Source organism: Platichthys flesus, chromosome 10 (genome assembly GCF_949316205.1).
Source record: "Platichthys flesus chromosome 10, fPlaFle2.1, whole genome shotgun sequence".
In the NCBI taxonomy this organism is placed as follows: Eukaryota; Metazoa; Chordata; class Actinopteri; order Pleuronectiformes; family Pleuronectidae; genus Platichthys; species Platichthys flesus.
In genome coordinates, this window is record NC_084954.1 from 7809335 (window position 1) to 7953127 (window position 143793).

General features: G+C 42.8%; 8 protein-coding genes across 13 annotated transcripts in view; 3 read left to right on the top strand and 5 right to left on the bottom strand.

Annotated features, from left to right (window-relative positions):
* Nucleotides 1–10163: 10163 nt before the first annotated feature.
* Nucleotides 10164–16085, bottom strand: otomp (otolith matrix protein). The gene is made up of 9 exons (XM_062397836.1): nt 15986–16085; nt 15691–15827; nt 15185–15287; nt 14817–15002; nt 13681–13855; nt 12970–13037; nt 11430–11614; nt 10904–11075; nt 10164–10714 (listed from the first exon to the last, which is right to left on the bottom strand). The coding sequence occupies exons 1-9, from the start codon at nt 16074–16076 to the stop codon at nt 10704–10706; spliced, it is 1128 nt and encodes a 375-aa protein (XP_062253820.1). The 5' UTR covers nt 16077–16085; the 3' UTR covers nt 10164–10703.
* A 1973-nt stretch (nt 16086–18058) lies between these two features.
* Nucleotides 18059–26543, top strand: acvr1l (activin A receptor, type 1 like). Of its 3 annotated transcripts, none has more exons than XM_062397081.1 (10): nt 18059–18202; nt 19380–19463; nt 20151–20405; nt 20886–21103; nt 21601–21700; nt 22565–22711; nt 23111–23386; nt 23758–23955; nt 24048–24178; nt 25180–26543. In XM_062397081.1, exons 2-10 carry the CDS (start codon nt 19391–19393, stop codon nt 25309–25311), a joined length of 1530 nt encoding a protein of 509 aa, XP_062253065.1. In that variant the 5' UTR covers nt 18059–18202; nt 19380–19390; the 3' UTR covers nt 25312–26543. The 3 variants fall into 3 exon arrangements, with proteins under 3 accessions (XP_062253065.1, XP_062253063.1, XP_062253066.1); XM_062397079.1 differs by having other exon boundaries at nt 18062–18446; XM_062397082.1 differs by having other exon boundaries at nt 18062–18446; nt 20889–21103.
* A 263-nt stretch (nt 26544–26806) lies between these two features.
* Nucleotides 26807–31303, bottom strand: d2hgdh (D-2-hydroxyglutarate dehydrogenase). 2 transcript variants are annotated; one of them, XM_062397077.1, is made up of 10 exons: nt 31155–31303; nt 29712–30065; nt 29564–29621; nt 29343–29482; nt 28677–28870; nt 28387–28555; nt 28111–28254; nt 27736–27878; nt 27404–27569; nt 26807–27316 (listed from the first exon to the last, which is right to left on the bottom strand). In XM_062397077.1, the coding sequence occupies exons 2-10, from the start codon at nt 30052–30054 to the stop codon at nt 27024–27026; spliced, it is 1650 nt and encodes a 549-aa protein (XP_062253061.1). In that variant the 5' UTR covers nt 30055–30065; nt 31155–31303; the 3' UTR covers nt 26807–27023. The 2 variants fall into 2 exon arrangements, with proteins under 2 accessions (XP_062253061.1, XP_062253062.1); XM_062397078.1 differs by having other exon boundaries at nt 29712–30098.
* A 466-nt stretch (nt 31304–31769) lies between these two features.
* Nucleotides 31770–40203, bottom strand: LOC133962333 (RNA polymerase II elongation factor ELL-like). The gene is made up of 11 exons (XM_062397886.1): nt 39913–40203; nt 38105–38149; nt 37638–37759; nt 36758–36918; nt 35580–35881; nt 35154–35278; nt 34197–34792; nt 34053–34119; nt 33290–33461; nt 32978–33022; nt 31770–32863 (listed from the first exon to the last, which is right to left on the bottom strand). Exons 1-11 carry the CDS (start codon nt 40045–40047, stop codon nt 32735–32737), a joined length of 1899 nt encoding a protein of 632 aa, XP_062253870.1. The 5' UTR covers nt 40048–40203; the 3' UTR covers nt 31770–32734.
* Nucleotides 40204–42234: 2031 nt separating this feature from the next.
* Nucleotides 42235–46096, top strand: LOC133962036 (ankyrin repeat domain-containing protein 34B). Its single transcript, XM_062397472.1, has 4 exons — nt 42235–42678; nt 43221–43403; nt 43902–44109; nt 45169–46096. Exons 1-4 carry the CDS (start codon nt 42466–42468, stop codon nt 46041–46043), a joined length of 1479 nt encoding a protein of 492 aa, XP_062253456.1. The 5' UTR covers nt 42235–42465; the 3' UTR covers nt 46044–46096.
* A 764-nt stretch (nt 46097–46860) lies between these two features.
* Nucleotides 46861–84873, bottom strand: zgc:110158 (uncharacterized protein LOC553590 homolog). Of its 2 annotated transcripts, XM_062397757.1 has the most exons (18): nt 84582–84873; nt 76932–77004; nt 75269–75330; nt 69600–69684; nt 58948–59037; nt 55693–55776; nt 54462–54521; nt 54280–54346; nt 53657–53721; nt 53172–53233; nt 53010–53055; nt 52697–52732; nt 52532–52586; nt 52291–52361; nt 51994–52072; nt 51879–51907; nt 51662–51763; nt 46861–50007 (listed from the first exon to the last, which is right to left on the bottom strand). In XM_062397757.1, exons 1-18 carry the CDS (start codon nt 84635–84637, stop codon nt 49978–49980), a joined length of 1152 nt encoding a protein of 383 aa, XP_062253741.1. In that variant the 5' UTR covers nt 84638–84873; the 3' UTR covers nt 46861–49977. The 2 variants fall into 2 exon arrangements, with proteins under 2 accessions (XP_062253741.1, XP_062253742.1); XM_062397758.1 differs by lacking the exon at nt 55693–55776.
* A 23759-nt stretch (nt 84874–108632) lies between these two features.
* Nucleotides 108633–124440, bottom strand: keap1a (kelch-like ECH-associated protein 1a). The gene is made up of 12 exons (XM_062397423.1): nt 124294–124440; nt 118229–119007; nt 116936–117135; nt 116557–116713; nt 116114–116206; nt 115712–115858; nt 114957–115063; nt 114292–114421; nt 113295–113491; nt 111375–111580; nt 110537–110713; nt 108633–109347 (listed from the first exon to the last, which is right to left on the bottom strand). Exons 2-12 carry the CDS (start codon nt 118439–118441, stop codon nt 109169–109171), a joined length of 1806 nt encoding a protein of 601 aa, XP_062253407.1. The 5' UTR covers nt 118442–119007; nt 124294–124440; the 3' UTR covers nt 108633–109168.
* Nucleotides 124441–134321: 9881 nt separating this feature from the next.
* crlf1a (cytokine receptor-like factor 1a) overlaps nt 134322–143793 on the top strand; it is an 18854-nt gene continuing 9382 nt past the window's right edge. Inside the window, exons 1-4 of one of the 2 annotated variants that reach the window (XM_062396499.1) lie at nt 134322–134708; nt 138825–139103; nt 140485–140614; nt 143237–143406. In XM_062396499.1, coding sequence (XP_062252483.1) covers nt 134633–134708; nt 138825–139103; nt 140485–140614; nt 143237–143406 — 655 coding nt within the window. In that variant the 5' untranslated portion in view covers nt 134322–134632. The remainder of the gene's footprint in view (nt 134709–138824; nt 139104–140484; nt 140615–143236; nt 143407–143793) is intronic. The other variant, XM_062396498.1, reaches the window with a different exon arrangement.

The following is a 143793-nucleotide window of genomic DNA, read 5'->3' on the forward strand; positions in this document are numbered from 1 at the left end:
CCCTGACACTGGCTTCACTTTTGGGATGAAGTTATGCCATTCAAAATTCTAAATGATTGGATTTATATTCTTTTTTGTTGTGCTGATGTGTTTATGGGTGGATACTAGCTGGAGAGACAGAAGATTGGCTTTAAAACTTGTTCTTCTTTACTTTCTTGTTGTTTTCGTGATGTCTCCTGAGAAAAAGGAGATAGACCAAAGTAAATCATCAGAGACACATTGCACAAAGTGCCGCCATTACTTAGTTTCAGCTGAGGAGACAAAACAGCTTCATGTTTTTGTAATTCAATCAAAGCATGAAGGACCTTTTTTGCTGTAATTTACCTCATCTGATTCTCATCTCAATGAAGAACCCGTGAATAAATGGTTGATTATACACGAGAGTGTCCTTGTTATACTCGACCTTCCAAGCACGAGTAGTTGCTGACTCTCAGGTGTGCAGATGGGTAAGAAATAAAAGGGAAAAACTTGAATAATGAGCACAGGAACATGAACACTAGTGCATCCACACAGACCAGGAGGAGTCAGTGAATGGTTTGTTGAACACATGCACTGGGTTTTCACTATGGATCGCTTTGGACTCAGCAAGGACAGGAAGACATAAACTACCTGACTACAAGAGTGGCACATGAGGTCCTGCCAAAAATAAAAACTCTGTGGTGTAGGTATAACATTTAGCCGAGTTTCCAAAGTCACAGTAAAACTCATACCCAGTGGCTCCATGAGTCTACCTCGTGATTTTAGTGAGGAAAATAAGAGGGAAAAGGAAAAAGACTTAAAGGAAATAAAGCAAACAGTTTTTTTCTGAGTCCAGAGACCTGTCTCAGCTGTCGAATCACTCTTTCAGAATTGTATAAATAACTTGAGACAAAACTTAGTGTTTCTTTCTTGAACCCATAGGACCTTGTGGTGATGTGTCTCACCCAAAACAACCTGCACCTTGTTCTTCTCCTGGTCAAGAACCAGCACCTGCACTTTCTGGCGTCTCGTCATATTTGCTTTTTGTTTTGATTTCCAGCTTCATTATTATCACCTCCTTCAATTTGTATTAATGCAGCGAAACAGTCCAGAAAATGAATTCCCAACTGCTTTGCTAAGGCAGCTTTAATTGCTTTTGTCACCATCTTCCTTTCAAGCCTCTTCCTCTTCCTTCCCTTTGTCACTCCCTCTTCCTCTACCTCTTCCTCCTTCCCTCTGTAACTAATGGTCCTTAAACGCAGCACCAGCTGTCGTGGTGCTGGGACCGAATCACAAAAATCCTGACTTATTGTCGGCGGCGTGCTGACTGACTGTGCTAATGTCCGCGCTGATCGCATTAATGCCAGGCCTGATTAGAACACATCCATCACAATATTCACGGCAATGAAGAGGTACTAACCAGCATTATCCTGATAATGAAAAATACTGTTGGGCTGAAGATTAAAACTAAACACTGATAACAAGGGACTTCATATTAGGGAATTATTGAGAGCAGATGGAGAAATTTGAGCTCCCCCCCCCCCTTCTTCTCTCCCCACTGTTGTCTATGTCCGATGATGTCCTTGTCTCCTCTCCTTTACCTCCCGGTTCATCCCATTTGCTAATCGCCAACTAATTACCTACTTTTGCCTCCTATATATCTTTTCTTTGTCTTCTTCTGTAAACTCATTACCCTTTTATTCACCGTCGTGTCTGCCTCCTCCGCTTTTCATCTTCTCCTGCTGTCTCGTCTCTCTTTCCTCTTCTGTACTTTCCCATTACTGGGCACCCTGGCCTCCCTCTGCTCCCTGATTTTGTCCTTGTTCTCTTTTTTTTTCGTTTCTAATTCCTCGTCTCCATTCCTGCTATTTCCGTTCCCTTTCTTATTAAACATCCAACTGTTTATCCTCCCTTTTTCATGACTGTTCGTCCTTTCTCCTGTGCTGCTCATGCTTCATGCTATTTGTAGAAATCCTCCCAACTCCTTCCTCCTTTTCGTCTGCTTATTCTTTGACAATCCACCTGTTTCTTTTTTTATTTTGCTCGTCTTCTCTTGTTTGACAGCCCCCCTGCTTTACCTCCTTATCCTCCCGGGCTGCTTGTGTGTCTGTGTGTGTTTTCTTTTCTTTGTTTCCCCCGCTCAATCTATATCCCCACCCAAGTAGACGTGAGGAGTCTGGTCCATTTATGAGAAAGAGTGAGCTAGGGAGGGAGAGAGAGGGAGACATGTGGGAGGGAGTTTGAAGGGTTTTAATGAGCCAATGCTCACACTTGTGACAGGACGGGCAAGTGATGGAAAATTAATCTGTTTGAGAGAAAGTGGAGAAGCGTGTGTGTGTGTGTGTGTGTGTGTGTGTGTGTGTGTGTGTGTGTGTATGTGGGTGTGGGTGTGTGTGCATATGGGAGTTTTGGGGTAATTTGTGTATGTTTGTGCATTGTTATCCTATGAGAATTCACCAGCTCAAGTAGAGACATTTTTAACTTGTGCAATCAATATGAGTGGATACATGTATATATACTGTGTGTGTCTGTTTGTGTGGTTGTGTGTGTGAGTGTTTGTGTGTGTGTTATACTGATGAATGGCCTAGCTCTTAATGTTCTCAAACACTCTGTGGACTAACTAGACTATTTAATCACCCTCTCTCATCCTCCTCCTCCTCACCTCCTCTCTGTTTCTGCCAAAGCTGAGTGTACTGCTGAGGTTAGACAACACTTATTGTGCAATGCATTACCACTGCGTGTTTGTGTGTGTGTGTGTGTGTGTGTGTGTGTGTGTGTGTAATCCAGGTATTGCTGCTTTTGTGAGGACCTAGATCTGTTTTCAGGGGTTATGGGGACTTCAATATCAGGACAAAGAGCAAATCCCTATATAACATGATTGATTATATTTAAATGTGAAGATGTTTAAGGTTGGGCATCAGTTATATAAGGGTGAGTTAAAGCCTAGCATTAAGCAATTAGTAGTTAGGGTTATAATTAGCTTTAGGTTTAGGTATGTTGAGGTTGGGTTGAGGCTCAGGTTGATGGTTTATAGTAAAGTTAGGTTAAAAACCTGTAAAACTAAAGAACTAGTAATAAATGAATTAATATATGCATGAGATCATTGAAATTTTGTAAATATTATTTTTTAAACATCATATTACCCAGTTATGCATTATATCTCATATATTCATTAGATACTATTTTAAATTCCTCTTGTCAGACATGATTTGATGCAGGAGGAGCACAGGTGAACAACTGTCAGGTGTGAATCGGTTGTGAAGTGCAGCGTCCTTTGGCTTCCTCCTCCACTTCAGTCCCAGACGCTGTTTCTTCTTCTTTTTGGCGTCTCCTCAGACTCCTCAGTCTCCACAGGTTCTGAAGATGGAAGAACATCAAGGGGGGGGAACTCCTGCTGGTTGTTTAATACAGTTTTATCTGCAGGTTTGTCCACAGGCTTCTTCTCCTCCTGCCTCTCATCCTCCTCCTCCTGCTTCTCCTACTGGTCCTCCCCCTCTTTCTCCACCTCCTTTTCCTCCTGCCCCTCCTGACGCTTGACATCCTCTCTCTCCCTCTTCACTGAGAGCTGAAAATTGAGTTGAGTCAGCTCCTCCACTTCTCAGTGAGACTTGACTTCTTTCTCAAGTTCCGCCTTCAGGTGGGTGGCCTGCTGCCTGGATCTGAGGTTGTCAGCTTCATACCTTTTACTAATCTCATTGTATGAAGCTCTTAGTTTCTCCAGTTCCTCTTGGAGAGGCTCATTTGTGCTCCTCTCAGCCTGCAGCTCCAAAGCAAACCTCTGCTGCTTGATTAAATGAGCCTCCTGCAGCTCTTTGTAATATCTGTGGAGGTATTCCTCCTGGTTCTGCCCGGTGGTCTCAGTGGGGATCTCTGTGGCGCTGAGGGTTTCGATTTCCTCGACCCAATCCTCAGGCTACCATGTTCCTTCATCCCCGTCGATGCTTTCTTCTGGGGGTTGCAGTTGGCCCTCATCCAGCACTTGGCAAAACTGGAGTTTCCACTCTCGTTGCTGGTGACGGTGGGCCCTCTCCTTGCCCAACAGATGTTCAAGAAATTTGGCATATTGTGGAAATGCCAGGCAAATCCCTGGAGTTGTCCTGAGCGTTGACCTGTGTCATGGTTCGTCTGATGTAGGCGATGGTGATCAGTTTGAATCAGGAATCTTATTGTTCAGCTGTTTGTTGTCTGTTCCTCCCCACAGTGGTAAGCCACAAGGTTATCAGTAAGAAAAGTTTTGAGTAAGAAGCTGCAGTCTTACATGTGTTGGAGATCATGTGATTCATAGCATTACTGATAAAAGACATGAAATACTGGCTACTGTACAGTATATTTAGAAGGTTTCAGATTTGTTTGTGTGTTTGATGTGTGTGTTTGATGTGTGTGTTTGTGTGTGTGTGTGTCAAGGTATAGATGATGTAGTTGAGACCTAAATCTGTCTTCTTTAAGGTTAAGTCAAGGTTATGATAAGATTTAGGGTTTAGTTTTAGGTTAATCGTCAGTTTAAGTTTTGGCTAGGTTGAGGTTAGGGCTAGAGTAAGTCTCCAGGATATCAATGTAAGTCAATGTAACGTCCTTCGAAGTCATGGAGACATAACATGTGCGTGTGTGTGCGTGTATGTGTGTGCGAGTATGTATGTGTGTGTATGTGTGTACGTGTGTGTGTGTGTGTGTGCCTGAGCATTAGCACTGCATCAGTCAGTGTCCAGCCTGCTGGCTCCTACACCTGTCGGCTCGTTAAGGAGCACAGGAACAGATCGTGGTGGCACACAGCATATAAATCTAACACACACGCTGCACACAGACAGACCCACACACATCCTGGTTATAGGTGTTTTGACTTACAATCACTCTCTTACTTCCTGTTACTTACCCTGTCAGCGCTAATTGCCCGACTGCAGCCATTACCTTTACTTTCACATTTAACTGTGACACTCAAAACAACCCTCCTCCTAATGCGTTTCAGAAGGGGCTGCTCACAAATTAAGCTTTTACCAAGACGTTATAAGATAGTGGACCTACTGTAGAGAGCTCACACACACATAGACACACACATATAAACACACACACACAGAAACACAGACACACCCACACAGTGAGAACGGGCAATCTACCCATACCTGCAGGTGGGTATCAGCCTACAGGCCAATTTCTGCGGTTGTATTGATCTTGGGTTTTTGTAAGAATAGGTGTAAGTATGTGCATGTGTGTGTCTGTGTGTGTCTGCATGTGAGCCTACAGCCGTAATGAGCACTGGGCCATGGGATGCCCAAAGGCAAGGTTCCCTAACAGGGTCAGACTCAAGGACGACTGGCATGGATCCACGCGCCCACCTCCAGTGCACACACACATACACACACACATACACACACACATTTTATAGTGGTCAAGGAGAATGCAAGCTGATCCACCACCACTAAACAATGTGATAAAACAACATGATATTTGTACATTGCACCCACCCATTGTTTTTTGTCTCATTCTGTCTGTCTTCTCTCTCTTTGGTGCACACTCCCACACACACACACGTCTACACACACATACACACATACACACACACACACACACACACACACACAGTGAAACACCCTCTATTCGTCCCATTCACGCTCCACTAGCAGAGACTCAGAGTTTAGGTTATTAATGAGAGCATGTCCTAGCAGCATTGCATAGCTACTGCCCCACAGACGAGAGGACATATAAGGAGAGGGACGTAAATTGGGGAAGGAGAAGAAGAGATTAAAGGAGAGAACAGAGAAAATGAGAGGGAGAAAAAGCAAGTGGAGATAGTTGAAGCAAGGAGAGGTGCAAGATGGGAGAAACCAGAAGATTGGGGAGGTAAAGGAAAGGAGAAAGAGAAAGGAGGTAAAGAGGAGGAACTGTATAGGGAATAGGAAAGGATGAGAGAAAAGAAGAGACTAGTAGGAAAGTAGAGGAGAGGGGGAGGAGAGGATGCCGAAACAGAATTGTGCTGAGAAGAGTCTCAGTGAAGAGCTGTTCGGATCCCCTGAGGCGTCATAATGGTCACATTGAAAAAAAAAAAGATGATCGATGCGCTGCGCATTGCTGAGGAGACAGCGCCATCTAGTGTTTGTTGTCGCAAACCCGTCCATGCAGTGACGATTCACACGAAGTCACACTCACGCTCACCTACACACACATCACACACAAGCCTGTCAAACACAAACGGCTGCGTCACACTTACACAATCTGCTGCTTGCAGACATTTTTCATCCCAGCTCGTGCGTAAATACTCACGCAACATGCGCTGTCACACAAGCTCAGCGCAAAAACATATTTTGGAACTGATAGCCAGTCCCGTGGAACCCTGCGTGTGCGTGCGTGTGTGTGTGTGTGTGTGTGTGTGTGTGTGTGTGTGTGTGTGTGTGTGTGTGTGAGAGAGGCTGCTCGGCTTTTATTGTGCAAGTGATCTGTGGAGCGTTATGGGAGCAGAGCGATAAGCCTGGTGTCACTGGCGTCTAATCATACTCCATGTACCTTATCTGCTCTGGGCCCAGGGGACTGAGTGAACTGAGAAGAGGAAGAGGAGGAGGAGGAGGGAGAGTCGAGGGGAAGTAAAAGGGTTAGAAAGAGAGAGAGAGAGAGAGAGAGAGAGAGAGAGAGAGAGAGATATGAAGGGTAGAAAAAGTGCAGGGTGGGAGAGGTAAGGGGGGGTAGAGGACACAGGAGAGGAGGGAGTGGAGATTTAAAGGTCTGCTGCACTAAAAGCATATAAGGAACCGGTGCCAGGCCCCGTGTCCCGACTCAGCTCGCCACCCGCACTGCACAAACCCACCTTGTCTAAGAGGATCCGTGACTTCAGTCCAACTTCCCACTTTGCGTGTGTGTATGTGTGTGTGTGTGTGTGTGTAGGGGTGAGGCCGGCAGTGCTAAGGATGGGTGGTAATTGAATAATGACAGTAACGCCTCTGATGGATTACCTGTCACTCCTCCCTCTCCTCTTCCTCCATCACTGTCATCCCCTCACTTCTCCGCCGCTCTCGCCTCGCAACCCGCGGTCAAATTGTCTCCAGTCCGCGCCGCCACCCGTGCCAGCGGAGATAAAGACACCCAGTAAAAAATGACGCGCCAGCACGGATTCACTCCCCTAACCCGAGTCCTCGCACACTTTTAAAGGAATCCTGGCGCCTGAAAGAGGGAAGGAAGCAGTATTCACATCCTTTGCTTCAGTTAAAAGTGTAAACAGCACCAGGCACAGACGTGCTCTGTGTACAAACAGGTTTCATCTTGTTGGCTTTCAAACTGAATTATCTGACTTTTACTGATGCGTTATGTAGTCACAACAGTTGAATAATTCATTGCAAGAATATTGTATAAATATCCACCATATTCATTGAAAGTATCAAAAGTATTTATTATGTATTAGCCTGTACCCTTTCATTTATAGAGTATAGCATTTAAATTCATCATAAGATTTTCAAATTGTACATTGATAAACCTCTTTTCTTACGAATGTTGTGTATTTTTGTGTGTTTTGAAAGTTGATAGAAGCCTAACCAGTCTATAACGATGCATCACACTTCACTAGCTGATATGTGATGTTTGTGTGGCCTTATAAGGTTTGAGATAATAACAATAATGTCTCGTGTAGACGTGTAAAGTTGAATATAAATACCCAGAATAACCAAGTAAACCTGAGGTTTCATTTTATTCAACTTTACACCTCCACTGCTCTATATTTCAGAGGTAAATCCAGTAAAACACCCTCTACTCCTGTATATCAACGTTATGGTTGCATGTTATTTTTGCAAATAAAGATTTTACACACAAAACACTTAACACATAAGAATGATGCGTTAGTATGAATACAACTACTACCCAGCAGTATATGAAGCAGGTAAATGAGCCCCACCTCAGCCTGTTGCAGCAATAAAGACCTGTTAACACATTGATGTATTAGCAGCATTTATACTTTTGAGTATTTCTGTACAACTTTTTTACAAATTTATACTTTAAAAGACCCTAATTCTTCTTTATTTTATTAATTTACGCTTTTGAATGCATGTCCTTAACTTGTAAGTTATTTTTTTTATTCCCATTTAACATATATGAATACTTTAATTTCAATTTAATTTAACATTTTTTGTACTTAATTCTTTTATCATTATATTGGGGGAAAGTATGGTTTCTCCATCTTTCCTTGCTCACATGTTGTGTTTATGCTGCTTGTTTTATTAAGAGCACAGGAGAAATAACTTTCCTCTGCTGGTATTGACACACTCTTCCTCTGTATCACACCCACACCTCGGGGTCGAGAGGATTGTGCTGGAACCAAATTAATTGTTTTTATTTGTGCAGTGCAGCAGAAATGGGCAGCGAGCGAGCCGAGGATGGAGAGCGATTGCAGCGCTCTGCTGCAATGCAGTTCAATCCACGGTATCTGCTCCCTGCTAAATGGAGCCTCTCCATCACCAGCGCAGACTCCCGGTGAAGGATTGATGTTGTGAATCAGGTGAAGCGTTGCCAGCAGGAGCATTTGGTCCATGCTGAGGAGAGGTCCATCTCCACCTGATGACCCCCGATGATAACAGCGTGACCCTGATTCACCACCGGGGAGGAGGCTTTCCTCCACCTTTGTGAGCGCCTGAGTCTCTGCATGTGGGTTTTTGTGTCTGGGAAACCTCCTTTCTTCTCTTCTCTTCTTCCTAATTCCCTCTCTTGTTCCTTCCTTCCGCTTGTGAGCCAGAGAAAGAGACTTAACAGCCTCTATTTCACTGTGAGAGGGAGGGAGGCGAGTGTGGAGAGGTGATATCAAGCTCAATTCATTTCCACACATATATCACATAGCTGTTCGAGGATAACTAGAAGCCAACTAAAGTAAGAGAGGATTCTTTTTCTTCATCATTCGTTTAATTGGTTGGAAAGAAGAGGGACTGCAGCTCTACACGTTTCAGGCAGCGAGGAGTATTTACATCAAGACAGATGTGGAAACAAACAGCACCAATGGTAGAAACCAGAGGGGAAGTAGTACATTACCCTTCACTGATATAGCTTCTGTCATGAAGAGGGACTGAGAGGTAACAGGTGTGGTCGGGAGATTAAATGTGACAACATTTTAATGATAGAAAAAAGAAGTCAGATTTAGTTAAATAAAATACTGCTTTTGAAATCAATTCTGTTGACTTACTGGTTTGATGTTTTCCAATGGGATTAAGCCAAAGCCACAGTTTAACACTTTAAAACCGACCAACTGGTTTGTTTTCTTCATGGTACAGAATGTGAAGTATAGTTATGCAGTTTCACAGTACAGGATTCTTCAAGTACAACTATTTAAACGGGTTGGTGATGCTTTAATGACGATGGCAACCGGAAGATACATGATTTTGTACAATTTCTTGTCAATCAGCATTCCTCCATCACACATGATCTCAGTGATACTCTTCTTCATGACAACTATTTGATAAGACGCACAGCTCAGACCGCAAACTTCCTCTTGTTAGTAACTATCACCACCTATCACATCAGCATCTTGAAGAGTACAAACCACATAGGGTATATGACGTATATTCCTGTATGTGTTGCTATGTAGATAAGAAACAGAGGCAGGAGAGTCTTGGGACTTTGAATATTGTCAAAGGTGAGAAAATGATTAAGGCTTCTCTTTTTTTAAGATAGTCTCACTCCGGGGTCACTGGGGGCAACCTGAGCTCTAATCCCCCTCTCTCCTCTCCTCGCTGTATAGTGTAACAGTACACTGTGAGCTGGCACGGCATGGCACAGCACGGCCCGGTCCACCCTACCAGACCGGTGAGAAAGCAGTGATCCAAAGTCGAAAGTTATACAAGCCCATGAGAAGGCAGCAATCGTATCAACACACACACACACTCACATAAACACACATGTACACACACTTTCTCTCAAAAACAAACAGTATAAAATGATAGCGGTTTTGGGACAGCAAATATTCTCTCTCTCTCTCCCTCTCTCTCGCTCTCTCTGTCTCTCTCTCTCTCTCTCTCTCTCTCTCTCTCTCTCACACACACACACACACACACACACATACACATACAGTTACTGAGTCTTCTACGCTCGTAGTTAATAGCACCCTGTTGTTCAGTGTCAGAGATGGACCCTGTGGGAGGAGGGTGGAGGCGGGGGGGGGTGCTACCAATGCATCAAGCTGAGAAGAACACAATCTCCCAACAAACGTTTGGGGTAGGAACTATTAACTTGATGTGTGTGTGCGTGTTTGTGTGTGTGTGTGTGTTTGTCTGTCTGTGTGTGTGTGATTGTGTAAATACAAGACACTTTTTGGAGGGGCATTTTTGTTCCTCTTAGTTTAATCCCACAAGAAACATTATCAAAATCCTCTTGTTCAAAACGTCCTACACAAAGACACAGCCTATTACAACTACAACAACTAATTAACCTGTTATTTTCTTTTCTATTGTTTTCTAACTTTATCCTATTCTTTTCTTTCTTCTTTTGTTTCTTCCCAGTGTCCTTTTAATCATGCTCAGTGGAAGTTTGCATCTTAGCCGATTAGCCCCTCTGAGCCATGTCCTACCCTGCCGGCCTTCACATAAGAAGCTGCTGCAGGTCGAAGGAGAACAAGGATGTACAAGTGGAGAACGGGTGGTAGAACGCAGGGAGAAAACAGAACAGGATAAAGCCGAGAAAAGAGGAGGAGAGATGGCGAGACGGAGAGACGCAGATGGCAGGGAGGGAAGGCAGAACGGAGGATGGAGACGGAGGGATGAGGCACTGGATGTCTTCCTCCTGTTCCATCAGCAGAAGCCTGTTGGAGGCAAGGTACAATAATGAGAACAGCTGCAGTGGACACACACACATGCACACACACTCACACCCACACACACACACACACAAGGAGAAATCCTCCAGCCACTTAGCTACCGTCTGTCTACCACCAGATCCACATAAAAACACATAACCACACTTTTACACCACACAGGCAAACAGCTCTTACCCTCACACTCGAAGGCTTTCAGCATGGTGCTGTAAGTGGGGCCCAGCCAGGAGGTGTAGCTACCCAGAACCCTCTGCAGGTGGTGGGTGGCATCACTGAAGAGCAGATCAGATTCGCCATAGCCCGCTGAGCTGAACAGGCGGAAGCCCTCCTTGGCGTTGCCAAACGCGTTCTGCAGGCGAGAGAAAGTGTGTGACAGCACTTAATGCACGAGGGCACACAGTGATGTGCGTTGGCGTGCAGTGTGTACACGTGTGTGGGTTTCTTTGGAAATGTGAGGATGTCTGTGTGTGCGTAGTTAGGGGATCAGCTCAGGACGTATCAGTCATCCTGGCGTCTCCCACACACTCAGTAAGAAAGAGGGATGACAGTTTAGCAGATACCTGCGTTCTGAGACGTGCCGATCAATACCACAGACTCCACAGAGATACAGGAAAAGATAGACATGAACACACATAACTGGGGATGATATCACACACACAGTCACACACACAGAAACACACTTGCAATTTCTACGCACACACACCTGTAGGCGTTCCAGGAACTTCCAGACACGGCACTTGTCCTCCACACGCACCACCACAGCGTTGGTGGGGACGGCTGCCAGGTGGCAGTGTTCATGCTCCTCCAGGCCGGCCTCGGTCCCATCTGGGCACAGCAGCTTCAGGTCCTCCAGCTCCAGGTCCAGTGCCCAGGACTCCTGGTTCTTACCTGGGCAGCAGAGGAGGGGAAGTCTGTCAGATTTTAATTTAATTAAAGGTGTCGAACATTATGGGAAATAACTGCCAAGTGTTAACAGCTAGTCTGGCTCCATCCAAAGGTAACAAAATCCATCTAGCAGCGGCTTTAAAGCACTACATCTTGTTTAATTTTAACTGCCCAAGAAATGAAGTGTAAAAAGGACAACTTGTGCTTTTTATGGGGATTTATCAGCAGCACCAGCCGCAGAGAAATCCTACAATATTTGCCGCAGGCTCCAGAAAGTCACTGCACCAAATCAAGAACTGGTTACTGTCACGAGAGGGGTATCAGTTTTCATGTGTCGTCATTTGAGCCAAACCTCCGAGTCAAGGACGTTGCATTTGCAGGAGGTTTTTGAATTTGAATCCAACTAAATACATGTAAACGTCCATGTATTTAGTACATTCCCTTTATTTACTCTTTACTATTATGTTGTTTCCATTTTTGCACAGAAGTGAAGCAGATTATTATCTAACTGCTTTGGGTTTCCTCTTTGCTTTTGATGACAAATTAATACATTTGTTTGGTTTTATACAACAAATTTCCCATTTTGAATTATGGAGATTTCGTTTACCACCTTCAACTTAAAGGGGGATTCTGGTATCATTCAACCTGAAGACTTCTAATTGAGCGAGACGTGTTATGTTGCCAGACTCTTAGCAAAGATCCACAATAACAAATGCAGCTTTTTATTTTAGTGGACATTTTGTGGACTGTCGCAGTTGCCCAATAAGATTTAAATTGGATCAACTGGATGGATTCCAAAGAGTTCTGTAAGTACCATTCATCTGCGCAGCCACATTTATAAACATAGGCCCCAGGTTGAAACACCAGAATCCCCCTTGAAAGTAGCAAAGAAACCCCTAAATACAAACCACCTCGAGGCTACTTCCTCCCCCTCAGACACCAGCATAGACCGTCTGTGTTTTCTTGACCTCTGAGCTGAGCCGGCGTCAAACAGCTCCTTCTCGGCTGCAGCAGCGGAGTCTGTGCAGCGTGACCGTGATAATGATCACCATTCATTTTGGATGTTGCCCAAATCGGAGGAGCAGATGCAGCCAAACAGGGAATTAGGGCTTTTCATGTCTGGACGAAAATGTCAGTCGGTCTGTCCCTTCCTGTCCCTGCCTGCCTTTCTTTATTGGCTGCTGTGAGACTCATATGAGAAATATTGTGGAACACTGACATCCTGTGTCCTGTCAGGGACTAGCACGCTGCTGGCCTTAAGTAACCCTCATCATAAATAATTAAATTTTAAAATGATATCCTTGTACTGTGTAATTACTGGTGTAGTCTCTGAAATGCATCATAATTCAAACACCGACCATCCAAATTGTCAAAGACTGTTGTGTGTTTGACAAAGGCCACATCCCCCAGATTTTCAGCCACGCATCTGAAATAAAAACACACAAATCATCAGACACTGTTAATCTTTAAATGGATCAAAACATGACTTAAAGGGGGAACTGCGCTCGGGAATGACTTATTTAAACAGCACGACTCTGTTTACACAAGTCAATTCTCTGCTGACTATTGAGGCACTTTAGGAAATTGTTAAATCGGCTCCAGTGGCCATTTTATTCCCATCGCAGACACACTCACTGATTTTTTAAAGGCCATTTTACTGACAACTACTGCACAGTAAAATATAAGTGAACCAATTCATACAATTGTCTTTAATTAAAACATAAAGGCAATTATTGAAATGGACATTAATGTAGACACAGCACATATGGTGACTAGTCCAGTTGTTTTTGTCTTCTTATGATGATCGTCTTTAATGAATGAAGTCTATTTCCACCATGTAATGTTATATACCTTCTACAGACGCCATGGGGCACGCCAGACTTATTGATCACCATCATCAGTTAGTTTATTTCAGACAGCTCTAATTACTCATTATGTTTCTTTCATGGAGACAGAACAGGCTGAAGAGAATAAAGTGGAGCAGACACTCAGGCAGAGGTCGCAGCAGCTACACCTCCTCTGGGTGCCATTAGTGTATCATTTCCAGGTTATTAGTGTCAGTGTTGTACCTCAATGCCCCCGACTCTCCGTAGTGTCTCTCTCGGTGGCTGCTGGCGCAGATGTGTCTGTCGTACTCGTCTCCTATGCAGGCCTCGCACAGGTTCCTCGGGTTGTTGCCTCTGGGGTCATGATGGGGGTCTTTGGCACCCGGCACGCAGCTGTAACCAAAGAAGTTTCCGACCGCTGGTGAAAAACAAGGAGATTGAGTGAGAGGACGAGTGGAGGGGAGTTAAAGGACTTAAGAGAGCATGTCATCCAGTGGCTCAGTCGACCAACTTCTCTTGCACTTCCTTAAATTACTCCAACCCATTAAATGGACACCCACATTTTGTGCATAAGCTGGAAAAGAATATACCATAATACTGTGAATCAGATGCAGTGTTATACCGATTCAAAAATGTGAGCTTTCAAGCAATCTGTAATTAATCCAAGTTGTGATAAGACTGAGGCAGATACAAACAAAATCAGACCTAATGTTTTCTGAGGTCAAAGCTTCTCATGGGAGACGTTTGCGTTAGTAGGAAGATTCTTTTAGCAAATCATAATGTACTTTAAAAACTTTTTCTAAAGGTTATCCAACAAATAATCAATATTGAACAAAAAGGAAGATAATCCTCTGTTGCAGCCATAATAATATTTATAATAATGTAATCACCCAAGGAAACCATACAATGCATCATGTGTAAACACAAGAATAATTATAGATAAAACCAAAGGTTAACGTCAAAATCTAAATCAATAAATGTCTTAAAGTAATCAAAGTTCACATGGTTTTCTCAGATATATCATTTTGTTCCATTTGTACTGTTTAGTATTTACATGGATACAAAGGCAATACTTGTCCATTTTAATTATTACACACACACACACACACACACACACACACACACACAAAGAGAGAGAAGGATGCTCTGTTCTGAAACTGACTCTTCTCCTCTTACCTTTACTCTCCTCCATCACTTCACCTCTTTATTCCAGATCACTGCTTCTCCCCCTCCTCCATCTGAACCTCTCATATACCACCCAAAAGCTTACACACACACACACACACACACACACACACACACACACACACACACACACACACACACTCACACAACATTTTCACCAAAACTCTCTTCCCCTGTGTCTAGCTCTGTCTCACCTTTGGGGAAGTTGCACTGCTCCCCTACGCTGATCTGGGATGTGTTGACCAGGTAGCCAATAGGGACGGTCCATCCCACTGTGGTTCTCATGCCGGGGTGACAGGAGCTGCGTTCGTGCATCTCCAGCAGGGACAGGTCTGATGAGGAGCGACGAGCCATCGCCACCACGTAGTAACTGATACCGTCTGGAGGGGCAAAAAACAGATGAGGAGAGAACCATTGGGAGTCATTTCTCATATCAGGAGTAAGACTTAACATAAAATACAATGCACACAGTAGATGTACACATGGGATCCGCATGATCATTTTGACATGTTTGGACATCACCTAAGTTAGTCCTTATTTGGATTGATCCCTGTTTACTTACCAACTCCGTTGTGGGATTCTCCAGCAGCCACATCCAGTCCGTGACAGAGGCCAGCAGCATAAATGTCATCTGCAAACATGGAGGCCGCGTCCACTGTCCCATTCTGAGGAAAACACATTCATCATGTCGGTGTCAAATGGAATATCGGATGCTTGGTTGTTCCAAACTGTGACGTGAGATATAAAGTAAAGACTCATGGTTCTTTGGGACCTCTTCCACAGAGCTGAATGCATTTCAAATGACATGTATCTAACAGGATCTGTTATAAGAATAAACCACAGATAATTAGGGTTAGGGGTTCGGGGGTTAGAACAAACATGCCACCAGCTAATGAAGATGTGGCAACAAGGAAAGGGTCAAAAGCAAAATAATCTTTGAGATGTGTGAATGATGACCTTATACCCCCGCAATAAAATGTCATATTCTTTGGAACTGATAAGCATGATGATCACTTTTCGAAAAGCAGACTGGACAATCCCCTTTCCCATCACTGGCTCTTTAGGTACCTTGATTCTGTCGATACAGTCTCTGGTGTTCAGGCCACGGACGCATTGCAACGTTCCTCTAATATTCCGAGCCGTGGCGTTCCCGGCCAGATCCAGACACTTCCTCTCCTCAGCATTAGACAATACACACCAGGAAACTGGAGAAAACAATAGAGAAGCGTTGCAAATGAAGTGAAAAAGTAAAAGCAAGAGCACATACCTGCACACTTTGAATAGTGGCCCCTCGACTCCTGCCTTTTGAAACATTTAAAACATTTCTTTTGAGCATGCATAGGTCCTCACAGACATAATCTACCTGTAGTTTTTGGATTGGAGACAGCGCTGACACACAGTAGAGGCAGAATGAGGAGGAAAGCTACAGGCAGACGTCTCTGTAGACCCTCCATATTGGCTCTGGTAGGAAATCTGCTTCGGACGAACTCTCTAACACAACACAGATGAAGAGCCGGCGAATTTCATTGAAAAAAGTCCCACACCTGCCCACTTCCTGTCTTATAACCTGGTCCTGAGACAGAGAGGGACAGGAAGAGGGCGTGATGGGGGGAATGGGGGGGATGGAGAAAGAAGAAAACATCACATTATTCCTCCGTCTCCACCTCTCAAGTCAAAGCCCCCAGTAGATAATCCTGCTTCCATCTCATGATAGCAGTATAGTGTTTCCCCTCTCCAATTATCGGTGAGACTTATCCCCATGTGAGACGACGGCGGTGGGCACATGTAGGCTCAGGGCAGTTCAGGTCACCTGGCACTGAGTGTCAACCGGGGCTCTTTAATTAAAAAGGCTGTGGACAATGTGTCTCTGTGCTGGAGCTGTGTTGGTGCAGAACAGATCCTGGCGGGGGCTCGCTCCGACTCACTGGAGACCGATGCCCCAGGTAGGCAAGAACAAACAGCGCCGGTTATGGTTCAAGGCCACAGGACCCAGTGGAGGGAAAACATTTCGGCTACTTGATACAATTCTCAATTTTCTCTCTCGAAGGCACACACACACACGAAAGAACATATACTCTCTCTCACACACACACACACTCACATACACTCTCTCACACACACACACACACTCAGTAGTATTTATCTGAAGTAAGGAGGAAATAAATCGCAACAGGTGAGAGGTGAAATGGATTAATCTTCTTATCCATCTTTTAGTTGCAGTGTTATATGCAATTTCAGATCTGCATGGTTGCTCCGGGTCATTGCTTATTGGTTGTAGGGTTGAAAGGAGATGGAAGCACTGAGGGATTTTTTTTAAATAAAGCACTCAAAATACATACTCTCCCAAGAGTAATGGTGAGTGCATATAAGGTTTTCTCCTGGGAAACTGCAGGCAGGGAGCCTCCCACAGCTCGATGCAGCTTGTGTTGCACTCTGTCGAAATGATGAAGCTTTATCCAGAATTAGCACTTGGTCGGGTTAGGGTTATTGGAACAACTGATCCAATATTCAATAATAGATCTAGAAAATATCCAATATTTTATTTCATTTAATTTATATTATGCAATTTGTCTTTTCTTTTTTCTATTTATATATGTTTTTTTTTTATTTTGCCTTATGCGCAGAAGCGGCCTGCGCATTTCCTTGGCAGATGTGGACTGTGCAGGAGTAATTTTTTTTTAATTTTATCAATTTCATTAGTTGTTGTTGTTGTTGTGGTAGTAATACTATAAATATTAGTATTGATATTTATATTAGTAGTAATGGTCGTGGTATAAGTAGTATCAATATTATTGTTGTTATTGTTGTTATTACTATTATTATTACTATTATTATTAGTCGTAGTAGTAGTAGTGGTAGTGGTAGTAGTAGTATCAATAGTATTGTTTTACAAATCTACTTCTTTATCATTGTTGTTATGTTATTATTACTATTAGTAGTATCAATATTATGATTGTTATTTTTATTATTAGTATTAGTAGTGGTGGTAGTAGTATCAATACAAGATACATTTATTTGTCCCACACATATTGTTGTACAAATCTGGTCTTGTTTTATTTAATCTTTATTTAATCAGGCAGTTTCATTGAGAACAAGACACTTTCAAAACCAGCCACAAACCATTAAAGATCCAGTGTGTAGGTGAGGGGTATTCAGCTGCAACATGAAACTTCACCACTAGATGTCCCTGAATTCTACACACTGAACCTTGAAACACGAGCCACAACAAAACAACACAGTTAAAATAAATGATTAAAAACAGTCACAGGATTCAAAATTAAAAAAAACCCACGCAGTGAAGATTGTGTGCAGCAATTGAGGACAAATCCAGATCATGAGCATTACTACACCGGTGTTGTGGTAATTGTTGTGACAGCCCGCTGGATGGCTGCTCCGCCCCACAATGCAGCTCGGCGGTAGTGTTGTGGTGACGTCTCGGGTGGCTGTGGGTGGGCAGGGCACTGGTCCCGCTGTCGGCTCCTGTGACGCCGCTAATCAAGCTAACACCTCCATTCACACGCTGCCCACGGACACACACACTCCGCGGGATGAGTTAGAAGCGGCTCCCCGGGTGCGACAGGTACGTGGCTCTTGTTTCTATCGCTGACTTCTGTGCCCGGAAGTCGCCAAGACTGCCGGGCTGCGCTTTGTTGATGCACAGCTAGCTTAGCTTAGCTTGCAGGTCTAACGGGCGGCGGTCTGTCTGCCTGGCGCCGCCGAGGCGCCGGTGGCCGGTCAATAAAAGCGCCTGTTGGTGGACTGTTAGCAGCCGACACAACGACCTGCGGTGCGGCAGGTTCACTGAGGAGGAGCCGCCGATTGAGGTTTGTTTTAGTAGAGTTCAGGTCAAAAACCAGAGGCTCACACACTGTGGTTTATGGTGTTATCTTGCTAACGGAATTTGTGTTGTTGTTCAGCAGTGCTACATACACTGTTAGCCTCGCTGAAGTAAATTATACCTTTAAAAGCTACAGCTAGTGATTAGCTTGTTTTTATGAAACTAGCAGCTCAAATATGTTATCGTCATTTGATTTTATATCTCTAGTCTTTAAGTTTGACTCTTGCACAGTTTTTTTTACTTTGTTTTTAATAAAGTGACATCTGCTGCACCATCATTTTACAGACTATGTTAGTCTAATGCACATCTTTGTATCACCTATTTATCTTGAAATCAGTATATACATTTTGCTTCAATACTCTCCCTCTGTTAATTGTGTCCCTCATCACCTTATACTTCAAGTATTATATTGTCAATATCTCCATTAGCACAGACTTCCTGTACAGTGACAGCTTTGTAGTAGATCTGCTGACTCCAGGTTCATCTCACTGCACTGAACTTATTCTAGACTAATTTTGACATTTTATTATTCTTATACTCTTGTGTTTGACTCTCTTGTGAGATGCCTACTTGTCCCTTGGGGTCAATAAAGCATCCATCTCATCTCTCCAACTATCTATTTATATTATGTTAAAGTGTGGACCCAACTTGTTAAACCCGGCACTGTATCTTTCCTAATTGTCTTTTGCTAAATCTTCTATACTAAACCATTGACACAGGCAATCAAAGCACTATATTTGGCTTCATTGGACTCAACCATTAGTAGTTGCAGCTTCCTTTTTGTCTTTAGTCTTGTCAGATAATCCGAAAACATAGAGGAGCTAAATGCAATTATCCTCTTTACAAGAGTGAACTCATGTGAACTCTTGCTGTCTCCTCTTCTTTCTCTTCTTCTTCCTTCCTTCTTTCCCTCCGTCAGTGCACTGAAACATGGGTCCTTGCAGTGTCCATGTCCTGCTGCTGCTGTTGCTGAAGGCCCTGCACACATCAGCTGAGGGCTCAGGTAAGGTGTTCAAATATCTTCTTGATTTCTGTTTGCAGATTATGAGGCATTTTTTCAGCTGTCAGCTGTCAGCTAACCCTAACCCTGTTTTTGTGTACTCACACCAACTATGAGCAATTGTTTGTGAGACTTGACATAAAAGATATTGGCATCGATTTTCTCAGTGCCATCAGGGACTAATTCAATGCCAGCGTTTTGAAGTTGATATTAGGTTTGATATGTCAGTATAGGTCCCTGAGCAGTGAGTAGATCAACCAATGAAGGATTGTCCCTCTCAGATTGATTCATTTGAAAAGTGTTAATTCCAAATATATACACATGATGATGCGTCATTTCCAGTAACAGTGTGTCATTAGTATTTGAACATACTACATGGGCATCAAAATTAAGTAGACATTCTAGATCTAGTACAACTTACAGAAAGCACTCCATTTCCTTTTTAAATTGTATTTACAGGTTACAGTGTTCGTTATATTTTATGACCACTACAGACTTCATGTATTGGTATAATAACTGCCAATCAAGTGGCTTTTAGTGGAAGTGCAGTTGCATTTTGCCAGATGGTGTGCTTGATGTGAGTGAGAAAGTTTACAGAAATCTCTCCATTGGGTTATTGCCTTAAATATATTCAGTGTCTTCTATGTCCTGTGAATGTATGATGAACTCGTATCGTCTTCTCCTCCACAGATGGAGAGTTGGTATGTTTGTGTGATAGCCCAACATGCCCTCAGGTCACCCGCTGTCAGGGAACCCGGTGCTTCTCCTCTGTCACAGTGGGCGGCAGCAGGGTGGAGTTTGAGCACGGCTGCCTGAATGGACCGGAAAAAATCCTGTTACATTGCTTCACAGCGCCGTCCTTCCACCAGGCCATTACCTGCTGCTCTGAGACCATGTGCAACGGCAACAACACCAGGAGCACTCTCATGGCTCTGCTTCCATCAGGTACTTGATGGCAGCTTTATTCATGTTTAACTAGAATCAGTAGAGCACACACCTCCACCCAGGCCCAACAGCGCCCTAAATTAAGTCAAGCTGCACCAAATTGCAGTTCTTTATATATTTATTTTTCCCCCATCAAGATCCATGAACTATTCCAATAGAAAATTCAAGAGATAACTCCAACTTCAATGAATTTGATAAAATTGTGTGAATCCCCCTGACAATGTTATTGTTGCTTTCTTGGCGTGTGTCCCATCCTTCCACCAAGTTTTATTGAAATCTGTGCAGCAGTTTTTGCATCATCCAACAATCAAACAAATTGACGGCGGTGAAAGCATAACGTCCTTGTCGGGGCAAAGATTACAGCAAGGAAATTGTTGTTTATTGTGTACGTTAGATTTTCTGAAAAAAAAGACAAGTCATGTAACTATCTATTTCTTCCCTTGTTTTTTCCTCTCTGCCTAATTTATCTCTACCCTTGAGAAGATGAACCAGAGGGCGAGCCAGTTCGATATCGTGTTGAGACCTTGGCTCTGTTTGTACTCGGCCCAGTGGTGGTTCTGGCTCTGCTCTCTGTGGTATCGGTACTGGCCTGCAGGAGGCTCCACCACGGCCGTCTGCAGAGGCTGCAGGAATTTGACACCGAGCAGGGAGCCATCGACGGCCTCATCTCCTCCAATGTGGGAGACAGTACTTTAGCGGTAAGAAAGACGACAGCATGTTGATGGATTCAGGACAAAGCAGAGAGGGATTCCTGTTCACATGCAAATGTTCCTGTTGTTGAACTAATGATGAATTATCTGATGCTGTGTTCATTCCTTACTATAAAAATGTGTACAATTGTATTTAATGGGTATTTTTTGCTCTGAGAAATTAGTTTCAGTCGTTTTGTCTTCCTTTTGCTTTCATTTAAGGTTTGTAAGGTTGTCTACAAATTGTTGTTTGAGAAACTACATGATTTGAGTTCTATGAAATAATAATAATGAGATGGTATTTATAGCTTTTTAGGTTTAAAGATAGATAAAATGGGGAAAACTTCCACGAACGGGATTTGGTTTTATCATTTCTTTATTATTACAGTTGCACCCTTCTTCATGACAGTTGATGCAGAATGGCTCTTACATGTAATGAGATTAATACTATGCTCCTACAGAAGATTATGACATATAAAACTAAACTGATGTCTGTCTGTCTGCAGGACCTGTTGGATCACTCGTGTACGTCAGGTTCGGGTTCGGGTCTTCCCTTCCTGGTCCAGAGAACTGTGGCCAGGCAGATCAGTCTGATGGAGTGTGTAGGTAAGTGAAGCAGGACTGGATTGAACTCTTTTTGATTGGTTTATTCATCGGCTGATTTAGTCAGAGGAATATTTACACTAATCAGATACTAAACTATTACAAAAAGTAGACAATAGCAGCGAAATGGAACTGTCTTTGATAGTGTCTGAATAACCAGGAAACTGAAAACCTCATCTGAACATTGGCTTCACAGCAGTGAGCACAGTGTCAGTGTCTCTGTCGTCCTTCATGCAGTTTGGTTTTGCTGCTCATCAGTTTTTTCCAAGGACTGGGGACACTGATGTCCGTGAAGATAATCAATCATTCAGATCCTTTTCATATTCGCCTCAATTCAACTCTTCTTGGATGATTATCAAACACATGTATTTTTAGATTGTAAATTGTATTAAGATACAAATGTGATAAACATTTCAAACAAATGAAAACAGTGTGAAAGAAAGTCCCTTCATTTTTCTCTGAATTAAATCAACACAAGTCGCTTTTTGCTTACAAACATTGTCTTACAGTGGTGATGTAAGTTTTGAGATATTAAATAAAAGTATTTGGGTCAGATGCCACAGGATCCTGTCTCGTGCTTCAGAATGATACGCTAGAGTTTGTGCCAGTTTGGAATTGGAAAAATGTGGTTTTGTGCTGTGAGGGGTCATTGATGTGGAAACTGTGTCGGAGAAATCAGACACCAAAGAGAGCTGGAACAACAAGAACATGAATGTAGCCTTAAAATACCATGGAATAACCAAAAAATTGAAATAAAATTTAGAGAATGCGCAGAATGTTAAATACTAAAGGGACGGACATCTTTATATCTCTGCCCTGACTTCCTGTGCTTCCAATCTTTCGTTTGTCTTCCATCTCTTGTTCCAGGTAAGGGCAGATATGGAGAGGTGTGGCGAGGTCAGTGGCAGGGTGAGAACGTGGCTGTGAAAATCTTCTCCTCAAGAGATGAGAAGTCCTGGTTCAGAGAGACTGAGATCTACAACACAGTGCTGCTACGACATGATAACATTCTGGGTGAGCTGCTGCAAACACATGCGATGGGAGATCTTGCTGAATGGAAGGTTGAGTTTATTTCTCAGCTGGATTTATGTCTTTTTTTCATCTTTACCAAGGATATACAGTAGTTGAGCTTCAGGGGAAAACAGCTTCAGTGATTTGATTATCTCTGCTTCATTAGACAAATGTTCTGCTTGAATGACTTTTCTTAAGAAGCTAAATGTTGCTGTGATCCATGTTTAATTGAATGTTCTTGTGTTCTTGCCACCTTCCAATGTTTGAAAGCAATGATACATAGAGAGAGAATGCAATTAGTAACATGTGCAACATATTATAATACAATGTAATGATAATTATATACAGTTTGTGATTCAGTCATATTTCATTCCTGTCTCCTTCCTCCGTCTTTCCTTTCAGGCTTCATGGCGTCTGACATGACTTCTCGGAACTCCAGCACGCAGCTGTGGCTCATCACCCATTACCATGAGAACGGCTCGCTTTATGACTACTTGCAGCGGGTTGCCGTGGAAACCACGGAGGGCCTGGCGATGGCGGCGTCGATTGCGTGCGGCCTCGTGCACCTGCACACCGAGATCTTCGGCACAGAGGGGAAACCGGCCATCGCCCACCGGGACCTGAAGAGCAAAAACATCCTGGTCACCAAGGAGCTGCGCTGCTGCATCGCAGACCTGGGTCAGTTCTTCTTCTACTCCTTTATGTTCTGTAACCTTTTCTCAGAGATTTAGATTGTTAGTCATATATTTTATCTTTTAGCCATTTATGGGACATGAGCTACCTGCCTATGTGTGATAAGAGCCACATAAATTAACCAAACTATCTTTTGTATTTTGACACTTTGATCTATATGTCTCGTTCATGAGAATTTTTTGGGGCAGGACTGATCATGTCGTCTATCTTTATAAACAGTCTATGATATTGATGTAGTACAAAGTATTGCAGAGTCGGCCAAACCTCTTTTACCAGGGGTGTATCTGTGTGGGTATGTGCCACACGACAGATCTGTTGAAAGTCCTGTTACAACATCATGTTGATGCACGTTCCAGGACTGGCTGTGACCCACTTCCAGGCAGACAACGTGCTGGATGTGGGCAACAATCCAAAGGTTGGCACCAAGCGCTACATGGCACCTGAAGTGCTGGACGAGACCATTCAGACCGACTGCTTTGATGCTTACAAGAGAGTGGACATCTGGGCCTTTGGACTGGTGCTGTGGGAAATAGCCCGACGCACATACAGCAACGGTGAGTCCATCTCATACGCTGGTGATTTGGAATCATCTTCAAGCCTCTGGGGCTAGATTGTGTTTGCTTTAATACCGATGTTCTATTTCCAGGTATCGTTGAAGAGTACAAGCCTCCGTTTTATGATCAGGTGCCAAACGATCCCAGCTTTGATGAAATGAGGAAGGTGGTGTGTGTAGAGCAGCAGAGGCCTTTCATTCCCAATCGCTGGTTCTCTGATCCTGTGAGTGTTTAATCTTCACTTTTATTTACCCAAGTTAAAGAAATGATCTCTTCTGTCAGAATGGAAAGACACAACTTGGGGTTCAAAAATGTCCTTAGAGATCAGCGATCACTTGAATTTGAGTTCCTGTTGCTTGGCTCATAGACTATTTATCCTGTTAATCGTTACTCATAAGACATAATTTCCTTTTTAAAGAGGGCACAAGCTCAAATAGTTTGAAACCACTGCTTTAAAAGATTCAACTGATTTGATAATCACAGCAATTTGTTTTGCAAGATATCAGTGACGATCAGGATGATATATTGATGATAATAATCGATTTTTAGAACAAAGATATCAAATATTAGATTCCATTCAGATTCTGAAGTGTGAGAATTTGCTGCTTCTCCTGGTCTCACAGTTAAGTTAATGTTTTGTGGTTTAACATTAGATTTTATCACCTTCGGCTCCAGGACATTATACTTTGAGACGCTTAATAATATGCAGATTAATTCATTAAATTCCTTCTCATGCTCTTATGTTGCTCTGGAGACCAGTTACAAGTTCACAGTACAATCTTTTTCATTCAAGTACATGGATGTTGTGGTTGCACGTTTAGGATCAAGGATGTGTTTATCATCCACATGGTTTAATTTCCAGTACAGAAGTCAGTATTCACCCAAACCTCAGCTGAACACAAAAGATGGACAATAAATACAATATAAAAGACATTAAGTCTCATAATCTCCTGGGTCTCAATGAATTAAAGTTTCAATAGAACAAGTCAGGACGAGTTAGTCACCACACTTCTTCTCTTCCACACCACACACAAGCTGCTGCTGGGGCCTTGTGGAGATTTACAGCTTTAACTGCTAAATGCTAAATAGATAAGTGATTGGTACCAGTGCTAGTGATATAGTTGTTGCTAATACCCACATTATCGTGGAGTATGGGTGTATTACTGCATTACTGAGTCTCTTCTTCTTCTTCACCGTCTGATTCTCGGTGTCTTCCTCCGTCAGACTCTCTCTGCCCTGGTCAAACTCATGAAGGAGTGTTGGTACCAGAACCCGTCGGCCAGGCTCACGGCGCTGCGCATCAAGAAGACCCTGGACAAGATCCACAGCTCTCTGGAGAAGGGTAAGGAGTTGTGAGAGGGAGGAGCTTCAGAGGCAGATGCCTGGTGTCAGAAGGGGGGGGGTTCAAGTGTCCTCTAGCTTCATCCCTCTCTCTTCTCACATTCTCTTCCTTGCCCTGCGGTTGCCTCCCCCCCTCAACATCCCTCTCTCTGACTCGAAGCCAATGCAGATGTTGGGACTTGCCTTCGCCACAGGACACAAACCTGTTGCCAACATGTTCACACTGACTTGAACTGAGGACTGTTACTGAGTGTGAACAACACAGACGGCATATTGTAGTGAAGCTTTAACGCCCATTCAGGGGCTGCCCTGGGTTTGGCCTTCTCTCTGTCTCACAAACACACACACGCACATAAACACACAAAACACAACATGCTGAGTCGCCTACAATTCAGGTTCTAACCCCCAGCCACTGGTTCTGGCGTGTTGTCGCGGCATTCTGCTCAGAGACAATCGGAAATGTTTTCACTCATTTAGCTTTATCACAACAAGCCAACAAACGCCACAAACACACACCAAGTACACACTACAAAGACACACTAACTGAAGGAAAAAGAGCCAATAGAAGCAATTGTTTCTAAACGTAGTTTAATATTTATATACTGGAGCTCCACTGCTACCACACTACTGAGGATATGTAAGACTGATGATGCGTGAAATGGACTGAATTTATGTATAGGCATCGACACTAATGAACCTTCTGTACCCATGTTGTCATTAATGAAGCTAGTAGGAAACAGTTTGGTGAGAAGCTGAGGAGAAGAAACACCACAAATGTTACATGTTTATTCTGGTGCTTCCTGGAACAACCAGTAAGCACCTGCCAATAGGAATGATTCTGTGTCTTATAGTAAGAAGGTGTTTCTCTCTGCCTGACTCTTCATAAACTCACTGTGTAATTACAACTAAACGTCTTCTGTCTCAGCAGAGAGGAATCAAGGAAGACCTGTTTAATGCTGAGTTGGTGTCTTTTTTTTTTTTTAGCAAGCCAATGGGGGTGAAGACTTTCTGTAGCGAGCTGGGCCTCAATTCACTCCTCTCGTTTCCCATAATGCAACACTTTACAAGTTACCTGAATAATGGGAAAAGACACTCCATTTTCATTTGTAAATCACTTTATTTAAAAAAGACAGTTACTGAGTTGTGCGGTTACAAACAAACTTGTTCAAAAAATACTGGGTTTTGTTTTGAAAAAACAAATGTTGCTTTGTCTTTTTTATATGTAATAAAATATTTACTGCATTCTTGCTCAACTGTTTGCTGTTTTATAATTTTGAGAAAACTTATTTCTAAGGGTCATTTTCAAGGACAGGTTCTTAGAACAGTGGCAGGAGACAGATTTGACAATCACAGGATTTCCTTCATCTTTCTTTCTTCTAATCTGTGGCTGCAGAGCGACACATTTTCCATAGGGGTCACAGGTCTTCTGGTTCTTAATGAAGATGCTTGAACACAACTATCAGGTTGTTGATAATGTTTTACGGTGATAAGGTTAACTTAATTTGGAGTATTTGGAGTCCAGAGACTAAGTAAGCAGCTCGTTGATGTTGTTGTTCTCAAAGTTATGATTTGTTCACATAAAAATTAAAGTACAGATCAGTGAGACTTTGCGTTTTACCAGGTGAACGCTGTCTCGTGCAAAACCTGCAGTTCAGGTAGATGACAGCATGAGCTGCTTTAAAACCACGTGGAGATCAGTCCAGCGTTAGATTTTTATACATGACAATTTACTCCACAGCAGCAGGAGGGTTAGGAGGTCGTATGAGGTCGTCTGGTAAAGTCTTGTACGGGTTGAGGATGCCTTTGGGGTCAAGCAGGGATTTGATGTTGCCCATGAGAGCCACAGCCTGGCTGGGTTTACTGTAGTAGATGTAGTTCCTCTTCTTCAGGCCCAGTCCGTGCTCAGCGCTGATGCTGCCCTGGTACCTGGCCGTCCACTCGTAGACGAATGGCTCGATGGCGGCGAGGAGAGACGGGTCTTTGGCAGGAGATGTGACGTTTAGGTGGAGGTTACCATCACCTGCAGGGGGAGATGTAAGAGATTGAAGTAAACATATCAAAATGCCGATATGTTGTTGTAGGTATTAAACAAATCTTCTGCTCTTACCCACGTGTCCGTATCCCACCACACTCTTAGCTTTGCTGCCCACGTGCTTCCTCATGTCCTCCACCAGCTGGTAGATCTGCTCCACCGGAAGAGAGATGTCATACTTGTACGTGTAGCCCTCGTGAGTCAGCGCCTCAGTGACACGTTCCCGCATCGACCACAGAGCCTGAAGAGTTAGAAGGGGAAAAACAAAACATTATTTATATCTTGGCCCTTCCCTAAAACTATATGGGGAAAGAAAATCCAGAAGACTTTGTTGTTTTTATTATCAATAAAATCAAGTATAGAGACTAGAAAACCAACATGTGTCCATCTGTGTTTAAATCAGTGACCTTTATTTTGGAATCCTCAGTCGCCACAGTTCCATCAGTGATAATTGAAGAGTTCATCGCCTCTTCCAGAAAGTTGTGGAGTTTCTCTCCATCGTGTGTCACGTCAGATCCAGATGTTTCTATCACGATGTAGAATGGGCAGGCTGCGGGGGGGTTGACATGTGTGTCAGTATTTAAGTCACAGCTTCCCACATCCATAACTGATGGGTTATAATGGGTAACAAATATAGTTAAACATACATGAAAATGCCACATGAAGCTTGTAAGTATGCTATCACTTATCAGCAGTCATAAACATTGGGTGATAAAGGCAGAAAGGTCTCATAAAGATCTGATGCGCCGACTTCTTGAAGACCTTTTGTTGTGCGTGCCTACCTGAAATGGGATTAGATATTTTGAGGTGCGTGTTCAGCAGCCTCATACATTCACTGTCCAGGAACTCAAAAGCAGACAGGATTTCTCCCAGCATGCCTCTGCAGAGCTGAAACGTCTGCAGTAGCTTCTCGAAGGTCTCACAGCCTACACACACAAACACACACACACACAAAGGGGACTGATTTTAGCTGTGTGACATACAGGAAAAAATTCATCAAATTGTTAAATTCACTGTTTTTGTCTCCAGATCGGAGAGACAGAGACAAAAGAACCTACCCAGGAAAACCACGTTGACAGACTTGGGTTTCCGAGGACAAAGGATGGACACGGCTGTAATGACCCCCAGTGTCCCCTCTGACCCTATGAAGAGCTGTTTGAGGTCATATCCGGTGTTATCCTTCCGCAGTGTGGTCAGACAGTCCAGCACCCGCCCGTCTGCCAACACCTGTATATGTCACACACATCCACAAACATTCAATCAATAATTTTATTCTTTACAATCAGATTCATGTGAGCTCACACTTCTCCTCACAAGACTTGGTGTTGAAGTGGTTCAGTCCACTCACCACTTCCACACCCAGCACAGTCCCTCGTAGGGAGCCGTATCGCAGCAGCCGCAGTCCGCCTGCGTTTGTTGCCACGTTGCCTCCAATTTGGCAGCTGCCTTTTGAGCCCAGATCCAGTGGCATGATGTAGTCTCTGTCCTCCAGGTAGAGAGACAAGTTCTCCAGGACACAACCTGCCTGGCAGGTTAAAATACCTGAAACACAGTGAAGGAGAAATCTTACTCTCAGTATGTGTATATGTACGTATGTGTACTGATGCATGTAATACGCCTCGATAACCGCTGATCTACTGCAAACTCTGGGGGGGTCATGGGAAGTGCACTGGTGAATTTGGTGCAAATTGGAACATGAAATGTTAGAAATGAAAAAAACCTTTAATAAAACATGCTGCAGCAGTGGGGGTGGGAGTAATTTAGACAGAGTCTTCTGTAAAATGTGTTTTCATGTTGGAAATGTTATAAATAAACTGTACGAATAGTTGTTTTGTCACAGAGGGCAAGGTGAGAGGTATTCAGCTGCAACATGCAACCACTAGATGTCACTAAACTCTACACACTGAACCTTTAAATTTGGCGTGAAGTTGTTCGTTCTGATAATGATTCTGATCAGTTCTTCAAAGACACATACAGATCATTTCGGTTTACACTTCAGAATTTGTGAACTTACCAGAGATGCTTTCAAATTTTAGGATGTTTTTCATAAGCGAGGTGGAGAGGATGATCTCATCGTAGACTGGCACGCTGCCTGCAACCAGCCCAGTGTTGCCTCCCTGAGTGTTGACTGCCAGGTTACGACTGTTACAATAACTGCAGGAGGGGAAATAAGACCCTTTAAAAAAACACGTCTTGTTTTTGTTCCAAGTCTTTTTCTCATTGTTTGTTATTTACCTGAGAATTTGAGAAACTTCCTCTGTTGTCTGAGGTCTCAACAACACTTCACTGGAGCCTGCACGAGAAATACATTCTATGTAACTTCATTTGTATGATAAAATGGATCCTGATGCTGATTTCAACTCTTCATCATCATCATCATCACCTCTCACTGTTTTGAGCCAGTCTTCATTACTTGACTCCAGCAGGTCTGGGTCAGTGATGGTCCCGCCTGGTAGGACCTTTCTGAAGAAGGACAAATCTTCTGGAGTCACTCTGGAGAAAGGCCGTCTCTCCGGGGCTGTGGCCGGAGACGGCTTTTCTCCCTCTGCCTCGGCGTGTAGCTTACGAGCGGAGGCTGAAAACTGACCAGAGCCGCACAGGAGAGACGGCCTGCAGGGGTCGGCAGGGGAGCCTCTGGTTAAGGCTGCAGATGAGAGGGAGCTGCGGGAGCTCAGGTTTCTCAGAGCTGTCCTCAGCTTTGATGCTCTCATGAAAATTCCTGCCATTTCTGAAGAGTCTGTGTGACGGGCGGAGTGGCATGAACACAAACCTGTTACCACAACATAGAAATAGTGCAACTTATTCTATATTCATGTTTCTACTCATGTGTCAACTTCTTAGCTTCTGATTGTTAACAAGCAATCCACTGCTGTAATAAGCAGGCACGCCTCCTGTCTTACGCTAAGTATTCAACGGAGTAATAAGATACGATTTTTTTTTTCACCTCTTTTTAAGGTAGTTTTTAATTGAGGGTTAAGGGCAGATAATGCCGCGCATTATAGAGGCAGGTTGTGGTTTGTGTACATTGGTGTTACAAATAAAGTTTTTCGAGATTGATTGATTTGGGGAAAGACAGAGATATTTAATCCCAACCGGTTGAGGCCGATTACAGGGAGTTGCTTTCTCTCCACGGTCGCTAAGTGTTGGCTCTTTGTGGGAACTGTTCGGGTTTCTCTATAATATTGCAAGACCCTGACCTGTACTATGTAAAGCACCTTGAGATAACGTATGTAGATAAACAAATCATGTGGAAGGTGAATTTATGTTTATATACAATAAATAATGAGGTTGTCACAAACTCCTATAGAAAGTTGACTTGACTAAATAATATATTTCATTTTCAGTGTCTGAATTTCAGCATATTCATCATATTTCGCTTATAAAGATTATTAAAATATATTAAACTAACGATTTATTTCTTTGTCTCTCTAGTCCCTTGCACTGTTTTCACTTTATTTAAATGCACTTAAATCTGCTGTACCATGACCTCACAGACTTTGTTAGACTAATGCACAACTTCAGTTAATTATTTGCCTTCAATGCTCTGCCTCAGTCACTATACTTCAAATACTGTATTTACAATATCTCCATTAGCACAGACTTGTGTACAGTATCCTGAAACACACACTTGTATTTACAGATGTGTGTAGTATGAAACAGTTTCCACACGAACACACTCTCTGTGTGTCTGTGTCTAACACGAGTGAGAGAAGAACGTGTTGACTCCTCGCGTCACTGATCATCTGCAAACTTCTGTTAAACCCTGCAGCTCCAGTAAGCTTAGCTGCATTAGCTCAGCTAGCGACAGAGATCCTCGGTCACTCACCGTGACGCTTCAGCTGAGAGTCCGCATCTTGCTGCGTGTCCTCTCGCGTCCTCCGAGGAAATGTGTCACAAAGTTCAAGACGGTTTCTTCACTTGGCTGAACTGGAGTCAATGTTTACAACCTGCAACTCAGGAAGTCACCATCCGAGGGTGAAGGGTCGCGAAGAAGAGAGCAGACCAATCAGAGGACGCGTCTCCTTCAGATTGAACCAATAGGCGTGGGCCGTACTGTAATCACCGATTAACCAATGATAAGCGTTGTATATATGCATATTATGATATATCCTAAAGGGGGGAAAGCATTTAAAGTGAAAATGGTTTCAAATTTCTTTAGAGGCAAAAATAATTGTACATAAAGTTCAGGTAGACCCATTTTACAATAAAGATAGACAGAGTTCTACTATTGAGTTATGGTAAACATATCATTTATAGTTTGGATCCGGTGCCTCCCCAGAAATAACCAACATTAAGATTGAAGCCACCAAATGAAAACATCCTAATTGTTTCTTTACTTATATTATACAAAAACTAAAACTTTAGTGTCTTTGTAATTGAAACACTGGGGAATGTTTTCGCTGGTTTTATAAACAGTGTTATGAATCAGGGTCAGTACATAGAGAATCAATAACAAATTACTTTATTTAAAAGTTGGACAAAACCTCCAGTTTATTCCTCGTGCATTCTGCAGGAAGTACATGGCATGCAAAAAAGAAGCCCAGAGTAGCCCACAGTAACAATAACGCTGCAACTTTGAATACTCCACATCGAGACAGGTTTTGAAATCATCGTACTTTTACCACCGCTCACGCTGTAAGTTCCCTGAATACAGTTCACATAACGATCATCATAACAGTCTCGTGTGTTCCAGGAAAATAATGACATGAAGGAAAACAGCAGTGGAATACTATGAAGCCCAGACAGAACCACCTTCAGGAGTCATGAACTGAGGAGAGCCGACAACAACACTGATCAAGTCTCAGGTCACCAGACCTCTTCTCAGGATATGCACGTCTGCATCCCTGCCACCATCTTTTCTCCTCCTCCTGGGGTAACGAGGTGTCTGGGTCTGTACGGCGAGCGGTTGTCTCACGATTCCAGCTTTAAAGTGAACATTGATTGAGGGCTGACAGAACACAGAAGCTAACAACCATTTTAGATGTTTACATTTCACTCACTAAACAACTCAACTGTGTGATGGGGATCTACAGGTGTGTTGGAAGATTAGCACCCTGTCTCCACATGTAACCGTTTTATAGAATAAGAGCTAAGTTTCAGCTTTCAGAGCTTCAGCGGTTGGTGCTCATGGCCAAGTGTCATGTCACTGAAGCAGCAGCTCACAGCTTTTCAAAGATCACGTCTCATCTTCTCAGAAGAGATCTCGTGTTGGAGAGCTGCTTCCACACAATGCTCCGCTGTTGCTCTTCCCACACGACTCCGCTGGCATCTGCAGCAGGTCTCAAAAGAGGAGAGTAGACTCAGCCGCCGCCATCTAATCCAGCTCGATGGCGTTCAGCTCAGCAGCGTGAACCTCCGGCACCTTGCGGTGTGTTTGCTGTACTCGTCTCCGAGTCGGGGGGGGCTTCATTTGGGACAGGAGTGGTCCACGCTGGACTGGTGTTTGTCGTACTCCGATATGAGCTTCTTGATGTGGGCCAGTTTGTTGTGTAGATATTCACAGCGGAGCTTGTCCTGGTTGTAGTTTGGGTTGGACTGGAGGGAAATGAAGAAAAGGACGCTTGATCATGTGATAGAACCAGAGGGGAGGTGTACGTCATCTGCAGGAGTGGTGAGATTAGTATCGGCAAGTATCTGGAGAGTTCTTACCTTCTTGATTTTGCGATACTCTTGAACAATTTGATTATGAACCGTCTGCGAGAGATAAACAAAGAAACAACAATTTAGTGAAACTGAGACACCTGCCTGCATGTGTTATTTTATTCAAATCAAACCACAATTTTACAGCAAGCTTTATGACCTGTCAGCGACAATTTAAAATCCAAATTTGTCATTTTAAATTCAGCATTTGCATTATATTCAGTACATTCAAAGCAGTCATTCATTTAAAAAGTATGGCTTAATGTGCTACTAGCTTCAGATGGGTTGGACAATAATATGACAATCAAACAACATTATTACCTTGTATTTGTGTGATTCCTGATGAAGCTGTTTACGCTGTGTGTCCAACTCCATGAACTGCCGGGTGACGCCGTCGATGCGAGCGTGTAAATCTCTGTACTCATTGTACTCCTTGTTGAAGTCCTCTTTGTAGCTCTGCCTCTGGTCGTGGTCGCCAATCACTGCGTACGTCCTGTGTAGGGAGAGTAGAGAGACACCACCGTCAGATCAATCGTCTACAATGTGCAAAGTATTAACAACCAGGAAGAGGTTTGTATCTTAAAAAGCTTGAAGGATCCCAAACAAGTTTTTTGAGTATTTTGTATTTTAACAAAAGTTTAATACAAGAGTTGAGCAGATAAGCTTTTCTAGCAAAATTACCAGAAACTTAATTTTCCTCTGTTGGAGCTTAACTATCTTGTAGAGGATTGTAATTTATCTTCCAGTTCCCACATCAGGGCCAAAGCCACAGGAGGATTAAACTAATTACTCCACTGATGTCTCAAGGTTTGACTTTGACTTTGTGCATGCATGTAATGTTGTGTTTTCCTTATTGGTCAAAAGATCTTTCAGACTATTGTTAGCCACAAACTAAAAGCTAACTAACGTAAGATGACTGGTTTGGAAAATGCCAGCTAACTTGGCCAGTCAGTGACTTTAATGTTCGACCCCATTTTCACAAACATGGGGGAACGGAGCTCCTGCAAAGTTTCCCCGATCTCTGGAGAAAAGTTCCAGAGGTGGAAACATGCTGTGTCACATCTACCAATAAAAACATACTTACAATAAATAATCTGCTGAGTCATCTTCCACTTGATGCTCTGGAGAATCGAACATAATTTCACTTCCCACTGAAAGAAAGAAGAAAGTTTCAAATTACTGACACACTGACGCTCGATGTCACATAGTAGCAGCTCACAGCACTGACCTGAGCAATCCAGCAGGACTTTGCTAGGGTCGTCTGAGCTGAGATCTTTTCTCCTTTCTTTCGCTCCCCTACACCTCTTCTTCTCCCTGACCAGGCCTGCTGCGCTCGTCTTGTCTCTGTGTTTGTGTTTGCTCCTCTTCCTTTTTGTTGTGTGTCTGCTTAGATCAGGTACTACCAGAGGGGACGGAGGGCGGTCAGAGTCTGGAAGGGGGAGGTCTCCTGGGCTCTCCGCCTCCTCCTGAGCACAGGGAGACGGCTCGAGCCTTTTAACCACCTCCTCCTCCTGCTGACAGGCGACTGACAGGGAGTCAAACAGCTTCCGAGGGTCGAGCGAGTTCTTTTTCCCGTCAGCCGCCTTTGCCTTTGCACCGTCTTTATGAGACACTTGTTCAGAAGGCCTCAGTCTGGAGTTGGCACTGGGTGGTTTGCTGGACAGGTGGGAGATCCTGGGCTTCTTGCTGGCCAGAGGGTCGGTGTATTCCTCTGGCAGGGAAGGTTTTGGACGGTGAGCTGGGGAGGAGTTGGGGGTGTCTCGCAGGGGGCTGACCTGGGCCTCAGGGGCAGTGAGGAGGTTCTGCTGCGGCTGAAAGAGCCTCCTGCACAGACAGGGATATAGTGCATAAAACCTCATATTCAGATATATAAGAAAGTATGTAAACACACTTTCTCTTTATGAAAATTAAATAGTCTGATGAAGGTAAATTTGTCGGTTAGACAGTGAATATCACATATAAATAAATTCTAATTAAAAGACAAAGATATAAAGGTCCGTTGCCTTTTAATCTAAGAAATTAGTCTCAGTTTTACATCTCTTGAACTGCAGAAACACAAATTTCACTTCCTAAATTGAGGTAAGAAAAGCAGGAGGATGACCTCTCTATGGTTTTAATAATGAATGCTGGCAGAGGAAGGGCTTCATTTGACTCTCCAGGCGTTCTCATTCCTCGTGTGTGTTACCTGACGAGGATCCTCTTAAGAAGCTGCTGGTCTCCTGAGCTGTAGCCTGGCCAGTCCTTCTGCAGGTCCTTATACAGACTCTCCCTCAGCACGAACGTGTTGTCTCTACTGCTGAGTTGTCCGACCTGCGAACACAGTTACACACAAATACACACAGAAGTGAGAAAGGATTTTGTTTCAGTGTTAAGAGTTTCATCTGTTCATTAACACAGTTAAACATTTTTGGGTCTGTTTTATCTATTATCTCCATATGTGTCTAAAAATCAACTTTACACATTGATGATATTTAGTGTCACAGCTGAAAAATAACATAGGCCAGCAGCCAAGTGTTTTTTTTTATAGCCCCTGTGTTTCCCTGCATGATCTTTCTTTTTGTGTACTTTCACTGAGGCGTGTATTTATCTCAGTCAAACAGGAAATAATCACCTCCATCACTACAGAGTCCAGCATGTCCTTGTCCTCTGCTGAGAATCCGTCTTTCTGCAGCCTCAGGATTAACTCAGGCCTCTTGTACGGCCTCAGAGCCAGCAAGTGTGTCAGCCTCTCCCTGAGCGGCCTCTCCTGCACATCGCCCATGCTCCTCCGGTTCGACACACAGGCACCCTTCTTCTGCTTGGACACGCCTCCGCCCCCTCTCTTGATGTTGCTGAGGAAGGTCTGGGAGGACGGCCTGGGCTTGGTCAGGCTGGCCAGCGCAGGCGCCGGGGCTCGCACCGTTACCTTCTTGCCTGTGCCAAGGAAGCAGGAAATCACACATCAAAAGACGCCCATTCCCAATTGAAGTGAAATAAAAATCTTCAAAAAGAAATTTCAAAAGGGACGTGACAAAGGTTTCTAATATCAGAAGGAGACCTTGTGCTGTTTTTGTAAAGTTTTTTTTCCCCCAAATGTTGCATTTCTTGAACCTTGTAAATGTGTATGATCAAAGACAGAGAGGAAGACTTGGTGCATCATCATATTTGTCCTGTGGCAGAACCGTGGATGAAAGAGAAAAAACCCCATTACACCTTACAGGAAACTCACTGAGGTTACTGAGAAGCTGCTCTCTAATTTAGGAAACAACAACACTGTTGCACAAGCCTGTAGTTCTGTTTTTTACACGCTTCCTCTGAACTGACTGAATCCTCAGAACTAGTGTGTGTGTGTGTGTGCTGTATGTGCTCAGTGAAACATGATGATGGTGGCGTATCTGTTTAGAAGGAAGTGGTTTGGTGGTCACCAGTAAGATGACAGTGGTGACAGAAAAAAAAAAAAAAAAAAAAAAATCACTGGTTTGATCATGTGTATGTATATTTGAAGGGTGTGTGACACATGTAAAACCCATGTAAAACCCCTGCACAGTCCCAATCCTGTATGTGAATGTGCACGTGTGTGTGAGTGCGCTGCATAGAAGGTTCACTCGGTAGAAAACAGACAAAAGGACAAAATGCTGCAGGAGGAAACACTGAAGACTGCTGTCACTGGTTACCACACATGTTGCTATGGAGACCAATGCAATATGGCTGACTGCGTTTTTCTTTCTTTGGGATTTAACCATCGCAGTCAGTGTGATTCCTCAACCGTTGTGTAACCCAGCACGCAGGAGTGTTTGCTGTGTCTCCTACCCTGGTGGCGCCCCCCCTGCTTGATGACGATGGCCCCTCGGCTGCGTGTCTCCTCCTCAGCTTGGGCCATGCTCTGACGAGCCTTATCGTACGAGTCATCTGTGGCGTTGACTGTCATCTTCTTCTGAATCACCCCGAGACAGGACAGCTCTTTGGTAGCACTGTGTGGAGGAGGAGGACGAGGACAAAGACAGTGAGTACAGACGGAGCATCAGGACTCCTTTTACATGGTATTTATTTCACATTAAACACTCAGGTGAAAAGCACAACACACCCTAATCTGTAGTTCACCATATTTAACATGTCATTCAGGAAACAGCTACAAACACTGTTAGTATATTCTTGTCAAGACTCAACAGTTAATTTGATGCGTAGCTGTGAGACTTGTGACGAGTTCACATCTCCACATTTCCAGCTTGCGAGGCCTTTTCACGGTGAGTCAGGAGCCCCGTGTTTCGTCTGGCATTTAAAAGATTGCGTTGCCAGCGGGGTGACTCTCACACAGCAGTAGGGGAGTGGAGACATTTTAAAAAATTGAAACTCATTCACGTTCCCAGTTAATTCTATTCATAGACTACAAAGTAAACATATAATCATGTAATCGCTTGAGACAAAACACGCTCACAGCCCTCATGAGTGGGTTTTGAATTCCTTGTTTAGAGTAAAACGTGCAATCTACCCTATATTTATCACATGATTGCTTTGCTTGTTGCCTCCCAACGGAATTTTGCAACTTTTCTTCCTGTAAACTCTGCTGAGTACCGAGGATCTACGTGTTGCATTTCCCCCTAAAATATAACTCTGACATCTTTAATCTTTATTCTGACAAAAGGTTACTTGTGTTCGACCGGTGCAGGTGATTTATTGTTTTGTTCTTTACCCGGTGCTGAGCTGTTGGACGCAGTCAAAGCTTCCATGAGGATTGTCACGGGCCACGCTCGTCACGCCGAAGGTGAACGTCCTGACGTCCTCTCTGTTCTCCGAGCACGGGATAGAGATCCTCTACAAGAGGAATACAATGCAGACATGCAAAGGATCAGATATAACATCTTTAAAATGTATTAAATCAAATTATTATTACAATTGTTAAAATCTGCAAATATGAGCCTTTCGTAGACGTATTAGAATCAGGGTTTCTGTCATGATATGTGCCAATAAGAAAACTACAAAATAAACGATGTGTATTGATGTTTATTTGCTTAATTCATTTTTTTATGAGTCAAGTCTCACATTTCTATTGTTTAAAGGGTTTGATAACAATACTCTTACACTGGTATCTAAATTATTTTTACTAAAATAAGCATCGGCTCCCAAAATACATCTTGGCAGAGCAGCTCTGCTTCTTACCCCTTGGTTTCCATTAAAACGGATAGTGGGATGTGATGAACAGCCCTGAAAAAGAAAGAAAAAAAAGTGTTACAATTTAAGTGACTATTTAAAAGTCAAATATGTGACAACATTAGCCTCCCCCCCTTCCACACTTGCATCCCCAGTGTGACCAGTCGCGACCACACGCTGCTCTGTATTCACCATCTGACCACGACCAGATGCAGCGTCACTTCTCTCTGGTGTGAATTTGCCTGGAGGAAACTGCAGAGGCCACGCCGACACGTTTGTGCTCCGGACGGAAAATGTGCGATGACTAGAATCTAATTGACCTTTTCATGGAGGAGGGGGGGTGGGGAGGATTTGTGAGTCCACCTGTTGATGCGTGCACACAGTGATGCGGCTTCCAGCACAGAGCATGGAGGTGTGTGTGTGTTTTGTCTGTATGATCAGGCCAAGTGGTTTATCAATAGCCACACTTAAAGGCTAAATAAAGAAACTAGGTATGTGCACTGCAACAGTATTGTGCGTGAGTCGGTTTTCAGTTTTGCATCAGGTGTTTTCCGCCCCTCCTTCCTGTGCATCTCTCTGTATTACAAACGAAAGAAGGGATATGACAGCAGCCCGGGTGGTTTTATCTGAAGAGACTTGGTGCTACGTCGGTCCTCAGAGGAGTTTCCTGTCCCTGTTACAAGGAATTACTGAATAGGGGAAGTGCACATGTGCTGTTCTCTGGTCAGGACTTCCTGCAGCGTCTGCGTCGTTTACGATTCACTGGATCAAAATGTTTGATTACGATTCTTTCCATCTGTCCGCGTGGATAATAAACAGGCTGCAGTTCAGGATATGTTTGGCAAACAATGATAAGTGCTCCATCAATCAAATGCAATCCCAAAGTCCCATCTTCCTTTCCTTTCCTTCTCTCCTTTCCTTATACTGTATGAATGTGTGTGTGAATGGGTGGAAGGTAACTCACCGAAACTGACATTCATAAACTCTCACCAACTAAATCAAGCTGATAATTCGGTAATAATTTCCCTAACGCGTGCATTCGGTAAATGTCGGGGTTCTGCTCCGATAATTAAGCAGCAGCTGCTGCATGTCCTCCCTCCTCCCTCCCCCGCTGACCTGACCTCACTTAACCAATAAACACCAAACACTAATCTGAAGTTATTAGGAAACGTACACAACACAAATTTTACTTTGCGTTTGTTTGATTCGCTATCGAGTTTCTGAGTATTTACAACACGAGACGTAACGTGACGTGCACAGCCAGGACTTCAGGGTTAAAGTAATGGGGGGGGGGGGATTCAACTATTGTTCATTAATCGCTACCGCGTAGATGTTTGAAACGCTTGTGATATTGATTAGAAGTCAAGTTGCCGCAGACTATTGACCCTCAACCATTACCGAATCAGGAATTGTGCCTGGATGATGGTGATACCTTACACCCCCCCCCCCCTTCTGTCTGAACTGTGGCCCCCTGGTTAAGAAAAACCCTAGAGCCGCCCCTGCCTCCTACAGTCACTAACACTTCCAGCTCCGTAATGTCGCGGCCTTTTTTCAGCAGCATCGTCTCACAGGAGAGTTTCCGCATTATTCTTACGCAACACGGCGCGTCTCCACGTCGGGGACGGAACCAGGTTCATTACAGACAACAACCACAACAACCACAACAACTTGGGCTAGGGCACAAAGCCCCAGCCCGCCTCTGCCCTCGCCCTCTCCGGCCACCTCGCTCTGGAGTGAGCCTGCTCTCACGGAACTGCCCGAGTTAAACCTGATCCCGTGTCAAGGCTCGTTACCGGAGCTTTTCATCGTGGACCTACCTTTCCGGTCTGGAAGGAGCCGATGGCTTTGGACGCGCTGTCAGTGAGTTTGACGTGAAAAACGGAGACGTTCCCCCCGCGGCTCAGTTCCCCGCTGGACAGACCGTAGCTGTGGTTCTCCCTCAGCGTCGACATGCTGCCTCCTCCACCCGGGCGTCAGGCTCTCTCAGCCCGCAGCGAACACAGAGACATTACCGCCCGAGCACCGGCGCCAGAATCCCGGAGAAAGGACGAGCTCAGCGCCTCCGCCGCCGCCGCGCGCTATTCTGGAGTAGATCGTGTTACGTCATGACGGCGGGGCCCAGGAGGGATCCGATTGGCCCGCGGACATAAATAAACCGTGACGTAGATTTTACGTAAGCGCCGCTGCTCCTCCTGACCCCTCCCCTCACACGCAGGGATTTTCTCTGGTGGGACTTGTCACGTCATTTTTGTGTTTGATAGATCAGAGAACTACAAACATTTGATCACAACAGGATTTCACCAGCATGGGTTTTTGATTATTAATTCAAAGGTTGGACATAAACATAAACAAAAGTTATGCATGGTTGTGTCTCTTCCAATTCTGTAAATAAAACAACAACAACAACAATTTGAGAAATCCATTTTAGAATTGTACATGAACTGTGCCCATATGAAACAATAATCAACACATTGTAATTGACGTTAATGTAATTTCTCCATTTTTTTGGAGTATTTTTCTGTGGGGGGGGGGGGGGGGGGGTGCGAAATTGTAATAAAAAATTCCCCAAAGAGCCGGGTTCTTTGGAATTCACAAACTGGACAAGATGAACTGGAGTGAGGCATGTTTGTGATGTTTTCTGACAAGATTAGAGAAATTCCTTTTGTTAGACATAATATTCACCCATGTTACACAATAATTGCCAAATGCATTTGACGTCAGATGCATCTTTTGTGGAACTGAGCCAGGAACAGTCATGCATTATTTTGTCACTTTCCCTAAGCCCGTCTGTCTTCTGGGCGACACGAGACAACGAAGAAAAAGACGATATCACTCAAATGTTAATGTAACAACAAACCTTGTAATCGATAGATTTCATATTTGTAAAGTCAGGTTTTCTAAACTCTCCTCAAACCTTAATCTCATTAAGGATTTAAGTTATTTTCGACATGGAGACATTAACTAAATAGTGAGCTCACACTGTTTTACATCACATAACATTCTGTTACCTCGGATGCAAAGTTATTGTTCTGTTATATTATCACATCTGAAACTTTCATTTATTTATTTTTTGGATAATCAATTTAATGTGAATGATATTCACTTTAATGAGTTTGATGGATTGAAGTCAGAAAATGATGTCACTTAATTCAAGGTATTGCTGCTTCCTCTGGACGAGACCGGAAGTTTATATAGATCAAAAAATAATTAATGATAATATGGTAGGAATGACATCATCATGATGTCACTATGAAGTCAGATAAAGGCATCAGATGAGTAATGCGTCAACCTTTGCAGCCAATAAGATTAGAGACCCAACCTTTTCTCTTGTTCAGCTCCAACTTTCTGTTTGACCTACGTTTGGTGTTTGTGTGTTTTTCCTGATCTCATCACAGACACAGAGCTTGAATCTCTTTCTCTCTACATGAAGTCATTCAAGTCAAATGTATTATTTCACTGAAGAACCGCTTCAGAGAGAACAAAAGGCCGAGACAAATACTGGATGAAAAAAGAGAACAAATGCATTACAAACTTTACATGTTCAAAAAAGCTGATGAGTTTATGTGTGTGTGTCTGCATCGGAGTGTGTGTGTGTGTGTGTGTGATTGAATGCAGACGGTGGCCACCAGGCAGATGAGGCCTGTTTCAAAGCCGACACATATCAAAGGGTTTGTGGGTGTTTGTAGTGCAGTTGACATTTTGGAATGGAAACTGTTTTGAACGCTCTCTGCGGGACGAGCGTCCGGGACAGAGAGGACAGATCGGGACAGACGAGTCACCGACTGAGGCAGCGGATGAAAGGTAGAGTCCTCGCAGGTCAGCGGAATGAGGACGGGAACTTGTCAACGGGTTGAGGAAAAGATGGAATAAACCAAGTGAATTCTCTCTGCAGCTACTCTGAATAAATCAAGGTAAGTTTCAGCTTTGCTTTGGGTAACTGGTGTCATGTCCATGCTGATTGTTAAAGCATCAATAATAACAATAACTTTCATTTTCATTGAATCTACATTGACTCACTATGAATGATGCCTGTTTAAAGCTTTTTATTGTAATTAACAGTTTGTGACATTTGTGAGACAACTGTCAGACAACCGCAACAAAAGGTTACTTAAAATGTATATTTCTACTTCTTCTGCATACCATACTTTCATTTAGTGTATTTTTGTTGGGAATTGTATTTGTTTGTGAAGAAAAAGGCCAATCTAGTGAAGAAAAAACACCAAAATACAATAGCTCATTAAAAAAATTATCATATACATACAAAGAATAATACTATTGGGATAACATTAGGCACAGTTGGTAAAAGATGTTGTCAAGTGAAATTGGAGTAATCAAATTCTCAGTGTTTTCCTCCGGCCTCTCTCCAGGCGATGGGGGACCCCCTGTTTGACTGCAGCCCGCTCATCAGTGCAGCAGCCTCAGGTAAGCTCCGGCTGGTGCGCCTGCTGGTGGACGGGGGGGCTCAGGTCAACGGGCGCTGTCCCCAAGGAGAGACGGCGCTGCTGGCTGCGTGTAAGGCCCTGAGAGGAGAGGCGGCCCGGCCCGAGACCGTGAAGCTCCTCACATACCTGCTCCACAACAAGGTCAGCCCGCACCAACTAATATTTACAATTACAACCTAGAAAGCACCTAAATCAAATTTTCTGCATATAGGTCTGAATGTAAGCTCAACCAGATATTGATTCAGGTGCATTTCTAATGCATAATAAACCTGTAGGCTACCTGCAGTAAGAGCGGTTTATTTTTAATGCATAGTAAACAGGTTCCTAATGTATCAGCTTGTGTCCTCGTCCACCGACCAAACTGTTCCTTTACATTTTGGCTCTGAAGAGCAGAACACAGTGTTCTCTGAGGCAAGTCACTTCAGGATTATACAGAGGACGGAGCAGTAGAGAGCAAGTGTCTCTCACTCGAGAGGCAGGACCCAAGAATGAGAAGATCAGAAGATCATTAGCAACAAACAATCATCCTAATGTCCTTTACATTTGGAAACTTACGTTTGGAAGTTGTCTGACTGACTCCTAGCTTACACTGGGCCCTTACCAAGGCTTTATATGATGCTGTATATGTGATGCATGAGTTCATGTTAATAAGAACCATTCAATGTTTTCTTTTCTTTTTTCAGGCAAATCCTAACGTACCGGACCGTGCCGGCCGCACCGCTCTGATGTACGCCTGCATGGAGCGAGCAGGAGCTGAGGTGGCATCCACCCTGCTGTCTGCAGGAGCCGACCCCAGCATGGAGGACTTCTCCGGAGCCTCAGCTCTGGTCTACGCCATGAACGCTCAGCACCAGCCCACGCTGGAGGTCAGTCAGGAGAGGGAACGAGTGATCAGGGAAAAAATCCAAACGTCTAAGGGGATAAAGAGGAGGAAGGGTGGATGGGAAAAGAGAACTTGAGTTTTAATGATTTATAATGAGGTATAAAGATGGTGGAAGAAATACCTACATGTTTATTACATGTTTATTATATAATAATATATATATAATATTGATAATATCAATAATGAATTTAGAGTGTTTTAATGTTGTGAGACAGTGAGACAAAGTTATTTACAATAAATAAGAACTATGTGCAACATAGTTTATACGCCATTTTTAGCTGTCAGATACACGTGGACTACTTAAATAAAACAGTATTTCCCTGTAAATTGTAATGGAGCAAAAGTATAAAGTAATATACAGTAATAGGAAAATATTCAACAAAGCAGATCTACGTCAATATTTTAACATTTTTATTTAAGTTTTTTTCCTCTTTTAATCAATGGTGTCAAAGATCCCCTCACCAGTGCTCATGCTCCACAGGTGCTGATGGACGCCTGTCGGGCCAGGGGCCGTGACATCATCATCATCACCACAGAGGTCGGTGTGGGCGGCGGCCCGGTGACCAGACGTTACCTGAACGTCCCCCCCTCCCCCAACAACTCGCCGGTGTCCTGCATGTCCCCGTCCGACATCGTCCTGAAGACGAGCTCGCCCAGCTCACCTGAGGGAGAGAACATCTTCAACTTCAGTGAGTGACACCGTTCAGTTGGAAGAATAATAATCACTGTCACTGTTCCACGATGATGCTGCTGAGCGTGCACGTTACTGCACGTGACACCGGGTCATTTTAATAAGAACAAAAGCAAAAGTTATGAATAAAAATAATCTCACCACAATGCTCATTTTATTAATCTCTTACCAGGTGAAGATTGAAACTTCAAACTCAGCTTTTAAACATTATCTGCAAACTCCTTCTGCTGAGGAAACGTGTGTGATCTGATAAATAATTGACCTTAGAAAATTGTTTGGTCAAATACTGTTTTCATTCTTAAATGAATGGTTTTCTGGAAGGACGAGAACAAAGGTCCGTCTGTGAGGTATCTAAATTCGACAATAAACATTTTACCGTAAAATGGGGGCTTCTCCATCTCGAGGCTGAGATCAGTTCTATCTGTAAGTGTCAGCCTCTCCTGGTTGTGGCGGAGCAGTGTTTAATAAAGGCAAAGTCTAGACAGAAAATGAAAATGTGTTGCCTGGGTGAGGTGAAGTCATCTCTAAACGGTGCATTACAATAAATGAAGCTGCACTTCTTCTACAGGAACTGACACGTAATCCATGAGAGAGACCGGCCACCTGCTGCAGTCAGCCACCAGGGGACGATCATCTTGATCGTCCCCTGGTGGCTGACTGCAGCATAAACCCAGCCTCCTCCATGTTAGTAGATGGAACATGGACCAAACTAAAAAGTCAAACTACACGTTAAATAAATTCTTCTCAAAGACGGTTTCTGTCACTTTCCCACCGATATTTGATCAAATGTTAATTTTCAGTTACGTTTGGTTTTAATTGGTTATCCCTCAAATGATTGACAGCTGAGGGAAACACGTGATTGGACGGTAAGAAAGTGGGAGAAAATTGAGACGCGTCATCCATCGGTATATATTGTTATGAGAAAAAAGACAACACGATATTTGTTGTCACTCTTTCAGTCGATATATATATTAAATGATGTAGAATGATATATAGTTTGGAATGACCAGCACTACTCTACATGTGATTCACACTCACACACTGTCTCATCCCTCAGCTAAGAGAGGAAGTAGCAGCAGCAGACGTCCCTCCTGCGAGCTGAGTCCACTGAGCCGCTGGGACACTCCCAGACACAGGGCGTTATCTGAACCGTGGCTGGCCATTCACAACCTGGCCTGTCTGAACAGAGCTTATGAGGAGGGCACGAGGGAGAGGAGCCGGCAGGAGCAGGGAGGCAGAGAGGATTTGGGACGAGGGGGAGGAGGGAGCGAGGATGAGAGAAGAGAGGATGAGGATGAGGAGTCGCATTTCCATCAGTTCAGGGTGGAAGAAAGGAGGGTGAGCCTGGTTCACAGAGGGGAGGACAGACATGGAGGAGAGATTTTCCACAGGGGCACAAAGGATTTCCCCCTGAGGGTCTCTCAGTCCGGGCCCCCCCTCACAGAGGCGAGCGCCTCTCAGGCAACCGTGAGCCGAATGATCTCCAAGAGGAGTCTGACAGCTGCAGGGTCAGCGCTGGACCAACCGACCCAGAGGAGCTCAGTCACTAAGCTTCCTGTCTGCCCATCACCTCACTCCCACCTCCGCAGGAACACCCTCCTCTCTGTCACGGTGGTCCCGCCTCCCCTTCACCTCCCGCCATTGGTCCACCAGTCAGACTCTCACCTGCAGGTACCGAGCCGGAGCTCCCTCGCTAAAAGCAGGAGCATGGTGTTCCTGCCTCATCCGCCCTCCACACCCTCCTCTTTATCAGGAGCATCCCGGAGACGGACACTACTCCCTCCGCTCCCCCTCTCCCACTCTCTCACCTCCCTGGTGGCTCCTGGGGCCTCCTGCTGTGGTGAGAGGAGCAGGAGGTCACTGCGTCGTCACTCGGTGCAGCTCGACCAGATCAGGGGAGACAGGACGAACCACATGGGCCTTCACGACTGAGACGTCTGCTGGAGGCATCTTCATCCCTCTGTAACCAGATGATCCACATGAGAAATGAGTCAGTCGCCATAGTCCAAGGATAGATTTGCTTCTTTATATGAGATCACATCTCGTTGGATCCTCAGGGTCAACTATACATTTTTTTATAAGCTCAAAATGCTTAAGAACAATTTACTTTAAACATCCCTTACAATAAATCTTACTTTTAGATCTGGAGCTCCAAAGATCCGTTGGCTTCAGGAGGCACCAGGATAATACCACAACATATAGAGACATATCAATTTATAGATGAATGTAGAAATTGAATGTTTTTGATGATCAAAATGAAGAGTTTGTAATAAAGAATTTATCAAGACAATAAACAGTCATTTAATTTTATGGAAGTTATTATTTGCAGCTCTAGGTATAGGTATAATCTGAAGGATTTGGGATATATATATATGCTTCTCTCAGGCCATACACAAAAGCTTGATATGGGGTTCACTTTCTTTGATATATTTAATTGTCATAGAATTAGTACAATAAAATGTAATTTCACATCGAACTGTTTCCTCGTGTTACTGATGCCAGAGTTTAACGGCATAAAAACAGAAAAATATTTAACACAATTTATAAATACTTCCCTTCCTAGTTATCTTTTGACCCCAAAAACATGTCTTGCATGAGTTGGAAAATCCTGCATTAACCAATTTTCTTGAAATTCAGATACTTTCCAGAAATCTGTTGCTAATTTCGATAGAACAAAATAGAAACAGTCCGATCTTATGGAAATAAATCTACAAATGCACTGATGAAAAAAATTCTTCTGTTCATGGCAAAAGGAGTGAAGTCATTTTATTTGTTTTTAATATGTATCTACAACAAGGGGGACACAGGCAAAAACGACTGACAACTTGATGAAACTTAAAACAAAAAAAAACAAAAAAAAAAAAAACACATTTATTATCAATGCAGTTTTCCCACCTTTTTCCAATAAGCAACATTTTTTTAATCTAAAGAAACTTTACAATATAAAGAAACATACGAAGAAGGAACCTCTTATTTTACTACACGAGACATTTAGGATCTGAAACTACCCTAACATGAGATACAAAGCAACTCCCCAAGGACAGGCTGCCTCATATTCAATACTGCTTTGTCATCAAGAGGGAAAGAAAAAAAAAAATTGGGAGGAACTGAACAGAAAAATCTTTTACTCCCGCACCCCAAAAACATCCTCTGGTAACCCCCCCCTCCCCCTGAATGTTACAGTATTATACATCAGCACAATAGAAATACAGAAATGATCAACGTTGTGACAGCTTTACTTACAGGACAGAAAGATAGAGAAGTTTGACTGCATTTTATACAACAGTATTTCAAAAGTACAGGGGAGGAAACCGCTGGTTCCGCTCCCACTACCTCTTCTTCGCAAACAAATCTGTCCATAGTTTTTTTTTTTTCTCTTTCTCCCGGCCCATTTTTAAATAGATTAAAAAAAAAAAATCCTTCATAGTAAAGTCTGTACTCTGGTCCCTGGTGTGTTGGATTGAGAGCCAGTGTCCTGTGTGTGTGTGTGTGTGTATATGTGTGTGTACGGCCCGGTTGTGTTCAAAGGGTAAAAGCTGAGATGCAGTGCGTCGGAGGTAAAGAAGGGACAAGTTTCATTTTCGAAAGATTTACCTCTTTTTCTCTGTTCTGTCAAATGGTGAAAAAAGAAATGCCCTGATGTGGTTTTTCTTTGCAGCCACAAATGAAACCGGTTTCCAAATGACAGAGGCAGGGGAGTTTACGTGTGTGTGTGTGTGTGTGTGTGTGTGTGTTTGTGCGTGTGTGAGACAGCAAGTTAGCAAAGAGTTCACACACGCTCTACTACAAAAAGCGTCCTGCCTCGTCCTCCTACACCCCTCCCCCCCCCTGACGCTACAGCCCGGACGCACAGTAAAGCCCCAGGTTTCTGTCTGTGATGAGGTGAAATAGCATAATAGTCCATAGCAGCTCCAGTTTCTGTTTCTCATCATTCATATTATTTCTGAGTAAAAGACACAACCATCTCTGAACAAATACACACAAGTTGCCCCGAATCAGCGAGTTTTTCTGATCCACTGTTAAGTTGTGATCTGAAATATCAAAACATGTCAATGATATCAAAATGCATTTTACAGTATTTACAAAAAGAAACCAAAGTTGAAAAAAAGATGAAGAGTTGTACAAATGAAATTAGAGAGGGGTGAAGTGTGGGTGGTTGGGTGGACGCTGGCCCGCTGGAAAGGTGAGAGAGATGAGCGAAGGGAGGGAGACCACTCGTTACAGCCTGCTTTAAAAAAAAAAAACTAAACACCCAAGGATCCGACCGGCAAAATGCCAGAAGTCCTTTCACCAGGAGCGACCGCAAAGGGGGAGCACCGCATGTACGACAACAAAACGTCTGCAAGCTACACAACTGTATGTGTGTGTGTGTGAACGCAAATCCCCCCCCCAAAAAAAGCACAGACATACATCACAGTGTGTTCAGGACTCATCAGCAAACGAAAAACAATCCGAGTGTTCACTACAAGTCAGCAGAGAGACGATCAGCGTACGTTCACACCGGAGTGAGCGGTGACCGAAGTGGGCAGCGTTAGTCGAAGCAGCATGAGTGGGATTTAAAAAAAAAAAAAAACAACAACAGAAGGTGGACACTTGTGACTCAGCACCTTTAGGGCTCGGAGAGACGGGGCTGGTGGCGTCAGCTGGAGATAAAGAGAGGATCTGCATATTTACACGGTTGCTACTAGTTCTGCAGTTAACAAAAAACCAGGGATAACACTTCGAAAGAAAAAGTAACAATGATTTTATACGACAAATTAAGTACATAAATAAATAGAGCTGTGCATTTCACTGCATGGAAGCTACTAAATAAAAAAAAAGAAAAGAGGAGGAGCCACTTCTTCTGGTGTGAGTTAATGAACAAGTTCACAATTTAGCGATTTTAAAGAAACCTGTGAAAAACATTTTTAAAAAACAGGCCCGATCAGTACCATGATGGATACAAATCTCACCTGCAGGGGGCAGTGTTACACCGCGAATAAGTTCAGATTGTGTGTGTACATGTACTGACTTCATCATAATCATGTGCCCTTAGAAACAACAGAAATTAGAACCTAATCCTTAAAATGATCATAGCAATATCATTAATAACAATAATACAATAATAAAAATAACAGATACAATACATACACTGGGGGAAAAAAAGGAGTGGGGGGGATAAAGAGTTCACCGATCATCACTGCCCACAGCACACACAGGGCGAACGCTGTGTGGGGCAAAGGGTTGTTTAGTCCGACCCTCCACTGAATCTGTCGGGAACAGCAACAACAAAGGGAGGAGGAAGAAAAAAAAAAAGACGATAAAAAAGTCGTAGTTGAGAAGCTTCCAGGCAGCTGCAAAGAGACTGAGTCCTTGGGGGGGAGAGCTGTTCTGTCCAGTCTCCTCTCTCCCTCTTTTCTCTCTGCGCTCGTCCTCCATCCCTCGCTCATTGTCTAGACCCTGACAGGAAGCCAGGGAGGCCAGGGCCGGAGTCAGAGAGCAGGCTCTTCCTGTGGCTCTGCGACTGCTTCCTGTTCAGACTGCCGGCCATCTTGCATGCTCCGGGGGGGCCCGTCTTAATTAGAGTCCCAGCATGCTCAAGGGCTGTCCCGGAAGGCTGCGTGGCCGGAGAGTTCCCCAGTGAGAAGGTTGGGGGGGAAGGGGAGAATAGCGGATCCCGTGTTGACGGAGGGGAGGAAGGGGCAAAGGGGGTGTATGTGTATGTGTGTGTGTGTGTGTGTGTGTGTGTGTGTGTGTGTGTGTATGTATATGTATGTGTGAGAAGGTGGTCCAATCCGATGTGACGTAAGGATTGAATTGAAGAAAAAAAATAAGGGGTTGGGGAGGATTAAACAAAAATACAAAAAAAAAAATAAAAAAAGTAAAATCACACACTCATCGTCATGTTGGGTGAATACTGAAACGAGAGAGAGGGGGGGAAGGGGGAGGAGGGCACAGATGAGTGGATATGTCACTGACAACATTCAAACACCAGAGGGCGCTGAACCCCAGCCCCTGCAAAGCTGGAGGAAGCACAGACTTTGGTTTTAACTGTTCTCTAATCACTCTGCCTCCAATGATCAATAATGCAATAATTCAATCACAGAGGAGAAGAGCTGAGTATCTGACCTGTGGATTTTTTTTAAGGACAAAACTTAAACTTCAACTTTACTGATTTAAAACAGAATTTGGCCTATTTTGATCCTTTTTTTCCTGAGTAAACAATCTTGTTGACCACATGGTATTTTTCAAAGTAAGAAATGGAAGAAATGAAGCTCAGTCAAACTAGAGCTCGACTGAGGATTATATCAGACAATATGAACCTTTCATAGACATATGAGGATTATTAATTAACCGAATTCAAATAATTTTATCCATGTTCTTATTTCTTAATACAAGTAATTCATATTTGGTTTTCTTTTCATTTATAGCTATTTTATAATTAAGTTTATGTTAAACTATGAAATCTCTTCTCTCAGTTATATTTCTTTGAGTTTAAAAAGCGACATCTTAGGAATCATGGCAAATTTTTGCTACATTGGCCAATATATCTATTGAAAAATACCACATCGGTCAGACTCTATTTGAAACGATACCCAGTCCTACTGCTCATTAGTTTAATCAAGGTATTAGGGCTCAGACATAATTCCAGCCTGAGCACCCTGTGGCTCTGCAGGACGAGTTAGAGTCATAATATTAAACAATGCAAGGGAGCAGTACCATCCTCCACCTGCTGTGCTCCTAACTCTAAGATACCCTATAGATGTAACTAGTAAATTAAATAGAAAAGGGTATTTCCACTGAAGAGTACATCAACCATAATCACATCACTGATACAGAGGGCACGGAATGATTCCTAAGTGAGAAGTAAGCGGCTGTAATGCAAGCAGAACATCAGATGTTTGTTACAGCCCTGTTTTTAACGACTGTTTAGACTGATTGTGTTTTGCATTTTTAATTTACAGTGCTGTGTCCCAGGCAGGATGAAGTCTGTGTTTAAGCAAGAAGTAGCACTTAAAACTACAGGTCAGAGACGTGACCCGGATGAAGAGATACCTGGTTCTTGCTGTTTCACCACGAGTTTCTGGTTCTGAGTGGATCTGACTGCACATGAAATCAGCTCTAATAATGTGATGTGTTGTAATCATCACAGTAATAAAATGTGTTGATGCGAGGTGGCTAGTGGGAACTGTGCAGGAGAACTAGCAGGTTCTTTATTTTACTGTGCTTACCAGCTGATTGCTAGTGCTTCAAGTTGCTACACTCTCTATTTGAACTTATGGGAACCACATGTGAATTTAGTATTTCTTATTCTACTTTGTCAGGTTAAGCTGTGTTGGAAGATTAGAGGGCCTACGACAAAAAAACCTATCGATTGTAATCTGCACCACTAACCAGTGTCCAAACTAAAAACAGGGACAAGACACAGACTGTACCAGAAAAATACTAATACTGACAAATTCAGGTGAACCCTCTGCTTGCCTCTGCTTGCATTCTTCCACTGGTTTATGTCAGGGCGTCAAGGATAACTGTTAAGGGGTTGTGAGATGCCATTCACTCGCTCTACTTACACTTTCGCTTTGGAATGGGTTCAAGAAGTTCCCGCCCATTTCGCCGTCATCTCTCGGCGTTCCAGGAGGGTTGTTCATGCCCCCCATGTTATTAGGAGAGCTCTGGAGGGAGAGACGATGGGAAAAAATACTTATAAGTGCACATTCAAGCGTTGAAACGTCATGATTATACTTTAATATTTAAGCCAATAGGAAAAGTTACGAGATTTTTACTCACCTTTGGCAACCCATCCATATCCCCAGACCCTGAGAACGAGGAGGATAGAAGTTGTTCAATGCTTCAGCTCAAATTTGTCAGAGATATAAAAGGTCAGTCTGTTTTTAAAACCCACCTAGTGATCCGTTCATGTGGTGTGGCTCCATGGCTCCCATAGCGCCCATTGGTCCGTCAGGCCCAGGTCCCATAGGGAACTGTGAAAAAGACGTGAAAGATGTGAATGATTGTGAACTTTGTAGCTCAGAATGAAGTAAATTCAATTATTTTACAGATTCAATTTCAGGGTGTGGCAGCATTATGTTACTCCAATGCTGAATCATACTGAGTCCGGTGACGTGGTTCAAATCTTATTTGAGCTGGAATAATTGTGTAATTTTTTGTTATATAAACTTCAAACACATGCAAGACTCACGTTGGGTCTGTTGCCTCCTGGTCCGATTGGATTCATCATTGTATAGATATTTTCACTGGAGTTGGTTGAGTCTAAGAAATCAGAATAAAAAAAGTTGCTTGACTTGAGGAAGATGATGTATAATGTTTACATGAAAAATTAAAAGTGATTTGTTGGGAGAGGGGGGATTGCTTGTTAGTCAGGGGAGACAAATGGAAGGGACGTCTTGTGTTTGTGCTGGGGACATAGTTTGGTGACGCACCACCTGGGCTGGGCATGATGGGAGTTCCTGGCGGACCCCCTCCTCCTGGAGGACCCTGTGAATCAATCAATGTTGGATGTCAGAATGACTCTGATCAGAACATCTTCATCAGTACAATAGAACAAAAAATGATCCTACACTGGTTTTGATGGATTTTAAACTCACCACATAGTTTCCTGGAGATGAGGAGGAGTACGCTATCTGCAGGGGAGAGGAAAGAGAAAATCAGAACTGACTGTCAGAGGACACGAAACCTGCAACATGTATCAGTCCTGGAAATGTTTAAAAAGTTACATTTTTTAACTCAATTGTAAGTTTTCAAAGAGTTTGTACTTTTGTCTATTGAATATCCCTTTAAATATCTTACAGGAAACTTTCCTCTAATTTCTGTGTAACAACACAACAAATTAAAACCTCTACCACATGGTTGAAAAAAGCTTTAATTTGTTCAGCTTTATAAAACAGAATTCAGACTCACCGAGTTTGCATTAGGTCCTGGCCAAGGTCCTCTTCCTCCGGGACCCCTGAGGGGGTAAAGGAAAGGAGAAGGAAGAGAAGGGAATTGAAGAGAAATGAAAAAAAATTAGGGACTGTTTTTAAATACTTAAAAAAAATAGTTTAATTGGAATTTGGAACGTACATGTTCATTCCTGGCATGGGACCACCCATAGAGTTGGGAGGAGGCCTCATGCCTCCATAGTTCTGTAAGACAAGACATGAGAAACACTGTAAGGAGATGGGAAGACTGCTGGAACTGTTCTAAAAAGGTTCCTATTTTCTTAAGTTTGGGTTACTTTATCCCTAAAACACATTGTATCTGCTAACAGCAGCTGCAAATAACATAAAATCAAACTAAGACCAAGTTTGATTTGTTGTAGTGAAATAAAAAGACATTATATATATATATTACTAATATATAGAATATATGAATGTGTTTTATTTGATGGCAGTTTAGTTATAATATTAGAACTTGTAATGTAGAATGATTATATTGTTACACCCATATAATTAATTGTTATATAGTTGAAACACTCTTAAGAGAGACGTAAATGTGTCTGCTGAATGACAATGACGTGTTTTATCGCATTCTAATTGATGTTAAAACGTGTGTGTGTGTCATCATACCTGTGGACCCATTGCCATTCCTCGAGGGGGGTTCATTCTCATTGGTCCACCCATGTTAGGATGTCCTAAGAAGAACAGACGAGAAAGAGTCAAACACACACTGCGACAGTCACATACACACACACACTCCTGTGCCTCTCTAAATACACATATGTCTAGTCTCTCAGAGTCAAGAATTAAGACGAGCCACAGACAATACTCCTAATCTCATTAGTTGTAACCCTCTGGCTTCAGCAGCTAATATCACCGCAGAGCCCTTCCTGGGTCTCACACACACATACAGCATTCAAGTATTCAGTCCAGTAACTGTCTAATAAACCCACAACCCAGAGTTTATGACTGGAGTGTACAAATAAAGTTCATTAATATCACACTTAGAATGATTTTGGTAATAGAATATTCACTTAATGTGAAATACTATTCCATCTATTTGCCAAGTGTTAGAATTTATTTATTCAAAATATATATTTTAGATTACTCGATAGAAGGATCAATAATTAAAATACTTCTTACAGTCCTAACAGAGCAAGTAACAAACATTGTTTTTACTACACAAAACAACTATATTACATTTGGGGCGTCCTAACTCAGGCCTGGGACTATAACATCAGCCCCAGTCGTACCTTGCGGTCTTGTTGGGTCCAAACTGTTTGGCAGGAGTGGCTGAGATCCAGGGATTCCCCCAGGAGGCTGAGAAAAAAAAAAGATAATTAACATTCTGCTACAAACGTGTTAACTACGACTTTCAGGGTTGTCAAAACTCCGCAAAAAAGTGCGTCAACCAAGTCACAATCCAGCTCAGTACCTGATTTGGCATTCGGAGTGCGGGACGCGGTCCACCTGGATACCGTGGTGACATGAAAGGCTGGAAAGAGAAATGAGAAATGGAGGAAAGGGGGAAATAAAGGCAGTTGAGGGAGGGGGAAAAGAAAGACAGAGAGAAAACGACATTTTCATTATTGATAAATCCATGAGCACTCGAACAGGAGGGCAGCACTGAGGACAAACACATGAACACGGCGTGGCTGGAGGATGGAGGATGACATTGAAAGATCAAATTCAACACATCAGCCTGAAAACATGAGAAAATATACCTGAGCCAGAATCTGTTTTCTCTTTATACTCCCACAGCATGGATTTGTGTTGGTCAGCGTGTGTGTATAAGTATGTGTGTGTCTGCTGTCACTGCGGTGTAAGCTGATTCGGCTTGTGGTCGGCCCGGTGTAGTTAGAGACACCTCACTCCGACAACACCGGTCAAAAACCTTAGAGGAAGCATGTCTGCACTCTCTCGCACACACGACAGAAACCAGAAACCACAAAAATGAAGCTCTGCGCTGCCAAAACCCCGGCTTCTTCTCCACGGTGGCATCAGTAGCTACTCTCCTGAATAAGTCTTGAAACAGACGCTGACGTGGACGAAAGTTCCCTTTTAATGGAGAGTTCACTGAAAATGCGGTTATCACATAGACAAGTGGAGGAACCCAAAACCCAGACAGTACTGTATGTGTGTGCCCATGTGTTTTTGTCTGTATATGTTACGTGTCCACACAGCCTGTCCCCTGTTTTATTTATAAGGTGCTAGAAGAAGTAAGCAGAGGGGAGGGAGCCGTGTGCGATTGTGCTTGTGTGTTAAGAGTAGAGGAGCAAAAAAGTGTGCAACCCCCTTGCCACACACATGCAAGCTGCTCTGGGGGAGGGGCACGGAGTGAATTATTCATCCCACATAGGGACAACCGATTCTGGGCCTTGAAGAGGAGCAGGCCCTGCTACCTCTGGATGCTCCGCTTTCATAACGGAGCTGGCAACTGGAGGGGCCGACATCCACAGGGAATTAGCCAGAACAAAACTAGAACTAACAGGGCTCCAGGGTAGGAGGAGGAGAAGAAGACGAAAAATAAGAAGAAGAACGTGTGTGAGCGGTGAATGGAGAGAGAAAGAGCTTGTGTGTGGGCGACTGGGAGGTGAGTGTGTGGAGGGGGGTTTGGGGGGAATGAAAGAGACAGGGGTGTTTGAGAGAAAGTGTTCGTGTCTTACCTGGCCATGGGGTCCCATCATGGGGTTGCTGGGGTTGTGTGGGGGGGGCTGTGCGTGGGGGGACTGCTGAGAGCCGGGTGGTCCCTTTAAGAAAGAAGAGCGATGTCAGAGAGGGGAGGGGAGGGGCCAGGAGGGCATATTACACCTGAAGGGGAATTGCCCGATCAAAAGTTATTAAAGAGAGAGAAGGACGAGGAGAAGGGGGGAGTGAGTGGGAGAAGGGGGGGGACAGCTGAACATTTTGGGGGAAATTTGTCAAGTTATCCTTCAAAACACAGAATTAAAGCCAATGGGAAACAATTAGGTCGAAACGGGATTTAAAAAATTTCAGTTAAGCATAACAATAATTTTGCGGGATGGGCTTGACATGTGTGGGCGGAAGAGACAATTCTCAGGACCCCTCAGGTCAGAGGATTACATGTAGTTCTTCCGTTTTATCCACATGGGGGCAGTGTTGCCAAAGGATTCCCGCGGCAGGACAGGCACTCGAGGCAACTTCAAATCAGAGGAAAGATGGTGGAAATAAAGAAAATACATTTAAGTTGTATTTCCTCATAAATGCAAATCTACTTCAGCGCGACACCGTCCACAAAGAGAACAACCCCCCAGCTCGTCCACACACCGCTGACATTTAACAACAAGAAAGGGAGGTTAACGACCCCTAATAAATAACTCATTATGCCACGGCCCCTCTTCTACTCTACCACCATCAGCGTCTTCACCCCCCCCCCAACCCACTCCTCAATTTCCCAGCAATCAGAAGAAAATAAAAATCTGGCCAATTAACAAAACAGCAAATGGAAATTTCCACATATCCCTCCCAGGCGTCCTGACACGCGAACAAACACAACACATGTGGATTACCTCAGTGAGTGTGGGGGCACGTGCACCAATGTGCAGCCAGCAGAGATGTCTGAAGGTCTGAAGCTACGAATTATCCTGAATTTTCTCCATTTACCTCAACAGGCTGTAATAGATAACACCTGTGTTGAGCCATTACAGGCGTAAAAGTTAAATAACCCTAATAAATCTAAAAAGTCTAAGAGTCAGAGTATTTGCAGAAGATGTGAAGAAGCACAAACTCATTTGCACATCGAACAATATATGTGGCGCTCGGATTGAAATAAATTGACTTTCCTGCAATGAAACAGGGAATCAAACATCCGGTTTTCTGAATATTGTTTACAAATTCTTTACAGTGCATCAACTAAGGCTGGAAGATCAGCAAAATATCAGTCAAAAACGATCACGATAAATATCCCTTTATTATTTCTTTGAAGTTTAATGACTGATTTATGCTCCTGAGTGAAGGTCATGGTTTTAAAATCTTCTTTAGGAGCCGAGACTGACCAACACAATTTTGAGGTCCATCAATAATAAGTTAGACCTCTTTAATATATATTGAACCCTTGTTATATCAATATTGGGGTGGAAAAAAATATAGCAATAATTATTGTTATTGCTCAGCCTTAATGGCAACTGATATCAATTTTCATTATGGATTCCTCGACTGATAGTTTCCTCAATTAACAGTTTTGCTAATAAATGTCAGAAAATAGTGTAGTGGCAATCTGAAGGGGAGGCATTTAGACATTTTTTATATGATTAAATCAGTTACAGAGTTTTAGGTTATTGCCATAAGATAGAATAGATGCATTTTGCCTTACAAAAATTATTAAAACCTTCGTCAATCCTCTAGTTGATGTTGAATCTAGATGACTTGATTACTCGTAGAACCTAGAGATCGTTGCTCAAATGGTATCTGATTCAATTCTTGCTAATTTTAGACTATTATTATTTAAATGTGGTTCAGTTTTTTAACAGTTAGGTTGTTTTATAACATTTTACTGAAGAGTTGTGTGTATTTTGATGAGAAACCTATCGTTTAGGCATCGTTCAGGTTTCAGGAGCTAACATCAGCTCCGACTACGAGCAGGAGCCACATCTGCAGAAAACAACCGGAGCTTTGACTCTAAGGTCCCTTGAAGACAACACACACACACATGCTCGTGCACACACACACAGTGACACATGCGCACAAGAACACATGCACACTCAAACACTCGCCCAATCTCACTCCCGCACCAATGTTATAAATAGCTCTTCCATGCGTCTCTCCTCACCCTCTCCCTCTCCCCTCCCCACCCCACCCTTCCCCTTGCTTATTGACAGTGGTACTGTCACTCGTACCCCCACCAGCACCTCCACCCTCTCAGCACATTGCCTCACTCTCAACAAACAATGCGAGTGGCCGGTAGCCACACAAACCAACACTGGGCCACAATCAGTGTGTGGCACTGATCTTCAACATTGCCCCTCCTCCTCCTCTCTTTCTTCTACTCCTCTTCATCTCTCCATACCCTTCCCTCTCTCTCTATCTTGTCACTTGCTTTTTTTCTCTTCTACTCTACTCCACCACCTTATCATGCCTCCTGCCAAATGCCATAGCTGTCCATCACACCGCTGCCTCACGATGAACGTGTGCGTGTTTGTGAGTGTGTGCACGTTCATTCGCCTGCATGTGTTTGTATAATATCTGTGTGTGTGTGTTTGTGATGCTGTGTTTCCACTCTTCAGACAGCCATTACACGCACAAAAACCAGAGCCAGGACAGGTCAGAGACAGAGACGTGGATGGAGTTGAAGGGGTGGAGAGAGGATGAGTATGTGATGGTTTGTATCATGAATCGGTTGAGCGGCAGCGAAGGATGAGCAGAGCCACGATGAGACGAGTGTGAGCGTCGGAGACTGTGGTGAGTGCAAGTGTCAGGAGTGGAATAAACACTGTTTGGACAAATGTGGGGATTGAAGGAAATATATGTGGGAGAGCTGCACCCAACCTGTAACTGTGTCATATGTAGAATTAAGATAACATAAAAAGCCGCCAATAAGAATTTGATGTCCAATGTAAAATGTAAGATATAATTATGAGCAACAAACTTGTTTTATCAGGATTAACAATCATTGAATACAGTTGTGGAATCCTGGGAAAACCACATCCTGGTGATTTAATTTGTTTTCAGATAAATTTCTAATTTAGAAAGTTTATTTAAAATTATTAAATAACTTATTGTTCAGTAATCCTGGCCCTCTGATATAAGCACTATTTGTTAGTCTTATTTCTATTCAACATTGAAACATGTGCAGGAAGAACTGTGCAAGATGTGGATCTCCTTCTCATGTTAACCACAGTCAAGTGGACCTGAATTTGAGGTGAGCAGGTCAGTGACAGAGGGTGGGGGGGATCGGGTCATACCTGGAAGAAGCCTGGGGGCATGGGGCCACCTGGCATGGAGTCGTTGGGGGGCATGTTGCCCATCACTGGGCTCGGCGCTGCCGCTGCGCTCTGAAAGTACAAAATGACAAGATTAAATGTGGTGATTTGTGTATGTGACTGCTCTACAGTCCTATCTACATACATGATGCACTTGCCACCAAATTACTATAGGGGGCAGTGTCTGCACCTGCAATCACAGAGCCGCCCCCCCCCCTGCATCTATACTTTAATGGTTAATTCAGGAAAGAGTCTTCGATTATAACCTCTAAACTGTGCCCTCATCTCTGTGGAAAAGAGAGAACGACATTGCCCACAAGTTCCCGTTCTGTGGACGAGTGAAGAGGAAGGATTAAAGAAGGAATAGCAACAAAATATTACTCAGATGTTTCTCTCTCCAAAAACTGCAGATAAATCAGAGTGTGTCTGTCCTGAGACGTGTGCTGTCACATAGACACACATGCAGAGCTGAGGTCACAGCTCAGCTAGTCCACACTGTGTACTGCTAATGATTGATAGGATTATTATTCATGTGCATTTATACATTTTATTTTACATCAGTGCGGTTACCGTTGAATTATTTGGTAATCTTAGTTTAACCTTTATACGACATCAATATTTCCAACGTTCTACATACATGTTGGATCAAAATGAAATATAGTGAGTGTGTCACATTGTGTCTCCCAACAACCAGCTACTCACTTCAATACAAAAGACCATATCTGCACAGTGATTTATCACACAGGGACATTTTTCTAAGATATTTCTACCTTGCATTAAAACTTTGCCCATGACTGGTCCATTTCTTAATATCAAAGTTTAAAGGATTTTGTTTAATGTACCAGTTTAACAAGATTAAGTGTTTTAGATATTACATGATTACAACTCTCTCTTGAGAAAAACACATTTTCTATCTATTTCTTGAGTAAAATCCAGAAACCACTCAACATTGATTTTACTGGTGGTAGAATGACTCAGATCAATGTGCTAGTCAATGCAATTAAACATCTTTAAATTTTGTATTGAAGTATTTACATTACTGATAAATATAAGACGTCATCAGCTAATATGTCATCTATTATCTTAATTATTAGAAGCTGTTTTAACAAAGCAAAGGAGGAAATAATGACTCAAGATAATAGTTCTGTCTGGGAAGTGTATTTCTTCACTTTTGCAGAACTATAACTAACCAATTACTCTCTAATTCATTCAAGGAAACAAAACAAAATGTTTCATATTATGTCTTAAAAAAGAACATCCTAAATCTTATGAGAAATATATTTGACCATGAATTCATAATGTGCAACAGCACTGTTAGCAGCACTATTAGATCATAAAATATTAACTTTGCACAAAGTATATGCAAATTCCAAAATGAAGAAGTATTAGATTTTGTTAAGAGGCTGGCGAGCCAAAAATGCTTAGAAGCAACAAAACAAGTTAAACCTGATTGAGAGCTGCTGCTTGACTACATCATATTGCCACATGCAACAACAACACTACTGATTCCAATCTCCTCTACGTCAGTCAAACCATATAAAAGAATAAAAGCAGAACGTAGGATAGGGGGGGGGGATGTTCGGCCCGTTCAGCCCGGGAGTTAAATATGATATAACTGTATTCTTGTCAACACACATAGACAGAGACGCATGTTCTGAGCGCTTACATAAGCACGGCAGAACAAACACACACATATGCACGCAAGCACAAGAACGGGCAAACATAAGCACACACACACACACACAAGCACACAGACACACTAAGAGTTGCATCACAGGCTCATAAAGTGCAGGCCTTCAGTACAGAGAGGCAGACAGTGGAGAACCACAGGCTGCAGGACCAGAACAGAGAGGGGGTTTAAGACCCAGGGGAGAGAGTTGGCCTCTCAAACACACACACACACACAATCACGCATCCAGTGTTTCACCAGCGCGCACACACACACACACCAAACAAACACACTACAGCTATGTGAGACACACTGTATGCTTGGACAACAACGCAGACTCCCAATTACACGCATGTACACAAATATACTCGGTGCCCTTTTTCTCCTGACGAACGGACACACATGAAAACTAGAAAAAAAAGGAAGTACAAAAAAAAAAAAAAAATCACACACTTACACAATGACACACGCACACACATACACCTCCCCCATCTTTATGCTAATTCTGCTAGTGAACATGAGCAGGCCACTGAGTCCCTGGGGAAGGAGCAGGGTCGGCTGCCTCTTTCTCTCCTTCTCCATCCTCCCTCCCTCCCATCCATCTCCCTCACTCTCTTCTTCTGCACACTTTCCTCTCCATCTTCTCTCCTCTCCGTGACCCTCCTCACTTATTTTTCCCAGCACTGGTGCACACACACTACCGCAAACATGTACGCACACAGACACGCGCACACACCTTCCCTGTGCCCCAACCCCTGTACTATTCCTCCCCATCGCAACCTCTCCTCCTCTCAGCCTCCCCCCAGTAGGGTGTCAGCAGCTTGCAGAAGCTGTTGCTATGGAGACAGGTCCTATCTGCACTCTGTCCCCCTGGCATCCCCCGCTCCAGGAGTGCAGAGAGAGAGAGAGAGAGAGAGAGAGAGAGAGAGAGAGAGAGAGAGAGAGAGAGAGAGAGAGAGAGAGAGAGAGAGAGAGAGAGAGAGAGAGAGAGAGAGAGAGAGAGAGAGAGAGAGAGAGAGAGAGAGAGAGAGAGAGAGAGAGAGAGAGAGAGAGAGAGAGAGAGAGAGAGAGAGAGAGAGAGAGAGAGAGAGAGAGAGAGAGAGAGAGAGAGAGAGAGAGAGAGAGAGAGAGAGGATAAGAAGATGCAGGAGAGTGAGAAACAGAGAGAGAGAGAGGAAAGAGGAAAGAGAGAGAGAAGGCACATGAGCGAGAGAGGAAAGAGTGAGTTAGAAGATGTGAGAGTGAGGCAGAGGAGGGAAAAAAGGCGATGGAAGAGACAAAAAACAAAAGAAGATAACGTACAAGGAGAGAGATTCTGTTCAATATCAATCACTTGGTCACATTATTGTTCGACACTATTAATGACCAACGATATGCTTGTGAATCCTCAGAAGACTGAAACCGAATGCAAACTAAAAGCACACAGAGAGGCGCAGTAGCCACCAGCAAGGCGTAAGGTAGATTTAGTATGCAGTCGCTCTTTATTAAAACCATCTGGCCTGGGGAAATACAAAAGGATCCAACAGTGCTTTTTCAGTTTCTGTAGCAGCACCCACAGTTCTGCCGATATCTACCTTTCAATTTCAACTCCCGGGGCTCAGAAGTATGAGGCTGTCGGGAAAAAAAAAACCTTTGCGACGAGGCTGCCTCCTTGAATCAGAATAACTTGATTCGCCTAGAAAGTAAGTCTGCAGGAATTTGTTTTGTTGACACTGTTGCGGGTAAACTGAGACTGCGAACACACAAAACAAAAAGAGTGCACCTTTATGCAAAAAGAAACCAGTTCAATAAGACGGCACAGTGGAGAGCAGACGTTAATGCTGCACTAATTAGTTGATATAATGAACATGGAGTTTTTGTAATGGAGTTGAATTATTCATTCTGGGGCTGAACGTATGGAAAAGTCTGTTAATGAAGGAGTGCACGCGCTGCGAGGGAAGCGCTGGGTGGCAGCACGACTTGAAAGGCCTTTAATGCCTGACATGCAACAGAGAGGAGAAGAATACCTTTCTTTCATTGAGGCTGGCTGAAAGTTCAACAAAACCCACGGGACACATTTTCAAATGTCTGGGAATATTTACACGGTTTAAACTGTAAAGTATATTTTAATGGCCTTCTTCGAACACGCCATCCCACAGCTACATCTGCATAGAAAATTACGATAGGAAAGTTTTGATGTTACCTGGCTATCAATAATAAACACTAACATGCGGTGACCTCACTGATTCTGAGTGGGGAACTCTTAAAATGAGCATTTCTTTTTAAAGGTGTAACGCAACAAACGAGCAATAAATATTTAATCACTGATGCCAACTGATCAAATGTGGACAACTGCTGCTCGTCTTCTTCATATACAATAAGAACAAAGTTCCCTTTGAGATGGTGGAACAGTTGTTTTTCATAGTTTTGACTTTTCAAGGACAACATGATTAATTGAGAATAGTAAACAGGCAGAGTAATGGATTAAATAAATCACTGGTTGGAACATTAAAGTCAGAGATAACTCCACCATCAAACCACATTTAGATTCACTATATCCAGATGAACTGCACTCGGGATAATTTTCCGGAGAGGCCGTGTGTGAGTACGTAAATGTTCAAGTCAGTTGCTGTGAACATTTTTCTAGATTTTTTTCCATCAGCCCCCAATAACAATGTCTGGAGAATGTCAGGGTGAGCGCATGAGAGAATACAGCAGAAAATTCATAGCAAGGGAGTGGGCGTGTTGTAACTTTTGTAATATAGGACAGAACCACAATGGAATAAAACAACTAATAATCTTCTCAGGTTGAAAAAGAGGTGGAGTATATGTAGAAGAAGCGGACGTCAACTCGGAAAGACAATTAGATTCAGGGGCTTTTGGTGATAAGGAGATGAAGCCGACGTCTATGTGCTGTAAACAACATGTGATTTCTGGAGCAGAAATGATACGTCATGTCCTGCCTCCTGCTGCTCTACCCAGACGCCAGCCCCTCGCCTGAATGCTCCAGACATTTTCTTGTTGTTGTGAACACGTCTGACCTGGACAATCTGCTGCTCTGTTCGTCATGTGTAAGGCAAACTCAGGAAAATGGTCAGAGTTCAAGTCTGAAAACGACTTTTGAGGTTGGGACTGATGTTGGGACGAAAACAACTTTGACTGTTGGAACCTGTGATGAGTGTTTTTGTGGTTTTCTGACATTTTATAGAGCAAATAATTGCTGAAGAATAGAAAATATGCAGGTTAATGAATGAAATAATAGTTGGATCATTCAATTCTCCAGGGACAATGCAGTTGATGTTAGAGACGTGTCTTGCAGTGGCAGGCATCGCATGGCTGCAAACTCTCACGCCGTGGTTATTTCTACTGAGGCCACTAAATCTGATTTTGGTCTGTGGGAAGAAGCAGGTTTAGAGCTTCGGGCTAAAAAAGCAGCAGACATGAAACATAAAGCTACAACCTTTGATTCCTTAAACGTTTGCTCAGCGTCAGTCGAGACAACCCTCAAGTACCGTGTAATAAACCCCATCCACCCTTCTGTGGCACCACGACAGCGTCTTTGTGGCAAATATCTTAAATGCGCTGACGTCTTAATCCACGTTAGCGGCTCCCCGTGAGGAAACCCTGTTGCGCTCGCTTCCCCTCCGCGGTACAAGCCCGAGTTGTTGATGAATAGCCTATCAGAGAACAAAAGACTAATGATCTGATTGGCTGGCACGGTGCAGCATGTAGATGGGCTGTACAGCAAAGCATTGATCCCTCCCTCTCCATTTCCCTCTTCCTCTTGCTTGCCCATAGGACACACCGTACAGATCAATAGTGCTCAACACATTATTGACCTCTGCCTGATACCTTTCACAGGGATAAAGACAGAGACAACACTGGATGGAGAAAGGGGAGAGACGGCAAATGCATCTGAGTGTGTGTTTGTGTGTGTGTATTTATGTGCGTCCCTGCCTGGAGTGCGTACTAATCTACATTCTGGTTCACACTGATATGTACCTCATCACTGTCTCCTTGACCCGCTGTCCTTAGCGCACAGAGAGAGGGAGGGAGAGAGGGAGGAAGGGGGGAGGCAAAGGAGTGAGGACAGGAGAGAGAGAGTGAGAGAGTGTGTGTGGAGACAGGGAGGAAAAATAGCTGACAGTGGTGATCTGGTTAATTTATCAGCCCAGTCAAAACAGTGTGTTTTGCTCTGAAGCAACAGGATACGGCTGCTACTCTCACCGTCTGACAAACAAATACGCACACACACAAGTAAAATCTCTGAAAGCCCAGCTGGTCCTTTAAAACTGGCACGCCACACACTGACACACACACACACATGCTTCCCCAAAAGCTGCTGCCAAGGTAGCAGTACTGAACCAGACTGGCGGACCCGTGCACACACGCATACACAAACTGGATGACAGCACTAATACATGCTGCAGACACAACATCCACTTAGCCAACACTTCAGAAGAGCAGCAGAGAGGCCAGAGACATGGATATGAGGAGAATGAGAACAACTGGGAACTTAATTCAGTTTTAACTCCAGAAGACGGATGTTTCGTCTTCTCTACAAACGACAACATGATAATTTATCATCCGAACATTAAACAAAACGTCCTCCTTTTCCATCACAGTTACAGAGGCTTAACGGATAAATAGCAATATATTCCTAGAGGTTAACATCTCCAGATTTAAAAATACTTTATTAATCCCCAGGGGCCCAACATTATATAAAGTTATTAGAATTAGCTCCACCTTTACCATCTGCAAGTGATGTGCATATTGATGCATCGATCATATTTATCCAAGACATTATATATAAATTAGCAGTTTCGATATCTACATTTACAGAAATATGGTCTTTTATCAGAAACAGTTTTTCTATATTGTGATGGTGCTACTTTCACTCAAGTAAAAGGTTCAAGTCTGAATTTCTACTGAAAGACGGAAAACACTGATGTAACTGAAAGATGTCATAAAGCACAGGAGACATTCCCAGTTTAGTTTCTTCAGCCTCTGCCCTCTAATAAAAGAATACATGATCTTAGTTTTTTTTTCACTAAGTTGGTTTTATAGTAGTTTGAAATTAGGTGAGTTTGATACACTGTTGGCTGTACAACACATGTATTGTAGTTTTTCCAAAACTTTTATCACCAGGTTAATTATCGAGTTTAATGGAGCTTTCTTCACTGTTTCCATTACACTGATTCTTCTGGTGAGAGGAAGCAGAACAGGATTAACCGAACGCATGCAACTATATTTTTGCAGAGAAGGTTTCAGACTTACCCTCAAGTCAAATGCAATCAAGATTGTTTACTGTAATGTTTGAAACAACAATGGTTTAACAAATGTTTGAAACAATAGAAGATGTTAGAAAGGATCTGTGAGCTGCTTTTTAAAGATTCTTAAAAATAAGTGATATGAAGTGAACAGTCACCAATGAATATTGGAGTTTAAATATGTCATCAATATTCAATTCGACAAGAAAAACTTAATTAGTCAAGGGTAGTTCTTAAAGAAACAGTTTGAAGTTTGAATAAAGTAAGACTTATAATTTTTTTTAAATAATAGTTATTCAGTTTGGCAAAATCAACAGCCAGATTTAATTTCACACACACCTCCTACAGTTACTTAACTTTGAATAATACTTATCTTCCACACCCCTGCCTCTACGTTTCAACATTTGCCCACTCAGCTCCATCTTCAGACACCTCAACTGTCTCTTGGTTGTGTCTTCTTGTAGCCTACACTGCCCTCTTCTCTCAGTGCTACTAGGAACTGTGGGTAAACAGCGAGATTAGCCAATCAATCTTCTCCCGGGAATAGAGGTAGTAGTGGTGGTGAGGAAGGGAGGGAGGAGGGGAAAGACAGGGAAAGAGAGAGGGAGAGGAGGAGAGTTGGATAGAAGGAGTAAGCGATAAGGCCAGTGAGACGAAGAGATGAGAGGGGGCGTACATGTATGTTGGGTTAAGGAGAGAGTAAAGGATGGAGTAAAAGATGTAGTAAAAGGAGGGTGGGAGGAAAAAGGCGGGGAGCTGAGGAGAATGAACAGATAAAGTGGGAGGGAAGAGAGATGCAGATGTGGGGGTGTCGCAGAGAAACCACAAAACATGATGTGAACGGGTTTAACAAAATGCTACAGAGACAAAAAGAGGAGAGGGAGAGAGAGATACGTGGGCAGACGCATAAAGAAAGAAACAGTTAAGGTAAAAAAAAAAAAAAAAAAAAGCAGAGGACTGCTGTGATGAAGGAATCAAGAGGAGCCAGAACATCATCACTGCAGGTGGACACAGTGCTGGTGGCAAATGTTTATGTCTTTACAATCTATCTTGCTGTGGCAAAACCCTTGGTTGCACCATTTTCGGCATAGTGGTCATCGGAGCCAAACATGTTATCTTGCACATAAAGGATCATAGTGGATGCAGAGGACTCAAACCTCCGTATGCAGAGTGTGTGCTAGTTCACCTAGCAGCATAGCGGACTGCACATCAGTAGCATCGGCCCATCGGCACATTTCTCGGTGGCCTGATGGTTCATTTGTCCTTGAACCGATTACTTGACCAGCAATAATATAGATACAGGAACGAGGTGACGGACCTGTCAAATCAACTTATCTGACGTAACGACGTGGGAAGAGACGTCTCTCGGCAAATCACCGAGCAGCCAAAGATAATACAGCTCCACTATCTGAAATGGTTGCAGCAGCCATGCCACCGCCTCTGATGGTATTCTAACAAGTCACCGGCAAAATGGAAGGTCGTGGTCAGTAGAAAGAGAAAGGCAAGAATTAAGAGATGCAGCTGAATCCTGCTAAATAAGCGACACGTTCGCCATGAAGGGTTCAGGTGAGTCAGGTGACGCCAACACTGCAGCAGCACAGGTCTGTGGATAAACCAGCCATGTTAGAGTGATTTCAACATAAAAGCGACCTTCCTGTAAATGGTTTGTTCAGTCAGTGAATACATGAATCAACTAATGAGATAACTGACTAATTTTTTTATTAATATAAATACACTAACTAATTGAACTGAATGAAGCAAGGCTAAATAATCTAATTAATGATAAAAAAAAATGACAACTACTTTTTCAGAGATAATTGGGACTTAAAATATTAATGATCTCACTATGAGAATAATTATTCAAACTTGATAATGAAGAAAAACTTAAATCCAAGGAACTAAATAAAAGACTGACATTGAGTAACTACCTGTTTCCACAGACTCTCTTCACGATGACAGTTCTGATGGAGATATGTGTTACATCAACAAATATGTTTAGCCCACAAAATTATAGGTCTGGCGCTTTGCGTGAAAAGGATGGTCTGGAAAGGAGTCAAATTCCCAGCTTGAATGATTGTCCCAGTCCGCCTCTGCCTGGAAGCATTGGCACCCTGCAGCCACACACCCCATTTTGAGTCCCCCGGCAGGTTAGGTTCTGACCTGGCCCTTTGCTACATGCTATCCCCCTCTTCACCCCATGTCATGCTTACAAAATAAATTATCTTAGCTCCTCCTTGTTTGTATACACTAACCAATTTCGTTTGAAAAAAATCGAGTGGCTAAAAACCTCAAAAATAAAAACCTTCTCACTCCATATTTGAGATATGTTAAGTCAAATAAGCCTCAACTAAAGGTCTGCAGAGATAGCTTAATTAAAAACAGATCAAAATATTGATATGAAATTATATATGAGAGAAGGAGAAACAGCCTCTATCTGAACTCTGCCAAGCTGCGTCTGTGGTGGAGCAGACGCCTAAAGCAATTACACACTTAAAATTATGAACTCAAAACTTGACATCAACTTACTGTAAAATCACTTTAAGGTAAACAGTCTTACAACCACTGCATTCATTTTTATCCAGTGTCAGAACATGAAAAAAAGTAACCATGAAACCTTTGCTGCGTGTTTGCACCCAGCAGAGAGAACTGTGATAATGTTTCTTAAATGCCGGCTTGCAATCTAGCAATTCTCCAAAGACTAAGAAACTCTTTTGAGGTCGGGTGAATTTTTTTTTTTCTGCCGATGCCTCAAACCGGCTTGTTCTTTTGAAACCCGTAGAAAAGGACCTGTGCTCAGAGACTAGCCTCGGGGGGGCTGGAGTCAAAATTAAACCCTTGCCGTCTCCTTCGCTTTATCACTGTTAGGAGCAGACTACAAGCAAACATTTAGCACACACCCATCTACACACACAAAAGACACAGGGTTAACTGGCATGCTGGCTGGCACTGAGGGTGTGAGCCCCTCCACCCTCCTACTTTGGGCTGGCTGCCAAAGATGCCCCCTGTCCAAAAATACAAACATACACACACACGTGCATGCATGCACGCACATGTACACACACACAAGAACACACACAAATCCCTGGCTTAGCCTCAGCCCAGTGCTGGGATTACCGGATTAGAACTCTATTCCATTATCTCCCCACACTATACAACGCACGCACACACACACACATACACGGTCCAGAGGAGCTGAAGACAGACACAGTGTCAACCACAACACATGACATTTACACACAAGTGGATACAGGTACAGTGTAAAAAAAGGCACTTTATTACTAGATGGGATGTGACGTTGTAGAACTCCAACTATAAATGACCCGAGCATGCAGGTGAGCAAACGATACACGTTGAAGCATCCGTGGGCAAGATGAGGGGTCCCAACAAACTTTGAAGGAGGTGCCCTTTGACCTCTGACCTCAGCAACCAGCAAGAGTTCAAAAGTATGGGTTATCAATAAAAACTGATGTCTAATGTGGTTATTAATTCAATAAAATTGCCTGTAGTGAGCTGGTGTCCGTAGTTTGAGGAGAACCAATACATTTTTTTAAAGATTGATCCATAAAACTGATAATGCTGCTCGTCGAAAATGTCCTTGAGGTGCTGCTTCAAGCTTCTCCTACACACTTGACCTCACAATAAAATGCGTACAGTTTTACATACAATGCAACAAAAACCTGAATGTGTAAAAAAAAAAGGCCCCATCTGTCACTTACGTAGTCATGGAAGGCCTTGGCCTCGCTGGAGTGCTCGCATGTCTCCCTTCGGTCTGGAGCCGCACAATACAAATCCCAGAATACACTGAAATGGGGGGGTGGGGGGGGGAGCAGAGAGAGAAGAGGTCAAAGGTTAGCAAACAGAGCAATACAAGCCAATGTATAACAGCTATTCATAACCCATTCACACACTCACATTATCTCCATAGCGCTCTTAAACTGCCTCTTGCTCACTTGAGCATCATTGTAAGAGGGACACAATGCCAGTGTCGCCCCCTCTATCAACCTCTCACTCTCTTACAATACACACACACACAGTCACTCACACACACATCCATCCATTTTAAACTTATACTGCCTAAAGTGAATCCCGGAAATAACCTCCTGTACTTGTGTTGACTGGCAATTGGCCTCATTGTGAAGGAATTTGCTCATCGTTTGATTCATTCAAGAACAATGAGATTCTGACGCACTCACATATTATCAACTCATTCTATACAGTTTTCTGTCTCGAAATGACACACACACAGACACAGACAACAGAACAACAAGGCTGAATGCCTGTGTGCTACCTGTCTAAAAGGTCTCAATTCAATCAGTCTTTGTGCATGGATTTAGTGGAAGTGCTATAAACCAAGCCAAACAGCGACTCGGCTAACGGGAACACTAATCAGGCGGCCACTTCACTTGCCCTGATAATCTGCAATGTACACACACATGTTCAATCTCAAACTCAAACACGTGGATGTATTTTCTTAGCCTCCACTTTTGAGCACATTGAAGTGGAACTTGCTGATTTTGAATCAAGACTCATGAAGTTTAGAGGGTGAACTGTGCTTAGATGAGAAAAACCTGCAATAGCCAATGAGAGCAAGCGGACCAGGACGCCTCACCAACCAGATGTTGTATGCTTGTGTATCGAACCCGAAACATGGCTGATTTTATTTCCTGTAACAAGTAAAAAGGACTGACTTGTGGAATTGTGTCAGTATGAGTGCTTGTTAAACATGTAAAGTTGAATGTGCAAAACATTACGCAGACAAATGCAACCAGCTGACAACTCTGGCAGGCCGCCTCCATGTTTGCTTTTAATCTAAAGTCGTGTGTGATCGCGCACGTTTCTGCAAGTTCCCAAGTTTCTGGAATCGCTCCTCAGAAACCTTTTTTTTTTTTTTTAAGTGTGTGTGGTCTTGTGTCTCAACTGGATCGTCTAGTGCGTGCATTCTCCCAATTAAAAGATTAACTAGAGAGGCACTTGGTAGCATATACAGTACCTCCACCGCGTCCCGACAGTCCTCTTAAATCAAGCTGCACCAAGTTTTCCACACTCATAGATATAAGTCTCCTAACTAAGCCACATTATTTTCAGCAGGATTCAGGAACAAAAATGTAAAAATCCTGATTAAAACCCAAAAACGGAAAATAACTTCCTTGGCAGAGGTAAAAATCGGTTGTTATGTTTGTGGTCTTAAATCAGTTAAGATTTAGTCCGTTTTTATTCAGTTAAGATATTTGAACATCCTCCAGTGTGCAGCAGGCATCTTTTGATTTATTGCCCTCCAAACTTAACCTTCTGTGAGAAGGTCAGAGTGCAGGGTTCAGCTACAAAGACGCCCACATGGTAAGTGTGTTGATGTTTCCTCTCAAGGACACCCTAACTGGCGGAAACGCTTTAAAGTTGTTGAACTTAAAACCTTTCAGTCAAAAACATATCCTTTTTTATTACAAGCCCAAACAAAGACAGCAGAAGGATGAGATAATATATGGGTTCCTGCAAAGTTCATATATAATTAAAAGATGAATGAATGTGATGAGAAAAAAAATGCTATACTTCTAAAAAGGGATAGTTCATCTGCAAATGAAAATTCACTCATGATCTACTCACTGCACCCACCATACCATGGAGGGATGGGTGAAGTGTCTGCGTCCACAAAACCCATCTGGAGTCACAGGGGTAAACCGTGTTGCAGCCGAATCCAATACAATTAAGGTGAATGGCGACCACTTCTTCAGACGTATTAAATCAGAAAAAGTCAACATGCCTCTATTCTGCTCGTGTGGTGTCATCTAATCGTCCGCAAGGCCCGACATTCCAATTATGCCTTGAACTTTGTCATTTACAGCATTTTCTTAGCCTAAATGTCCTCTGATGTCTTCCTATGGGTGCTTTCATGGACTCTCGGTCACACCATTGGGAGGCTACGTCCACTAGCTTCGATACTTCCAGTAGCGGAGATGTAGGCTTAAACACAGTGTAAATGACCTAGTTTTGAGTCATATATGAATGTCTGGGCTTGTGGATACTCGGATGACACCACACGAGCAGTATGTAGGCCTGTTATGTTTTTTCTGTTGTCTTATAATGTCTGAAGACGAGGTCAATGGGCTAAACAATGTTTACCCCTGAAACTCCTATGGTGTTTTGTGGACTCAAACACGTCACCTAACCCGCCATCGACATGATTGTGAATAGATGAGTGAATTTTTAAATGAACTATCCCTTGAAGCTCATAAAAAACAACGTACGTTTATACTTTCAATTCAATTTTCTTGTTTTTCTGCAGTACCATGTTGAGTATGTGTGTTAAAAAAGACCTTCGAGGTCCATGTCCTTAATTGAACAAGAACTTTAAACTTGTTCTTTAGATTTACCCAGCCTTGTGTGCTTTCAAATTATTATTATTCTATTGCTTGATTTTCTTTTCATCAAAACATGTCCTTGGTCTCATATTGCTGATGGTGCTCTGTTGGCCTGACGTTCATTCTTCCGACTCAGCAGAGCCACCCCCTGAGGTGAAAGTTACACTGTACTTTTTAAGACAATTTAAAGAGTATAGAGTATATTCAGTATATTTATAAGTCTGTAATTTTACAACCACAGGATTTTAAACAGGCTTTACGTTGTAATATGTACAATTTCAGTGTAGTGTCCTTCAGCTATTTGTGAATCTATAATTCCATTTCCCCGCTTTCCCATGCTGTAGCTGAAGCTGTGCTCTTGTCTCCCTGAGGAGGAGATAAGTGAAAAGATACTAACGCTAAAGGAAACAATGAATGATCATATTAGTAAGTTTTTGACCTGTCGTAAATCTTAATTTATTTATCTACTGATTGACAACGTCAAACATTTTGATTTGTAATTGAATAGTATTTTTGCTTGAATATATATATATATAAAGTGCTTTGCCTCTGTTGAGTTTATTTAAGTTTGTTATTAAATTGATTATATAAATTGATACTATATCTTCCTTTTAATGACTAATCTGTTGAAAACAACTACTAACTATTTGATTTTTACCCCATTCGTTTCATTTTGTTTTAAAACTAGTTTGTTGTTTACAGGTTCTTTGTAGTTTATTTTGAAACAATACCACATACTGCTGAAAACACTGAGTAGACCATCAAATCTGATAAGAATAGTCTCAAAATAAACCTATAAGTCCTGCTTAAGTGAAGTATGCTGCGTCCAGATGATGAAGAAACTATTTATTATAAACTAATCTTTTATAAAAATGTAATTACCTTTTACGAAAGATTTTAGAATGGACAAAAGGGCACCAGAAGCATTAAGTGTGGAGTAACATATTTAAATTCTGTCTTAACAGGGTTTGCTGACAATGAGTAAAAAACTGAAAATATCAGGAGGTGAAAAAATTATTAAATTGCTGACACAAAATGTATTAACTGAATCTGGTGCAAAATGTGTCAGTAGCCTTTTCTTTTCTGCTCTGATTATCTCCTGACCTGCCTCAGACTCTGGCTCTCTCCTCGGCTCACAGAGCTTGAAATCTTTTTTCAGGTAAGTCAAGAAGTGCTTGATTCAAGTCTCAGTGAAACCGTCATACAGTATATATGCACATGAGCTGGACGTTACGCAGCTCAACCTAAAGAGCATCTGCCACAGGTAATAAAATGTTATATTGGGTTTATATGAATTTATTGTATGCTCTTTTCAGTCATACAAATGACATGTACTTTCAGACTAGATCTCTGGAAAATTTCGAGAATAATAGGTATGGACACTTGAGAGTTTGGCTTTCACATATGAAGACAGTAGGAGATTGTACAGGGTCAGACACCATCACAACAACAAAATAGTTGGAACATTCAGGTAAGGAGTGGCACCTGGGTAGAGCAAGCCTTATGCAAAATATAATGAATAAATTCTGCTGCATAAAACATGTGTTTTTGTTAAAAGCCCCTGAATCTGAAGGCCGGCACATGCTTCTGCAACTGAGTCTACGGCTTTTCACGCAACTGTGTCGAATGACTCGTTTTCATTCACGCAACGCTTTGAGAAGCGTTGCGTATGTTGCAAAGCAATTCACCGCCAGAACACTAGGCGGAGTAACGTTTTTGTTGAAGACGGCTTAAGAGACGCCCTCTTTGAGTGTGGCAGTCGACTGTTTATTTACATCGCCACTGCGGCTCCTCGTAGCCTTTTTCTTGTGGACAAATCCGTCAGTCAGTGACGGGTTATACAAGTGGTCATATTTTCGTAACTCTTCTGCCAAACGCTCTTCTATTTGGTCCATATTCGTTCTTCTAAATCTTCCGTTGTTTCTGCCGGTATTATGGGGCATGAAACCGGAAATGTGACTCCAGAAAGGATGTAGTTAGCAGACCATTCACAGCCTTGCGGGCTGCGTGAGGCTTGCAGAGCTTTGTCTATAGTTAGAAAAATTGGGCGACGCACGGAAGCATGTAAGAAGGGATATGTAAGCACATAAGGGGCCCGGCAGGGCTCTTGTGCTTGCGGGCCCCTGAAAACGCAGAAGCATGCGCCAGCCTTAAGGCTACGTAGTATGGACTTATAGTAGCAGTAGTAGTATGGACTGATTGTGTGTAAACTCTGAAAGTACAATTTTTACTGTTAACATAAGTCACATTTTCCTGATATCTCCCAACGACAACCAAAAATTTGTGAAACTGCTGATCAGTGCTTGAGGTGTTGACCCGAAAGATCAAATCTTAGCCAAGGGCAAAAATGACGGGGGTGGGGTGGAGCGGGGGATAAGACAGCAGAGGGAGAGGTGACACAAAGGAAGCTGGAATGCAATGGGTTAATCTGCTAAGAATCCTTCTCCCACGTGAACAAAGGAGAAAAGTGGGAGGTGGGGGAACACAAAAGGTGAGGAGGGGGTGAGGAGGGGGAGGGGAGTGCATAGAGAGAGGGGGGGTCCATTCCCTAACCATCTGGATCTATTGTTTCAGGAACTGGGGGGTGAGGGATGGAGAGCTGGAGGAGGGGAAAGGGTAGAAGACGGAGGGGGGGGGTGTCACGCTCCCTCAGTGAGACTGGTCAACCCCAAGGCTGAGACTGAGACCCTCCACCTCTGGACGGCAGATTTAATCACCAGCCAGGACGAGCAGATCAATTAAAATGTTACACCTGAGTATGTTTCTTTCTTGTTTCAAAAGTACTATAATTGATTGTATCTCTTTCATGAGCCACCACACCATGAACGCTCTAATGAAGCTGCTGTTTGTGCATATGACAGTAATGAATTATGTAGCATCGGGATGGACATCACAATCCCTATTTATGAGGGTGTGTGTGTGTGTCTACACAGCGTGAGACACACTATAAAATCTGTTTTCACAACCCAGGAATACAAATTAATATAAATATCCAAACAAACGCAAAAGATAGAAGGAGGAAAACTTACCACCACCACGAATGAAGGAATCCAGGGGGCTCCCCTAATGTAATATTCTTCTCCCATCGAATCTGCAGGAGGAGAGGAAGAGGAGATGAGAGGGAGAGAAGAAGAATACAAGAGAAAGAGAAAGACAAGAGGGAGATGAAGAGGAGATGAGAAGAAAGGTGGACATATGAAAAGAAGAGAAAGGAAAAGAGAAAATATGAGGGGGAAATCGGGGAGGGAGGAGAGGGGAAAACAGGCCAAAAAGAGGAATTGTAGTGTGACAGGGAAAAACGAGAGAAAGGAGTTCAACAATTAAAGAGGAGAGGAAAAGAGGTAGAAGAAGAGAGGTGGAGAGGAGAGTAATATGGAGAGAGAAGAGAAGAGACAAGAGTCACTTGCAGCCACTAGAGAGAGGCTTATGTCTGCAGGTCCAGGGGTTAAGAACATATAATCAGTCAGTCTCAAACTGTCAATGGCCTCCGACGTGAAGATAGGCATCTTTCTGCCTCTGTCGATCTCCATCTCCCGTTTCCTCATCTCTCTGTCATGTCTCTGTCCTGATCCTTCTTTTTTTTTTACATTCATGAATCCAGAGAATAACTCATTGTTCACTGTTAACCTGCCTGTCTGTGGTTCGGAGGCTTGGAAATATATACAAACAACCCTGAGACTAAACAAGTCTACCATATCCACTGACAACAACAGCAGTTGTTCTCTACAAGCGCCACACTGAGCACGAGCTTGTGTAACTTTATAGAATTACCTTATGAAAAATTGATGCTACACCTTGCACTCTAATCGTGTTTAGCATGTTTGCACTGATATTGTATGTCTAGGAGGGATCAAAGCTACGTTAGCTACAAGAGCTTCAGTAATGAAGAAAGCTCTAAAGAGTCCTTAGACATAAACGATCCTCTGACACTGCACATAGGCATATTTCCTAAAGTAATGCCTATATCAGCTGCAGGAGAAATGTAATGGGTTAATGTTTTTTCTGGTTCGATGAAACTTAGTGTTTATAGCTTTTGGTTATTGAAAAACACCCACGTGGTTAGTTTGAATGAAAGATCATGGTTTGGGTTGAAATAAGTACTAAGTGAGGGACCTTTCTCGTCATGGTGACCATCATAAACACGTGGTGGAAGTTATGGACTGAAGCAAATGTGACAGTTTGACAATAACTGAAGTCTAATTGTTGGTGCAACCATCCAACCACGACACCAGACACCCCCCAAATATGGAATAACTTCCTGTATTGTTCCTTTGACGATGACTGCGAACATTTATTCATTTATTACTACAGCAGACAGTTAACATGTCTCATTGCGGCGTCTGTGGTAACACTGATACTATCGCACACAATATGCAGCTAAACAGACGATGAGTCATACTAAGCTGCTTGCACCAATGGGGTCATTTCTGTAAATCGACAGAGTCTTCTGTCAAATTCCCGTAAAGAAGACGAGGCTTGAAGTCTCTATCGTCGTGTCATTTTCCTTTTTACACATTGATTTGGCAATTCAGGATAATGGGGAAACAGCAATGGCCCCCATTCCACAATCACGACAACTGTGAAGATTAGTAAAGGGGCAATATTGCAGCCTCGGACATGCTGTGCAAAAGGGGCTTCACAGTCATAATTAAGTTTGTCAAGGCTTGGTCAGGACTTGGTTTAGGATCTTACCTCGGACAGGAAGGTCTGGGCGGACTTCTGTGCTCCCACATGTAGCAGGTACTCGTACACATATAACGCTAACCTGGGAAGCAGAGAGAAGAAAGGGTTACAAACTTAGTTCAGTTTCTTTAATCCTACCAACTGCTGTGATATCAATCTCCTTTAACTTTCAGTCCTGCAAACACATCAAGGTGTAAGCTAATAAAACGAAAGGTGGTTTAAAGCAGACATGAGACATGTAAACAATATTCTATTGTAAAATACTAATACTATAAATAGTTGCGTCCATATTAACCAGCAAGCCCATTTAATACACATTTTTCAAGAATATAGTTGAAACCAACCTTGACTGAGATGATTGGATTATCAATGTCATTAAAGAGCAGGTTTCATATTGTACATGTGTTCATGTGGATATTTTTTACAAGCAGCAGTTTATAAACATTGTTGCCTGTTGATATTCAGTAAATGGTTGTATTTCACTCTCATTTAAGTCACATCACACTGTGCTGAAAGTGACCAGAGAGCAAAACACAATGAGACCAAGAAAGGCCCACTCAGTCAGCCAGACGTCAACTTAATGTTACTGTTAATGACATCAATCTTGAAGCAAGAACTTGTTTCTCAGATGTATGCCAGTCATACAGCAGTATGCTGAAATGCCTACACAGCACGGCATAAATTCGGGGAATGCCATGCTTATAACAATCTATGCAAGTGCCACTGCTTCCAAAGAGATCAACACATCTGGTGCAGAGGGTAAATGTTGATATTTTAGGTCTACTTATACAACTCGCCAAGGAAGGTAAAAATCACTTAATGTCAACTTAGACACCATATCTTGTCATTTTTATCAGGCTCACAATTTCTTTCATTACACATCTGTTTGAGTTGTGTGCAACAGTGACAGTTTAAACTAAGGGGCTTCTCAGAGTGTAGCTGACAATCTAGCATCTACCGATAATCTGCACACGAGGCATTTAGGGGACATCAGTAAATTGTAGCTGCAGAGAATAAGTTACTCTCCTCCTCTGAAATTACTCTATGCCTACACATCTGTCAAAAGCCGACTAGACAATGGCTTTGGTATCCATTGAATTTCATCAATTCCCATTTCTAGTTTCTGAGGACTTCTAAAGGTGTCAGGGTTTCTGGTAAAATGTCCCGAAACGGAAAGGGGCCGCATCATCTCAGCAGCACCTCTACATGTTTTTTAAACATTCCCTCTGTGTGTCTGACAAACCCTAGAAATCACTCATCAGATTTAATAAAAACATACATTTTGACTGAATGTACCACAAAGCCGTACATGACAAGCATTCGGACTAATTCCAGCCGCATTTCCAAACCTCTTGGCAGCTCCCCCCCCCACCCCTTTTCTTTTTAAAATCACTGCCATTATAACAGAGCAGCCTCACTTGAAAATGGCAATCTACCAGGGTCTATTAACAGACACGAGAACCATGCTGCGGAGTGGGAAACCCCTATTGGCCCAACATTGTACTCCTAACTCCTTCACTTAGCCGTGTTTAATAGGCTGTTAATGGACCATCAATCGACCAGCCACGTGGATATGACAGTGCCCTGTGTGCCCAGAGCAGACAGTCCTCCGACAGGCCAATAAGGTCCTAATGAGAAGGACAGTAGCTCAGTGTCATGGTCCCCATCATTAGTTAATTTTCTGATCAATGAAACATGGCTTTGAGATAATAAGGCTGTTGTGCAGTTTGGTTTTTTAACCACCGACAGGCTTTTGAAACTTTCCACCGGTGTCTTTGCTGTGGCTTCAGAGGAAAGGTCAAGTCTGTTCAAACACGTAAAGTCCATTTAAGCGTCTTACGATGGTGTTTTGTTGCATGATAAAAAGTTCAGATAGGAACTTGATAAACTCACAGCTATTACTCCATCTGTTTTCACCCATGCGTTCACAAGAGCATCAAATCCTCCACATTACTCAGGCGAGAGGTGGAGCCGCCGGGTGCAGCAGACCGAGGCAGGAAGTGACGCATTAACTCCACTGTAGAGATCACGTGGATTTGTTTACAGCAATCAAACATGTCGTCAGCTCACATCACCTCACCATAAATTCTCTTGATATCTTCAATGAGGTCTTCTCCATATATGTCATCGTTTTTCACCAGGAAATACGTTTTTAATTAAAATTGGTTTTCTTCATTTTTGCGTCTGTTTCGCATTAGAAGCGTGATCACCCACCCCCCCACTCGCTCGTGGTGAATCCAGTGGGGGATCCCCTGCTGTCCAGTGCATGTCTTACAACAGCTTTCCATTTAACAAAGACTAATTAATGCACTCAGTTTGCTATTGATGAATCTAACCATTAACATTTCTGCATCCATTGCTCAGATGATGCTCAGTGACAAGGTGAAACAGCATGATGCACATTTGGAAAACTGTAGAAACACCTTTTCATAAGAACAGGTAGAGAACTAGAACTGAAAGGTCAGTGTGTGGGTGTGTAAGGGGGGGTTGCACAGAGGTCAACTTCTGTGTGTAGTATGGCGAATGATGAATATCACTCGCCAAATACTCTTTGAGTATTTAAACCGATGTAAGTATCAGAAAAAATTATATTGTGATATAGAAACTAACAATAGTAAACTAGTAGTTAATAAATGATTCTTCTTCTTCTGCATTAATAGCTACATTTTATTTTTTAAGCAAAAGTTTCAAACATTTGAGGTTTCCAGGTTCTCACGGGTTGGAATTTGCTGCCTTTCTTGGTCTTAAGAAAGCAAATTAAAGATTTTGATGGTTGGACTCTTAATGAGATGGACATTTTCCCCTCGGATTTCTAATGTTTTATTGATGTAAAGAAGCTGATAGTGAAAATTAAAAATGGTTGTAGCCTTGATCAACATAAAGATGATTTAAATCGACGTTTCTTTATAGCAATTAGACAAGAATATATGTCTCCCTGTGTATTTCCCCTTCTTCTACTGTAGCATGTTCAATTGTTGCTGTTAGTGTCTAGTATGATTGTGTCTTTGGTCGGTATTCTTTGAATGCGCTTTTTAAGAATGCCCATTGAGGAACAAGTGATACAAATTACCTGTAGCCAAATATGACATATGGAATTAGCTTTTGATTAATATTCTAAACTTGTTTACTTATAAATAAATAAACCTGTTAATGGCAGAATGGGGAATAGTAAAGCACTGCATACTTTTCTGTGAGAACACTTTAATTAAGTTGCTATTTCTGGCAAAAAAGTTTTTAAGTCAAGGTAAAGACGAGGTGAGCACATGGAAGCAAGATAAATGCCAAAAACTGCAGGAGAGCTGGTCTGTGTCTGGCCTGCTTTTACTACTAATGGTATGCAAATGATTAAAATATGCGTTGTCAGTATGCAAATGTAAAATATATAAATAACCAAATACACAATAAGTGCGGAGTGGAACCGATGGTCGCTACATGATAACACCATGTCCTTCACAGATAAACCAAAGCAGGTTGTGGGGACAGGATCTTAACAGCTGGACGGGTGGTTTGATACCGTTTTATGATCATGTGTTTTTAACAGCAGTAACAAAAATCTCAAATCAGAAAGTTAAAAAGTTCTCATTGGTTGTTACACAAGGCTGCTCACAAGCACCCTGTAAAACATGGATCTTAAAGACGCCATACCAGGATACAAGCTCCTAATCATTATGAGACCAATACAGTTGTCTGTTCTGACCTATTGCGTCATGACCTCTGATCTGGGCTGAGCTTCGGTTAGACACTATGTTGGCTGAACATGCTTTTGTGTCATTATAAGGAAAAGTGGTGACGTGCTCATTTGTTGAGCGTGTTTAAAACCGGTTGTTATCAGCCTGTCTAATAAGTTTGAAGAAAGTATTTGGAACTCGTTTGGACTCAAGGCAAGCCAAGTACTTGACACCTCGCCTTTTGTCATCACTGCGTAAGTGTTTTAAGTGGCTCCAAATTATTACCTGTTATGTTGCAGTCATGTTCTTTTACCTTTACTGTTTATTATCTAAGCAACAGCACTTCAAGTGTGTAGCAAGTTCTCGTCAGGCAATCTCATCAGTGAGAGCAGGACACTACTGGTGGCGTCACGCAGGAAGAAAAATGTGCAGCATAGGCTTTCAAAGGTCAGTTAGCTTAAGTCATTGTTTGAAAATTCAAAACACTGACATTTTGTCTCCTTTTCAAAAACATAGATGAAGAGTTGGTGAAGTTATGTTTTTCACAATATTTTATCATCAACAATATGGCATGTTGATACAGTCTGTTTACTGACGGTGGCATCTCATCACGGTCTAGTCTAAGTCACGTCAGTCTCATTGTAATCACATCATCAGAGTCATGGAAAAAAAATATTGTTGATAAACATATTTGTTCAAGTTTTCGTTATAAAAGCATACAGAGAAAAAACTAAAACTTTTCTCTGCACTTGTCTTACAAATATAATCGAAAGATTTGTTGTAATCTTTCGATTATATTTGTATCAAACCACTGTTGCCAAACAATTCTACATGTATGATGGATACGTTGATGGATACAGATTAATGTCTGCATTCGATGAATAGGTCAAAGGGTTGAATATGAATCTGGCAGGCCTGCATTAGCTAAACAGCGAGCCATCCTGCTCAGAGAGCGTGGTTGAGGGTGTGCCCCCTGTCAGATGGTTGCAGAGATAAGAACACATATGTAGATGAGCAAACAAAAGGACTAGGAATGAATTCTGAGCTTCCTGGAGTGATTTAGACTGGTTAATAATATTCAAATGTAAATAAATCTATCACATTGCTCAAGAAAAACATGTGAAACTGTGAAGAAGACTACCTGCCTGCATCTAAAGGGACAGATTGGATGTTTCACATATGACTGATGCTCCTAAGATGCAGTTCAGTTAAGACTGCAGTTCAGCTAACACACACACACACTTGACCAACTTAGCCAGGGCAACCGGACCACTTTCCGAGGCTCCTGGCAATTTGTAGGTCACAAAGCTCTCTGTGACCGCTGGTGTAGAGTTTAAGTCACTGCCACTTGCAGGTCAGTCTCGTACTGGACCACCCACACTCCTGCGCTTTGCAGGTTACTAATCACACCTGAACACCTACAGCACAATTCCCTTGACCCGTCCTGATTTTAACAGTTTTTAAACGCCTCCTCAAGGCTCATGGGAAGCTTCGCGACAAAGCAAGCGCTTCAAATATTGATACTGCATCTCTCCGCCACACGCTGCACGTTTACTGGCTTGCTTACATGAGCAGCCGTCTGGAGGAGGGTTGTACATTTGTCCTATGTCTGGAGATATATGGATCACACCGCAGACCCCCCCTCATCTCATTGGCCTTCAATGAAATTTTTATGTGTGGTGTGTGTTTTTGTGTGGGTTGAAAAAGGGGCTGTGTGTGTGAGCACCTGGCCTCCTGCATTATTTAATGTCAGAAGCTTGCTCATAGAAAAGGAAGGGAAGTTTGAGGAGAAGACGAGGGAAACGCTGTGGGATGGTGGAGAGAAATTAGTTTTGACTTGAACGTTAGAGGGGGCATGCCCCATTTTTTGGGTGGAGGAAACAGTGGGTGGTAGACTGGGATCAGAGGAGTCATGTCAAGAATGTAAACTCTTATTTATAAAGAAAGGTAAAAAAGCATTGAAAGATAGCTCCAGCATCCCTTGTTCCATAGCTCCTAAGTTTGCTTGGCCCGGCGACACTAAAGTCTGATATCACAGAGCGACTCCCTTCGGATTTCTGCACTTTCCCCTCCAGCAAGCTGAAACTAAATTGTATTCCTCCATCACCATGTGAGGTGACCTCCTGACCTGCCGTTCCCTGTTATGTCCTGAGATGGGACATTAGTGCGTTTGTAAGCCTAATCCCGCCGAGTGAGAAAATCTCCCTGATGCACACCAGTGGCACACCTGACATCCTGCCCGAGGCTCCCGACAAAACCCCCTCCTGAAACATGGATGAGTCGACCCGCCGTATCTCCCTCTTTCCTCTCCTCTTCTGTCTCTCAAAAACTGACGCAAAGCTGAGAGCAGCCTCTTCAGTCTGTCTCAATAATTCAACAGCCGAGCGTGGAGGGATAGGGGACTTTGAGGAGAGGATGGGAGGTGAGAGACATGGAGGTGGGATGGAGACCAACAAGGGGAAACGCATGAAGAAATGCAGGTTCACGGCAGATCAGTGGGGGGTGTGAGCCTGTGGGGGTAACGGGGTGGCCCGGTCGATTCTTCACACAAACACAGAAACACAAGTCTTTGCAGTTGTGTCCCACCTCAGGTCTCCTCGACCTACTGACTGGTCCAGGGAGCCAGAGAGTGAGCCATAGTGTGGCGCTCAACCCCATCCACTGGTGGTGTCAGGAACAAAGCCAGCAGCATTCTCCTCTGTGGAGGCTCCTGTATCTTATTTACCCATGTGTGTGTGATCCAACTGCCCCATCACAGACACGACCAAGCCACAATAACAACACATGGCTCAGAAACAGTCAAATCTGACAAAGTTTAATGGCAGCATGGGGAGGTCTGCAGGCGGCTTTGTTAACAGGAGGCGAGGAGGGAAGGGGAGTTCGCTGCACATGACGGCTCTTATTTCAAAAACTAAAACACGGAGGGTTGTGAAACGAACAATACAGATTTATATGAAACGCGTGCAGGTTATCGTTGTGATTTAAAGGCTGGTAACCGCACGGCACGGGTCTCCCCGGCGAACAACGGGCAGCGAGACAGAGACACGCAGACAAAGGGATCGTGGAGGGGCTACAGCTCCGGAGGCTAACGCCGCTGCAACTTTTGCGGCGAATTGCATTTAAAACCCCGCGTACGAGTTTTTTATTAAAGCGAGCGACGGAGGAGACAACGAGCCACTGGTGACCGGCACCGGGTCGTGCAACTCGGGGTGCGTGGAGCAAATCTGTACGGGCCACAAAAGTTATGAGGCGCAGCTCTCTCTCCCCCCCTCCTCCTCCTCGCCGCCCGGGCATCGCAGGAGAGGCTGTGCGCTGAGCGAGCGCCCAAGCACGGGTACAATTCGGCCGGACATCGGGCGGTCCTGGAACACGTCCCGGTGCTATTTTCTAACAAAGCTCCCCACAAACAGCTGTTTTCTATTTATACATGCTGCTTCAACCGGGGGCGACACACACACACAAGCTATGACTCGGGTTAGCCTCCGAGAGCATTGTTCCTCCACACCGGACCCAAAGTGGGACCTCTCTCTCCCCCCTGCCCCAGTCCGATGCTTCCCGGCTGGGGGGCCACATGTCTCTGCATTACTGCTGGAAACACGTGCACAAGCAACCCATTCCAGAGGTGCTGCAACTTTAACACAAACTACAAACTCTGTGCGTGTGTGTGAGAAAGAGAAAACAAGAGTGAAACTAGCAATGTGTGTGTGAAGCTAACTTTAGCAGTCATGCCCGTGTAGTTGTAGGCTGCAGGGGGGGGGGAGAGAGAGAGAAAGAAGCTAACTAGCACGGCATCACTTTTCTGTTTAAATGTAGCTTGCATGTTTAAAGTTTTACACAATAAAACACAAAGCAAGTGGCTGCTGGAGGGGATACACCAGTTAGCAACTTTAGCCAGCTAGCACACTCCTCTCTCCCTTCTTCTTCTTCTTCTGCTTCTTCTTCTTCTTCTTCTTGACCCTGTTGTTGTGAGCGGCTGCAACAATTGACTTACTTTTCTCTCGCCTGGCTGTCGGAGGGGACCACAGCTCCTTTGCCCTTGCCGTACATCTTGGAAGCCTCGTACTGGTACTTCTTTACGTTATCCCACTCGACACCTGTCAAAGAGAGCTACCAGGAAAACCGACTATCTCCATAGCTACCCGGTCAGTGTTGTCTCCCTCTCTCTCTCTCTCTCGCTCTCTCTCTCTCTCCTCGCTCCGGTTTCCTTTTTCCTTTTTTTTTTTCTACATCCCCAACATTGCCCACAAATCAGGCAGGGTTTCAGCCGGAGGGGGGAACTTGAAACGGTCCGCTGGTGGAGCTTTTTTTTTTTTTCAATCGCTGTTCCTGGATTCAGCTCACGCCCCCCCTGCTCTCGGCCGGTGGGGGCTTCTTAAAGGCGCAGCGGCTCAGTTTGTGTCGACTTCGCTCAAGTTCAAGTTTGTGTCTCTCCCCGAAGTTCACGCCGCCCGTGTTCTCGGTGCCGAGCTGGGTTGTGGATGTTTGCTGCTCGGATATCAAATGAAGGCCGCGATGTGATGTGTTCTAGAGGTGCACATTGAGGAGAAGGGAACTTGATTCATCCTAAATCCTCACGTAGGTTGGTTTGTGAGGACCTTTAGTCCTGCTATGTTCAGTCCAAGTACCTATCCAGTGGGGCAACCATCAACTCCAGCCAAAAGTGTGTCATTATTGTTCAATCCTGACATTCAGACTGCTTACGAATGCTACTAAATATCAGACTGTATACATTTTTTCATGTAATGCCTGGTTCCCAAACTGGAGACTGAGAGTTCTGACGCTTTACTCAGCCATGATGTTGTAATGGTGCTAATTCATGTTTTCTTTAACGAGATGGGTCCAAATCCTCACCTAGGTTGGTTTTTGTGGCCCTTCATTGACACACTATATTCAGTCGTAGTACTTATCTAATGACCTCAATGGGGCAACAGTCAACCCCAACCCAAAAGGGCATCACTATTCATCAATCCTGACCCTCACACGGACTCTATCCAAATAGATATCTAAATATCTGATTACATACAGTAACAGTTAAAAGGTGGCCATGTTTTCATGTGATACTTGGTTCTCAAACTGGGACCAAGTTCTGATGCGTTACTCACCCATGATGTTCTAATGGTGCTCAGTGATGTTTTATTTAACATGAAGGGCCAAATACTCACCTAGGTCGTTTTGTGTGTCCCTTTAGTGTGACTAGGTCCAGTCAAAGTACTTATCGAGTGTCGCCATTGGGGCCACCATCAACCCCAACCAAAAGTGCTTCATAATTTTTCAATCCTGACCTTCCGACTGCCTATGAATGCCATTAAATATCTGATCATGTACAGAAAAGGATGCTACTTTTCCATGTAATACTTGTTTCTCAAACTGGGACCAAGTTCTGACGCATTATTCAGCCATGATGTGATGTGTTGTAATGGTGCACATTGGTGAGAAGGGCCCTTGATCTGCCCAAATCCTCACCTGGGCTGGATTTGTGTGGCCCATTAGTGCTGCTCGGTTCAGTCCAGGTACTTATCTAGTGTCGCCATTGGAACAACCATCAACTTCAACCAAAAGTGCCTCATTATTTTTACAACTTCATGCAGTTACTGTAAAAAGCATGAATCACATTTGTTTTTCATGTAATACTGGGTTGCAATACCGGGGTCCAGAGACCACCAAGGGTCACAACAAAGGTGGGAGCAGTTCCCAACTAACAAAGGAGGTCGTTTGAATATGCTTTTATTCAATAATTTAATTTTGTTCTGTTGTTTAATTCATAAGGACAGATTCCACTGTCTGTATCTATTTTGAGGAAAAAACATGTCTGCTTCAGATTTTTTGGGAGATAGTAGAGTAAGTTTTAGACAAGCAGAAAGCTACAATATTGACGAGAAGTTTACTCCTGTTAGTTCACTTTTTTCTGTCTTTTCATGTTTCCTGAATTAATCATTTGCAGTGTTCGTTACGGCTCCTACATCTATTTTTTTTACCATTCTGATATGTACAGAACAGCATCAATTGCATCGAATCCGATGTGGGCTTGGCATATAACCAACATTAATGTAAATACATTTTCAGGTACACAACAGACACACACAATAACGAGGTGAAGGAAAAAAAACATGCTCAAGCTGTTCATATTTGTTGTGTTTCTTGTAGTAAAATCTATTGATTGAACAAGCACATTCAGACGCACACATTGGCTTCCTGTTTTGTTAAAAAAGTTTATTAATTCTTTATATGTTATTTACCCCATTAATTGTTTGCTTGTGATGATGATACAAAAAAATGTAATGTAATACAGCTGCTGCAAATGTACTCATTTGATATCCGGGTATGATGCTGGCACTTGGCTGCGATGTATTAGTCGGTGTCATGTCCCTTTAAGAGTGTGTAGAGGGCAGTTGAAGAGTTTGTGTGTGTGTGTGTGTGTGTGTGTGTGTGTGTGTGTGTGTGTGTGTGTGTGTGTGTGTGTGTGTGTCTCTGTGTGTGTGTAAGGCAGGGACAGGCGATGTGTTCTCTTTTCATGCTACTTGCTGTGGGAAGGGCACAGCTGACTGTCTGTGTGCGTGTGTGTATTTGTGTGTATGTGTGTGAGAGAGAGAGAGAGAGAGAGGGGAGAGAGAGAAGAGAGAGAGAGAGAGGGGGAGAGAGAGAGAGAGAGAGAGAGAGAGAGAGAGAGAGAGAGAGAGAGAGAGAAAATACGTCTGTATGTATACGCTGGTGAAGCTTCTTTACATGAGAATACAAACACCTCACGATGAGCAGATGTACTACTAAAGCACGGAGGAATAATAAGAGCAAGAGAAGAAAGAAAGAACAGAAGCGAGAGGCACCTTCGACATAAATGGCAGGAATTTCCCCCCAGTGAGCTTGTGTACGTTACATATAGCAAAACACATACTGACAGATGCAATAGATATAGAGGGACGTGATTTAACAAGTGACATACTGTAAACGTTAGCAATGTCCTCACGATTTGTATAAGTTGAAACATATTTTCATTCACTCAAAAAATCCAAATCAAGAAAAATGCAAGAAAAACCCGTTTGACTTCTTTTGTTTGAGCTTCGTGGATTAACATATAGAATTATGTATTTATATTTACTCAAAGCAACTGGTTTCTGAATCATTATTTCAGCATGTTCAATCTTAATCTTTTGATATTTACATGTATTTCAGATAACAATCGAACTAAACTTTGAATACGCTGTTGTGTAGAAATTACATCCAGACCAAGATTTTCAGGTTATTTTAGTGATAGTAAAACAATAAATAAAAATTATTTTTGTCCTGATATAATTATCTCATAATCTCAGCAAGACTATGAATATAGTGCTTAATGAGCATTAAACATTTGAACATATCTGATGAAAACACTATCTGTTTTTCGGCAGGTCAACCAAATTACTATTATTGCAAAGTCATGATAACAATAGACAGTTCGAACAGGATTGTGATGTCATTTTCCAAACATTTGTTTCCCCCTTTTTAGAAGATTTTGAGCTGGTATTTTCATATTTATCAAATATTGATCCAGGGAAGAAACTGCAGCATAGAGAAAATCAGTTGCATTTTTGAAACAAAGAAGGTTTAGTTAGTGGGAGAATGAGAACAGGAAGGAGAGAAAGTGATGGTGTACGTATCCTTTAAGCTCTAGACCACAAACTCTATCACTGTCTCATCATAGCGCCAGTATTGATCCAAGAACCCAATGATCCCCGGGAACACTGGCTCTTCCTTCTTTGCACAGTATCAACACAAACGGTGTCCTTCTGTACTTCCTGTTGGCGTTAGTTCTGTTTTACCAAAAGCAGATAAGAAGATAAGCAGATACAGTGTTTCTTCATCCATCTTTCTTTCCCCACAAACTCCCCGCACCAACCACCCAATGGCATTTTGGTAGATTTTGTTATAGTCAATGTCATTGTCAAAGATAATTTTGCAACTCATGCAATGGACAATAACTGTAACAGTTCTGAATGTACAATGATGCAATAGTTTAGACTGTAAGTAGAGATGGCATTACCACAAGCCAAAATATCCAAGTCCAAGCTTGCACTTGACCAATGATAGACAGTGTCAGCTGACTATGTTTTCATTGCATCAAATAACTAACCAGAAGGGCACTGGGAGAGCGCATTCTTACGCCAAGGCTAACGCCCTATCCAACCATGTTAAAGAAATGAAGAGAATTCCTGGATCCTCTCGTTTATCTGGATTTACTCCATTCTTAGATTATGGAAATTGGTTTATAGTTGTTTTTTTGGGTAATCCTGCAAACTAACAAACAGACAAACATATGACCACAAGAACATAACCTCCTTCCCAAAGGTCATCACAACTACATTTTTACATTAACACTTAAAAAATAGTGTGGCCCTTACCCCATCTGCTAACATGGAGCAGGGTTTATGACCTATACTGCAACCAGCCATGAGGGGACCATCCAAATGATTTGGCCCACTTTTGGTCATCTGTTGTGTTGTCTTTCTTTATTATTTTTCCATAATAGTGAAATCATGGTGAGCTGATTTGGAATAGGCCAGATTACGTTAACTATGTCACTAACATGCCATGGCCATGATTGTTCCCATCACCTCTCACAGGCTCTTGTAAACTCAAATTGTAATTCCCACATTTGTTTGATATGATCAAATAGATTTGATTTGTCTAGTTTTTTCTTTTGTCTGAACAAATTATATTAACCCCTTCAATTGTCCCACAACTGGAAAATGGCTTTTTACAGTACTTGCACTGAACCAAGTTGTAAACCCAGATTTTTGCATTTGCCAATGGCTGTATTTGAACGCATGTTAATTTGCCCTCATTATTTGGTATTCGGCACCTGGCCACAAACTTCATTATCATTACCATCCTGCTCTCCATTCTCTCCTATCTCCGTCCCCCTCTTGCTTTTCCCACTGGTATCTTTCTCTCCATCTTGCCTCATCACTCGCTTCCTCCTTCTCTTCCACGTCGTCGTCCTCTCCTCTGACCCACTTTCCTGCCTTCTTGCCACTATCTTCCTCTGTTCTTGTTCGTGCACCCACCGCCTTCATCTCTCTCTATCTCTCCCCCCCCCCAATTCCCTTCTTCCACCATTTCAGTCTTTCCTCCTGTTGTCTCCTGCTTCTGCTCGTGCTTCTCCACCCGTCACACTCCTCCTTCTGTTCCTTCTCTTGCCTCCCTCCTTCAGCACCTTCACACTTCCTCTTCTTTTCTACCCAGTGCATCACTATCCCTCCATTCTTACGCAGCCTATTTTCCCTTCTTCTCCAAGCCTTTCTCTCAATCTTATACTCATCACTCTTGCTCTTCTCTCATATCCTCAACCTACTCCCTTTTCCTTCTTGTGTGTGCCCTTTTCCCTCGTCTTCCCACCTTGTTTCCCCCACCACCTCCTCCTTCCTCCTCCTCCCCTCCTCCTCCTACTCCTCCTCCTCCTCCTCTCTCCTTCCACCTTGAGTCATTTCGTGCTCTCTGTGCTCCCCGCACTACACCACGGAGCCACTCAGGACAGACATTCATCAGCGGCCTGAGATGATAGATGCTGCTCACCTCAGCTCCAGCAGCCAGTTAGCCATGGGTGATGCCTTATGCATACAGATATCACCTGGCTACCGGTGCAACCAGGATCGAATATACAGAATTGCTCTGAAGTTTGCTCACAAATACACACACACACACACACACAAACACACACACACACACACACACACACACACACACACACACACACACACACACACACACACACACACACACACACACACACACAAACACACACACACACACTCAGCGCTTGCCTGGTGTCTAAGACTCGCTCTGTGAGGAAAAGAAAAACTTAAGTGCATGCAAGAATTTATTGCTAACTATATTTGCACTTTGATAAAGCGTGCAGGCAATAGTGTTAGAATGTTTTTTACGTGTATGAGTGTGCACATGTGTGTGTGCACTGGAGATTGTTATGAATGTAAATTTCAGGGGAGTTAGGTTAATTGGGTCTGAAAAAGAGGTGGGTGTGTCTCTCTCCTCTATGACAGGCGTATTTACATAGCAAAGCTGTAATTACCCTAACGAAGCCCCTATCCTATCAGTGAGAGTGCACACACACACACACACGCACATGCAAGCACACACACAAACACACGTGTCAAATCCCCATACAGGTTTGAGCTCAATCGTGCCAAACCTGTGTTTTTCATCACTCCAGATCCCTCTCAGAAGCACATTCCATTCACATGTTCATTTCTAATTGAATGGAATCATTTGTGGCGCCAATCAGTCGGTTTGTTGCAATTTCTGTATCAGAGTTCATTGGCTTCTAAGAGAGAGACGCGGGACCCATTCCAGCACTAAGCTATCACTTCCTTCCTCCCCCCCTCGCCCCAAAGTATTCTTTTGTAAAAACAGGCTTTTTCCTTTGTGAGTTGTGGTTAATGCGGCAAAAATAAGATCTGCTTTGTGTGATATCAATTAAATTCCAGATTCCAAATCATTGTCACAGAAAAATGAGAGGGTGCGAGAATTGAACTGACATTTGGAGGAATCGTTATCCACCCAGCCAACTGAAAATTAATTAGAACCCAGATTTATCAAGCAGCCCCACAAGTATTTGACATTGTTCTGTTATCAGTGTGTTACTTTCATACAGGGTCTCAATGGTGATCCAAAGATGGTATCATTATTGGTAGTTCCTATCACACTGATCTTTGTTCAAGTCCTCATGTTTCTAAAGAGTTTGTTTCAATTAGTAATGATGCTATAAAACCAGTGGTTACATGTCATGATTGACAGCTGAGACTGACTTGCAATTGGTCGAGTATGAGTGATCATCCCCTGTTGCTTTTTGGTGCAGAAATGATTCCAAATGTCCAAGAAGGCAATGTTTGCATCCAGGAGTTTTTGGCTTAATTTCTGGATATTTCAAGAGATTGGAGAAACATAATATAGACCCAAAACCGAAGTTAGAACAAATGACTGGTAAGAAAAGTTGGACAAGATTTTTGATATAGTTGATAACTACACTGGGAAGCAGAGTAGGATCCCCCAACTAACAAAACAAAAACCATGTAAATCCTGTTTAAACTTTCCTCCACTGGTTTCCAGCTATGCAGACATATTTGCTGTGGGTTTTGAGATATCCCTTTGTGTAGATGTGTACAGGTGAATTTCTAGGTGACACAATTGCTTCAGACATGAATTTGGCAACACAAAACACGCAAATACACGCAAATTCACCCTGAAAGATGCAAATTGGTACGTTTGGTGTTTCAAAAATGGTTTGTGTGCATCCCAGAGCTGCATGAGAGCATCTCCCAGGCATGGAAAAAAGAAAAGAGATTAGAACATAATAACAGAAAGAGCAGGAGTTCCTGATCAGAAACAGGAAACACAGGTGGGTAAATACATCACTGCAGTTTATGGCTTTACCAAAGACCTCAGAGACAATCCAGTGTTTGAAAATGTGTGCATATAGCAAAGCGAAAACTCTATATATAAACTACGATATGGATATCTTCACATACAAATGTTTTAGTACACTTTCAATACCTGAACACACCCAACAAATAAAATTGAGAAAAAAAGGGTGTAATGGTTATTTGGGTAGTTTAGCCATGAGGCAAAGGAAGACGTAAGCAATGCTAGCAGGAGCAGGAAGCCGGGTAAACTTTCAGCAACCAAAGATTCTGACATCCGACGAGTGAGATCTGACGCCTCGTTACAAAGTTTGGGTTTATAAACTAGGATCTCAGCAGCCGGGAACTAAACTAGGTCAGGTTGCTGACAGTCTACCCCAGCTTCTTCGAGAGACCGAAAATTTCAATACCCAAGTATTCGTGAAACTACCTAAAACAATGTCAGACCTCTTTGTAAGTCCCTTTTAACACTGAAGTCAGTATGATCCAGTAGAACTAGTTTTAAAATAATGTTATTTAAATGCATTGAGTAACAGTTCCATGTCAACATAGATTACATTTCATTCAATCGAATTTCTATGCTGGTGGTTCAACATTTAGATGCAAATATCTGTGCAGGAGAAGCATGATCTGCTTTCAGATATGTTCTGAAGTCCGGACATTGTGAGAGGCCGTTTGTGAGAACGCAAATGTCAGAGTAATTTGCTCTGGTCATTCAGGAACTTCCATTTCAGCCTCCTTGTCTGTAAAACTCACCCAATGAGTGGGAATGTCGATGACACCAACTGGCGATGGCTCAAAATGGGAAATACAACAAAAAAAATCACAAAACACAAAACATTCCTGCGTGATCTACCCAGGGACCATCCTTATTGTTCTGGAGATTTTCTTAATGCTATGAACCCGGACCATTTTCATATGTGATATGGCAAAACACCGGAAATATCTTTGGGTTCTATTTGTAATTTTGGGGGAACTGTTCTCATCATGTCTTTACATCTAGACATCCATTTGCCCAGTTGTCAACTGAAGCCCAGAAAACCAATTGTTCCTGTTTGATTGTGTTTGGGAATGTTTGGTTGGATTCTAAACCAAAACCCAAACCAGCATGGTTACCGCGGCAGCGCCCAGTCCTCCCATCCTCTCCCTTTCCCTCTCTCTCTCTCTGCACTTCCTATTCCAACAGGAATTTAATCTTTCAAGCCATCGTTGTTTTTCCTCTCCCCTATTTTTACTGCTGCTGCTGCTGCTGCTTGGAAGACCACAGACTGCCTCTGTATGCTGATGCCCCCCTCCACCACCTCTACCACCACCACCACCCCATCCCCTCCTTCTCCGAGCCTGTCTCTCTCTCTCTCTCTCTCTCTCTCTCTCTCTCTCTCTCTCTCTCTCTCTTTCTGTATCTTTATTTGTCTAACCCTCTCTCTCTCTTATGCTTCCCCCTGTCTCTCTGCACATCTCCCCTCCTCTGCTCTCTGTCCTCATCTCTCCTCCCTCCTTCTCCTCCTCACTTGTTCTCCTCTCTACTTTTTCGCTCCTTCACTCCCCTCCTGTACCCCCCCCCCCACACCCATCCACCCATCCACCAATCCACCCACCACATATGCACGCACAAACATGCACGCACACACATACACTTTTCCTTTTTTCTCCCTCCTGCCTCCCTCCTGTCTATCTGCTGTTTCTTAGCTCTGCTGTACGTGCCTCAGATTCAGATGGCAGTTAAATGTTAGACAGAGACAAACACGGAGACACATGCATGCAATTACATGCTCTCACAAACACACACACACACGCACACACACACACACACACAATGCATATGCAGACCAGAAACTGCATGCACGGACGGGAGACTACACACACACATATTTGTGCAAAGGCGCCCGTACACACCTGCACGCACATGTGAGTATCTTAACATGTATAAATACACACTCTTGTGTCATATGCGTTTTTCAGTATTTCAGTCCCCTCCCTCAGTCAGTTTAGTGGGGAGGATATTACTCACGGAGCACAAAGCTATCGGAAAACAGAATGCAGGAAATATTAATGAGAGCGGAGACTTTTTCTGAGAGATTAAAAATGAAGAAAGGGGGAGTTGTCGAAGAAGTTGGAATATGGTGCAGTGAAGCAAAAACAGTACGAAAAAAGTCAACTTTTCAGGTGTTGGTACACACATTGTCATGAAAGTATATGACACTATTTGTGTGTTTTGACTGTTTTATCGCTTTGGGTGAGAGGGAGGGAGACGGCGACACCGGGAGAAATAGAAAGGGGAGAGGAAGGGAGCATGGCGTAGAGGGAGAGACAGAGAGGAAAGAGGTCAGTCTGAGCTTATGAAACATTTTCTAACCTAGTCGGCCTATTTCTGACAGGGCAGGACTGTGGACTTACAGTCAGACACAAGTTTCCAGGGTTGACAGCGACATGCCTTTAGGGGCTGACACACATAAACTCACAGGAGGAGATTCACACACGTAGAGCGCAGACAGCTTCTGAGATACTGTATAAACACGTGCGTTTAAAGCCAGACACTGAAAACACCGGGAACTCATCTCAACATGGAAAACCAAAGTGTAACTTCAAAAGTTTATGTCCATTGACTTCTGTTTAAGTTTCAAATACATTCAAATTCAAATACATGCCTCATATTATAAATAATGAAAATGCACCTTTCTCTGTTTTTACTGGAATACACACACAAACATTTAGCAAAATACGGGTATTAAATTCACATATAAAAATATGAACCAGAGTTCATGTCTTTGTTGTAACGTTTACATTTGATCTGACTAGTTCTGGTTTCCCAGAGCAAGTGAGGGAGCGGACTAAAGACTGGGATATGTCTACCTGTACCTGATATCGATAGGTTTGTAGATGAGTGGGCATCTGACGTCAACCTATTGTGAATATGTTAGGGTTGTGAATATGCACAATGAAATTAAGATACTTATTAATATGAAAAAAAAAAAAAACAATACAACGGCTCATTTTGAAGAAGAGAAATATTTCCTCATATCACCAACTGTTTAGTGACCAGGAAAAAGTGACTGATCATGAGCTCATACCTCATAAAACTGGAGACACGCTGCTAATAGGCATTTTACCGTACATGCACCCTGCTGCTATGAGTGAATAACAGATATGAAGCCCGGTGAAAGTTCAATGAGTAAAATCGTTTTTTCATGTGTTTAGCTTCTCTTATTTTATGCCTTTTCTTTTCCCTGCCTCATTCTATTTCCTGTGGGTTCTCCTTCTGTTCACTTCAACCATTCCACCTCTGTTCAAATCATCTTGTAGCTGTCGGAGTTCGAAAACTGCTCCTTTCTGTGCTGTCGGATTAATTTCAATGTCTAAGTGATGCCGGAACAAAGGCCAAATCTGAAAGGAATGGAATGTTTACACAGCAAAATAAAGAGTTTTCCTTATTCAGATAATAAAGTGGTTGTTATTTTTTACAGATAATATTTAGCTCTAAGAATTTGAAATGTATCTGTGCTTGTTAAAACTCTGTATCCTTCCTCTCTGCGGCACTCCTGAACATTTACATAAAAAAAAGTTAGGCTGAAAACGTAAGCTGGCATTTTCTCTGACATTACCTGAATTCGGAAACCGTCCAATAAAGCAATAATTATAAGTTTATTCAGTAAAAATATAACGTAGATAAATTCTTCACCTTCTCATGGGGCCAACACTTCATTCAACGCACTACAAAAGCACAAGTCACACATTTTATATGGATTCATCTGTTTTATTCTGCTTTGGTGTGAAGAATTCACAGCATAAAGGGCTCAAAGTCTTTTATTTACATTTGACCTGAGTGCCTGCGATAGAAACATATGTTGACGTGGATGTCGAATTGGATCCAGATTGCGTGTCCTCTAGAAAAACGTTTGAACAGTTACACAACCTTTTTCCTTATTTTTCATCAGAGACACTAGCATGGGTGTGCGGTGGTATATTTGGCAGCGTAGACAGTCTACAGATGTTATTTTTCTTTCACCTAGCTAGAGTCATTTTTAGATGCTGTTTTTCTGTCACCTTCAGAACGTTGTGGTGTGCACTCTTTTCTCAAGTGACCATGATGACTTTTCCATTCATGGTCCTGTAACCGCTCTTAATATTATTAAAAAACTGCCACTGTGGGAGTGCCTTGATGCATTTTCAGTTTTTTTGTGCATGTATCGCGTTGTCATGGCTTTAGAATACGCATTCACCAAATGATAGACAATAATAATAAATTAACCACAGTTTAAAAGTTTTTGTGGCGATGACCTCAAAGTTCGAAACACGTGAGTCTTCCAGATTATTATATTAGGATTTTTAGCTGTGATGATCCCAGCTTCGTTTTAAATAAATCGTGATTATGGCACCAGTTTGGCATGGTGGGTACTTCTAAACACAACAATACCCATAAGCCTCAGCTGCTGTTGCTATGGAGAAAGTCACAGGCAGAAATCAGAGCTGTAGCAAAATGGAAAAAAGATGCCTCCTGCAGGGAACTTATTTAGATTCCTCCAGAATCTAAATAAAGAAAAAAACTTCTAAATATTTCACTAGCGTCTTACAAAGTGTCATATTTTGCGATTGCTCATTTTTGGAGGCACATAAGACCACATTTTAAGGAAGGTTGGTGATATCTCTCTTTTTCATTTGTATTTTCACTGGCCTGCACTTTTCATCAGCCAACCAGTTATTTTTAAGACAGTTGCTCATCTGTTCTACTGATGATTCAGCCGGGAGACGTTCATGCCCATCCAAGTGTAAATGCACCAAGACAATGAAACTGAACAAAACGCCAAAAAATCCTCAACTTTACAATTCTATAATCGTAAAGCTGCACCAATCAATATTTTATAGACCTGCTGTGTATTGACATATTGCTTATTGAGACAAACCCACAGCTAACGATTTTCTGACTCTGCAGTTCCTTCAGCTCTACATTCCACTGAAATGTCTTTCAGCCCCTTGTTTTGGTTTCAGAGGCTCCGACTTCACTGTTTTGGTTCAGTCGCGTTCGCACTCATCTCCCGCCGCAGCAAGCACATGTTTCTATTTAAGCCCGCTGAACACGAGCCACCTAGAAACAAAAAACAGAGAGACCGAGTTAGCGACTAGCCGGTGAGCAAAGTAGAGCCATTAGCGACTAAAGAGCCGGCTCCAATTCTTTAGTGGAGACAGACAAAGAGCAGGAGATATTATATTGAACTTAAATCAAGATTAACACTTTTTGCTAATGCTAATCATATTCCTCCATGTCTGCTTAATCATAGCTACTTTAGGCCCTAGCTGCTATTTGGTTGTCTTATGCTGTTTTCCATCAAACCTCAGCGCTCAGAATCACAGAGCCCCGAGTCTGAAGCTGCAACTGGAATGCCCCCTCAAGTCGGAATTTCAACTCAGAACGTCACCAACCCCGACTTCGAAATCCAAGATGGCTGCTCCGTGAATCAACAGTAGTCAAAGCTGTTTATTTTTGTCTTTCATTCAATTTTTCGTACACATATTACTGTCCAATTACTGTCTGTGGTTGTTTTACTACGGTGTCAGTGTGCATAAAAAGCTACATAAGAAGTTTTTATGAACTGGTTTAGCTAACGATGGCTAGCTGGCTATGGTAAACACTGTTTTTGTGCAACTGGAACATTTTCAAGTTGGGTTTATTCGGGTGTGACATCATTCTGAGGAACCACGCTCCGAGGTGTAACAGAACACGACAAAACAGCTAGGGGCTACATTAGCTGCTCCTAGCATAAAACATCTAATCTTCTGAGCAAACGACCGGTTAGATTACATGGTGGGCCTTGTAGGCACCAGGTTTTGACAATAAAGACAAATACATCGTAAAAAAGTTTTCTTTGCAGATTGCTTGGACTTGGACTTCAACTAACAGAGCAAATCCTTCTTCTGTTAGTTTTAAACATTGATTTATTTGGCAGACGGTTGTTTTCTCACTTCAGGACGTGTGCAGGTCATTGAACGCACCCCTGATCGTTCACAGTGTATTTGGATCCCTGTGTCAGTTAGTACTAGGGCAACACCGATTCTTCTGGAGGTCAACAGGAAACAACAGAAAAAGGACCCAAATGTCAATATATAAAACAGAGTGTGTGTGTTTGTTTGTGTGTGTGTGTGTGTGTGTGTGTAGCAGGTTTATGAGCTGCTCTGCTATTCTCCTGGATGAAGAGTTTTGTCTGAAGGTTTAGATACATGTGTTGTTGACTGTCTCGCCCTTCGGCCAAAACTACAGGGCCTCCTCTCCCCCCTGCACTGGGCCCCTCAACCTCTCTCTCTTTCTCTTATTCTCAACCATTCACTCTATCCTCCCTGTCGATCTTCTGCTGTCTCTCCCTCTCCACTCGCTCCCCTTTTCTTTCCCTGCTCCTCCACACACACACGCACACACACGCACAGACACACAAGCACACACTCACACACAGGCACACACACACACACACACACACACACACACACACACCTCTTCTATCCTTTTTCCCGTGCTCACTGCCCATATCTTTCTCCTTTCTCTCTCTTCACCCCCCCTTCCTTGCGTTCCCTCCCCTCCCCCTTCACTTCCACCCCACCACCAACCCCCAATCCTTCTGAAACTGTGTGCTCTGCCACACGCACACATGCACACACACGGTTACACAAGTACACTCACACACACACACACAAACACACACACACACGAACAGAGCGTGCCTCAGTCAGCGAGTTAAGAACAACTCCTAGGGGAGGTAAAGCACCAGTTTGTGTGTCTGTGGGTGTGTTTTTGTGTGTCTGTGTGTGTGTGTGCCTGTGTGTGTGTGTCTATATGTGTGTACGTGCATGCACATGCGTGTTAATGCGGAACGTGCATGGGGGTGGGGGTTAGCATGTTTTTGTGTGTCTGTGCTGCTGACTCCACACATGATCCCCATTAAAGGCTGGCGGGAGTAGACACACACAAACACACACACACACACACACACACACACACACACACACACACACACACACACACACACACACACACACACACACATACACACACACTTTCATCCCCACCCACACACAAACTCATACTCACACATATGCATACACTCTCGTGCACACATGTACTTGCAGGTATACGTGCATCCTGCACACACATGCACAGTGGGGTTCTGTGGGGCCTGATCCCAGTTCGACCCTGAGGCTTTTCCTCCGACATGAGGCAGATGTTGGGAATCGCTTTCTGAACAAAATTTTGAGCGTTTTCGTTGGAAAAAGAGCAGTTTCTCTGACACTAGAACCAACCGTGTTCTGGCCACTTAAACCTGCTTTTCTAAAGCCACTGCAACACTGAGGATCGGGGGTGGGGTGATGTCATCTCCACGTAAAACCTAACATCATTCTTTAGACAACCACAAGCGTCCTGAGAAACCAGATGCGTAGTGAGCGAGGAGGAGAGGCTTGGTAAAAAATGATAGAATTAAGAGTAAGAGCCTCATCCGTCAGTCAGCTGATGGTTTACTGGAAACATAATTTATGAGAAATCACAAAGATTGAAAAGTTTGTGAGGACAAGGTGAGAGTGCAAAGCCAAAATGTGGACAGATATGGACAAATCCATGTTCTCTTGAATAATGGAACAGATCCCTCACTGGGGACCAGAAAGAAGTCAACACGAGGCCTAAGAAACAGCAGTGGGTTAATTTTTGTATTTGTTCAAACCTGACATCAGAAATAATCAGTTAAAAACGTGACTGAGGAACTGACATATTTGATACAATCGCCATTGACATTCCAGAATTGATTGATACAGAAGGATGGAGCCTCTAGTTTACGGTACAATGTAATGACTGTGTAATGTGGGTATTTTTATTCTTTTGAAATCCGTGGGTCCAACAAGTGTTCACTCGGTTGAATGGCTGACGTGTGACAATAGCTGAAAGATGAATGGATCTTCATGAGGGTCAGGATGTGACATCTCTGCTGTGGAGAAAAATGATATGTCTGATGATACTTTAAGATTTGGCAAATGGCTTCAATGGTTGCTGCAATTGTTCTGTACATAGGCGACACTATGCAATTATTGTGATTCTATACTTACACCAGAGAGATGGATCTTTCTCGGTCTATCAGTGACCGGCAAGTCCTGCCAAACAGCCTGAACTCACCTGGCTGCAATATCAAGAACTAAGCAGATCTAGGATCAGAAATTCGAAAGACACTCAATAGGATGCTGGAAACTCAACTAAATTGAGCAATTGTATCAAAACTTAATACATTTGTTTAATCAACTGAAGTTTTAAGTTGGTCCAACAATCTTTTCATTCATTATCCTTAAATCGTAAATATTTTAACCCACAGTCATTGGAGTAAAGCAAAAAATGGGAAATACTATCATCCTTATATTTTATTTATTGTATTAATATGCTAGCAACACAGCAATGTAACACATTATAGATTAAAGTTAGGTCATTACTACATGGTTCTTGTTATGAATGAAAGATTCATGAAATAATACAGAGACAAAGCAACACAGGTAGACTTGGGGTTAAATGTGTAATAGACTGATGCTGCTTTCAATCCCGGTCTAAATAATATTCTCTTGGGACGTCCAGATCATAATCTGTTCAAAGCTAATATTAACTATTTTTCAGTCTATACATTATGTAATTATCATTATCATTGTATTTCTATACAATTATATTTACATTCAGGACCCCAGGAAGACTAGAGGCATATACTGTATATGCTTCCAATGGGGATCCTTAATCAGAATCAGAATCAGAATTCTTTTTATTTCCATGTATATTTGCCATGTATATTTGCACTTTACAAACAACAATATCGAACAATATAAACAACAATATAAAAGACAACAATATATACAGTAAAAGAGTTACGTGCGGTTTAAATAAACTGAACTGAATTGTGCCCTATTCTTAAAAAGAATTCAATTTATTTTCACATAGGATTCCCATGAGCCAATGGGGAGATGTAATCCAGAATTACTGTTTGAATTTTCTGATAATTCCTATCAGGATTATTATGTTTACAGTGGAGTCTCTTTTTCACTGTATCTGAGCAAGTTAATACAATACAATCAACATTATCTTCTGGTGTTCCTTCACAATAAAAGCATTCAGCCGGTAAAACACTCCAAGGCTTTTATTGTGAAGCAGTAATGGGAGGCACTGAGGTTTGCAGTTGCTATTCTGCTGTAATCCAGACGAAGCAGCAGATTTCTTTGTTTTAACAAATCAGGAACCATCTATAGACTGGATCAATATTGGCAGTAAAGCCTTTACCATGTTATTTGATGGGACATTGAAAGAAAAAGTTAAAATCCAGGTTGAATAAGTGTTACTTTTTTCCGGTACATTTGGTTTTAATTATTTATTTAATACTTTAAAATGAGGGGAAATGTCATGATTGACAGCTGAGACCGACTCACGATTGGTCAAGCCTGGGTATCCACGGGACTTCAAAACTGTAGCTCGGTCTCTCAATCACTACAGCACTGAGTCTGGCTCCAAATGGACAAGATGGCAGTTTTCATATCTGGGACATTTTGGCCTCATTTCTCGATAGGGGGAGGAAGTGGAGACACATCATCCATCTTTAAATACAATCTATATGCTTTGGTCTCTAGGATTCGGACACCACACAGAAAGGCCCCGAACAACCAGTCAAGCTTGAATCAAGAACATATTTGCTTTGCCAAAAACTGCACGACTGTACCGTAATATGCACCACAGTATTTGAACAAAGTTAGACAAAAACTGGAAACCCTGAGGGCTGAAACCTCATCCTACATGTTACACTGTTATATTAAATCAAAATGATACATAGATAATATATTAGTGTCTAAAACCAAGACTCTCTAGTATAGAACAAACTTGATAACTGGATCTGCTATTAGATCTATTACTTCCTTAAACATTCATTTTACGGCACCACTGTGTCATTTAAAGTCGACAGTGACACGTACGGACAGAGACAAAGCAGATAATGCGATTCCAGAAGCCACATCCACACCTAGAGCTTTACAACTCTATGTTACTTCATTTACACATTGTTATTGTCATATATTTTTAAAGCCCGGAGATGCTCACTTAATAAATATAACAAATCTCTGTTCTGATGTGTGTAAGTGAAAAAAAAAGGCAGGATAATTTAATTTGTTTCATCAGTTCCAAGCATCATAAATCCCAAGAAGATTAAAGAGGTTTTGAAGATCATGTGAGGTCATAAGAAGAAAAACAACCACAGGGTTCACAACAATATATCACTCAATTCAAATGTTAAAGGAAATATGTCTTGTACTGTATTTAAAAAACCACATAAGAACCTAAGAATGAAAATAAATTAGGGTTCTTTCTGATTTTATCATTATAAACAAATCCATGTGTTTATATCGAGCTTTAAATGAGAAATATAATTAGTATAACATCTTATTTATAGAAGATATCGAGGCATTTGTCGATTTTTGGGTTGGATGCTAAAGGATTTTTGTTGCATGAGACATTCAAAAATCTGAACTGGGGAGGATCTGGATCTTAGTGGCAACAACTGGAGCAAAGGAATATTGACCTGGTTAATTGGCGCTGACACATTGCGAGGAGTATGGGAGTGTCACACCGGGTCCTGGGGAAACCATAACAGCAGCTCGCATATTACAGCCTAGATAAGAGTGGCTGCACGACGGCAGACTAAACATAAACACTGCAGGTATACATTCATAGCCGAGGAATCTTTCCACTGCGGCAGCCCGGTTAAAGTTGGGAACAGATGATGTGCAAAGTAAAGCACTGGGCTGATTCTGGGCAGAAGATTCGACACAGATGTAAAAAAACAACAACAACAACAGCGATCTGAAGAGCGAGTGGCCAATACCTGCCTCGCTGCTGTAGCATGTACAGATTTCCATTATACTGTGCCAATATACGCAACAGTAGCAGGAAAAACAAAGGCAGCATGAGAGATAATCAGTCTTAAGTCCTCATCTAAACTACACCCGGTCTGTCCAATGCCTGCTGGCCCTGGGGATTGTGCTGGAGTTTTAATCCACTTAAAAGCAGAGGACCTCTGCTGCTGTTTCCAAGGGGCTTGACCCATGTTGCATGTGCACACACGCAGACACACACGGCACAAAAAAATAATCAGCGGCAGCACACGTAAGCAGCACTGCGCACAAATTCAGCCACCGCGCTGGAGCAGTGTTTTTCTTATTATCCACACGTGCAGTATTAGGACAAAAGCACAAATGGATGCATGGGTTCCACAAAAGGCGTTCCCGGCGTTCTGAGGCGTGTTGATCATGAAATGTGTGATAAATATGTTGAGTGGCCGAGTCCGCACCGGGGCCCACAATGAAAACTCTCATTTAAACCTCTACAGAGGGCTGATGGATTGCCGAGGCATAACCTACCGCTGCCTGGATTTATTGAGGAGGGGTCAACAGTCACTCCAGTGTTGTTCAACTCCACTTTCAGAAGCAGGCCTGTTACAGTAGCGTGTGTGTGTGTGCGTGTCTTTCTATGGCTATGAGGGCCAATTGTGGTTCAATACCATCATGGTGAGGACACTTTGACATTGTGAGGACATTTCAGCAGTCCTCAAAAACGGTTGAGACTTGGTTGAGGGTTAGAATTAGGTTTAGGTCTTAAGCTGTGGTGGGTAAAGGGCTAAGGAATGCATTATGTCAACGAGTGTCCTCACAACTATAGAGGGTCAACTGTTTGTGTTGTGTGTGTGTGTGTGTGTGTGTTTGCGTGAGATATCTGTCCTCATCCTTCATATCACCAAAAATATATATATATATATAAAAAAAAAGAACTTGCTCCACTTATTCACTCCACCGCACTAACACAACAGCAAACAAGATACATAAACAACACACAAACATGGTTCCTGTTAATGTGTTGGGAAAATAAAATATTTTTATTGACTAGTAAATAAAAATATGTTTTTGTGCACATGTTGAAACAGGTTGTTTTGCGCAGCGGACGGATTGTCACACTTTTCCCCTTCTTCTTGCACCAACGTTTGTCGTTATCTAATTTGAAATGTACTAATTCCTTATTCTTGCGGAGGGAGGGTGAGCCACTGACTTGAACAGCTGCTTCATGACCCAAAAAACTGTCAGTCTTTCCCTGGAATAAATTGTGGAATATACCACGTTCGGGTACAGGGGGGGAGCCGGGAACGTGCGTTCTCCGGGAAGCGGGGGGTCTCGGGCGAAGTTGTGCATTCGGGTGTAATAACAAAACGCACAATGGTGATATAAGCGTGTATTTGCGGGACGTGGGTGGCGGAGAGGTGCAGAAAGGGACGGAGCGACGGGTGTCTTTAAGTCGTCCTCCCCCGTGTTCGAGTGCCGTGTTTCTGCAGGACCCATAGTAGAATCAATTCAGCGAGAGGGGAGCTTGAAACCGTCCACTCGTGCTTTCCTCCGAGTCTGAGAGAAACACAGTCGAAGTGAACACACAGACCAGTCGGGCCGCACTACACGCTCACAACAGGCAGGCTCCCAGCACACAACGCAACACAACAGCGGCCTCACTATAGTTACAACCACGACGCACACGGCTCAAGGAAGTGTGTCCCCGCAGGAGAAAAAAAGCCTAAATGAAACCTGTAAAATTTGCAACACGGGTAAAAAGGTATAAGGTCATTACACAGTGACACACACACACACACACACACACACACACTGAAACCCCCTGAAGGAGCATTTGATTCTAAACTTCATTGCATTTCAACAAATCTCCCCAAATGTTGAAACTCCCCATCGTGCATGTTGTTAAACTATGAACAAATAGTGTAGTGGAGACGGTTCCTCCTCCTGCTGCAGATGTTGTGAATGCATGTGTCACTTCAACCTTCAGACTCTCTCATGTGATGATGCTCCTCCATGTTTTCACTGAAACTTGTGTATGAGGTTCATTCGACACATAAGATCCTGCATCACAACACAAACAAGTAAAGGAGGATGAGCAGTGAGATGGAGAAAGATGAAGAAGAGGAGATTATAAAAAAGCCAGAGTCGCTCACAGAACTGTGTCCTGGAGTCTCAAACAGTTTCCGTACGTTGGCTCGGTGCATGTGCACATATGCTCAGCTTCCCACTCAGTTCCCCCACAAGCGTTTAGCACAGCCTCACCAACCGGTCTGTCGTCTGTTCTCCCCCCCATTGAGCAGCCCCGACTCCTGCAGGAGTTGGACGTGCCTTGCTCAAGGGCACGTGTAGACACAGTGCAGCTATTGGCCGACACCGTCATACACGCTAGTATCAGTAAAGATCAAATAGTTCTGAGGCTCTTCAACTATTCCCAGATGTGAGCAAACTACTGTACATGAATGAGGAAGTTCTTGCGTCCAACATTTCCTGGAACAGTGATGTTGTGCCACAGAGTTGAAACCGGGGTCAGATAGGAAAGACCAGTTTGACCTTTTAACCACCATCACTCTGCAGCACCTTCTCGAGGTGACGCGACAGTGTTCCCGCAACCTCGTGTCCACGTCAGGTGACCGAGGTGTGTACAGTATTTGCATGCGTGTACAGTAGTCTCATGCGTGGCCGTGCGCGCTCCCTCCTCATTTGAATGTGTGTGCACGCGCCTCCTCGCTGAGGGCTGTGTTTCCACGCCACCGACCCGCTCGCCAATGTCACCTTCATGGGGGGCTCCGTCGTAGGAGCATCCTTCAGAACGTAACAGATTAGCTTTGCAGGCAAGGGATGTTGATGAGGTCATCACTTCCCAAGGTCACACCTACACACATCTAGCTGTAGGCCCACTAGAATTAAAGCCCCCCCCCCCCCACACACACACCTCTTCAGATACTATAGAGGCTCAGTTGTGCTTCCCGCCTGCATGCAGATCTAAATAAGGCTGAATAAGCCACATCCAACAAGGATAAGCCTCATTGTAATACCCAGCCACTGCACAGGCTGCTGCCCCGGCCCCTTAAGGGTTCCTTCAACCTGTGAACGGACTTGAGAAAGAATCCACATAACAACCTAAAGCACGTTAGTGAGGCCAGCCATTTTACAGAAATGTTCAGGCGGGCGTGTTAGTGATGTTTTTGAAAATACGATGGAAGCAAAGCTGGATAAAACAAAAAAAATGTAATGGAAAAGAAGTAATACACACATAGAAGATGCCAAAGAAGAGGCAGAAAATATCCAATGAGCCCATGTGAGAATACAGCAGGAACATTTCGGGAAAATTCCCCGGGTGTGAGTGGGCGTGTTGATGAAACTGGAACATTACAAACAAACACTTGCCGGGATCACTTTGGACTCTTCCGTTGATTTTGCAAAAATTTGTCCAAATACTCGTATAGTTCTCTTATTAATGCAAAAGCAAACATCACGTCAGTAGAGTCTCCTCCATTTCAATCCACCATCTTCAGTGCACTGCAAACAAACACACAGCAGAATGTATTCATCATTTCAACACCAACCCTCAGCTGAAGGTTGCAGACATTGTCCTGTTGTTGTTAGGAAGTCTGATCCAGGGATCTCCTTCTGTATTCTTTCTATGTGAAAGGCAAACTCCAGAAAATGGCTCTTTAATACTGACACATCTTAACATGCTGCATAGTTCTAACCTCTGTTCTGCAATGTTAGATGATCTGATCGCTTCCTTTTAGATTCCATCCCTTCCCTATGTCCATACCTTTGAATATGACTAGCTGGACAGAGACTATGTGCCGAACTTCAAGACAGGAGCTTTCAACAGCAGGTCTCAGGCCCGATGTTTGTACACTGCACACCAAAGTACTGACTCTGTTCTGAAATCATTCCATCTCTCATACATGTTCTCAGACCTGGAATCTTCTCTGCTCTCCCCCGACAGCTGATCTTGGGGTTTGTGCGACTGCTCAGTACTCGTACAGCAAGTGTGCAAAAGATGGACAATAACCACAAATGTGTTTGTACCACTTTTCCAAAGCCCATTCTCTGTGGAAGGTAGAGCTCCCTGTTGTACAGTGGCGCTTCTCTTCCTCTATTCCCCTCCTCTCATGAGACAATGAACACATTGAGGCAAATCTGTTTCCACAGCCTGTGAATAAGAGACGGCCAGCTTTGTTTTGCACGAGTGTCTACACACAAACACCGTACCCACATATTTGCATGTGTGTTTTGTGTGACGGATAAAGAACCACTGTGTCTGTGTACGCACGAACACACACACACACATTTGTGTATCCATGTGCAAATGTGAGTGAGATGCCTGCGTCATGCGTTCGCCATGTGAGTCACTTGCTCTTGTGTCGGGTTGTAAGTAGTGAGTAAGAGCCCTCTTCTCCCCCAGTCTGTCTCCGCTCTCACTCTCTGGGGCCCTGAGCACCGAGCAGGAGCCGCCTCCTCTGTCTCCTCTGTCTCCTCTCCATCTCTGCTCGTCGGCCAACAGGTTGCTTTGTCAATAACGCCTCGTTCACAATGCACGCTCGCTGCACGAGGTTTGAAACGCGAGAGGAGATTCAAAAGGCAGACAAACATGTGGCCGTGATCACCTGCTTCTCCATTATTCGAGAAGAGCCATAAAACAAACACACACAGGTTTTTGTGTTCCCTTCTCCCTTCATCGACGTCTCTTCTCTGTCAGAAATCTCAAAGTGACGAGACGACCGAAGGCCCCATTTGAATAACGGCTCCGTCCAGAACCGTCTTCTTTAGTTGGCCTGCTGTGATAATTGCAGGTGAAGCCATGGAGGAGATGGAGAACAGAAGAGAGAGAGAGAGAGAAAGATAGAGAGATATAAGTAAACACACAAGTGACGTCTGCAGTTGATGACTAACGCTTGAGTGACTCGGGCAGCCTGGCTCGTCCTTAGGGACTGCAGAGGGAAAGGTTGCTGTGAGAGCTCGTGATGCTTCAAATCATCCTCACTGAGCCACAGACCACGGACAGATAATCATGATCCAAACGGGACATCACCGATCACAGTGTGCACAACTGTATGTCTTGTTCACTCTGGGAATGGGTCCTGGTTTGTCATCATGCAAACAGATGCAGGAGCCCTTGTTCTCTTGCTTTGTTATTTTTTTTACTCTGTCACTGTCACTGGAGATCTTTGACATGGAAAACAACCACACAAAAAAAAAAAAAAAACTGAGAAAACTGTTTTGGTTGCAGCGTGCAGTTGTTTTTGGACTTCTTCCACCATCTAGTGGTCGTGCACGTGCTGTTACACAGTGTGTGGCTGCATCCTGACAACAGGGATCACAAGAGGTCAGTAAAACACGTTTGTCTCCACTAACATCGGGGCATTTTACACAACAACGCCACTAAGCAGAGCACAAACCTCCTGAGATCCAGCGGCACCAAATTTCAGACACTTATTCGTATCAGTCCCGTTAATGTGCCAGATGTCTCTCATGAAGATCCATAAAATATTTCCTGTGAAGTCAGTGAAAAAGTCAAAAACGCCCAATGTTAAGGAAAGTGGTAAATAAATACACATCTCAGGATCCGACCCCTGCACCGGAATTTAGTGACTTCTTCCCTGAACCAATTTCACATCCTTCCGTTTCGTTGTTTTTGTTTAATTTTGCTTTTACAACAACAAACAAACAAACAAACAAACAAACAGGTGTTTACAACCTTGGTGGAGCTAAAAGTGAAAATTACAAGGCCGAACAAATGGTGCAGAAATAAGATATTTATCATTCACACCTTTGATTTAATTTACACACAGAGACACACAGTAAAATCTAACACATGGAAAAAACTAATTTGACAAATGTTTACAAATGGCAGTTTTGAGGAGGGGGGGAAGGGGGGGGGAACCCTACTTTTGGCACAACATAAACATAAACATGTGAGTTGAGTCCTCGTTTCGACACAGACAGACACAGAATTAGAAATTTGGACCCTGAAGTTCACTTTGCAAATTTACAAGGTAAGAGATTCTAAAACAGTGAAGGGACAATATTTAAATAAATAGCATTATTGTTTTGAAGTTGTACATCTGTAGCACCTTATAACCGCAGGACCCCTGTCATGCTCAGCTTTTAACAGATGTGGACATATTATCTGTTTATGGTTGCTCCCCCTCTTTACCCGGCAGGGCATCACGGTGCGGCACGAGGGGCCCTGTGAGGCCAGAGTTACAGGAGGTAAAGAAGCTTTTTCCTTTTCTCTAGGACGCTTGGAGCCCTAGTGGACGTAGACCTCGGTGTCCTACGTGGCCGTGTCCTCGTCCTCGTCTTGTTCTGGCAGGCTGCCAGGGCACGGCTCCATGGTAACGGCGATGCCCATGCCGCTGCGTCCAACCGGCATGTTGGTGACGCACGTCCATTCATTTCTGTCTGGACAGTAACACTCAACGCTGGACAGGAAGCCGTGCTGGTTAAAGCCTCCTGAATGGAAACACACACACACACACGCACACACATTGTTTAATGAGGCTGGTGATAAAGCAATTAAGGGACAGTTCAACAGCAGCGTCGACTCGTTATTAAATGGAATTATTTTGTCTTTAAGCAATTTATCTCTCGTTTTATAGAAAGGCAATTTTTTAAAGAGATCATTTTCCATTGATTTAATTTAGTGATTTGGTTTTATTATCATTTCCTCATCTTTCTGCCACAACAAATTATTTCCGCTAATTAGTTAAGAAACACAGTCCCTGAGCCACATTGGGAATAAAATAAATAAAACCAATGATCTCCTGAACTCTCTAAATGAATCTAAATTATTATTTTCTTTCCATGAACAACACAAGTGCAAGTTTTTAAGTCTGTTGATACATTTTCTAGTAAGGACATAAACAACATGAAACAAGCGTCAGCAGTTGTGGCTGCACACACATCCCACAGAAATATAGAAATTAAACTATATCAATGAAAACCGTCATTCTATGAGCTCCGATAAGAGCAAAGCGTTTCTCTCAGAGCTCCTGAGTGACTCATGAGAAGTTTGAATGGGCCTGAATACCTCAAGATTCACGATTCAAGATTTTTATTATCAAATGCACAACAATAACATTAAGCAGGCGCTGGCAGTGAAATGCTTGAGTCGCAGGCTCTCTTCTAGCAATGCTCAAGTAATTACAACCTAAAAAATAAAATAGAAATAGAATAAAATAGAATAAAATAGAATATCAAAATTTAAAATAGAAGACCTGAAACTGTCCCTATGCTAGTTAGTGATAACACCTGTAACCGACTAGACTGAGTATCGATCCAAGCATCATCAAAAAACACACTAATTAGGGAGAAAGAGGAAATCATTCTGTATAAAATCACAAGAATAATAAAGTACAATAAAATAATGTATTCGGAGAGACACTACAAAATGTTTCTCTTTTAAATATTTAATTGAAAAAAAGAAAATTCCTCAAAGACTGCTGCACAGATTTCCACGAAACTTTAAATGTTTGAGGTGGAGCCAGGATTTCTTTTTGGATTCACCAGGAAATAATTGGTAGATCTTCATGAAAAACACCAGGCACATTGAGGGAACTGATATCTGTGAGTTTGTGCAATGTCATGCCACCTCGGCGGAAGTAAGTGCTCCACCACCGTTCTACCGAGTGACGTCACTGACCGAGGACAAAGATGCATCTGTGGTGGACCGTCGCTCCGTGTGCACTGCGGCCGAACTGCATGGACGCCCGGGGCTCCCAGACATTCCTGGCTATGTTGTAGCGCTCCACGGAGGAGAGCTGGCTCCTCCCATCGTACCCTCCTATAGCGTACAGGTAAGAGTTCACACACACCAACCCTGCAGACACACACACCAACACACACACACACAGAGGAGATGTTCAGAGATGGTTTCGACATTTTGGGAGAGAGGTTATTTGCTTTTATGCAGCGAGTTAGATGGGAAGTTTGAAACCACCCTTATATTTGTTCAGTAAATATGGAGCTGGAACCTGGAGCACGGTATAAAAGCTGGATCTGGGTGGAGAGCTGACTTGGCTCCACCTGAGGGTAACACCATCCGCACGCCAGCACCAAGGTCAATATTGAACATGTAAAATCTAATTTGTGAAAATTGTGTATTTTAATCGGTGCAAAATCAAAATGGACAAGTTGCGGTTATGCAGGGGGACTCTTTTGAAAGTGGAGAGTCCAAGAATGAAATGAAGAATATATAGTTTGTGACTTTTAGAGGTGGTGGTGCCTCAGATCCGTTGTCAAATTGGAAAAGGATCTGAGCTAGTTTCCCCACTGTTTCCACTACTTACACTAAACTAAGCTAATTAGCTGCTGGCTGTGGATTTACATTGAACACACAGATATGCAAGTGGCATCAACTAATTTTCTCCCAGAACGTGAATAATAATTCTTCTCAAAAATGTTCCTTTAAAAGACCAGAGCACACAACTAAAACTATAAATGTCGTCATTGTGTTTCGTCCGAATCTCAGACGTCCTCACCTAGTCCGCTGCGGATGGTGCTCATTGGAGCCAGCTGCTGCCAGGTGTTGGTCTCCGGCTGATATTTTTCCGCCGTGTCCCACCGGTTCTGTCCATTGTACCCCCCCACCACGTACAGAGCCCCCCCGCACGCCTCCACGCCGGCCCCAAGACGAGCCACCGACATCGGGCACACCAAGGACCAGCGGTTAGACTCTGGATCCCACCTGCAATGCAAACAGCAGACGTAAGGGTCAGCGTGGCCGTAAGCTGTTGACGGTTACACCACAAATGAGTCATTTCTGTTAATTGATCAGAAGCAGAACTTGAAATGATCCGGAGGTGGAGCGGCCGCGAGCAGCAACAGTCTCAGTCTACGTGAGCCAGTCAACTTTAAGTGGATTAGGTTAAGCTGGCAGCCATGTTTGTCCACTGTTGACAAGCTTTATTAGAGGCTGAAGAGGAATTAACACCAACACGAGCAGACGGAGATGAGAACGTCTGCAGGACATCAGCAGACAAGTCAAGTTTCACTCGGTGTCCACAAACTTTCCGAATGTCCAGTCCAAACATACCAAAAAGAACAAAGTAATGTAAATCAAACACACAAAATACAGAATAATTGTGTTTTCTGTTGGGAACAGGAGCTTTTTAAATTTGCTAAACTTTTAAATACTTTTAAAATCCCTATAACACACTGAATGAAATAAAAACTCCTTTTATGAACAGGCTCGTAAAAGCAAATAAACAAATCCCCCAAACTGTCGCACTATCCCTTTAATAGCAGAATGTCTGCAGAGGAAAACAACACTGGCTACAACAACAAAGGCAAACAGCCCAGTCATGATGCATATTCTCCTGCTGGTTAATGATTGAGAGGTCATTGGCTCAGTCGTTGGTTTACAGTCCGGCTGTAAACAAATGACACGAGGGTGATCTGATATATATTCACCGGTGGAGGTGCCCTTGAGAAAACCACTAAATCCAAGTCATTTCTCGGGTCACCGTGCAGACTCCGGCCCTGCGCTCTGAACCCTGGAGTTCCTGCACATGCATCTGTAACTAGGGGCTTTATGCTAGCGGCACAACGGTGTCTCCCCCCCCCCCCCCCCTGTTGAATCTCCTGCATGTTGCTCACATTCACTAGAGAGGACCTGAGCCCTTTGTGGCGGAAACTGTTGCTATAAATACTCTAATCTCTCTTTTGACGTGCTTCCCATTGAATTCTCATTTCGGCAGCTTTATTGGCTTTCACTGTGTTTTCGCGGCGTCTCATGTGAAACCTTTTAAGCGTCGTCTGATGACTTCTAATAATTCTTATTGTGACTCTGATCTTTTCAAAATCTATACCCCCCCCCCCCCCCCCCCCAATAAAAAACGGTCACATTTGAAGCGCAGCTCTTTAGATATGACAAAGAGAGATAATGGTATCAAAGAGAAACACGTCGAGTCGTTCTCAGACCTGACAGTTTGTTCTTATTAAATGATTAAACCTGATTTATAACAGCATCAGGGCGCCTCCCTGCTTCGGTGGTGGAAACTACGAAATGTAAAGCATTCCCCGGGCAGATCCTACATTCCTGGGAAAGTGTGTCTCGACATGTTTTTCAAAGAGGCTGCGCTGTCGACTAATTAGACTAAGGGAGAGATACCTGAGAACTTCTCCGCGGCTCTTCAGCTTGAACGGCAGCTATTCAGCCCATCGCCCTCATGCCATTATCCATACTTACACACCGAGGTGACTGCGCTTAATCTGAGAACGTGTGTGTGCGCACGGGGGAGGAAAATCCCTGTTCATTACGATCACCCTGGTAAATAAGATGTCATTAAAATCAAATTACTTCTCGAGTGCCTTGTTAAATTAAATAAATCATCACGCACGCGCACACACACACACACACACACACACAAGCAGAGTGAAACACAGTGGAGACTTCTCACCTCTCCACTGAGTTGTGATGCGTCGAGCCCTGGGAACCTCCGACGGCGTAGATGCAGCCGTCCACCACGCCCACGCCCACCCTGTTCCTGGGGATGTTCAGGGAGGCGCGCTGGCTCCACTGGTTGGTCATCGGGTTGTAGCAGCACAGGGCGCTGGACTCGGTGTTGTTCTGAAGCGACAGGTTTTTGCCACCGACCTGGACAGATGAAACGAGGGATGGAAATGTATGATGTGGATTCTCAGTCCTTCAAGAGCGAGGGGTCGAGTGAGAAAATAGATCCTTGAAGTATTAAATATGAGATGTACACGGATGGCGCAGAACTAAACCACTGCCTAAATGAGGGGTTTCCCACTTTCAGATGTCACCATATTAATGCAGATCTTCCCAAACAATCTTTTTAAGGCACAGCTAAATTGAGACACTTTTTAAACTTTATTTTAGATATAAAACAAGGTTGTAATCACTAGTCAATATTCAAGTGCTCATAATTCAAGTTGCAGAAGTAGTTGATGATGATGATAAGATCTATAATTCTCTTGATGAACAGATTGGTGATATCGTACCGACCCACGCGAAACAGACATGGCTCGATTCTTCTGATTCTTCTGATACAAATTTGTTGTAGTATCGACTGTTGACTAGTAACTTTGCTTTGATAAATATCAGATTGTGTGTTGCCGAGCCACGGCAGTCAGTTCTTGGAAGCGGCTCCTTCTCCACTGAACTGATATGCCATGTTAAACTGTTTTTCAAATAGATCAAGCCGGAAGAAGAGATACATGATAGGATTTGGACAATCGCCAGTTAATCAGTCTGTGGGTGTGTCGATCTAGTTTAGATCATCTTTGTTAGAGAATAAATGTTAGAAAATGTCCCAATCTTAAAGACCTATAGCACCTATACCCCCTATAGCAGATCATGTATTGGGTCATTTATTAATGTGTTGCAGAGATTCAAACTCTCTGTGACAACATTTCCCTGGTGGTGTAACCTACAGTGTAGAGGAGTCCGAACAGCGCGCACGCTCCCAGGCCGCTGCACGGCGTTCCCATCTCAGCCAGTCTGAGCCACACGTTCCTCCTGGGATCATACGCCTCCATGGACGCCAAGGAATGCTCCTGGTATCTGAGCAGAGAGGAAGAAGTAAAGAGCGGGTAGTTCAGCAGATGCACGTCCAGCGTAAAAAAGACGAGCTACTGGGTAAAAACCACATGATGGAGAACTCAAATGGGATCATCTCGTGCTTTTAAAAGTATTTTCTAACAAGTCAGGGACAATGACTTTAACACATGTATGAAATGTTCTATGACAGAGTAGTTAATGCAATAAATCCATTTATCTGTCTTATTGGAGGCAACGAAATGGATATTTTTACAGACAATGATGAGTTTGAGGAGTTGTGTTTAAAATGTCGTGATATCGATGTAGAATCAAAACAAACTTTAAACAATTAGAAGAGTGGCAACATAGGTCAACAAGCAGAATAACTCTGCACATAAATGGAGAACATGTCTTAGCCACTAGGTGGCAGACTGAGACACTTACTAGATCCATGAGGTGGCTCAGAAATGGGTCCCATAATATTGAATATAACCTACACAGTGTGTTACAGTGGAAGTTCTGTGCACTAGAGAAACTGAGGAGGAAATGAATTAACTACCCGCCGGCCACGTAGATGAGTTGAGTTCCACGGTTTGGAGCCGGCGGCAGCTTCCTCAGAGTCATATCCTGGAAGATTTTAGAGAGCAGGTCCTTACAGGAGTTGGCCTGGGGTTAAAATAAAAGAGAGAAAAGAAAAACCTTTAATAGAGTTTAGGAATGAGAAATTATTTATAGTAAAATATTGTTTCAACAATCGGGAAAGCTGGTTTGTTCGGTTTCCTTCTTGAATCATTAAGAAAATGAGTTTTCTACTCTCTTTTTATTACGGGGAATAGTAAGATAAAACAATTCTAGATTTTTGTTTTCAGAATCAGAATCAGAATTCTTTTTATTGCCATGTATATTTGCACATACAGGAAATTGCCTTGGTGTGGTTGGTGCACTTTACAAACAACAGTATAAAAACAACAATATCGAACAATATAAACAACAATATAAAAGACAACAATATATACAGTAAAAGAGTTACGTGCGGTTTTAAGTTGCAGAGATTGGTGATAGTGCCAGTGATGATAAAGGCGGAGTTGGATGTAAACACATGATCACTTTAACATTACCTCCAGAAAACCTGGGAGAAGGTTGTTATTTGAAATACAGGAGTTCTTAAAACATATCAACCTGCATTACTGTTCAACCCGAAGATGCATTTGTGGTGAGAATTTAAAGAAATTTACTTTTTGAGTTTAAATATATTAATCTTTTCTGCCCTTGCTTTTCCACTGATGTTAAATTCACTGCGAGGCTGAGGTTTACCTTACTGAGGATGGGGCAGGACAGGAGCTGGTTCTTCAGGAACTTTGGCGGCAGAGCGTAGATATGAACAGCGTTCAGGAGGGCGTGTAGGTACTGTGCTCTGCTCTCCATGTCCCAGCCGACCCAATCCGTACAGGCCTTGTACACCTGACGTGGACGTATTCAGAAACCAAACAACATGTGGGTGTCTTCATAAAACATGTATTTCTCAAAGATTCATAGTTTTCCGTAGATCTTGATAGAAGGTTTAGGAGTTGGTCACACCAGGACACACAGTGGAGTTATCTTACAAAATACAACACTGTTCATATTGCGTTTTATTAATACAATCCTGCAAGCAATGCGAACATGATGCCTGTGCCTGTAAGCTAAGTTTGAATTCGTTGTTTTAATGCCACTCACCTCGGACTCACAGAGCACCTTGAGGCTGTCCTGGCTGATGAGCTCCAGCAGTTGGCAGTGAGACAGGCTGAAGAACTCGTCCACTTTAGTCACCTGCAGCACAGGGACACGAGAGAGAATAATGTGATAATACACACGGACGAAAATATACATCATCTAGTGCAGGACAAGATAGAGGTACTGGTTAATCTAACCAAAACAACTTTACTCCTGAAAAACGTCTTACTCTTGGAGGGGTTGTGAAGTCACATGTGCTCTTTGGGCCTGGGACCTGTGCTCTCTTAAATAACCAGCAGAGGGCGACTCCACTGGCTATGGGATAGAAGGTACCTCTAACTTGATTTCTAACGTCAGTAAACACTTTCCTGAAGTATTTATGCTCTCAACTTATAGTTTAAAGTCTTCTTCAAGACGTCATGATGTTCCTTTTATGTGCCCTTCACCTCGTTGAAGTGTGTGTTGATGTACTCTCGGCTTCTTTGGTGCAGCTCCGTGCAGCCGATCTCTTCGGCAAAGCGAGCGATGCCGATGACATTCGCCGGCTCCAGATGCTTGGTGAGGAAATCACAGCAGGCCTTGGCCACGTCATCGATCTGATACCTTGTACGAAAAAGAGAACACACAGGGACATAAAAATCATTATTGCCTATATCATTTACCTGTTTTATTAAAATAATAATTTAACTGGTAAATTCTGAAAGATGAACAGAGAAGCAGATCAGAAATCAGAGTTTGTCTGCGTGTGTTTTCTGGTTACAGCTGTTTTCAATGACACTGGATTATCTTCCCGACACAACGTGCTACTGTGTTGTGCATGTTTACCTCATCGCAGCCAACAGAACATGCAACACACATTTCTCTCCCACTGTGATGTGGGCGGTGTAGGCAAAGTCGATGAGCCTTCCCACCACCTGGGGGCAGACATCACGCAAGGTGATCTCCGAGGCGTGCCGCTCTTTGAAGCAGCTGGTGAACATGGCTCGGAAGTAGGGGCTACATGAGGCCAGCACCAACCTGTGCACCTGGAAAACAAAAGAGGATTTGTTTTTTACTATAGAAATGAAGAATTCGCTTTGTGTGTTTGTTTGTCACAATGTTATCAAGTCAAAATTATAAAAAAAGAGAAATATTGTGAGTAAAATAATTCTAAATGATGATATACAAATATATATAATATATATAGCTGTTTATATGTCATAATTATCTATCCCGCGTTCATTCGATTTTTCAGCTTTTTCCTTTTTTTTACAAATACAAATTTTTACTTCTCTATTTTCTCCAGTGTTTGACTGCGACCGAAACAGCAGCCATCTTTAACCGCAGGTCAACGGCCACATACCTGCGCGGAATGTGGTGACGCATCATTCCAGTCGAGTGGTTATGACTTATGAGTCATTTATTGTTTTACAGCCGACATGAAACATTACCCTCAGTTTCTGTATTAGAATACTGCCAAACCACGCTTGTTGTTTGGAGATGCCATTTGTGCGACAGCGAGAAGGGAGCTGCTGTCTGCAGCCCCAGTGGTGAGCAGTTGCATTACATAATAGATACAACAATTAACTAACATGGTAGATTGATAACATGTTAGTAATTAATTGGCTTTGTTTGTTGAGAAAGTGAATAACTTCTGAGTCTGGGCTAAACAATAACATCGCCTGGGAGAGAATATAAAGGACGTTATTGAGGTTTGTTTCTGTTGGTGAAGGATCAAATATAGAGAGATACAGTAGATTATGTTTATGTTAATTATGTATTTAAATTACTTATGTATTTATATATACTATACTATTACTGTTACTATTAAATATACTACTATTAAGGTTGATAAGATGTGAAGAAACTGAGGTTCGTTGGATGTGTGGAGTTGTTTACACACTTCATTTTGTTAATAACAATGTCAATAATAATAATAATAAGTTATTTAACTGACCAATATTTCTGGTGCCAGCAAGCTAATAATTTTGCTGACGACTTGTGCACCTCCCCATTCATCATATTCCCAAATTTCATCTTATCCCATATTGCACCTACATTTAATTAGTTTTCGGCCTGCATGCAGTTCTACTACATTGAAACTCAACTAAAAGGAAAGTGGATGTTTTGTGTGTTAACCTTGAAGTCCACGGTTTTGTCCTTGTACGTGACGTGAAGCACCAGGTCACACAACAGCTCGTGCTGCCTGAACTCGTCCATGATCTTCATGGACCTGGAAGCGTGGGTCTCCACCGTGTAGTCCAGGTAGCCAGACCCGTACATCGAGGGAATGACGATGGCCGAGAAGTCAGAGTTGCGAGCAGCACGTTTCTTCCTTATGGGGCAATGCATCGTGGGAAATAGCCAGAGGGGTACTCCAAAATTAGCAGAGTTTTTACCTTTTCTTAAAGTCTTTCACAGTATCAAGTTTTTATCCCATTTGGGTGAGTGTTCCAACAGAATAAATCCTTTTCTATTCAGTGCGTAGGCATTTCCCAGGAAATGAGGCGTCCAAACAGAGTAATGGTTTTATCCATTGGTGATCCCAGCCGCAGCCGGCAGGCAGAGCGAGCAGTCCACGGGAAAATCCAGTCGCTGCGTTTAATTTGTTGAGTTCATTTGTTTCTCTGCACCAATATGGCGGATGAAGGCACTTGTAGGCTGACGCTGAACCACACGGTGCTCCCTCTTCCACAGAGCCTGGCTCCACCATGACGGACAGCGTTTGTTCTCAAAGCACCAGTCAAACCATGATGATCACATTTCTTCTGGTCCACATTTTCACCGGTTTCCGGGTTTTTGAAAGTCCATGGTGATTTTCCTGAGAGTCCTCTGCAGTGTGTTTCCACAGGAGAAGGAGAAGAGGTCAGCTCACTCACGTGTATCCTGGCGGGGACTCCGTCTGTCTAATGCTTATCCTGCAAAGACAGAGAAGGAAAAAGAGAAAGTAAAGAAAGTTGAGACATTTGCTGGTTTGAGAAGAAGTTAATGAAGTGAAGAGGTCGTGTTTCCCTCGTGTTCCTGCCGAAATGTGATTCACACACTCAAGAGTTTCACTTCCCTGTATCTTTAAACAGAAACGTTTTTCTGTTTAACAGCTTTATGCCACAGATTCCGCCTGAAGACTTATTTTCTTATTTGAATAATTTATGACTAGAACGACATTCAGTAAAACACATACCTCTATCAGGGCCGAGCATTCCTACACATAACTGTCTACTTTTATATTTATATTTTTGTAGTATAGTATAAAAGACAAAAGGAAGTGGTATTCCTCAGAAAACATAGTTTAAAAAGTAAAATAATCCTAAATCCGTCCCTAAATCTGCATCTGCACCCAAATTGAATGGATTCTTCACACGCATCCCTCCAGTAAGTTGGGTGGAAACCAGTTTTTGCGTAATCTTGCAAACATATAAACCAACCAAAAAATCAACAATCAGACACAGGTAAAAGCCTTAAACATAACCTCCTTGGCCGAGGGAATGAAAGCTCCGTCTCTCAGTGTAGTTTCTGAGGTGAATTTGAAAGCACAGATTATGAATGAAAGCAGGAGAGAGAGAGCGTTGACACGCAGCAAAGGGCAGCAAGCTGGAATCGAACCTGCGGTCGATGCAGACGACTGTAGCATCCATAGGCGCCCCAGGCCCGCTCTACCAGCTCTAATGCACTACTTATTTATATGATCTATAAACTAACAAAATGAATAGAAGGTACACTTGGCAAAAATAAAATCTGCCTTTCTACAATTGTCTAAATGTGAAGTGAGAGTTAAAAACCTGCCATTGAATTAACTGTTTTACATGAGAAAGAAAAACATCGAATCCCCTCACATGAGAAGCTGGAGCTCGGAGACGTCTTGCTCTTTTGTTTTAAAAGGACTAAAATGATCAGTTGATTATAAAATAGCTGCTGACGGGTGAGTAATGATCCATTATGTGACAAATTGTCGCAGCTCAACCGGAATCCGTTTTTCAAGTTAGATCACAGGGACCTGAAAGTGCTGCTTCATCCTCTCAAAAGTTTAATAGTCGACTGTGAACATTGACACTCGGTGTGTGAGTCACTGAGGAGCGGCGGAGATTCTGCAAATAGCCGAACACACATTCACACTATTAGAGAGACCACAAAGTATGAATGGATCCCTACCAGACATCCACTTCTATGTTAGGACTGAAACCGCTCCACACTGTGTCGTAGTCATGCTGCAGCTTCTCTCTGAACCTACTGGAACCTGTTTGTAACGTCAAGAGGAGAACTCCCTTCTGGCAGTTGTGTGCTCAGTATCTGAACAAAATGTGAAATTAGATCCAAATCTATCTTCTGTTGCTGTCTAATGATGTAATAATATCATATTGGCCCTAAAAGTGTTTGGATGTAGCAGAGGTGGTTGACCTTTGACCTCTTGGATATAAAATATCTTCACTTTTAGGCATTTGTGTCAAATTTTATCATCGTGTGAATTCTTGAGTTGTGGCCCAACTCTTGTTTTGTGAGGTCACAGTGACATTGACCTTTAACCAAGGCCAAATATTGTCACTGATATATTGGCCAATATATATATATATTTACAAAATACTTATATTTACAAAACAAAAAAAATTTGCAGTGTTTCTAAAGATGTCATTATCAAACCTGTATGACAAAGGAATTAGTTTGTGTCTAATAAGTTTGGGTTGAAATAGAATGTGGCTGAAGGGAACATTGTGTCTCGGGTTGCGGCTGTCGTCAGCACAGACGCATCAGAGCAGGCTAATAATAATATTTATCTTCCTCTGACTTAATAGGAGATCAATGAATTCGACACTAAGCGTAACTGTCTCTAATGAAAATGAGTCTTAGAGCAGGAGGAAACTTCTGCTATGCCGCTGCCACTTAGCCACAGCTTCCTTATGTGAAAGCCCTAAAATCGATAGCAGCACGAATGGGACAAGGATCCTGCAGAAGCTCAGATTTTTGGTTTCTTCTGTCACAACAGAATTCCTTGGATACAGTTTTCACCCTGTTATTTTATGTAATTTACCGAGTGAAGTTGCTGCTTTGCTCAGCAGGACTGCAGCTTTGCAGGGTTGCACAATGAAAGCTGTTCATCCTCGAGTTCCCTCACCTCTCACCCTGCAGTCAGCCAGCCTGCGTGCCGGTCATATGACCAAAAGTATGAGACGGAAGGGGAGAGATTACGAGGGCAACACGGAGCAAGTGAGAGAATAACAGGAGGGAAAGGACTCTTCATTTTCTTTGGCTGGAGGAAGACGTAGGAAGGAGAGAAAAAATATCCAGGCGGGAGTAAAACCAGAAAGTGAGAGACATTAGTACAGTGAACTACTCAGTTCACCATAAAGGCCCATTGTGCTTGGATATATCAGCCTGGCCTGCTCCTGGATCAGGCTTTAAGGGGGTTAACGGTGAATTACTGTGTAAACACACTGTCCAGAGCTCGGCTACTATATAAAGCATTGCTCAAGTCTGCAGGAACACGGTGAGAGCACCCTGACACCAGTTCGGACCAGTTTCTCGATTTCCAGAAGGGATTTCGTAAACCTCTGTTTGACCAAGGTCCTGACCGGTAACACTGCAGGTGGCGGTTACTGTTTACTCTTGTCAGATTCACATCTCAATGAGGGGAGGAGGCTCGATTGGCCCAGCCCATGCTTCAAATACGAGATCTGTGGATTTCCTCCTCCTCCTCCTCCTCCTCCTCCTCCTCCTCCTCCTCCAAAGAAGCTTTCAAACACAAAGAGTGAATCATTGTGAGTCAATCATTTTGGCATCAAGACGATAGACACTGATTACCACAAATCTCCTGCATCCACCCACTGATTCAGATCCATAACCATATGCTATGCTCGGTAACAAGTTAAGGGGAGTATAAATGGAGTATTCACAGTACAAATACAATAAAACCTCTTTACAATTAGTCATCATAGTTTGCACAGCATGTAGCAATATGTCACTTACAGTAACTACAGTGCGAGCAACTCAGGCAAACGTGATGGAAATAATGTCTTTGTCAGATGATGGTTGGAATATTGCCGTCTGTGAAAATGCATAGTCACTGTTTGCTTTACATAAGGCCTCAGCTAGGTGCAGAATTGATTGAAGAACCAGTTGAGGCAGAGGGAGGCGGAGTTAACCATTTACAGACTGGTGCTGTGAGCAGATGGGAGACAGTCCACTGACTCTGACCTAAGAGCTGCCAGCTGCACATATAACACATTAGAGGAGGTCTGGTGAGGAATGAAGACACCCTGGCTTAACCTTTGAATTGATCCCGTTCATAACTGCCGCGCTGGAATGACAACGTGTCTTTTTTACCAGCGGTGACACAACCTTCTCTGCCTTGTCCTCTCCTAGCCTGCCTTCCAGCTGCCTGGGTCAAAGGTGCCCGATGACAAAGGTGCTTTTTTCTGTTTGCTCTGAAATAACTTTCCCTGGAAGAAGATAAGAGCACCGTAAAATCGCCGCAGCAACAAAAAAGTCAAACTGGAGGATCCGTGTATTCAAGAATTTAAGAAAAGCTTCCTCTGAAGACATCTGGGGGTTAAACCTCCAGCCGAGCGCTGCACACACTACTTTGTCTTCTGCACTACTGCACCAACACTTGAGAGTGAAGGACTGCAACGGCTCAATTCGGCCTCTGAACCACACACTTCACCATATCAATCAGAAACACTGAATACACAGTGTGCCATTCATCACTAAGCTAAGAAATCAGCTCCTTATCTGCGGTTACAAAAAGTCTGTATGTGCGTTCATATTAAAACACGGAATGATCAGACGTATGGACGGATGCATTACATGTGATAATTTGCTGCTTATAACTGCAGTTAACTAATCCTGTAGGTTTTAAGGGTTATTCAGACAAACAAAGATGGTTTGACTTCACCTCAGGCTGAACTGTGATGCTCTTTGATGTTTCACAGACTAAAATAATAAAACCACAAAGGAATTTAATCAGAAGATAAAAATCTGCTTCTACAGCCAGAATTCCAGGATTTGTTTATTTTCTTAGTTTCTTCTTATTATTTAATCTCTAAATATCTCTGGCTTTATGACTGTTGGTTGGACAAATAAGAAAATCAAATGATGCCACTTTGACTTTGGTGAATTGTGATTCTTATTATTATAATTACAAACCCTCCTGGAGCCTAAACAGACGTCTTTAAATGATAGATTTTGTAGGAACCAACTTTAAAAAAAAGATCATAATACATCTACAGTGAAACACATACAGAACTTATTTTATATTTTAAATATGTTGAATATAAACTGAAAATATTATGCCAACTAATTATTATTATTATTATTAATCATTACAATTGCTGCAGATGAATTTTCTGGCGGTTGACTTATCGATTACTTGACTGAATGTTTTTCAACCCTTCTTCATTGACATGATTGGTTTTCATGACAGTGATTAAGAATCATTCGAACACAGAAACACACACAGTTGTACAACTATCCTTGTAAGGACACAGACGCAAACCATTTTTTCATATTTACAAATTCAACGTATAACCCTGTTATTTACTCTTACCAGACCCGGACGTTCCTCCTCCCCTCATCTTGTCTGGGTTTCGGCATCTATGGGCTGTAGCTAGGTACATTATATACACTTCAATCAGTAAGAATAAGTAGCGATGTGACAATAGATACCAGATTCACAACTTTTGAAAGGTGCTAGTGTCCCTTATCCTGACCCCTAACCCACCAATACCTTTGTTGTTGTTGTTTTTGTTGTTGTTTGTTGTGCAATGTACTGTTCTGCAGCTGCTGTCATGGGAAAACAAAGTATATTTGATTTAAATATCTTAACCCTAACCTCTGCTATGTCTAATCCATGGTTAAGCGTAAACTTAACCGAACCACAAGACAGCTCAAGTTGTCGCTCAGATAGAAAGTTTCAATTCCACTTTGTGTGTGTGTGTGTGTGTGTACTAGTGAGGAAATACACTGAATGGGTGACGAAAGGAACTAGTTTTACTGTAAGTGTGTGTTGTTGCTGTAGATTTGCTCTAATAAGTGTCACGAGTGCTGCTGCAAGATCACACACAACCTCGCCAAACACACACGCACACACACGCACGGATACACTCACGGGAACGCGTTTGAATGTTAGTGATTCTAGCACTAGGGCGCGTCCTCGGAACCAGTGAAACACTTTGAAAAAGCTTTTCACGCGCAGCAGCTGCAGCGGAACTCACCTGGAAGCTTCGGCTCCTCCGACCGGGCTCGTTTCCTCCGGACGCACTTTGACACAGTTTGCGGAAGAGTCGCTCAGTTCGCTCAACCTCTGTCCTGTCACCAGCCGCAGATCTGCGGGAGGAAGCGGCACAATGTTCGGAGGAGGAGGAGGAGGAGGAGGAGGCGGAGGAGGAGGAACGTGACCGTGCGTCCCTGTTACGCATGTTCAGAGACCTGCTCCAAGTCAGGGGCAGCATTCCTCAAAATGAAACTGAGCCAGGATCGATTATGTAACTGTTACTCAGCGGAAAAGACGACAGAGCAGTGGAGGGAATCCGAGCCGTGATTCATCTGCCCATAGATCACTTCTACATCCTGCCCTCCAGAGCCTGCAAAGACGCTTTGTGAGAGTAAATCTTATAATAACACACATCATTTAGAAGAATAGAGTTAGTGACATATCAGCTGTTAACATGAACCCATGTGAATGAGATTATTGACCCATGGAGGAAAATTACAAAAGGCAACACCACTGGGTTTACTATGGTTTGTTAAAAGTGACACTTCTTTCTTTTGTTCACTTTCAGACACATTAATTATGATTATATGTCGTTGCTTGTATTTTACTGTCTGTATATGTATAGAGATGTGGATTAGAATGAATACAATAATATAACACAACAGAAAAGAACAACAACAACAGAAGCACTAATAACAATAATGATAAAAGTTAATTTGGACACGTAAAAGTTGGTGATATTTACAGGTTTCTGGTTCTTTTTGTTACAGTAGAGCAATAAAAAAATGGCACTTATAGAGCACACACCTTCCAAGGCTCGGCCTCCCCCTTTTTAAAATACCTTTATAATAAGTGTTGATTCCTGACTCCACATTTACGGGTTTCAAGTCGTATTTGTTACAGTAGAGCAGCTAAATATTTATATATAATCATTTAAATCCAATAGATCTGTATTTGTCTTGGGCTCTGCACCAAGTTACACACCCTGGTATCAGTCTAGAGTTTACACCAAGATCCAGGAACAAAAACCCACCCCCATCTCAGAAGTATATAAAGAAAGTAGTAATAAAACATCCCTGGATTTGACCCTTTGTCCAGATTCCAGCCAACATTTAACGACCTCTTGGTACACGTCCCATCCTTCCACCACGTTGCATGCAAATTTGTTCAGTGGCTTTTGCACAATCCTTCTAACAAATAAACAAACAAACCCTCACCCGGGAAAAAACTATTTCCTTGGCAAAGATAATCAGACGAACAAATATACAGAGCAAGCAACACTTGTATGTTCCATCGTTATGTAAATGGTAAATGTACACATGTACACTGCACTAAAGTTTTGAGTTGTAAATCATTAATATATACAATCTGTGGCGCAGGAACAACACAATCTAATCAGTAGGTTTTTTTAAATTACGAAATTCACAAGAATTTTTTCCACAGAGACACAAAAACTAGCACGATGAAACAATGTCCACAAACAGAATAATGTGTCTGTATTTATTATTTTTATTCCATTTATTCTTTTGATCTTTGATTTAACTTTTCTGTAAAATCTGCTTCAGTCAAAATCTTCCAATGACCAGAGGAAGTGTGGCTGTAGAGGCGATAAAACCTTCAAAATAAAACTTCACATTGTTTGATAAAACTCTTTCAGTCGGACGGACAGAAAAATATCTCAACAAAAGCAGCAGGAGAAGTTTCTGCTCCTCAACACTTAAGATCACTCTTTTCCAAAAAAAGAAAAGTTTTCATATCTCCAACTGATCCTAAATGTGTTTATTTTGCAGTGAAGTTTGTTTACATACAACTGTACAATGCGATAAAGTTCAAACTCTGAATGGAGCCTGACATGAGTTAATTTGAACAAATGATTATTTACAAGATAACAAATGTTTACATTCACTATCACCAGTGGAATTAAAACTATACGAGACCAAATGTGGTTATTTGGATTTCTTCAGATATATTTATGGATTATGCATCTAAGTAAAAAACACTAATGAACAATGTGGATCTATAACTTTTTTCTAAGTATTAATATGAGTATTATTTATTCCCTGTTTCATGTGATTACTGCTGTCTGCTGTAGTTGAACCAGACCTTAGTGCCAGTGTGGATCCTCTTGTTGTCGTGATGGAACTACTGTATGTTCATCCGTTCAATGGCACGGCCCAAGTTCCGCCCCTTACGATGAGCTTAGACGCGTTTGTCGTCACATCGCACACAACCACACGTCACATACACCTCGGTACTCGGCGAGGTGACAGCTGCACCCTTGTCAGTTTGCAGCAGTGGACGAGTTTGACTTTGAGAACAAACAGGAGATTTCATGAAACACAATCACATACGAAATTGGTGAAGATTTGTATAAAAATGTATATATTTCAAACTTATTTCTTTGAATGCAAATAGATGCTTTAAGCAATTTCAACAAGTGTAAAGATAGATATAAGTTGAGTTGAGTTCTTGTATTTTATAGGAATCCTGATCATAAAGGTGAAAGAACAACAGATACTTTATTCCACTGAGACTGAATTTAAATTCTCACCTGAACATTGGACTGTAAACATCAGTTTTTTGATATCAACAGGAATCCTGCTTGTTATTGTGTGAGGTGTATAGACTGCTCTCTCACACCACACCCACCTTCATGGAACATGAAAACAAAACTAAGGCACTGATGTGGTGCCAGGATGTGTTGCGTCACATGTCAGCTGGCAGACAGTTGCATTAAAGACACAACAACAAATCCATTGTGATGTCACAGATTTTTATATCGTGCAGGAGATGACGCCCAGTGTGAATGATATGATTGATACACTGATATTTTACTGGACAATTAATTGTGCATAGGAATCTTCTTATATGTATTTGTTTTTTGAGGGAATTTTGTCAACTTTGTCCCAAACATTTTCTTCACCGACCCTAACCCTAACTGAATGGATACTAGAGGGTTAACTCATTTTTATGAATGCATTATCCCAGTCACACCAGGAGGTCATTTCATTGACCTGAAGGATGAATTGATGAGGATTTGGAGGTCAAAGGTCGAGATCATTTCGACTTCATAAAACACATTTGTGACCATAACAAAAAAATGTTTTGACAAGATCTCACAAAAACATCTAATCAGATAAAACAATGACATTTATATCCCAAATAGTCAAAAGTCAACTACACTGTAACTTCATAACTTTCTGCCACTATTTGACACTCAGGAGCAGTTGGAGAGATTGGGATTAAAATGAACTGGTTGAGGGAGGCCTGCTAGCACAAAGTGGAACTTCTTGTTAGACCAGAACCACCAACACGTTAGAGGCCATGAAAACATTTTCTCTCAATCAGCTTCTTAATAAGAACGAGGCGGTCGTAGATGAAGTTTTTAGTTATTTTTGTATAAGTGACTTGTATAATTATTGAAATATAATTTGTAGTTTAATTAGAAACTTTGGATTCAACACAAAGTATTAATCAATTCAGGTCCAGGTTTCATTCCCACATGTGCTTCAGGGTCAGAGGGTCTTAGGTGATGTTAACAGTCTCACTACAGTGAAAACAAATGTATTTTTATTAATTATATTCAGATTAAATTAATTTTAGCTTTTTTTAAAACTAGGTCAGATAACCATGGTTAATGATGTCACAAAGCAAATCAAACAATCCTGTAGACTGGTGGGCGGAGCTCAGAGGCTGGAAACGGCTCCTGCACTGCAGGCAGGTTTTCAGGATGGAGAGACAGGAGGCAGAAACTAAACAAAATCTAAAAATAAAAAAAGAACAATTACAATTTTAAAGCAGAGCAATATTTGAATAAATGTGCCTGTTTTATATTTCACCACTGGAAACTATAACTGCAACACGGATCACTCAACAAAACAAACATATTTATGTGAAAAAAAAGTCACGTAAATAAATAAAAACACTGATGTTTACTCATGTATGCATTGTGAAGCTTAAATCAAATACTTGTATGTTGCTGTTGCTCAGACATGGTGATCAAGGCCAGCAACATGCCACAAGGAAGTAAGAAAATAAAGTACAACTGCAGCATGACTCAGCACAGGGCCGGCCACATTTCTGCTCTGTCAGTGAGTCTGTCTGCTGTTCCCTCTGTTTTTATGAACCTCTGTGTTCTCTCCTTCCCTCTGCTACACCCTCGAGTCTACTGCATCTATTCTCTACTGATTACATTTTGATTTCTCATCACATGTTTACAAATCTCTGCAGATTTCACCCTCCTCTCCTCTCCTCTCCTCTCCTCTCCTCCCCTCTCCTCTCCTCTCCTCTCCTCTCCTCTCCTCTCCTCTCCTCTCCTCTTCCTCTCCTCTCCCTCTTCCTCTCGTGCCAGTTTCCAGTTTCCTGCCAGTACAGGAGTCAGTAATGAGAGAGAGAGCTGTGCCTTGGATTATTCTTGGCTTCAGCTTTTACATCTCCACATAAAACCGCTCGTGCATGTCTCACTCCACCGTGAAGACCCTGTTTGTTTGTGAACACACATTTCGAATTAAAGAGGTGGAGTGGGTTCCTGCTTGTATTTGATGGAAACCCCGCAGACTTTCATTGAGCTCAAGTGTGATGATGAGAGAGATGCAGTGTGCACATGTTGCCCTCTGCTGCTCAATCACAGAAATGCATGTGATAACGGCGATAGACACAGGCGGTTCTAAGATGATGGAGCCACTCAATCGATTTCACACATGGAGAAAAGTTTACTGACTCAGAGTCGAACGTGGAAAATAGTTTTATAAAGTCTTCTGTGGATTTGACCAGAGTTTACCAGTTTGAAAAATAAACTCGATCATCAAGGCTTATCTCCGCTTGTCTGTGTTTCAGTCCGCAGATGGTTAGGTTTGAAAGAGTGCTTATACAGGAGATAAGGAATCTGTTGGCCAACTTTATATCAGTGCAATAATCATTTCAAATGGTTACACTGCAAAGATCCAGAGACAGAAATTCATACAAAACTGATTCAACATCTGAAGCCCAGGAGTTTTCCAAAGAATTTTAAGATGTAGACATAAAAATAACTTATTGCAAGTGAAAACAATAAAAGGAATGTCAATCATGAGACCTGAGTATCACGATTTCCCACAATAGAACGATAAACGGATTTTAGAGACGGTCTGAATGTCAGTGCCACACACACTTTCCCATGACAGTAAAACTGCCTTGGTTATATCACACACTACGCAGGAAAGTTTATTCTATCGTTTATGGCACTTCAGGGGACATTTATGGGGGGAAATCTGAAACATGTGAGTTTAAGATGAACACAGTGGATTTAGAGCGGCAACTCGATTGTTCTTTGTCAGCTGAGGAAACAGTGATGAAGAAGTGACAAACCATAATCACATCGTCAGGCTTTCAAGGCAAATAATGTATTACACCAGAAGTTCATTTGGTTACAATACATTCACAAGAATTATACCTGACACAAATAACTTACCTTAAACATTTGCAAAGGAAATACATACAGGTTAAGTGGGTAATATGGAAAAACAAGATTCTACACATTTGTTTGGAAGGGAGAGGAATAAAAATCAGACATTATCTGAAATGCAACAGTAACTAATTTATGCTTCCAGGGAGAACTGAGTGCATGAGAACACTGATAATGTCATTTTAATATGTAATGAGACGTTAATCCTCTAATTTACTGTCTTCATTTTTTATCAATAAATCAGTCAATCAATCAAAGCACTCAAACATGTAGGAAGCTCCGTCTGTCCATTAAGTTGTTACAGCTTGTGATGTATTGAATTCAGTTTGCCTCTGTCACACAAAAACACACACACACACGTTGTCCATCATCACAGACAAACCAGAGGGTTCAAATAAAAAGTGAAAGCACTGTCTGTGCTGACGTCAACACTGTGTCATCTCTAATAAACATTCACTGCCCTGAGAGTCAGAATTCAATCACTAACAGTGGTGGACTCCTCTCAGTTTACGTCTCCATGCATGATGCCCATCACCAACAACACATTGGGCCCATATGAGAGAGGGAGAGAGAGAGAGAGGGAGAGAGAGAACGAGGGAGAGAGAGAGAGAGAGAGAGAGAGAGAGAGAGAGAGAGAGAGAGTTGATGTACATCTGTCATGCATTATTGCGGCGAATGCCAGTGTTATCCTGGCTTTAGAAACTATGTGAGGAGGGGGTTGATGGGTCTTCTTTAAATCACGGTCTGATTCCTCCTCCTCTCCACTGCCTCTAGTAGCTATATCAACACACACACAGGCCAACAGACACACACACACACACACAACCACGCACACACACTGTCCCCCAATAAATTCCTCAGGAAGGAGTCAGCCGTCTTCATTCCTCTGGACACAACTTTTTCCTTAACAAGGTACTGATGGCCTTGACCTCCTCTTCAAACAAACCCTTCCCTCCAATCAGGGAGGATTGTGGAGCTGGGGCTCAGTCTGGGCCTGTGGGTATAACAGAGGAAACGTCCTGATTCTCCTTGATTACTCCCCCTCTCACTCACTCTCTCTCTCTGTCTCTGTCTGTCTCTCTCTTTATTCCCCCTCTTTCTGCCCCCGCTCCAAATGTCTCAGTGGCTGCTGCCTCTCCGGTCGTCTCAAACCCAAATCACAAACTTCTCTGTCCTCTCTGTGTCTCTCATCTCAATGTAATTCCATTTTGGTGTCATCGACGTCCCTCTGATTATTCCCCCGGTCTGACGTTCACTTTTCTGGTCTCTTGATGATGATGAGCTGCTCATCCAGTTTGTCAGCAGAACTGATGTGTTATTGTGAATTTGACAGTAGGAGTGTAACCTACGGCAATCCTTATTGGGTAGTTATAAGTCCTCCAGTTTAAGTTTGATTCTCAAGTAAAATTACCAGATCTCTATCCTATAACCTGTTTGTATTAAAAAATGTGTTAATTTGTTTTATATATAGAGAGAGAATTTGCTACATTTGGGGAAAAACTCCAGACTACAGACCAGTTAATTGGGGAGAGCCTGTCCAATTAAAAACCTGAGAAGGAAAGGGCCGGGTCACTGGTTAGGGTTATGGTAAGATTACAGGAAATGAATGCAAGTCCATGTATCATGTGTGTGTGTGTGTGTGTGTGTGTGTGTGTGTGTGTGTATGTGTGTGTGTGTGTGTGTGTGTGTGTGTGTGTGTGTGTGTGTGTGTGCTCATTTTTGTTACCTCTTTGGGACCTCTTCCTGAATCAACACTGACAAGAAGCCCTCATGGGGACCAAAGCTTGATCATATTGAAGCAGAACATAATTTTTTGAGTTCCTGGTCAAGGTTAGTGGGAGGATGTGAGTTGTGGTTAGGTTAAGGTTAAGGATAAAGTTATGGTTATTCTGTCCAAAATGAATGGAAGTGTCAATGAAGGGTCCTAATTAGGAGATCTGCTCTAGCTTGTGTGTTTTAGTGCGGCTGTGTAAGTGTGTGTGTGTGTGTGTGTGTGTATGTTAGTAGACAGTGACACAACACTTTCACTGACGGGGACAGACGGTGACGACTGCCCGTCATAAATCAACTATTCTAACTATGACCCTGTGAATGAGCATCACAGCACATTGACTGGAAAAGTGACACAACGACAGTCTCACAAAATCCCTTTTTCACGTTTCCTGGACAGCGGCAGCCGGACACAAGCGGGAACTGAGCCTCGAACAAGGGTCTCCTCTGAGTGAGGGGGACAGGGGGACGCTGTGGGCCGGGACCCAAAGGTCATCCTGGCTGTCCTGCCTGGACTCGTGCTGACTCACTTCTGCTCCAACCACACACTTACTGGTGCTTGTCTCCGAACACCATTAGTCAAACATTAATCACAGCGCCCATTCAACATGAAGAGAGTGTGTGTTCTCCCACCCCACACACACACACACTGAGGCCTGAATGTGGATTTCTATTCTAAATCCCGTTGTTATTTGATGTTGTTGCATTTCCGCTCCTCGGCTGTGACTCCCTGCCCCCTGCTTATCTCTGGTGTCCAAAGAGGACAGACGTTCCTGCCTCAGACGACTCAGATCCTGACCGGCTAATCCACTCAGCTGACACCACGACTCAACCCTTCCTCTGCAGGAGAAAATAGGTTCTTTAGTGGAAAATAAAGTCGCTTTACTTGTCTTCCCAGGTAAAAGTTTAAGGCCAAATTAAGCTTCTAGATTTAAGCCCTAATATTTCTGAGAAAAAAGTAAATAGTTTCACATGATATTCATGTGTTTCAACAATAAGTCCTGTCTCTCTTCTTGATTATAGTTGACTAAGTACAAATTATTTACTGTTAATGTCCAAATCCTATAAATCCCTTTAAATTATAGAACATTGACAGCACAGATATTGATCGCTGCCTAGAGAAAACCTGTAATACAGCTCCAATTTGTGACTTTGTGATTGTTTTCTTGCATTTTGAATCTTGTAAAATGAAAAGTTGGATGCTTGTCCCATGGATGATAAAAATGCACGATATTTTAACATTTTTCTCGCACAGAATTACCTTGACAACTTTTTGGGAGACTCCACAACATGCATTTATTCTAAGATTATTTTACAGTAGGAAAAGAACAGAAGTAAATCACAAAGTTGTATTTGAATTAAGTTTATCTGCTTCAGTTTCTTTCTTTATCTACATGTCCTTTTATCTGCATCTATCTGCATCTACATATATTTAAAAATGGTGTTAGAAATAAAAAGAACTGTGTAAGCTCGACTCCACAGGTGCCCTTCCTTTTGGAAACCCCCCCCCCCCCCCCCCCAAAAAAAAACTTTATGTATTTGTTTATTTTAGATCCTGCTCTCTGTGGTTCTGGTTGTGGTTCCCTCGTTCCTGGGGAAAGATCCTGTGGTTGAAAAGCAGCGTATGTGTGTTTCTTTACACACAGTATTTGGTGAATGCAATCTAGACGGAAAGTTCGTACTAAATAAATATGAAACAAATCTGCAGTAAGTGAGAAGGTCTGTGGCTATTTAACGACCGGGTGTTTTGACTCATCCTCAGTCAGTGTCTACAACAGTGACCTTCATACGTCACAACAGAGCTGTAAGCAAAACAGAGGGAGATGTCTGTTTGTGTTCGACTAACCAGTTTATCCTACTCCTGTAACAGGGCTCCTCCTTTGATAAATCACTGTCATATTTTGAGTTGCAATGGGCGGTTTCATCTGTAGTGTTGTGGAATTTACATTTTCTTTTAGAATATCCTACTGTAAGTTTGAGACGTTAGCCCAAGTTGAATTAGGAGCCATGTTTCCACGGCAGCAACCAGTGACACCTTCTGACCAGTGGAAGAAAATATCACAAAAGGAAAGTATGGCTCCTGTGTCGTGGTTTCCTAACATTGAAGTAATTGGAAGGGTCAGACATTTAAACCTGTTGGAAATGTTCAGCTATAATAAAGATTTAAAGGATTTTTAGTCCCGTGAAAATATGCTGATTAGTCACGAACAGCACTGAAACCAACAAACAAACAAACAAACAAAAGTGCAGGGGTGGAAACATACAAGGTTATTACCATAGTCGGTAATTACTGGACAAAATATGACAGAATCCCATTCCAATCTGTTCCAGTTTAGAGTCTCCAAGTAACCAAAACACACACACACACACATTGATATATCCACAAAACATTTTAATTCAATAAACAAATGGGTTTCTCTCAATGTGACAAACACAAAGCACGTTTCACTCCTCATAGACAAAGGGAGAAAAGGAGCCTTTCCTGTAACGCTGTGACTCAACAGCCTCCTTTGGAGAAAAACTGCAGAGGAGACCTGAGGCATGGAAACTAACAGAGGCTTAGTGATTCAGTGAAAGTGAATGGCTCTGACTCTCTGTCCTACCCATCACTGAAGGCGGAGAGGTGGAGAAAGGAAAGAGAGAGAGAGAGACAGAGCAGGGAAAGGACGGAAGAGGGGAAGTGACTGTGTGGGAAGAGAGAGAGAGAGAGAGAGAGAGAGAGAGAGAGAGAGAGAGAGAGAGAGGGGATGGAGGAGGGGCTTAGAAGGTATGAACTTGTGCATGATTTGGCTGCAGGAAGCATTAAAAGACGAAAAGACTGCAAAACAGGACGTGGTGCCCTGAGTGGTTTCAGGCTCCGCAGAGGACCGTGTCGTCTCGTGGCTGCGCGCACACACACACACGCTTTGTCCAGCGGGTCACACTTTTTCTCGTGCGCCCCTTCCCTCCTGGAACCTGGAGCTCTCTGCGTAAAAGCGTGCTGGGTGGCTGTTTTTTTTTTTTCTTCTTCTTCTTTTTCTCTTTCGGTCCCGTGCGTAAAGTTTACCCAGGATCGAGGAAGAAAGGCGACATCACAACAACGCGAGGAGTCGAGGGCACGTTTTTAACCAGACGCCGTGGGAGGAAAATGAAAGTCCTGTTGGATCTGTGCTTGGTTTTCCTCACGCTGCACAGCCCGGGCACTGTGCTGTCCCTGTCCACACGTAAGTTGCACACAGATGTCCATGGATGCACGCAGCTCCGGCTGGGGAAGGGTTTTTCAGTTGTGGGCAGGCTGCTGCTCTTTCTGTCTTCTTTTCTATACTTTTCGTGTCCTCTGAGATCAGTTTAATCCATGTGTCACCCAGAGATCTCAGCTGTAAACAGTGACCCTGTCCTGCTCCTGATTTCAAGGATACAACTGGAGCCAAAGTGGGTTTAGATAATAATAGATTAGATAATAGCACAACACATCGTAAAGGGGGTTGAGTCAATTTAAACAGTACAAAAAAATACAAGTGTAAGCTATTTTATTTAGTGACTTTATTATGGAAGGTTTGACGTGTAGTTCCTGTTATAAGAACATCATAAGACGTGATATCATTGGTCTGTGCTTTTAAGAATTAACAAAAAAATGTTATAGTACCTATTTATAATAAGGGCTGGGCGATATGGCCCTAATAAACTATAAAGATAAACGTTTTCATAGCAACAATTAGCACCAAATGTCACATTATATATATTTTAAAGTTTAAAGACAGATTTTTGCTTCAGAGTAAAGGTTTGAACTTGTTTTTATGAGCAGTCAATTAATAAATAGTGAATAAATAAATAGTTGTTAAAAAGATAAATTATGTGTTATAGCTGCTCACTAGCACTTATATATACAGTGAGCTTTTGTTATATTGATATTGATGAAAATGACCCTGCAATAATTAAGTAATAACCTTTATGTTATTTGCTCTTTTGTAATTATGACAGTGATGCAAATTGCATTTCAAAAATTATATTGCGATAATTGATTAAATAACTGATATAGTTTGATCGGCCAACCTTATTAATTATAGAAATCTCATTGATACGAAATCAAATTATAACAATAAAATGTCAGTTAACTAAAGATGCATTTACAATCGTTTTCTTTAAGAGGATAAACGGATTTTAAGATAACGTAAATCCCATATAGGAACATATATACATCCCACACATCATTCATTGGGTCATACTCTATCTATCATATTTTTTTGGGATGTCAAATAATGGCACAATTCTCTCCTAGGATGGATTAACATAATAATGATGCACTTGGGAATCACTGGATCAGCCCAGGTTTATATCTTCACACATAGAAAAAAAGGACAAATGCCACTTTTTCCTCCACTGGACAGCTCCTGTTATTTATGTGAAGTACACTGTTCGTATCCCCACACAGAGGACTCATCTCCCAGGAGGCTGAATTTCAACAAGTCAGGCCGTGATTCGTTTAACACATGGGGAGCATGAGCATGAGGGCTTCACGGACCACAACTGAACCAGTGACATCATTTGCTCTGGGTTCTTTTTTTTCTTTGGGGGGGGGGGGGGGGGGGTCATGTTAACCGGCAGCTTAATGCACAGTAACGTAAATAAATCAAAGTTATGTCCGCTTCCCCTGTTAAGTGGCTGGATTAGTTTTTTTATGGTGAGCTCACTGGCACCGAGCAGCTCCACACAGACGAGCTCCTGGTATCCATCCTGTTTGAAAGGCGCTAATAAAAGGAAGTCTAGTCGTCCGGGCTCAGACGAGACAATGGGCTCTGATCCGAACCTGCTCTGCTGTGTTTTATAGAGCCTAATTGGTCATTACGGTTTTATTCGCTGTAGTAATGGCCGGTGCTTTCCCTTCACTCAGCGGGCTGTGGTTTACAGATGCCCCCCGAAACACAACAGTTTCAACGTTGAACCCTATTTGCTACATGTGATGAGCTGTTTAATGCAGCTCATGGTCGTGTAAGATGGTAATCTTGTTGGATGTGATCGTTTAATACCAATTATTTCACTCTAAAATACATAAAAGCCCCCAAAACAACATCTTTAACCGGAAACTCACTTCTCACACACACATTTTCCATTTCTCCTGCCTGTGCTCGCCCTGAGTCGACTTGACGCTTGGAGAAGATTTATCCTCACTCCAGATAAGAGCACGAGCTAAATACCTGAATTGTAAATTTGAAACCATCCGCCGTTGTCTCTTCGATCTCCTCTCAGATGGCTTCGCACGGCTCACTGTCACTAAATGTTGCGTGACTTCCTCCACTTGGCCAGCCTCTCAAAAAGTTCCACATGTCCTCATGCCGTACGGCAGACGGAGGAAAGTACGAGCTCTGGTTGGACGGTTGCACGGATGAGTGGGGAACAAATAGTTGAGAAGGGACGTCGTGAACCTTTGGAGAAGGACAGCGAGGGCCGCAGACCTTCATGGGAGACCTCCTATACTCTCACCCAGACAGAGATGAAACGTTTTTCTCCTCTCCCAGTTGAACTTGTGCAGTGACTCCATGTTCCAGTGTGGTTCGGGTTAAACCTGCCCCCCGGTGCCGCAATCAGCCTCAGCCTCTCCAAACAAATATACGATTTTACAAGCCATTTCGTCCGCCGAGCGTGTCGAGCAGAGACAATAAACAGCAATAATTGTGTCTCTCTCTTGTTGGTGTTTGAACTGTGAGAGGAAGGGGGTTGTCGGAGGGCTTCACACCAACGTCCCGTCCTCAGCGCCTGGAATACATCAACACTGATTGTTATTCAGCTGGATCGGTATATTATTGGCGCCCCCCTCCCCCCCATGCCTTCAGTCCTCATTCGGTGACAAAGACAACCAGCACTCGGCCCGTGTGTTTGTTTGATAAGCTGGTGGAAGCCGGAGATGGAGGTTATGATATTATTGTTGGTTTGGAGTTGCAGCTGAGTTAACTTCCTCGAAGGCGGCTCCTGAGTAAAAGGGGCCACACAGAGTCTGTCACCGTGAGGCGGCTGGCAGACGGAAGGTTGTGGCCTGCGGGCGCAGATTTGCAGTTTTCTGACAAAGTGTTGACGATCTCACTCACTGCTCACTCGTGTCCTCGCAGAAAATCACTCACACACACACATTTTGGGGTTTGAAGTGCTAGAGGTGGGCAACATGTGTCGATATAAGAAAGGAAATCAAATGGAAGACCGACTGTATTCTGCTTAAAACTATATGCAAATAAGTAGTAGAAGTCATATAATTGATTTATTTAACCACTTTATTTTGATTTTTAAATGTTTCACTGGAAATAAACAGAAAATCCCAGAGGAGAAAACAGCTGTTCAGAGTTACGGCTACACCAACTGAGACTAAATCACATTATTCAAGAAAGAACATTGAAAAACATAATCTATAAATCATGAAACTATGAAAATAAACAATAAAAGATTTTACAACTTTATGATTATTATCAAATGAAGTCACAAACATTTCAAACTTGTTATGGTTAGTCTTTCACATAAAAAAAGGTTTTCACATGTGTTGTCCTCTAATGCATATTTCACATTATTAACAACATGTTTTCAAGTGACTGTTTTCTAACCTTTCCCCACATTTGATCTAAAACAAACCTACTGAAACTTAATCCACGCGGAACATTTCAAGCGGGACTTATTTTCAAACTCTTGCTGGTGCATCTGAGGTTACTCCACCATCTGAGATTATCTGAAACCATCTGTTCATGCAGTAATTTAGATGCTGCGATGAATGCGACTGAGAATCCAGCCTCCTCAGGTTGGTGCTGCAGTGATTTAAGTGGGGGAAGCACAGATCGACGTATCCTCACTTTCATAGGGTAAAACTCCCAAATCCTACATTTCCCAGAATGCAAACTAATTTTGACCTATGCCTGATAATTACCCTCATCTTTACAAAGACTTACGGCCCAATATGTCTGAGCATTGGCATGTACGACTTTCTTTAAAGCTTGTCGCTGGCACAACCGCCATAACACCAACAACCAATCAGTTTCCGGCTTGGGACACTCAACACAGCTGGCTTTATGATAATGTGTCAGGATAGCGGTCCATGAAATGCTAAAGGGAAATAAATTCCAACCCGATGAACACTTTCTAGATTAATCGACTCTGTTTCCTCGGTCGAGGCTCATTTTCAGCTTGTCAGGCAGGACTTGATTTGATTGGCGAGGGCCTACGCTTGAGTACAATTTGATTGGTTAGCGCCTTGGGCGGCAGCTGGAAATATTGAGCTCTTACCAACTTCTGTAGCACAAGAAAAGTGGAGTGAGGATGTTCCATTACGTCACTGAGTGTCGTTTCCTCCTGCCCTCCTCCAGATGTAGCCATCATCTACCCCCAGGACCCCGTCCTTCGCATGGGGTCCAACCTGACGGCCAGCTGCTGGGTCCACCCCGACCTCGGCGTCCACGCAAACTCTCTGTTCTGGACGCTGAACGGTCAACAGCTGCCCAGCTCCATCTACAGAGTGCTGAGTCCGACCAACCTCAGTGTGACGCTGGCCGGACTCAACGCCTCCAGGCAAACGTCCGGAGACAACCTGGTGTGTCACAACCACAAGGGGCACATCTTAGCCGGCTCCTGCCTCTACGTGGGGAGTAAGTTGAAGCTTGTCAATCGTTGCAGTGCTGTACACGAGTGTTTGATCTCATGCATGTACAAATGTCTTATTACCAGCAGGAATACTCCAAAACTACTGAACTGATTACCATGACATTTTTTACAAATATTTATGGCGAGATTGGAGATAGCCTTGGCTGAGAAACACCTTCTCCGAGCACCCTTCTAGTCCTCTAAGTATTTCATTCAGGTGTCAAAATACTTTTTAAGATGTTTATTTTGCGAGGGCTCTGTTTCTAATTCAGTTTGAGTTCTTAAAGCAGCTTGTTAACATAAAGAGCAAAGTGCAGGACGAGGGCGACGCACCACAGAAGCGAGAGAAGTGGAAAAGGAAACGGCAATAAAGGGAAACAACAAGGAGGTCGGGGGCAGATTTGAGTCCCTGTTGGCTGTACTTTATGTTGTAGTATTCTTGCCTTCAGGCCCAGTGAGAGGCCTCCGTGAGTGGGTGTCACTGTGTGATGCTTCGACCACCTGTGTGGTCCATTACTCGCACTATTACTCATAGGGCGGGGGTCTGACATTTTACACACACTCACGCACTCATGCACGCACGCACACGCACACGCACACGCACACGCACACGCACAAACACACACGCACACACACACACACAGACACACATACACTTCAGTATTATGGGGCCATTACGTACCCCTAAATACAGTTTCTTATTTTTACAGTGAACTTTATTGGGTGACCTTGTTGAAGTGATAACATAATAAAACTTTGAAATAATTGAAATATCTCTGGGGGGGATTCCTTACCTTGAAGAAACTAAGTTTTTATTTTCAGAAATAGGTGATTTGCATTCTTGCTGATGGATAAACAGATTAATACCGTTCTCATGTCTTTAATAAACATAAAGTTGGTTAGCTTAGCTTAGCATAAAGACTCAAAGACTCCCAGGAGTCTTAATGTCAATGTGAGTTTACCACAGTCCACACACACACACACACGCACACACACACACGCACACACACACACACACAAACACACACACAGTAGGGATCTTAATCTCTGTGCGACATTGGCGTTGAGAACCCTGTGTTCTTAGAGAGGAGGAATGTTGGCAGGGATCCTGAGTCTGACCAGATCAGAAGGTGCACACACACACACACACACACACTCTCTCACACAAACAAACACGCCAATTAACAAAAAAACACCAATTTCTGAGGAACATCACTAGTGGGTGAATTACACTCCAGAGGAAGGGGCTAAAGTAATGGTTGGCGGTAACTTTGTTCTCTCAGAGCCAATGTCCCTCACCTTCTCTCTCTCTAACTTCTTTCTCTCCATCTTTCTGTCCTCCCTCCTCACCCATTTCTTACCCCTTCCTCCCTCTCTCCGTCCCAGTGCCCCCAAAGAGGCCGGTCAATCTGACCTGCTGGTCCAGGAACACCAAAGACCTGACTTGCAGCTGGGCCCCAGGAGGAAAGGGAGAGACCAACATTAGTACCCAGTACACGCTCAAGTTCAAACTCAGGTATGCACACACGCACACACACACACACACACACACACACACAAACACACACACATGCACACACTGCAGCTAAACAAAGAAAAAATATGATCTAATCCATGATTTAGTTTGGAAATTGAATTTTTTCAAAGATAATAAAGTTATAATGCCTCAGATTTCAGTCCTGGTTGATTTTGGATTACTTGCTCTTGGCTACCGGCAGTAACAGAACGCTTTAATACCACAGCAAATACTCCAGCTACTTCAGAAGAAACACAACAGAGCAGTTGGTATCTGTGCACTTCAGTCAGCCTATTAGAATTACATTAATGATTTGGTTACTAGGAGTTTTCCTGACACAGCAGAGCACTGTGAAAGGAGTGTCACCTGAAACTCATCTAACAACTCGCTGTGTTCCCTCTGGTCCTCTTTAGAAATACATGACAGATATATGTGTTTCCTTTGACTGCTCCACATTAAACATGCGAACAATTAACAGTGGGGTTGATATCAATGTCATAGAGTTACAGTCAGACTGGATTACATGCATGCCTCATTTCCAGTAAGTTCCTTGAGCTTGTGAAAGTGATCTGAATCTTGCTGGAATGGCCGACTCCTCCTCTTAACAATGCGAACAAGTAGAAAGACACATAACAGGACCCGCTCTATACACCGCTTTGAAAAACAGTTTGTCACTGAAGTGCAATGAATCATGGGATACGTTGGGCCGGGAAGGATCTACCAGGTGGAGCCTCCATTGTTCGGGGGGTTGGAAACATTGGTCACATTTGTCGGCCCGATTTTGGAGAGGCCTTCGAATTAGAACAGACCTGTCACGCCGGTCAGACGTAAAGTTTACAAATGCAGCTTCTGAAGGATGCGGCCCCCAAATTTAGACACAGCTAATAAACCTTAAATAAATTGAAAAAAAGTAAGTTAGAATTTTGTCTGCTGAAATTGTGATTATTGCACCTCTATGAGTTTAAATTACAAATCAATAAAAGAGCGGGAAAGAGCTGCCACTATTACCCTAAACTCTGTTATAGTGCAGTCGTGGTGTCAGAATACTAAGTGGTATAATAAGCAGTATTTAAGTGGTTTAAGTGAATGTACTGGTACTTCAACAACTCTCGCTAATAAATTACATCTTTATAGCGTCCATGTTGTTTCCACGGTCTTCACACGAACACATCGAAGTCGCAAGAACAAGTTATAAAGTTGTGGAGTGAGATGAACTGAGTAGCATGTGAACATAATCTATGACGGACTTCTTCCTTGTGGGATGATGTTGCACAGTGGTGGCTGTAAATGGAGGTTTTGTTCAGCCCAGTGCCCATTCGTAGTCACTGGGGGATGATTGCTTGGCCTGAGTTAATCCTGTTTAGAGCTTTTCTGCCCGCTGCTTTTATATGGTTCAGGTTTTTTGTCTTTCTTCTTCAAGTCAAGAAAAAAGTAGAAAAATAAAGTTTGAACCTTCCTTAAGAACGACTCATCTCCCAAAAAACAGGACAACCTACACTGCTCCTCCCTGGGTCCTCAGCAATCCACCTGCTAGAAGTCAGCTAGCAGCATTTATTATAAGTTGCCAACTGTAATGCCACAAAATTATTTAGTGCATCTTAGGAAGTAAATTAGTACGTAAGTAAGTAAGAAAGTAAGTAAGTAGGTAAGTAGTAGGCTGGGCTACTCACAGTGCACTGCAAGAAGTTAGCCTTTTAGCTGTGCATGGGGACGATCCCAACTACGGAGGCCTTCCCCTTTAAATAGTGTGGTTATCTTTTGATCTTGATCTTCCTTTTAATCTTGTGCTTGGGTTTTGTTTAGGCTTAAGCAGACACCACCCTCCAAAGAATTTGTGTAGAGTCTAAGGCTCTTCAACATATGGGGAAATCTAAAGGTTGACAAACCTGCCATGCCCAGTAACAGTTACTAAGCTTTGATTGGACAATCTGAGAGAAAGCCTTTAGCGAACGGTCAGTTGATGGTATTTCTAACCATCCTCACTTATTCTGAAAATGACTACATGTAGAGACATGCCGTTCCCACGTCATAGGTGGAGGGAGTGAAAACCAAGGAAAACACCAGTGTTCAAATGGGTTGAACACCCAATTGTTGAGCCCATTGCACAAGTTTCCATTCAAAATCAACATGTTTCAAGAGAGTTTTTTGAAATGATACTGACATGCCTCACAAAACGCCCCAGAAACAAGCTACAGTGAAGCTGGAAACAGGACAAAATACATTATATTTTTGGCAGACCTCATTTTAAGAGAAGGAACATCAGAGGTAGCCAGAGGGTAAAAACCTTTCAACTGTAAAAAAAAAGTCAAATTTCATGAGAATTAGGAAAAACGTTTTTTTTGGAACGATACATTCTCAAAAAATGAGTTTCAGATGCGATGTAAGGGATCTATTCACATTTTTTTATCATTAAATCAGCTATTTAAAAACACCAAAAGAGAAGTGACTTGACATGCACTGCCCACAGGCGTACCAACGGCATGGAGATCTCTTATTGGAGTCACACTAGTGTAAATAAGCACTTCATAAAACCACTATAGTGCCAGATAAACTCTTGAGTGTGTTATTCAAGGCCTATGAATTCTGTCCAGAAGTGTTTCAGCATTTTCTCTTCCCTCCCAGGTGGCACGGTAAAGAGAAGGAGTGTGAGGATTATACTCACACGCAGCCGTACTCCTGCAGCATCACCCGAGACCTGCACCTCTTCACGCCCTATGAGATCTGGGTGGAGGCCTCCAACCAGCTGGGGCGGGCCACATCTGATGTCATCACCCTTGACATCCTAGACGTAGGTGAGTGTGAGAAGAAGTGAACTTTGACTCTCTATCTTTGAACTGCTGTTTTCTAGAGTTTAGAGAGTAAGTGAGCCCTCGGGCTGAGGGGGTAGTGGAAACCAAACTCTTAGGCTTATGAGCCTTCAAAAATTAGGGAATAAAACCAACATGGTTGAACCATTGATTTGTTTGTCTGGGAAACCAATCCTCAGACATTGTGTGAAATGCACCTTCTTGCCAAGCGTTAGATGAGAAAATCGATGCCACTGTCATATTGGCTGGGTCTCAATTCAGGGGCTGCATCTTTCGAAAGTTCCATTCTACCCGGTTGAGTAGACAGCTAAGGCCAAATTGAAATGAGACAGTCTGGTCTACGGAGGATTTGCCGTGTTTCCAAGCTACAGA

Coding starts and splice junctions, on each gene's coding strand:
- otomp (XM_062397836.1), bottom strand. CDS start 16,076: ATGGAGGGTCTACAGAGACGTCTGCCTGTAGCTTTCCTCCTCATTCTG. Junction 15,828..15,985: donor CTCCAATCCAAAAACTACAG/GTAGATTATGTC, acceptor TGTTTTCTCCAG/TTTCCTGGTGTGTATTGTCT. Junction 15,288..15,690: donor ACTGTATCGACAGAATCAAG/GTACCTAAAGAG, acceptor TGTTTTCCTCAG/AATGGGACAGTGGACGCGGC.
- keap1a (XM_062397423.1), bottom strand. CDS start 118,441: ATGCATTGCCCCATAAGGAAGAAACGTGCTGCTCGCAACTCTGACTTC. Junction 115,064..115,711: donor CCTGCCCCATCCTCAGTAAG/GTAAACCTCAGC, acceptor TTTTAACCCCAG/GCCAACTCCTGTAAGGACCT. Junction 109,348..110,536: donor CAGATGCATCTTTGTCCTCG/GTCAGTGACGTC, acceptor GTTTCCATTCAG/GAGGCTTTAACCAGCACGGC.
- acvr1l (XM_062397081.1), top strand. CDS start 19,391: ATGGGTCCTTGCAGTGTCCATGTCCTGCTGCTGCTGTTGCTGAAGGCC. Junction 19,464..20,150: donor CACATCAGCTGAGGGCTCAG/GTAAGGTGTTCA, acceptor TCTCCTCCACAG/ATGGAGAGTTGGTATGTTTG. Junction 22,712..23,110: donor ACGACATGATAACATTCTGG/GTGAGCTGCTGC, acceptor CTTTCCTTTCAG/GCTTCATGGCGTCTGACATG.
- d2hgdh (XM_062397077.1), bottom strand. CDS start 30,054: ATGGCAGGAATTTTCATGAGAGCATCAAAGCTGAGGACAGCTCTGAGA. Junction 29,622..29,711: donor CTGGCTCAAAACAGTGAGAG/GTGATGATGATG, acceptor TTTCTCGTGCAG/GCTCCAGTGAAGTGTTGTTG. Junction 27,570..27,735: donor CTGAGGATTCCAAAATAAAG/GTCACTGATTTA, acceptor CTAACTCTTCAG/GCTCTGTGGTCGATGCGGGA.
- LOC133962036 (XM_062397472.1), top strand. CDS start 42,466: ATGGGGGACCCCCTGTTTGACTGCAGCCCGCTCATCAGTGCAGCAGCC. Junction 42,679..43,220: donor CATACCTGCTCCACAACAAG/GTCAGCCCGCAC, acceptor TTCTTTTTTCAG/GCAAATCCTAACGTACCGGA. Junction 44,110..45,168: donor AGAGAACATCTTCAACTTCA/GTGAGTGACACC, acceptor CTCATCCCTCAG/CTAAGAGAGGAAGTAGCAGC.
- zgc:110158 (XM_062397757.1), bottom strand. CDS start 84,637: ATGTACGGCAAGGGCAAAGGAGCTGTGGTCCCCTCCGACAGCCAGGCG. Junction 53,234..53,656: donor GAATGGCAATGGGTCCACAG/GTATGATGACAC, acceptor CTTGTCTTACAG/AACTATGGAGGCATGAGGCC. Junction 52,733..53,009: donor CAGGACCTAATGCAAACTCG/GTGAGTCTGAAT, acceptor TCTCCCCTGCAG/ATAGCGTACTCCTCCTCATC.
- LOC133962333 (XM_062397886.1), bottom strand. CDS start 40,047: ATGTCGACGCTGAGGGAGAACCACAGCTACGGTCTGTCCAGCGGGGAA. Junction 36,919..37,637: donor GTCCAACAGCTCAGCACCGG/GTAAAGAACAAA, acceptor TCCTCCACACAG/TGCTACCAAAGAGCTGTCCT. Junction 35,882..36,757: donor GCAGGGGGGGCGCCACCAGG/GTAGGAGACACA, acceptor TCCTTGGCACAG/GCAAGAAGGTAACGGTGCGA.